This window comes from Bubalus kerabau, chromosome 17, assembly GCF_029407905.1.
Source record: "Bubalus kerabau isolate K-KA32 ecotype Philippines breed swamp buffalo chromosome 17, PCC_UOA_SB_1v2, whole genome shotgun sequence".
Classification (NCBI taxonomy): Eukaryota; Metazoa; Chordata; class Mammalia; order Artiodactyla; family Bovidae; genus Bubalus; species Bubalus kerabau.
The window spans coordinates 64,562,994-64,707,172 of NC_073640.1; the positions used below are offsets into that span (position 1 = coordinate 64,562,994).

Consider the following 144,179-nt stretch of genomic DNA (forward strand, 5'->3'; position numbering starts at 1 on the left):
TCGTGTCCGACTCTTAGCGACCCCATGGACTGCAGCCTACTAGGCTCCTCCGTCCACGGGATTAGCTAGCAGTTATTAGTCAGGTTGTAAGTAAAAATGATAAGTCAAGCACTTTCATTAAGTAGAGCTCAGGATACCACAGGTCATCTGACTTCATTTGTTAAATGGCTATAGCCAGGTGTTAATCTCCTGGTTGTATATCATGGAGCATCTAATCTTTATCTGAAGATTGCTTCCTGACATTACCTTTAGAAACAAACTTAGAGTGTCCTTTTTAATAACTTCATTAAATCTTTTAGAAAGATAACATAAGAATGAACTATCTCAGAAGTGAGGCTTAGTAAACACTACACTTTAATTAACAAAACTAGAAACTTAGTTTAACAATGAACAAAACTTAATATACAGTGAAACAATTTTTTCATTTTGAGGGCATTAAGCCTGTAGCCCGGGAAGGCTTTAACCCATCATATAGAAATGAGGTTTGTCAGGGAGCTGGGAAAAGCCAGGCAGCCATGTTGGATTTCCCATAGCCCTGAGTCTTTGATTTACAGCTACTGGTCACCCATTTTTAATTCCCCGATTTAGGAGCAGACTATGGCCATGTTTTAAGGATATCAGGATGGCAAAAGTCTAACCATGAGGGGTTATTTTTGTAGAAGAAGAATGAGCTTTGTCTACATGTACCATAATCTTCAGATCAGATCAGATCAGATCAGTCGCTCAGTCGTGTCCTACTCTTTGCGACCCCATGAATCACAGCACGCCAGGCCTCCCTGTGCATCACCAACTCCCGGAGTTCACTCAGACTCACGTCCATCGAGTCAGTGATGCCATCCAGCCATCTCATCCTCTGTCGTCCCTTTCTCCTCCTGCCCCCAATCCCTCCCAGCATCAGAGTCTTTTCCAATGAGTCAACTCTTCGCATGAGGTGGCCAAAGTACTGCAGTTTCAGCTGTAGCATCATTCCTTCCAAAGAAATCCCAGGGCTGATCTCCTTCAGAATGGACTGGTTGGATCTCCTTGCAGTCCAAGGGACTCTCAAGAGTCTTCTCCAGAACCACAGTTCAAAAGCATCAATTCTTCAGCACTCAGCCTTCTTCACAGTCCAACTCGCACATCCATACATGACCACAGGACCATAATCTTAAGTAATGCTTATTTACTTTACCAATGTAACAAAAGGTTTTTAAAATGAATATAAATCACTTAAAGGCAAAGAAACTCATAAGCTCATATTGAAAGCTGCATTCTAAGAAAACTTTGTTCTATTAACATAGAGATTAGACTAAATTCCAGTCTGGTACCAGCTTCAGTTCAGTTCAGTCGCTCAGTCGTGTCTGACTGTTTGTGACCCCATGAATTGCAGCACGCCAGGCCTCCCTGTCCATCACCAACTCCCGGAGTTTACTCAAACTCATGTCCATCGAGTCAGTGATGCCATCCTGCCATCTAACCTATGTCGTCCCTTTCTCCTCCTGCCCCCAATCCTTCCCAGCATCAGAGTCTTTCCCAATGAGTCAACTCTTCGCATGAGGTGCCCAAAGTATTGGAGTGTCAGCTTTAGCATCAGTCCTTCCAAGGAACACCCAGGACTGATCTCCTTTAGAATGGACTGGTTGGTATCTCTAATTTTCTTGAAGAGATCTTTAGTCTTTCTCATTCTATTGTTTTCCTCTATTTCTTTGCATTGATTACTGAGGAAGGCTTTCTTATCTCTCCAGGCTATTCTTTGGAACTCTGCATTCAAATGGGCACATCTTTCCTTTTCTCCTTTGCTTTTGGCTTCTTTTCTTTTCATAGCTACTTGTAAGGCCTCCTCAGACAGCCATTTGTCTTTTGCATCAGATAGCAAACAAAATTTGTTTGTCGGTTAATCTCAGAAAAATCCTTTCCATAAATCTTGAAATAGCAGTATTCTTACAAAGGCATCAGAGTGAAACCATAGAAGTCATGTTTAAATCTGATTGAACTGCAATTGACAATGTAGCCTGGTCACTACTGTGACTTGTAACACTGTAACAGGGTAAGTACAATTATAGTTGACCACATTTTACTAGGGCGTATCAGATCTATATATGACTTCCACATCATTCTAGGATATCTATATTAGTAACATCAACCATATAGCACAATCTGAGAAGATTTATCACCCCTTCAACCATACTTCCCATGTAATTTAACATGTCCAATGAACCCAGGTAGTTTAATAGCTCCCTGGGATGTCTCACGGGCCCTCTGAAGCATTCCAAAGTCAGCTAGAAGTCAAGTCATTTAGGAAGTTTTGTGGACAAATATCAAAGGGGGTTATAACACTCAGTCAGATAAAATCATATAGATCACTGGGAAACAATATATTCACTTAGCCCAAAACAAAGAAGATTTCAAAGGTAAACCTAGAACAGATCACTTCAGAGATAAAGAAACTTAAAATCCATTATCAAAGGCAGCTCAACATCACAAGAAAACATGTATTTATGCACAAAACTCTTCCCTTGGCGTTCACTTTCCATAAAACCTTATCACTTTCTGTACCCATTACTTTGTTCTCCCATGATGAAAGAGCCACCTCAAAGTCAGACCTACTTCCTTTTCTCTTCATAAAATGTAATTTCTTTCCTCATACCTTCTTTACTGAAAATACACATGCTACTTTCCTTAAGCAGCCTAGAACTTAAGCATTCTGTGGATTGGTGAACATAAATACCAGTGATAATTTCTAAAAAAAATATTCTAGAGAACATCTCAGGATGGCATCAAGCATTAGTCATGAACAGTCCAACATCTCTACTTTCTCTGTAAGAGGAAGTTAGTCCTCAGTAATGAATGTTTCAGAATCTTATTTTACTTGGAAATGACCTAGCTATTCCATAAACTTCCATCACTTAGTTTGGCACAGCCCTAGAAAGTCAGGTTACCGAAATCTAGAGAATGTTTTAGAGAGATATTTCTAAAGTATAATTATTCTTAAAAGAGTTTCTTTGAAAGATCATATCTCTTTTACATTTTCTTTGAAGTTTTTTTTTCCCTTTCCTAGAGGTACTTTTCTGGTTGAGAAACTTGTAACAGATATAAAAATATAACAATATGTAAGTAATAATAAACCTAGGCACAATGAAAATACTGTGCTTAATGACTCTTAGACATATCTACATTAGATTAGCAAACAAACATTAATGCTAGATATTTAATATTTCCCAGTTCACGTGAATCTGAAATTCATTTAGGTAAATTTCTCTTGGAGTTAGAATTGTCTGATTTGTAAGCACTTACCTTCCTTTGAGTGAAGTGAGTGAAGTCGCTCAGTCATGTCCGACTCTTTGCGACCCCGTGAACTGTAGCCCACCAGGCTCCTCCGTCCATGGGATTCTCCAGGCAAGAATACTGGAGTGGGTTGCCATTTCTTCTCCAGGGGATGTTCCCGACCCAGGGATCGAACCCAAGTCTCCCGCATGGCGGGCAGATGCTTTAACCTCTGAGCCACCAGGGAAGCCCTTTAGGCCAATTAAATTAGAACTCATTTAGAACTAAGCAATATTATTAAAAAAAAAAAATGCACACTGAGACATACCTAAATCCAGACAGACAGAGATTTCATAGTTTCCTGCTTAAGATTTAAAACATCTCTTTGACCCTTTTTTGTTTGCTTGTTTCTTTGGCTTGAAGTTCTGATTTGCCCAAGGCTGAGTCAGGTCTCAGGCAAAGTGGGCAGTGACATTCAAGGACATGGAAAAGGTTAATTACAAGCTTTTCCCTAGGCAGGCCTTTAAACAAGCTGCTGCTGCTGCTGCTAAGTCGCTTCCGTCGTGTCCAACTCGGTGCGACCCCATAGATGGTAGCCCACCGGGCTCCCCCAACCCTGGGAATCTCCAGGCAAGAATACTGGAGTGGGTTGCCATTTCCTTCTCCAACCTAGTTGTTAACAAGCTAGTTGTTTTAAAAATGCATATGCAAAAGGAACCGGTTTTGCAGTTTCCAAGGGAAAGAAACTTTCATTTTAACCAGTTTTCTCCAGAGTCTAAAGAATATCAGGGCCATCCTCTGTCAAAAAGTTATCTTCCCTTTCTGTAGTCTTAGTTTTATAGCTAAAATATAGACCAAATAATGCTCAAATTGACTCTGATATCAGGGGCATTTCAGCTGATAAAAATTTTGGACCATCCCTGTGGTGGGAAGTGAGGTCTTTGTCCCATCAGAAGAATCTGAAGGGTTAAGGGAATTTGCAGGGCTGGGGGAAGCTTGATCCTTGGCAGCCCTGAGAAACAGGAGTACTCAGGAGGGAATTCTTTAAGACGTTCAGGAGTGGGGGAAGCTTGGTTCCCTCTCCACCTGAGAGATAAGCTTCTTTAGAAAGGGATTCTTTAGAATATTAGGACCGTTTTGGATCCTTCAGGCTTTTGAATATAGAAGAAAGACCTGGGCAAAAGGGAACCTCAGAATCCTTTCCTAGAGATCATGTGGATATAAAAGTTCGCATACAGTTCATCTAGGAAATCTGATGGAGAGAGCAGAGAGGGACAGGAGACAGGGAGGTAACAGAACGTAAGGAAATTCTGAGTCCTTTTCCTTCTTTTGGAAAAACCTAGTGTGCCATTCAGAGGTCATTTTTGGGGGGTCCCCCGTTTGTATTGGAGCCAGGCCTTTCGGAGGGTCAAAAGTATCCAGTTTCTGAGAATGTAGCCAAGGGTTGAGTATGAGAGAGCCTCCTGGGATGTAACAGAACCCACTCATAGCCTATCCACAATAGAATGGGAGTACTGAGAGTCACTGGCTGACAGAAAGGCGTCCGTTTTCCCCCAGTGGTCTCTCCGTGCGACTGAGGGCACAGAATGGCCGAGTGGCCTAACAGTCACATCCAACAGTGAGAGGAGACCTCTGAGAACCATGCAGCTAAGCCACCAGGTGACACGGGCAGAGAAAGACAGAGATTCCTGGGAGCAACCAGGTGACTCACCATTTGGTGATTCCCTCAAACGTGGAAGGCACTCTTGGGATGGTTCAAAGGCAACACCCAGGCTTCTGTAAATCAATCCAAACCAAAATGGAAAGAAGAGAAAGTGACAGGGAAGAAGGCTGAGGAATCCGCCATACAATATATCTGGGAGGCGGTGGCCTGGGAACAATGGTCTCTGTTTTGCTTCAACCTTTATGAGCCCAACATGGTGGACGGAAGTTGTCTTGCTGCGGGTGGATGCCTTTGTGGCCTGATCCATTCTGTGTGCCCCCATCCTCACATGGGAGTCTTTCTGTGGCAGGAGCCCTAATGGCTTTTACGCATCTGATCGGTGCCCACAGAATATTGGTTGGCATAGTCCTCACTTGCAAAAAAGACAAAGGAGAGACCCTCACCCATTCAAGAGGCAGCTACTTTGGGCGCAGTGAGCAGTGGGGCTTTTGGAACACACCAGAGGGTAACCCTCACCAGCGTAACTCAGTTGCCACCAAGCAGTTGCCCGTTGGAAGAGGGTCCCTGTGAGAAAGGAGAAGTGAGGAGGGGAGACAAGAGACTCCAAGTCCCTGAACAAGGCACCAAAAATATCATGGTCTGGGTGCTGGTTGGAAAAGAATTTCCAGACATGAGACAATACAGGGCTGGTTTTTCAGTTTCTGCATTCTAAGACCCTCCTTGGTTTTATCTGCTCTTCACACGTTGGGTAACCACAACCTTGGCAGAAAGAAGCATTTTATCTATTTAGTATATACTCTGTATCTTTCTGATTGTTTTTATCAGAGTCTTGAAAGTGCAAGAGAAATAACTAAAAATCAGTAATGTTGCTCTTGTACTTTTTGGCACATATTTTAACAAATAGCCATTAAATAGCAGAGCTTAAACGTTACTTCAGTTTATGTACTTTAGACTTTAATAAAACAGACAGATTCACAGAGACAACTCTAAGAAAAGTTGATAGAAGTTTCTGTAACTGTAAACAATACTAAAGACAAGAAAAGTTTTAGTCACTCAGTCATGTCCCATTCTTAGTGACCCCATGGACTCTAACTTGCCAGATTCCACTGTCCAAGAAATTCCCAAGCAGGAATACTGGAACGGGTAGTCATTCCCTTCCCCAGAAGTTCTTCAGAAAAACAAAGCAAAAAGAAAAGAAGAAGAAAAAATTGATCAAGTCATGTTAATATTTTCAAACACACAGTTCAGTTCAGTTCCTCATTCGTATTCCATTCTTTGGGACCCCATGGCCCACAGCACGCCAGGCCTACTGGTCCATCACCAACTCCCGGAGCCCACTCAAACTCATCTCCACGGAGTACAGACATACACTCAAATGGGGCTATATGCTCATTAGGGGGAAGAGAGAGACATTTTCATGTCACTAAACTCAGGTAATTTTGAATGAATTAAAAAGTACATAATGTTAGAGGATGATATTCTTTATTTGCACTGAGCTGTACTTTAAATTTTAATACAGTTGAGCATAGATTAGGACTAATAAGATTCTTGTAAACATTTTGGAAAATACAAAACTGTGATGAGACTCTGTGATGTGAGCATGGAGTGTATTGGAAAAGATCAGACCTGGGCTTGGGATGAAAACCACCACTCCCCAAACCCAGCATCTCTGCTAAACACACATGAGTGTTCATTTTCCAAAGCAGAAAGAAAGTAAGAAGACAGGAAGTTACTTCATTAATTGTGATAGTTTAGGCACATCCCTCATTTTTCTTTCCAAGACACTTGTTCAAGTCAAGTGGAAAAAAACAAATTCACAGCATGGGAATCTCACAGAAACACTTAAACCAGTGAACATGAGTCATGGGGTAAGAAGTACATGGAGGTGGTAAAAAGACTGTGTCTGTGATTTGAGCCTGGAGTATTCTGGAAACATCACACCTAGGCTTGAGTGATCAATTCGCCTACCCTGAAAACCCACTATCTATAATCAACACAATGAGTGTTCATTCTCAGAAGCAAAGAGAAACCAAGAAGATGGGGAGTTTCTCCATTAACTATGAGCATTTCCACACATTCCTTATTCCTTTTTTCCACAACCTTGTTTAAAGAGAGAGAGAAGTATGAACTTCATAGTCTCATGATGTTAGAGTGATGTCTCCAGAACCAGTGGGCATCAGATGTCATGGTGTAAATGAATCACATGAAAGATGCACAATCACTGCCTGGGCATCCTGGAATTAACAATGAAATTATAACTTGAATCTAACATTTAAAAATGTCAATTTTATGCAAATTTCATTTCACATATACTTCCCCTGTTTAGTATCCTAATAATGCATTTAACTAGTAAGACTCAGCAATGCAAAAGACAGCATCTCCTAGTTTTCTTTTTATTTCTGAAAATTTTCTGAAAAACTCTAGACCTCTGAGTTGAGTCACTGGGCTTCCCAGCTGGCTCACTGGTAAAGAATCTGCCTACCGATGCTGGAGATGTGGCTTCAGTCTCGGGGTGGAGAGAATCCCCGGGACGAGGAAATGGGAACCCACAGCAAAATTCTTGCCTGGAAAATCCCATGACAGAAGAGAATTGGTTCTATGTATAATGGCATTTTCAAACTCTGTTTTAAATATCTATATTGCACCCAGGTGCTAAGTCATCACTGCATTTCGCAACATCCCTAAAATCCCAACATCAAACCACATCTCACTGGGAGAATAGGAGTGACTCCCCAAGCTGATCTGTCACAAAAAAATAGTTTCAACAGTTGAAAGTCGCTGATTCACGTTGAGAATTCATCATGCTCCATAGAAAGTGAGGATGCAGACAATGGAGCAAAGGCTCTGGGACACAAGGAAATAGTCTAAAGGGCTGGTCTTCACTTTTATAATAAGAAATGGGAAAAAATAAGATGATGAGATGCCTGGGAAGAAAAACTAGGAGCAGAAAGCCAAAGGCTTGCAGATTCTCATTTGGGCATTTCAGGAGGGAAAGCAGATGCAGCCCCAGACCCAGGACAGGATATTTACCTGAGAAGTTGCCATTTCCTCCTCTTCTTCCTCCTGCTCTGTCTTCTCTGGGGATGTTACGCTGCAAACGCACTTCTGTGGTTTGAGAAAATACCGCTGAGGACGTCAAAACAGCTCTTTAACCTGCAACCAATGCTCTTACAGACAGAAGGGCCTTGAAAAGCTGAGAAGACTGACCTCTCCTGTCCTCTGTCTCAGGAGAGATTTGGGAACAATCAATTCCTACCTGGAGACCAGCCTGTGAACTTATTTCTTGATTGTTCTCTCCCCATAGAGAGCTCCTAACACTCTGCTCTCACAGATGATGTGAGCTGAGTTTCCCTGTCCAATCCAGACAGACCAACCCTGTTGCCTCTCTGTGGAAGAAGCCAGGGCTCAGCTCTCACAGATGAATCACGAGGCACTTCCTTAACCCAGGCCTCTGCTTAGAATCCCCTGGAGCACTTCCTAGACACCGCAGTGATGCTCCCACAGGACCAACATAGAACTCTGTTGGGAGGGCATCAGTGAGGTCAATTCCTGACACTGGTCATGTGATCCTGGTGGGAAACCAGAGGGAAACCACTTGGCTAAAGATTCTTTCTGAACCATTTCAATGAATACAAATCCCTGGTGGTCAGGTCCCCACTCCAAGAAGTTATCGATCTGCAGGTCTACAGTGTGGCCGTTAATGGAGTCATCAGCAAATCCCATTTTTTCCTGATGTTTCTTCTCCCAAACCAACGTTCAGGAGTCCTGAGCTCAAAGCCTCACACTCATCACACCTAAGACCTCTCTGTAGGGGAGGATTTCGGGCAGGAATTTCTGAGAGAGGTCAAAGCTAGAATCAGGCAGAGAAAACACCAGTTCTTGCAGTTTAGCCTGCAGAAGTTATGCTGGGTGAGGTGTTCTGGGCTCCATAGGGTGAGTGTGAATTAATCCACTCAAGCCAAAACAACAAATCCGGTGAGCACTGTGAGGGTGTCATTGAAGGGGGGCTTGTAAAGTAGACCCTGGGGTTCAGCAAGACTGTTGATCTCAAGGAAGCTGGTCATCTAGACCAGGTGCTCACAGGACTGGCTTTTGTGAGTTCAAGAAACCGCAGGCTGCCTGCTGCCCAGACAGATGCTGAGGCAGCAACAGCATGGACCAGTTTACGGAAATTGTCAACAATATTCATTTTTTGATATAAGGATATGTGATTTGTGACTTTTACAGCTTACCTGACAAAGCCTAGGAAGCACTTAGGAAGCATGGTATACACTAATTCCACGCCTCTTCCAGGAAGACTTTCTAATACGTTTCTGGGTTATCACAGAAGCTGTCTTCATTTCAACATTGTCAAGTAATAATCATGACTTGTGTGTTGATATTATAAAGATACATCAACATTGCAGTGAACTCTCATTGTGTTTTTATTACAAATCAAGGATATTACTATTGAAACTTTTGAACCAACTTCTATCTTACTTTAATACATGGAAAGATTAAATGATCACTTACATCATGGCAACTTCCAGATATTTCACATCAATGCCAAACACCTCCATTTAGATGGTCATTGTCCATTTTACATTATGGTATCCTTCATCTTCTAAAGGAGGATAGATAGAAATTGTGTTGCAACACAATATAAAAAGCTAATCTTTAATAAACCATAAAAAATCTACCTTTCCAAACACAGTAGAAAGCTTAATATGGATTGAGTGTTCTATTACATTCACGTCAAAGAATCTCAAATCATGTCATTATAAACGAGCATACAAATAGCAATCCACTCCAGTACTATTGCCTGGAAAATCCCATAGACACAGGAGCCTGGTAGGCTACAGTCTATGGGGTTGCAAAGTTGGACACGACTGAGCGACTTTACTTTCGCTTTCATACATACAGTGTTAAGAATCGTAACTTTCTAACTATCAACCTTCATCTCATGATTCATGCTAATACGTCCATTTTCTATGTGCTTTAACTATGCAGTACTCCCTACAGTCATTGTACTTCAGAGAAACTTCTGAAAACAAGATTAGTGAAATGCCTTCTATTATGCAATCTCTGATATTTATTTCCATTTAACTTTTGATTAAATACTTTTCTACATATTGGTTACATCATTTCCATTGTTTTTTTTGTATAAACTCTTGTGTTTTCTGATGCATGTTTAGCGCAAACCTCTTCCATCACATGTTCCGTTACTAGTTTCTCTCCAGTGTGTGTTCTCTGATGTTTACTGAGATGAGCACTCTGACTAAAGGCTTTGCCACATTCGGTACATTCATAAGGTCTCTCTCCAGTATGCATTCGCCGATGTAGAGTAAGAGCTGACCTGTAACCAAAGGCTTTGCCACATTCAGTACATGTATATGGTCTCTCTCCAGTATGCACGCGCCGATGTTCAGTAAGGTTATAACGCGTAATAAAGGTCTTGCCACATTCTGTACATTTATAACGTCTATCCCCGGTATGAATTCGGTGATGTTGAGTAAGGGCTGAACTCCTAATAAAGGCTCTGCCACATTCTTTACATTTGTATGGTTTCTCCCCAGTATGGATTCGATGATGTCTAGTAAGAACTGAGCAATGATGAAAGGCTTTGTTACATTCTTTACATGTATAAGGCTTCTCTCCAGTATGGATTCGCTTATGATAGGTTAGATCTGAGTAACAGATAAAGGCTTTGCTACATTCTGTACATTTATAAGGTTTCTCTCCAGTATGAATTTGCTGATGTTGAATAAGATTTGAGTTGTAAGTAAAGGCTTTGCCACATACTGTACATTTATAAGGTTTCTCTCCAGCGTGAATTCGCTGATGTCGAGTAAGAAATGAGGAGCGACGAAAGGCTTTGTTACATACTTTACATATATAAGGTTTCTCTCCAGTATGAATTCGCTGATGTTCAATAAGGTCTGAGTTGCAAATAAAGGCTTTGCTACATTCTGTACATTTATAAGGTTTCTCTCCAGCATGAATTCGCTGATGTTGAATAAGGCTTGAGTTGTAAGTAAAGGCTTTGCTACATTCTGTACATTTATAAGGTTTCTCTCCAGTATGAATTCTCCGATGTTTAATAAGAAGTGACTTGTAAGTAAAGGCTTTGCCACATTCTGTACATTTATAAGGTTTCTGTCCAGTGTGAATTCGCTGATGTTGAGTAAGAAATGAGGAGCGACGAAAGGCTTTGTTACATTCTTTACATATATAAGGTTTCTCTCCAGTATGAATTCGCTGATGTTCAATACGGTCTGAATTGTAAGTAAAGGCTTTGCTACATTCTGTACATTTATAAGGTTTCTCTCCTGTATGAGTTCGCCGATGTTGAATAAGAAGTGAGTTGTAAGTAAAGGCTTTGCTACATTCTGTACATTTATAAGGTTTCTCTCCAGTATGAATTCGCTGATGTTCAATAAGGTCTGAGTTGTAAGTAAAGGCTTTGCCACATACTGTACATTTATACGGTTTCTCTCCAGTGTGAATTTGCTGATGTTCAGTAAGAAATGAGGAACAATGAAAGGCTTTGTTACATTCTTTACATATATAAGGTTTCTTTCCAGCATGAATTCGCTGATGTTGAGTAAGAAGTGAGTGACAGTTAAATGCTCTGCTACATTCTGTACATTTGAAGGGTTTCCTTCCTGTATGAATTCTCCTATGTCTACTAAGATTGGATGACTTACTAAACACTTTCTCACATACCTTACACTTGTTTTCTTTCTGTGGATTCTGAACAGTGTCCTGTTGAGTAAGTTCTGAACAGTGATTAGAAACCTTACCATATTCACTACAAGTCCTGTCTCCAGTACAAGTACTCTTATCTAGAGAAAAACCTGACATATGATCAAAGGTATTTCTACATTTATTAATTTTAGAATCCTTGTTTAAAGATTCGGGTCCCTGATGTTTCTTAAGGTTTGAGTCTCCTTCAACTGTATACCTAGTTTCATTGCCTGAATATCTTCTCAGTCCGCCATAAATACTCTTGTAATTATTGGAGCTGGGGCTCTTACTTAAGGTCTGACTCATTTTATTATACCTGGAAAGTTGTTGTGTATTAACCATATCACAATATGTATTGAAGAATGATGGTTGGATTGCATCTCTTCCATTATCATCAACATTATATATCTTGGACTGGATAGAAGATATCTGTTGGGGGAAGAACAATGACACCCTGCTCACGGATCCCTGAAATTGCTTAGATTTTGAATTTTCACACTCATTGTTAAATTGTAGGTGTTCAGACATCCTTGAATGTATGTTTAGTCGAAGCCTACATTCACAATTGTCTGAATGAGTATTTGCAGTAGAGACTAGATTACCTTCCAGATTTTCCACGTTTTCTTTTAGAGAACATGTATGTTTCAAAAAAGGATGGACATCTTTTCTTAAACACTTACACTTCTCGGCAGATAGTGAAGATTGAAGTTGCTGTTTTTCCCAATTTGACTCAGGCTGCTCATTTCTTTTTGCAGTACTCTTAGCATTATTTGTAAGTGTCTCCATTTCTTTATGTCCATATAAACATCCTCTCTGTCTTTCATATACCCTGGTATATTCCCAATCTTTCATTAAATTTAAGTTTCTGAGGTGAAATGTTTGATATATTCCTAGGTTTGCTTTTGGGAATACATCTTCTAATGCTGGATTCTTTGGCAACAAATCCTGGGTGTCTTGTGGAGACACAGCTGAAAGATACCAAATAACAAGTAATTTTATCTGCTATTCTCAGTGAATATCTTTAAAGATTTAAAGAAAACTGATGACCATAGCTAGTTTAAAAATAAAATAGAGATGGAAGGATCAAGATGCCAGAGGCTTAGGCAGATGTGGAGCTCATCTCTCTCTCCACAAATGAATGAGAAATGGAACAATTCTCACAGAGCCCAGCTGAACACTAGCAGAGGCCCTTGGAAATCTGAAAGGACAAGAAAGCTTCCTGCTCTGCAGGGTAGGACAAAAGAAAGAAGGAAAAAGAAGAGGAGAGGACGTGGGTTGGGGCCTGCAACTCTGCAGGGAGATGAAAGTGAGGAGAGGTCCCCATATCCGAGGAAGCCCCTCATTGGGGGAGCTCAGTTTGGACAGAAGGAGAGCCTCATTCTCTGTGGGAAGAGAACATGGCAAACAGTGTGTGGCAGCAGGACACAGTGAGACCTGCACACAGGGTGCTGACCCCAGCCCTGCCCACCCAGCCTTAGCGGCATGTCCAGCAATGCAGACAAGGGCTGGGTGCCGAAATGTGGGATTTGGAGAGCAGACCCAGGCAGAGGACTTCGGTTCGCTGTGAGGATACATCCTGAGGGGACGGGAGTGAGGGAGGAGGTCTCTAAAGGGATGCTTCTGGAGGAAGCCTGAACCACCATAGAGAGAGTGTCATTGTTGAGTGATGCCCAGGGAATGAGCCCACTGCATCCCTTGTCCCTTGTGCCTGCCCCTGCTAGCCAAGGACTATGAAGAACTCTACCCAGCCTGGGGTCTTTTGAGCCCCAGCCATGGCCTCCCCCATCGACCTCCTCCATAATCAGCAGAATCCTGAGCTCTGGGGCAGCCTCAGGAGAAGACACCTGTGAGTTGGCCACAAGCACAGATGGAGCAGAAAGCACAGGCGAACACCAGCAATAAAGAAGAAAAGCTGAAAACTCTCCTTGCAGCAACACAAGCCATGGTCTTACACCCATGACCAGCTTTGTAACCTCAGCCCCTACAGAGCATCTGAACCAACAACCAAGGGCTCTCTCATTCCTGGCAGGTATAGCTTTAGTAGCTGTAGACTTTGTGGGCTCCTACTCAAGGGGGCTGGGCGAGGACAGAGCCAGAGCTGCTCCGTAGCACCACAGCGGGTCCAGCTCCACGCTGAATGCAATCCCAGAACCTGACTTCACTGAATCCATGCTGGTGACCTTGTGAAAACAACAGCTGAGAGACACCAGGACCGTGTGCCATCATGCCCATGGTTAAGGTGGGGCCAAGAGCAGTTCCAACACTACATAAGGAGAGCTTGCAGAACGCATGAGAGGGGGCACCAGAGCACACCCTGAGGTGAACATTCCTACAGGAGTAATACTTAGTGTCTTCTCTCCCAGTGGGTGTGCTCCAATCCCACCTGCCTCGCACCACAGATCAGAATCACAGCAAAGACTCAGATCTGGGGGCTGTATTCCACCACACAGGGAGCAGGCACCACCAGAGACAAGGCAGTAACAACCACAGAATAAGGGGGAAACAGCCCTGAATATCCAGGGCAGGCTCTGGTCACAGTTCACAGCAATCAGAGCACAGATCAAGAGAGGATAAGGGCACAAACCTCTGGACCAACCTCACCCACTAAGGTGCAGATACCAGAAGGAAGATTAACTAGTTGGCTGCACCCTTCAAAACAAAGACCACATACAGAACGCAGGACAATATGAGATGGCAAAGAAATATGTTACAGGGCAAGAAACAACATAAAACCCTCCAAGGACCACTGAGTGATAGGCAATCTAATGATTACTTCTTGATTTTAGTCATCTTAAGTGGAGACACCAAATACTTGCACAAATCCTAGGTGTCTAGTAATTCTTAAATCCACTTCTTGCCACACATGTTTCTGAGAATGTGTTATTAGCTGTTTCAATCTAAGAATCATAAATGATAGTGACAGAGAACTAGTCAGAAACTGAGGACACATAAGACAGTGTCCGAGGAAGCTGAATACAAATAAGATAAACTTAATAAAGTACTAGTTTTAAGAAATTAAATAAGAAGAGAGACTTTAAAACTATGATTGAAAAAGGGAACTCTACTCATTGCTCTGTGGAGACCTAAATGGGAAGGAAATCAATAGGACAGTAAAGACTAAAGATCTCTTTAAGAAAATTAGAGGTACCGGGAATATTTCATGCAAAGATGGCAACAATAAAGGACAGAAACAGGATGGACCTAAAAGAAGAAGAAGATATTAAGAGAAGTAGGCAAGAATATATGGAAGAACTATACGAAAAAGATCTTAATGACCGAGATAACCACGATGGTGTGGTCACTCACCTAGTAAGAGACATCCTGGCATCCAAAGTAAAGTCGGCCTTAGAAGGCATGAGGACCCACAAACCTAGTGTAGGTGATGGAACTCCAGCTGACCTATTTCAAGTCCTAAAAGATGATAATGCTAAAGTTCTGCACTCGATAAGCCAGCAAATTTGGAAAACTCAGCAGTGGCCTCAGGACGGGAAAAGGTCAGTTTTCATTCCAATCACAAAGAAAGGCAATGCCAAAGAACGCTCAAACTACTACACAATTTCCCTCATTTCCAACAATAGCAAAGGCTCCTAATTCTCCAAGCGAGGCTTTAACAGCACGTGAACTGAGAGCTTCCAGATGTTCAAGCTGGATTTAGAAACGGCAGAGGAATCAGAGATCAAATTGCCAACATCCTTTGGATCATATAAAAAGTGAGAGAGTTCTGGAGAAACGACAACATCTGCTTTATTGACAATATCACAGCCTTTGATTGTGTGGACAACAAGAAACTGTGGAAAATTCTTAAAGAGATGGGAACACCAGACTACCTTACCTGCCTCCTGAGAAATCTGTATGCATGTCAACAGGCAGCAGGGAGAACTGGACATGTGACAACGGACTGATTCCAAATTGGGAAAGGAGTATGCCAAGGCTGTATACTGTCACCCTGCTTATTTAACTTATATGCACAGTACATAATGTGACATACTGGGAAAGATGAAGCACAAATTGGAATCATGATTTCAGGGAGAAATATCCATAATCTCAGATATAAAGATGACACCACCCTTAGGGCAGAAAGCGAAGAGGAACTGAGGAGTCTCTTGATGAAACTGAAAGAAGAGCCTGAAAAAGCTGGCTTCAAACTCAACCTTCAAAAAACAAAGATCATGGCACCGGTCAGATCATTTCATGGCAAACAGTGGGAGAAAGAGTGGAAACAGTGTGAAACTGTATTTTCTGGGGGTTCCAAAATCACTGCAGATGGTGACTACCGTCATGAAAGTAAAAGACGCTTGCTCCTTGGAAGAAAAGCTATGACCGACCTAGGCAGCATATTAAAAAGCAGAAACATTACTTTGCTGACAAAGGTCCATCTAGTCAAAGTTATATTGTTTCCAGTAGTCATGTATGGATGTGAGAGTTGGACCATGAAGAAAGCTGAGTGTTGAAGAATTCATGCTTTTGAACTGTGGTATTGGAGAAGACTCTTGAGAGTGCCTTGTACTGCAAGAAGATCACACCACTCCATCCTAATGGAAATCAGTCCTCAATATTCTTTGGAAGGACATGGTGAAGCTGATGTTCTAATACTTTGGCCACCTGATGTGAAGAACTGACCCACTGAAAAAGACCCTTATGCCGGGAAAGATTGAAGATGAGAGGAGAAGGGGACGACAGAGGGTGAGATGGGAGATGGTTGCATGGCATCACTGACTCGATGGATATGAGTTTCAGCAGGCTCTGGGAGTTAAGTGATTGGCAGGGAAGCCTGGCCTGCTGCATACCATGGATCGCAGACTCAGATTCAATGGAACGACGGAACTGAACTGACCGATACGTATAAATAATTATCTTTGCTGTATAGGAGAACAAAATTGGAAAACAGCTATATTCCAACTAGAACTTTTAATAAAGATTTCTTCATATAATCTAAAAACTGTCATAGTTTGAATCAACCATTAATAATGTAGTGGAAAATGTGCTAAGATTTTATGTCCATTTATTTTAAAATTCTATCAGGTAATAAAACACAATAAAGTATTTTAGCATGTTAGAATTGGGGCAAATACACAAAAAGATATTTCATATGAGATCATATAAGGTAATGAGAAACTTTCAAGTCAACCTCAGATGTGCACTGTTTCATTTTCACCAGGTTTTGCTTTCTGCAGTGAAAAATTACTTGAATTTGAAATTTATTTAGAAGGTCCTATGTGTCGCTCCTAGTGGATAGGAAATTATAAATCAGAGAATAAAATCCTGTCCCTAGTATTCCAGGAAATTCGGCAGTTTTTCTACCATTTCACTCACACATTTCTGTCTAGAGGTAGAAGGAAACTTTAAAAGGACTGTCATACAGTTACTCAGAAACGGGCAGAATTTTCCTAGGGCCCCCAAGAAATCGAAGAGCAATGAATAAATGCAGTTTGTCAGAAGCCAAGAGGAGACTTTTAGGTCACACTGTGATGGAGAAAAGTAATCACTGGAGATAAATTCATGAATGATTTAAGAGAGAGAATGGGGCAGGTGATACATTTCTATCACAGTAGCAGAACAAACCCACGTTTTCGAAAACCATTTCCATTGAAGCAAATCTCCCAACACCATCTGAGTCATCATCTCCAACCATTCATACCTACCTGGGTAAATGGCTGTTGTTTCAATTCTCCTTATATTCCTGGGATCCTTCAATAGCTCCAGAAAGGTGACCAGGTCCACCTTAGAGACAAGCCCTGGTGATCAGAGAAAGGAATATTTGTGTTGTTAGAGATTCATCAGTATCGAATCCAATATGTATTCAGGTGAGACAAGAATGCCTTTTCTTCTAGAAAACGATTTCCTGAAATACTTTATTCAAAGCCGCTATACAATACTAACACACACCTAACAATCAGGTCCTGAGATTCTGGTCAAGTAGCGCTAAGGCAAAGGTAAGTAGAGTCAATGTGAGATTAAGAGAGGGTGCAACTATTTAATACCACAGAACTTACACAATTACCAGTAACGTAGAATGAAGGATGTAGAGTACATCAAGGAAGAAAAACATCACCAGCACAACGATTCATCATGAAGCCTTTCTTTCTAAACTCAGAAATAACGTATTATCCCCTAGAGAGTACAGATCTGAAAATACTGTGGGAAGCAGAAAATTTCAGAAGACATTCTAGAAGTGATGGAACAAAAATGCAGTGGGTAGATAAGGGATTCTGGAAGGCAGATATCCTCACCCAAGGAGGCCAGGTTCCTGTAGTTCTCTAACATCACGCTCCTGTACAATTTCCGCTGACCGAGGTCCAGGCATTCCCACTCCTCTTGAGTGAAGTCTATGGCCACATCCTGAAACGTCAGCCGTCCCTGAAATACAAGGTACAGATGCCAATAGGCCGTGGGAAGTCTTCCTAATGTGATCCATATACCATTCAGTCAGATAAAATCTGAGTAATAGGCAAATTTGGCCTTGGAATACGGAATGAAGCAGGGAAAAGACTAATAAGAGTTTTGCCAAGAAACTGCACTGGTCATAACAAACACCCTCTTCCAACAACACAAGAGAAGACTCTACACATGGACATCACCTAATGGTCAACATCGAAATCAGATTGATTATATTCTTTGCAGCCAAAGATGGAGCAGCTCTATACAGTCAACAAAAACAAGACCAGGAGCTGACTGTGCCTCAGACCATGAACTCCTTATTGCCAAATTCAGACTTAAATTGAAGAAAGTAGGGGAAATCACTAGACCATTCAGGTATGACCTAAATCAAATCCCTTATGATTATACAGTGGAAGTGAGAAATAGATTTAAGGGACTAGATCTGATAGATAAGAGTGTCTGATGAACTATGGAATGAGGTTCGTGACATTGTACAGGAGACAGGGATGAAGACCATCCCCATGGAAAAGAAATGCAAAAAAGCACAATGGCTGTCTGGGAGGGCTTACAAATAGCTGTGAAAAGAAGAGAAGCGAAAAGCAAAGGAGAAAAGGAAAGATATAAGCATCTGAATGCAGAGTTCCAAAGAATAGCAAGAAGAGATAAGAAAGCCTTCCTCAGTGATCAATACAAAGAAATAGAGGAAAACAACAGAAGGGCAAAGACTAGAGATCCCTTCAAGAAAATTAGAGATACCAAGGGAACATTTCATGCACAGATGGGCTCGATAAAGGACAGAAATGGTATGGACCTAACAGAAGCAGAAGATATTAAGAAGAGGTGGCAAGAATACACAGAAGAACTGTACAGAAAAGATGTTCACGACCCAGATAATCACAATGGTGTGATCACTGATCTGGAGCCAGACATCCTGGAATGTGAAGTCAAGTGGGCTTTAGAAAGCATCACTATGAACAAATCTAGTGGAGGTGATGGAATTCCAGCTATTTCAAATCCTGAAAGATGATGCTGTGAAAGTGCTGCACTCAATATGCCAGCACATTTGGAAAACTCCGCAGTGGCCACAGGACTGGAAAAGGTCAGTTTTCATTCCAATCCCAAAGAAAGGCAATGCCAAAGAATGCTCAAACTACTGCACAATTGCACTCATCTCACATGCTAGTAAGTAATGCTCAAAATTCTCCAAGCTAGGCTTCAGCAATACGTGAGGCGTGAACTTCCTGATGTTCAAGCTGCTTTTAGAAATCACAGAGGAACCAGAGATCAAATTGCCAACATCCGCTGGATCACGGAAAACGAGAGAGTTCCAGAAAAACATCTATCTCTGCATTATTGACTATGCCAAAGCCTTTGACTGTGTGGATCACAATAGACTGTGGAAAATTCTTCAAGAGATGGGCCTACCAGACCACCTGACCTGCCTCTTGAGAAATCTGTATGCAGGTCAGGAAGCAACAGTTAGAACTGGACAGGGAACAACAGACTGGTTCCAAATAGGAAAAGGAGTTCATCAAGGCTGTATATTGTCACCCTGTTTATTTAACTTATATGCAGAGTACATCATGAGAAACACCGGACTGGAAGAAGCACAAGCTGGAATCAAGACTGCCGGGAGAAATATTAATCACCTCAGATATGCAGATGACACCACCCTTATGGCAGAAAGTGAAGAGGAACTCAAAAGCCTCTTGATGAACGTGAAAGTGGAGAGTGACAAAGTTGGCTTAAAGATCAACATTCAAAAAACGAAGATCATGGCATCTGATCCCATCACTTCATGGGAAATAGATGGGGAAACAGTGGAAACAGTGTCAGACTTTATTTTTGGGGCTCCAAAATCACTGCAGATGGTGAATGCAGCCAGGAAATTAAAAGACACTTACTCCTTGAAAGGAAAGTTATGACCAACATAGACTGCATATTCAAAAGCAGAGACATTACTTTGCCAACAAAGGTCCATCTAGTCAAGCCTTGGTTTTTCCTATAGTCATGTATGAATGTGAGAGTTGGACCGTGAAGAAGGCTGAACGCTGAAGAATTGATCTTTTGAACTGTGATATTGGAGAAGACTCTTGAGAGTCCCTTGGACTGCAAGGGACTGCAACCAGTCCATTCTGAAGGAGATCAGCCCTGGGATTTCTTTGGAAGGAATGATGGTAAAGCTGGAACTCCAGTACTTTGGCCACCTCATGCGAAGAGTTGACTCTTTGGAAAAGTCTCTGATGCTGGGAGGGATTGGGGGCAGGAGGAGAAGGGGACGACAGAGGATGAGATGGCTGCATGGCATCACTGACTCGATGGATGTGAGTCTGAGTGAACTCCGAGAGTTGGTGATGGACAGGGAGGCCTGGCGTGCTGTGATTCATGGGGTTGAAAAGAGTCGGACACGACTGAGCGACTGAACTGCACTGAACTGAGACTCTTTGGCTGGCAATACTCTGTCTTCTGTCATTCTGATGTGCCAGGAGGGCAATGGGTCCCTTGCGGTCATGATTATCAGTAAGTGTAAACAAACCCGTTCAGAAGTTAAGAAGCTTATCAAGTCCAAAGAAACAGCATTTCAGGAAAGAGACAGAACAAACAAACAGAAGGACTATGCCTCTTACCTCGGAATGAGTCATTTCTGACTCCCTGCTTTATTCTTCCTCTGGGCTTCCTTCTCACGTAAGATCAGTCTTGGGAAGTGACCCCTGAATGTTGAAAATAGACTGTTTAATACTTAGAAAAACACATCGAGCTCCCTGTAACACAGCCCCACACAGAGGGAGGATCTCAACAGGTACAAAATACAATCCTCTACGGCCACTGACACAGCAGGGATTCTGGAACACAGAATCAAACGAGGTGTTTTTCGTTTTCTTCTTTTCTTCAGAACTCGCGGCCCTTCCTGTGAAAACCACACGTTCTAGGCTGACCCTCCCCTTCAAACCTTAGGCGAGACCCTGACCAAACTCCTTACAGAATAGAGCCTCCTTCACCTCTTCGTGGATCAGGGACTTAGGGGTTGGGCAATGCAGGACTTTAAGCAGCGGTCTCTACAAGTTAGAAGGTAGAACTGCCAGAGAAGGACGTGGAGTCTAGAACGATATTAACAGGAAGCGGACGTGGACCCCAAGGTCCCGGCAGCTAAGATAAAGGACTTCAGAACTTCTGACGGCGATGCGAGGACACACACTGGGAACGGGAAAATGGGAACGGTGGTTTGAACGTTCACAGAGACCCCCGAAAGCCACGTGTGAAGGACAACAGGCTGTGGGACTAGGAATCGGGTTTTAAACAAACAAAACTCACCAGAACACTCGGTCGCTCATTTAAATTCAATTCCGGGTCTGCAGGATACTGCGCACGCGCGGGAGGAAGATCCGGTACAGAGGACGGTGAGTGCGCTTCGCTGCAGCCAAAGATAGGCGAGGAAAGGGGAGAGGGTGGGACGAGGCCGGAAGCGCAGGTACTTACGGGCGGGGCCCGTGGGGACGGAGACTTGCCTCCCCTCACCCCCGCCCCTGTCAGTTTTGGGTCTGTTGGTCCTTCTGTCCAGCTGTGCTTCCTTTCTCTGCCTTTTGATGCCTTTAAATCTCTTTGATTTCCTCTGGAGCAGAGCTGTTTCCTGCCTGTTCTAAGTTAGTGTTTCAAACAACTTAAGGCAAAAGAGAAGAATTTTGAGAGCTGCCTCTATGGAAAGCGGAGATGTTTTCAGCAAGTCGAAAAACGGGGAAATTTCAAAAGCCCTTTGTGTGAGTGTGTGAAGATGGGTGTCTCCTCAGTGATGAAAAGCAGAATGTAATCGCTCAGATAATCCGTTGAGAGGAAGCCTCAGGAATTGTAACCAGAAACCTCCTTACATCAGAGAAGCTGGCTTTTCTCTTAGGAAGTGATTCCAGAAAGAAAGAGGGAGATAGGAATCCACATTGTCGTTTATAACGTAACCACAGAAATGACATACCGTTACTCCTGTCAGAATCTGTTGATACACAGATTGCCTCTGTTAATTGTTGCTGCTGCTGCTGAAGCAACCAATTGCCTTGCTTCTTCCAGGAGTGAAGAAGTTTCCAAGAAGCAGGACTTTTTGTGCTAAAACTGGGCACGAAATTAGGCAAATGGGACGCTTGGATCACATCGACTGCTCTGCACTTAGCTTCACAAACACCCTCTCCTACTGTTGGCTTTCTTTCCTAACCTCCTCCTCTTCACCCAGTCCTTGAAAGGATAATCTGGAGAAGCGCTAACGCAAGACATGAAAACTAGTAAGAGGCCCACAGACCATTGTATCCCAGGAGAGTACACCTTTCTCTTTAAATGTGAGATTAGCAACTTCCCTAGTAGTCCAGTGGTTAAGATGCTGTGCTTCCACTGCAGGTTATTATTGGGTTCAATCCGTGCTCGGGGAGTTAAGATCTCAGAGTTGAAGGTTTAATCATTTCTTACACAGAAAGAGCATTAATCATTACAATATAAAGGAAAATGTATGTCAAGGTAATAAATTACTTATTAAAGAAAATGTGTTTAGGATCATCCCCAGCAGCCCAGTGGTTAAGACCCCACCTTCCGATGCAGCATTGCGGTTCCTTCCCTAGCCAGGGAGCTAAGATCCCACATGTTTGGAGGTGTGAACAAAAAAGAAAACATGTTTCTTAAGTATCTGTGAGTGGGGACAAATTCTAAGTAGAGGATATTGATACTGATTGTCATGATAAATGTATCAGTAGGTCAATTCTCACAGTTCCCTGCTGGAACCTCTGGTTCTGAATATGACTTTGGTCACTAAGAACTAGGAGAATATTCTCTAGGGAGTTGGCACTAAGGTGTACTGCTATTGCAGACTACAGTGGAAATTATGCGGGAATTTCTATCAGACATTGAATCCTAACTATAAACAGGGGGTATTTGCCTCAAGATACTTTTTGAGAAGTTCTATGACATTTTAGACAATGAGGTATAAACATTTCACCTTTGTAAAATGACAGATGGAGAAATTCTTGAAAACCCCTCTCAGGTGCTTTGGCTCCATCTCTCTACTCATAATCTAAACGGAGGCACAGTTTAGTGGTCTCAAGAATAGGAAATAACTCGTTTTTGGTAGAAACACTTCTCATGGATACAAACTATACAAGCAGACACATGAAATTCCCTTCCTTTGTCAGACCTCAGTATTTACTACTGGTTCCTTATGAGTCCCTGTCTGTCTCCGGGGACCAAAGGGAATAGAACCTTCCTTAAGCATTTCAGGAGTCCCTTTGGAGATGATCGGTACGAACTTTTAATTGTTGTTTTATCATTAGCAACTGAGCCATAAAGATTTCCACAAATAATCACAGTTCTCCAAGCCTGTCTCACATCGCAGATACAGGTGAAAAGATAATTGTAGTTTTGAGGGGTCATGAGGTCACAGAATCACAAACCCCTATCTAGGGGTCTGGCTGGGTCCCTGTCCGCAGCTTGCCATTTCCTTCTCCAATGCTTGAAAGTGAAAAGTGAAAATGAAGTCGGTCCCCCACAGGAGCAGCTTGATGTGACCAGCACTCTGAACCCAATATCCGGGCTATGTGAGGATATCAAGTGAGTATTTTCTGTTTCAGCTTGTGGGCAAGAATCTGCAAGAAACAGGTGCTTTCAGGAGGCTGGGTTGGTGACCATTCAGGAAAACGAAGTGTTCTGACTCAAAGTAATGCAGTGCCAAAGCAACACTGGAAGGAGGAAGAATTCAAAAAATGTAATGGAGCTATTAAAGAGAGATTGGGTGCTACCAGATGTCAATTCGCAATGCCTCCTAACATATCTTAGTGTAATTCTTTTTGAAAAATATTTATTTATTTGGCTGTACTGGATCTTTGGAGAAGGCAATGGCACCTCACTCCAGTACTCTTGCCTGGAAAATCCCATGGACAGAAGAGCCTGTTAGGTTGCAGTGCGAGGGGTTGCTAAGAGTGGGACATGTCTGAGCCACTTCATTTTCACTTTTCACTTTCAAGCATTGGAGAAGGAAATGGCAACCCACTCCAGTGTTCTTGCCTGGAGAATCCCAGGGACGGGGGAGCCTGGTGGGCTGCAGTTTATGGGGTCGCACAGAGTCGTACGCGACTGAAGTGACTTAGCTGCAGCAGCAACTGGATCTTACTTGTGCTATATGGGATTTAGTTCCCTGATCAGGGATCAAACCAAGGCACCTCCCCCAAGTCCTGACCCCCCACCCCCCACCCCCGCCCTCGCCGAAGCTAGCATTGAGAGCCAGATGTCTTAGTCACTGGACCACCAAGGAAATCACAGTGTAATTTTTTTGACAGTGATTGTTATTTTAGAATCCAAGTGATATGAAACCTAACGTTTAGTGTAACTAATGACTGGAATTGTAGAGATATATGGGAAATTATGGAGTACCTTACAGAAATCATACATTTTGGGGGTTATGATATGTGTGCCAACAGTACCCCCATGAGTAATAAATCTATAGGAATGATATTTATTAGAAACAGTGTATACATTTGACAATAGTGTGCTTAGTCCATCAGACGTGTCTGACTCTTTGCAACGCCATGGACTGTAGACAGCCAGGTTCATCTATCCATGAAAGTCTCCAGGCAAGAATAGTGGAGTGGCTAGCCATATCCTTCTCCAGGGGATCTTTCTGATCAAGGTATCGATCCCTGGTTTCCTGCATTGTTGGCAGGTTCTCTACCATCTGAACTACCAGAAACCAGTAGAAATACCTTCTCTGACTCTGGAATTTATAAAGCGCTTAACAGAGACATTGTTTCCTATTGAAAAATCCATAAATGGGTGACTTGGGTCAGACCATTTTCCAGAAGTAACTTCAGAAATGGGTTTCAGATGGCAGCTATCAGGCATAAAAGCCTAGTGTGTCCTATTCTCTGATTTGAAAATATTCTCAAAATTTATAGTTGTATAACTTCATTTTACAAAATAAAAATCACTTTCTTAAAATGTCATTTTCTTTAAATGTGATACATTAATGTTTCAGATATCTTGACTTCCGCTCAACACTTTTAATGTCACATTAATTAACAGATCAGTTTATAATTTGGAATTCAGTTCAGTTCAGACACTCAGTTGTGTCTGACTCTTTGCAACCCCATGAATCACAGCAGGCCAGGCCTCCCTGTCCATCAGCAACTCCCTGAGTTCACTTAAACTCATGTCCATCGAGTCAGTGATGCCATCGAGCCATCTCATCGTCAGTTGTCCCCTTCTCCTCCTGCCCCCAATCCCTCCCAGCGTCAGACTGTTTTCTAATGAGTCAGCTCTTGGCATAAGGTAATCAAAGTACTGGAGTTTCAGGTTCAAAATCCTGCACTCAATGTGCCAGCACATTTGGAAAATTCAGCCCTGGCTTCAGGACTGGAAAATATCAGTTTTGATTCAAATCTCAAAGAAAGGCAATGCCAAAGAACGGTCAAACTGAAGCACAGTTGTTGCACTCATCTCACATGCTAGTAAAGTAGTGCTCGGAATTCTCCAAGCCAGGCTTCAATAGTATGTGAACCAAGAACTTCCAGATGTTCAAGCTGGATTTCGAAAAGGCAAAGGAACCAAAGATCACATTTCCAAGATCCCTTGGATCATAGAAAAAGAGAGTTCCAGAAAAACCTCTACTTCTGCTTCATTGACTATGTTAAAACATTTGTGTGGATCACAAGAAACTTGGAAAATTCTTAAAGAGATAGGAAAGCCAGAACACTTTAGCAGTCTCCTGAAAAATTACGATGCAGGTCAAGAAGCAACAATTAGAGCTGAACATGAAACAGATTGGTTCCACATTTCGAAAGGAGTACATCAAGGCCGTATGTTCTCACATTGCTTATTTAACTTAAATGCAGAGTATTTAGTATTTAAGCTAAATGCACGGCTGGGTGAGGCACAAGCTGGAACCAAGATTGCTGGGAGAAATATCAATAACCTTAGATATGCAGATGACACCACCCTTAAGGCAGAAAGTGAAGAGGAACTAAAGAATCTTTTGATGAAAGTGAAACAGGAGAGTGAAAAAGCTGGCTTCAAACTCAGCATTCAGTACATGAAGATCATGAAACCCAGTCCCATCACTTCATAGGGTGGACTTCAATAGATGGAGAAACAATGCAAAGAGTGACGGACTTTATTTTCTCGGGCTCCAAAATCACTAGAGATATTGGCTGCAGCCATGAAATTAAAAGGCGCTTGTTTCTTGGAAGAAAAGCCATAACCAACCTAGCGAGCATATTAAAAATCGAAGTCATTACTCTATTAACAAGGGTCTGTATAGTCAGAGCTATGGTGTTTCCAGTAGTCAGGTATGGATGTGAGAGTTAGACCATAAAGAAAAGTGAGCGCTGAAGAATTGATGCTTTTCAACTGTGGTGTAGGAGAAGACTCTCAAGAATCCCTTGGACAGCAAGGAGATCATAACAGTCAATCCTAAAGGAAATCAGTCCTGAATATTCTTTGGAAAGACTGCTACTGAAGCTGAAGCTCCAATAGTTTTGGCCACCTGATGCGAAGAACTAACTTATTGGAAAAAGCCCTGTTGGTGAGAAAGATTGAAGAGAGGAGGCGAAGGGGACGACAGTGGATGAAAATGGTTGGATGGCATCACTGACTCAATGGAATCGAGTTTGAGCAAACACTGGGAGTTGGTGATGGACAGGGAAGCCTGGCATGCTGCAATCCATGGGATTGCAGAGAGTTGGTCACAACTGAACTGAACTGAACTAAGTTCTACTTTTCACCTTTTTAATAAAAAGACTTAACATTTTTACAAGTCTGTAACCTGTATTAGGCTCATTGTACTTATGGTTCCATGAAAATACTCATCATGGCATGAATTTTGATGTATATAAACGTGTATTATAGACATGAATTTTATTTATTTTTATAATTTCATCTTATGTATGTTTTACTGCCGGGGTCCAGCCCCTGTTGCATCCAGGGATTCCCTCGGGAGGACGGCATCGGCGACTGAGAGAAATAAAGAGATAAGGAAAGAATTTTGCAGTTAAGAAAATAGAGGAGAGAAAAGAGGCTGATATTCCTTGGTTTACCCAGAATACCAGTAAAGCACCAGCACAAGACTTGCTCTGTTCACGTAGGCTTAAGGCGCCCTCTGAAATAGCTGAATGTGCCCCACCTTAGGCACCTTCTCCAGTGGGTCTTAGAAGCCCAGGCAGGAAAGTGATCACAGAGGGCCCCTGCGCTGCAGGGAATCAGCCTGAAAAAGGAAAAGGAAAGAGAAAGAACGACATGGGGAGACCAAGCTTCGGTGGGCAAAGCCCACACTTTATTTTCCAAAGTAGTTTTTATACCTTAAGTTGTGCATAGAGGATAATGGGGGTGGGGTAGAGTCGTGCAAGGTCAGCGGAGCTTAACCCTTATTAAAGCCAGGCTTTCTTCCTGCAAACTTGTCATGTGCAAAAGCTTTAGGTGATTTACATCATCTTCTGGCCAGGAGGCCTGTTAACATTTTATGACCCTTTCTTCAGAAAACTTATTTTTCTCTAAAGGTGATTATTCTAAAGTCAGGCACCACCCTCTCAAAGCATTAGATAAAGTTGCATTCCTATAGGGCAAAAGTGTGGTGGGTTATAACAAGAAAAGAATTAACCCAAGGGTCCAAGGTTACAAACATTAAAGCTACTACTTACATTTCTATATACCAACTATATTAATCAATACACTCCCAGAGACATAATAGGTAAGGGATATGGAAACTTGGCAGCAAGCATCAGCTCAACAAAGAAATCCTCTACTAGTTCTATTCTAACAATTTTCACTCTCTGAGAAGCTCTGCATTGTTAGAATATCTTAAGCTTCCCTGCCTCTTGTGGTTGGGAGGCTATGAACAATGACATGTGTAGCTGCAGGAATCTGAACAAACCTGTCAGGCAAGCTAGAAAGTCATCAGAGGGGTTTGAATTGAAACATTCCTATTATGCCCAGGAGACTTTTTCTTATTTTTTTTTTTTTCCAGGAGACTTATTAACTAGAGCTCTAAATTGATTTTCTTCAGAGAAAGGTGATCAGGGATAGCCCCCCGTTAATGTCAGAAGAGGTGGTGAAGGTCGTGAAATAGTAACACAGACAGATTTTGGTTTTGGGGTAGATCCTTGGGTAGGTCCGGTGGGACCCTTGAGTTCTTATTCACCTTTGCATGTCAGATCCTCTCCACATGACCTTTGTCATGGGTGGAAACTCCCGTGCTGGCTCCTAGCATTTTACCAAGATTTTTTAAAAACTTTGATTCACTTGGTATGTACAAAGTTGGGAAGATAGTCGCCATTATACTAACTCATTTGCTGAAAAAAAAAAAAAAATCATCTTTTCACTACCGCTTTGTAATGCAGTATTTATCCTCCTTTCCACCATTGCAGTGAACTTATCAATCACATCCACCTATTTCTACTTTATTATCAAACTTTCATTTATTGTAACTAAATGGTATGCTTTAATATTGTTTCCTGAATATTTTTACTCTTACTTTATCTTTACCCTGTGTGGACTTAAAAATCATCTTGTGTAGTTTAGAATATAATCATGGTATCTTTACTGATATTACATTCATTTGTTCCTTCCCTAGGGATCGAACACTCGTCTCCTGCTTGGCAGGTGGAATCTCTACCATTGAACCACCAGGGCATGACTTTTAAATCCTCATTGATATTCCTTTAAGTTTTTTCACTGTTACACATTCAAATATCAGACACTTGTTTTACAGGAAGAAATAGAAATTCTTCTTTTTCAGTGGCATCTAAGGTAAATGAAGAATACTTAAGAGTATCAATTCCAGTTGATATGGTACAGAGTTCTGCCTCATTTTCTCATGCAGGATTCTCTGGCTCAGAAGAAGATTATTAGTTCCCGGGATTTGACAGAATGGCCCCCGAGGATTTGGCAATAGGAGTGATCTTTTTATTGCAGACTACGGCAGGGATTATGGGGAATTTCTGTCTTGTTTACCATTTTCACTCCCTTTATTTCGAAGGAGGCAAATGTCGGTCCACACATTGGATTCTCATGCACGTGACTCTAGCCAAACTCTTAGTTGTTCATTTGAAAGGAATTCCTGAAACACTGGCAGCTTTGGATGCACACTTGCTTTTTCCGTTCCAAGAGTTGGCAGAGGTGTGTCCATTGGCACCATCTTCCTCTTGAGTGCCTTTCAGGTGATCATCATTTCTAGTGACTCCAGGTGGGCAGAGCTTAAGAGAAAAGCTCCCAAATATGTGGGCACCTTCAGTATCCTCTGCTGGATCTTCAGCATGATTATCAGTATTTTGGTTCCATTTTAAATGACTGCCAAGTGGAAGGACACAATCAATACAGAGAATATAGATCATGCCTAGTGTTATTTCTGGCGTGCTGCCCCAAGGCCACAGATGTAAAGCCTTGCACCAAGAACACAGAAGAGGAGCTCAGAGTCAAGGACACTTTCAAAGCTGACTATCCTCCTCTGTAACCTTTTAAAAAGCCCACTGATAGTCATACCAGACTTCCAAACTCCCAGTGGGGCAAAGATGCCCACTCCAGTAAGCACCCTATAGTGCCCCAACCAATCACCTAACACCAACCATCCAGCAGCAATTTTGCTTTGAGGCTGTAAAAATTGGCTATTAGCTCATGGAAACTGTCGGCATCCCCTGGTCTGTGCAGATGTGGGCCCATTGCACTCGCACTGCCTGCTTTATCTCTGCCCTTTGTTTTTAATAAACTCACTCCTTTCTGAAATGGCCTGTGTCTGGAAATCCTTTTCCAACCTGCACTCAGAGTGCCTCACCGCTTATGGCTGATTGACAATGTTGTACAGCAGAAAGGAACACAGCACTGTAACAATGTAGAAGGGTGGGATGGGGAGGGACATGGGAGGGAGGCTCAGAAGGGCGGGGACACGGGTGTACCTATGGCTGATTCTTGTTCATGTTTGACAGAAAACAACAAAATTCTGTAAAGCAATTATCCTTCAATGGAAAAATTTTAAAAAGATTAAAAAACTCAAAAGCTAAAAATATATACATTTCAAAAGAAAAAAAAAATTCCATTTTTAGGAAAAATTTTAAAACAATTGCCCAGTGGATACAAATCTGCCAGCAAGTGCAGGGGATATGGGGCTGAACCCTGGCCCAGGAATATTCCACACGCTGCAGGGCAACTTAGCCTGTGCAGCACAACTACTGAGCCTGTGTGCTGCAACTACTGACGCCTAGAGCCGTGCTTCACAGAAAAAGCCACTGCAATGAGAAGCCCATGCAGCACACCTAGAGGAAGCCTGCACACAGCAACAGACAAAAATTTTTAAATGTTTAAAATATCAGGGACAAAAATAACTCAATCACAAATTGGACCAAGACCTCATATCTCCAAAGAAGACATTTCGATGGGCAAGAGCCAAATGAAAGACACTCAGCATCAGTAATTATTATAAAATGGAAAACAAAACTACAATGAGGTATCACCTCATTCTAGTCAGAATAACCATTATCAAAATGCCCACTAAAGATAAAATAAAGGCTGAAGAGGCTATGGAGATCAGGGAACCTCCTACATGACTGAAGGGAATGGAAGCTGGTGCAGCCGCTAGGGAGGACAGTGTGGCAGTTCCTTGACAAACGCAACCTCCTGACATGTAAGGAAATAAAGTCCATGAAAAGTCGACAAAACAGATTAGTTGACAACTCTGTAAATTCGTGGTAAATCATCTGCAATGCTGATATTCTCACTTTTGATCTATCATTCCCAAATTCTTTAAATAAATATGCACTAAAACTCCTACACTTGCACATTCTATATTAGTTTTCTCACTGCTAATGTATGTACCTTCAGATATTTATATATTACATTCAATGTATGTCAAAGGCATGAGGAAACCGTTCCTTTAAGCCTAGATGAGAGACATGTGCTGAGAATTTTACATGTGGTAAAATTTTATGAATCTTAGTTCAGAATTTTGCAATCATGTTTTTTAATTGTCCTTTCTGTGATTTTGTTAAATTTATATTTGCTAAAATGATCCCATGGAAAGTCTTAGTTCAACAGAAGAAGAAAGGATAATTGAAGCTGGTGAGTTTATGAGAGAATTCACAGCAAGCCTTGAGGGACCCTGTGGAAGGTCAAGGCTAGAACCAGGCCCAGACAGTGCCAGTAAGTGGGACTCAGGCTTATAAGTTGACCCTGGGTGAAATCCTCTGGGCTCCACAGACTGAAGGTGAATCGGTCTCTTCAGACCAAGACGAGCAGGATTCTGATGAGCTCTGTGAGGGTGTCATTGAACGGGGACCTGTGAAGTAGAACCTGGGGATGAGCAAGACCGCTGATCACAATCTTAACACTTCATTCATTACAATCAATTGAAACACTAGAAACCATTCACTTTTATTAATAACCATGTGTTAATTTCACACAGGGTTGAAATTAAACATTTTACAATCCACAGTATGATCCAGGATTAAATCAGATTAAAAGCACAGAGAAATACTCATTTTTCTGATAAAAGGATGTGAGGATCATTATGTTTATGACTTCCAAAACAAACCCTAGGAAACACTTAGTAAACAAGAAATACACTAATTACATGCCTTTTCTGGAAAGGGTTTCTAATACATTTCTAGGTTATCACAGAAGCTGTCTTTATTTCAACATTGTCAAGTCATATACTTCACTTATGCTCATATTATAAAGATAAATCAATATTGTAGTGAACTGTGATTGTGTTCTTAAAGTTCAAGTGATATAAGTAATGACAATTTAGAACCAACTTTTGGAGAAGTTCCCTGGTGGTCCAGTGGCTAAGACTCTGCATTCCCAATGTAGGGGGTCTGGGTTCAATCCCTGGTCAGGGAACTAGGTCCCACATGCTGCAACTAAGATCTGATGTAGCCAAATAAATAAATATTAAACAAAAAACAATAGAACCAACTTCTTTTTTACTTTAATACATGGAAAGATTTCATGATCACTTATATTATGGCAACCTCCCAGGATACTTCATATGAATAACAAACACCTTCACTTAGATGTTCATTGTACATTTTACATTACGGTATTGATGAAAGTGAAAGAGGAGAGTGAAAAAGCTGGGTTAAAGCTCAACATTAGAAAACTAATATCAGGGCATCCGGTCCGATCACTTCATGGGAAGTAGATGGGGAAACAGTGGAAACAGTTTTTAAACAGACTTTATTTTTTTGGGCTCCAAAATCACTGCAGATGGTGACTGTAGCCATGAAATTAAGACACTTAGTCCTTGGAAGGAAAGTTATGATCAACCTTGATAGCATACCTAAAAGCAGAGACATTACTTTGCCAACAAAGGTCCGTCTAGTCAAGGCTATGGTTTTTCCAGTGGTCATGTATGAATGTGAGAGTGGGACTATGAAGAAAGCTGAGCACCGAAGAATTGATGCTTTTGAACTGTGGTGTTGGAGAAGACTCTTGAGAGTCCCTTGGACTGCAAGGAGACCCAACCTGTCCATCCTAAAGGAGATCAGTCCTGGGTGTTCATTGGAAGGACTGATGCTAAAGCTGAAACTCCAATACTTTGGCCACCTCATGTGAAGAGTTGACTCACTGGAAAAGATCCTGATGCTGGAAGGGACTGGGGGCAGGAGGAGAAGGTGATGACAGAGGATGAGATGGCTGGATGGCATCACCGATTCGATGGACATGAGTTTGGATAAACTCCGGGTGTTGTTGTTGGATAGGGAAGCCTGGCCTGCTGTGGTTCATGGGGTCGCAAAGCATTGGACATGACTGAGTGACTGAACTGAACCGAACTGATCCTTCATCTTCTAATGGAAAATAGGTAGAAATGGTTGCAACACAACATAAAAAGGCTAATCTTGGAAGCATAAACCGTCAAAAACTTTTTTTCGTTCACACTAGAAACAAAGCATAGTATGGATTATATGAGCAGTGAATTACATTCATTTTGCTTTTCAACTAATCTCAAATCAAGTCATTGTAAACAAAGATACATTGCTAATAAGTGTAGCCTTCTAACTGTCAACCTTTATCTCACGATCCTGGGTAATATATCCATTTTCTGTTTTTTAACTATGAATTGCTCTCTACAGTAATTCTCCATCTACAGAAAATTTAGAAAAGAGGATTGATGAAATACTTTCTAGTATGCAATCTCTGTAATTTATTTCAATTTGATTTTTGATTAAATACTTTTCTACATATTTGTTACAACATTTCCATAGGTGTCTTGTATAAACTCTTGTTTTCTGATGTATGTTTAGGGCAAACATCTTCCATCACTTGATCCATCACTCTCCAGCATGTGTTCGGAGATGTTTAGTGAGATGACCACTATGACTAAAGGCTTTGATACAATCTGTACATTTATAAGGTTTCTCTGCAGTATGCATTTGCTGATTTTCAGAAATTGTTGAGTTGTGATTAAAGGCTTTGCCACATTCTGTACATTTATAAGGTTTCTCTCCAGTATGAATTCGCTGATGTTGAGTAAGATGCGAGCAACGGATAAATGCTTTGTACATTCTGTACACTTGAAAGGTTTCCTTCCTGTATGACAGAGGAAGGTGAGTGAGCTACACCATGGCCAACAAGAGGCGTCGTAAGGTCGAGGGTAGTAAGAGGCCAAAAGCACAGGTACTTAGGGGCGGGGCCAGTGGGGGCGGAGCCTTGCCTCCCCTCACCCCCTCTCCTGTCAATTTTGGGTCTGTTGGTCCTTCTGTCCAGTTGTGCTTCCTTTCTCTACCTTTTGATGCCTTTAAATCTCTTGGATTCCTTCTGGAGCAGAGCTGCTTCCTGCCTGTTCTAACTAGTGTTTCAGACAATTAAGGCAAAAGAGAAAAATTTTGAGAGGTGTCTCTATGGGAATCCGAGGTGTTTTCAGCAAGTTGAAAAACGGGGAAAATTCAAAAGCCCTTTTTGTGAGTGTGTGAAGATGGGTGTCTCCTCAGTGACGAAAAGTAGAACGTGATCACTTCAGCAGCAGCCGCAACAACAATTAACAGAAGCAATCTGTGTATCAACAGACTCTGGCAGGAGTAACGGTATGTCACTTCTGTGGTTATGTTATAAACAACAATGTGGGTCCGGTCTCCCTCTTTCTTTCTGGACTCACTTCCTAAGAGAAAAGCCAACTGCCCTGTTGTAAGTAGGTCTCTGGTTACAGTTTCCTCCCAACGGTTCATCTGAGTGATTCAATTCAGTTCAGTCGTCAGTCGTGTCCGACTCTTTGGGACCCCATTGAGTCAGTGATGCCACCCAACCATCTCATCCTCTATTGTCCCCTTCTGCTCCTGTCTTCAACCTTTCCCAGTATCAGGGTCTTTCCTAATGTCACTTATTCGCATCAGGTGGCCAAAGTATTCGAGTTTCACCTTCAGCAACAGTCCTTTCAATGAATATTCAGGACTGATTTCCTTTACGATGGACTGGTTGGATCTCCTTGCTCTCCAAGGGACTCAGAGTCTTCACCACCACAGTTACAAAGGATCAATTCTTCAGTGCTCAGCTCTCTTTATAGACCAACTCTCCCATTCATACATGACCCCTGGAAAAACCATACCCTTGACTACACGGACATTTGTTGGCAAAATAATATCTGTGCTTTTTAATATGCTGTCTAGGTTGGTCATAACTTTTCTTCCCAGGAATAAACATCTTTAAATTATATGGCTGCAGTCACCATCTGCAGTGATTTTGGAACCACAAAAAATAAAGTCTGTCACTGTTTCCATTGTTTCCCGTCTATTTCCCATGAAGTGTTGAGACCAGATGCCATGATCTTAGTTTTCTGAATGTTGAGTTTTAAGCGAACTTTTTCACTCTCCTCTTTCAGTTTCATCAAAAGGCTCTTTAATTCTTCTTTGCTCTCTGCCCTAATGGTTGTGCCATCTGCATTCCTGAGATTATTGGTATTTCTACCAGCAATCTTGATTCCAGCTTGTGCTTCATGCAGTCCAGCATTTCTCATGATGTACTCTACATATGAGTTAAATAAACAGGGTGACCCATGCTTAGGGTGGGGCCAAGAGCAATGCCAATAATAGGATCACACAAGAGCTTGCTAGAGCATGAAAGGTGACACACAGAGCACACCCCGTGGAGAATATTTTGCGAGGAGAAATATTCAGTGGCTTCTCTCCCAGTGGGTGTGCCCCGATCCCACCAGCCTCGCACCACAGATCAGAAACACAGCTCAGAAACAGATCTGGGGCTCTATTCCACCAACCAGGGAGAGGTATCACCACAGAGAGGGCAGTGAAAACCACAGAGCAATTGGGAAGATCCCCTCAATATCCAGGGCAAGCTCTGGTCATAGTAATCCAATCAAAGCCCAGATCGAGGGGATAAGGGCACAAACCTCTGGATCAACTTCACCCACCAAGTTGCAGACACCAGACAGAGGACTAACTGGGCTCCTGTAGCCGTCAAAACAGAGATCACAGACAGAAAACTGGACAAAATGAGATGGCAAAGAAATAGGTTATATAGAGGAAAGCAACATCAAACCCTACAAGAACCACTAAATGAAGAGAAGATAAGCAATCTAAAAATTACTTCTTGCTTTGAGTCATCTTAAGTGAAGACACCGGACGTTTTCACAAATCCTAGGCTCCTGATAATTCTTTAATCCACTTCTTTTCAAACATGTTTCTGAGAGTGCTCTATTAGATGTTTCAATCTAAAAATCATAAATGATAGTGACAGAAAACGAATCAGAAACTGAGGACACGTAAGACAGTGTCCGAGGAAGTGGATTACAAATAAGATAAACTAAATAAAGTGCTAGTTCTTAAGAAATTAAATAAGAAGAGAGCCTTTTAAAAATATGGTTGAAACACAGGGAAGTGTACTCATAGCTCTGTGGAGACCAAAGTGGTACGGAAATCAATAGAATGGGGAAGACTGTAGATCTCTTCACGGAAATTGATATACCAAGGGAACTTTTCATACAAAGATGGGCACAATAAAGGACAGAAATGGTATATGGACCTAACAGAAGTGGAAAATATTAAGAAAAAGGGACAAGAATACAAGGAGAGATATACAAAAAAAATCATAATGACCAATAAAACCAGGACCGTGTGATGACTCAGCTAGAGACAGATATCCTGGAGTCTGAAGTCAAGTGTGCCATGGGAAGGATCATTATGAATAAAGCTAGTGGAGGTGATAGAATTCCAGTTGAGCTCTTTCAAGTCCTAAAAGATGATGTTGCTCAAGTGCTGCACACATTATGCCAGCTAATTTGAAAACTCAGCAGTGGCCACAGGACTGGAAAAGGTCAGTTTTCATTCCAATCCCAAAGAAAGGCAATGCCAAAGAATGACGAAACTAGCACACAATTGCACTCATTTCACATACTACAAAAGTAAGGTTCAAAATTCTCCAAGCGTGGCATCAACAGTGTGTGAACCGAGAACGTCCAGACGTTCAAGCTGGATTTACAAAAGGCAGAGGAACCAGAGATTAAATTGCCAACATACATTGAATCATAGAAAAAGCAAGAGAGTTCCAGAAAAACATCTACTTATGCTTTATTGACTACGCCACAGCCTTTGACGGTGTGGATCAAAACAAAGTGGAAATTCTTAACAAGATGGGAATACCAGACCACCTTACCTGCCTCCTGAGAAATCTGTATGCAAGTCAAGAAGAAACAGTACTGGAGATGGAACAATGGACTAGTTGCAAATTGGGAAAGGAATATGTCAAGACTGCCTATTGTCACCCTGCTTATTTAACTTATATGCAGTGTACATCATGCAGGAGCTCTCAGCTCGGTGCCTGGGTTGGGAAGATCCCGTAGAGAAGGGAATGGCTCCCCACTCCAGTATTCTGGCCTGAAGAAGTCCATGGATTGTATAGTCCATAGGGTCATAAAGAGGGCTTTTGAACTGCGGTGTTGGAGAAGACACTTGAGAGTCTCTTAGACTGCAAGGAGATCACACCACTCTATTCTAAAGGAAATCAATCCTGGATATTCGTTGGAAGGACTGATGCTAAAGCTGAAGCTCCAATACTTTGACCATCTGATGTGAAGAACTGATGCATTGGAAACATCCTGATGCTGGGTAAGACTGAGGGCAGGAGGAGAAGGGGACAACAGAGGATGAGATGGTTGGATGGCATCACTGACTTGAACGTGAGTTTGAGCAGGGTCTGGGAGTTGGCGATGGACATGGAAGCCTGGCATGCTGTAGTCCATGGGGTCCCAAAGAGTTGGACACGACTGAGCATCAGAACTGAACTGACTGATCGGTATAATTGATTCTCTTTGCTATACAGTAGTACAAAATTGTAAAACAGCTATATTCCAATTAGAACTTTTTAAGCTAATTTCTTTAAATAATCTAGAAATGTTTATAACTTGAATCAAATATTAATAATATGGTGTGAAATGTGCTAAGCATTTATGCCAGTTCATTTTAAAATTCTATGAGGTAATTGAATATAGTAAATATTTTTGCATTTTAGAATTGGAGCAAATACACTTAAGATATTTAATATGAGATCATATAAGGAAAAGAGAAACTTTGTAGTCAACCTGAGATGTGCAGTCTTTCATTTTCGGGAGGTTTTGCTTTCTGTAGTGAAAAAAGCTTTTGAGTTTGAAATTTATTTAGAAGGTCCTTCTAGCTCCCAGTGGATAGGAAGTTATAAATCAGAAAACAAAAACCTGTCCCCAGTATTCCTAGAAATTTAGCAGTTTGTCTACCACTTCACTCACACATTTTTGCCTAGAGGTACAAAGAAACTTTCAAAGGACTGTCATACTGTTAGTCAAAATGGGCACAGTTTTCCTAGGACCCCTAAGAAATGGAAGAGCAACCAATGAATGCAGTTTCTCACAAGACAAGAGGAGACTTTTAGTTCACACTGTGATGAAGGAAAGTAATCACTGGAGATGAATTTATGAATGATTTAAGAGACAGACTAGGGCAGGTGATACATTTCTTTGGCAGCAGTGGACACAAACCCAGGTTTTCCAAAATCATTTCCACTGAAGATGATCTTCCAAAACCACCTGACAAAGAATGACTTCCTCTAGCTCCTTGGACCTCTTATCTGAGTCATCATCTCCAGCCATTCATACCTGCCTGGGAATATGGCTGTTGCCTCCATTCTCCTTATAGTCCTGGGATTGCTCAGTTGCTCCAGAAAGGTAATGAGGTCCAGCTTAGAGCCCACAAGACCTGTTCATCAGAGAAAGGAATATTTGTGTTTCAGAGACTCATCAGTGTGCAATCCAATATGTGTTCAGTTGAGACAAGAACGCAAGAGACAATGTTAATACAGCCTGGAAAATGATTTCCCCAAATCCTTTATTCAAATCACCTATATAACACTAACAAATACATAACATCAGATCCTGAGATACTGGTCAAGTACTACGAAGGCAAAGTAAGTGTGTAACTGTGAAATTAAGAAAAGGTGTGCCTCTGGGATGACCCAGAGGGATGGTATGGGGAGTGAGGTGGGAGGGGGGTTCAGGATGGGGAACACGTGTACACCTGTGGTGGATGCATGTTGATGTATGACAAAACCAATACAATATTGTAAAGTAAAAATAATAATAAAAAATAATCTAAAAAAAAAGGGGAAAAAAAAAATAAAAAATAACAGGGGTGTCTATTTAATACTACAGAGCGTAAACAATTACCACTAACCTAGAATGTAGTGATAGGTTCCAGTGAAGGGTGTCAGATTCATGATCTCCAAACAAGAAGATTTCACTTTGGGACCACAGACCAGGCACCAGGGTTGATGGCTCAAGAGCATTTGTGTAGCAGAGTTTTATTAAAGTGAAAAAGGGACAGAAGTTTCTGACGTAGACATCAGAAGGGGGTGGAGAGTGACCCCTTGCTAGTCTAAACAAGGGAGCTATATACTTTTTTAATCAGTAATTACAATAAATCAAAAGAATGTCTCAAGGTTGTAAAAATTTTACCAGACCCACTCGCACAATCCTAAAGGAAATCAGTTCTAAATATTCATTGGAAGTACTGATGCTGAAACTAAGACTCCAATACTTTGTCAAGATGATGGAAAGAGCTGACTTATTTCAAAAGACCCTGATGCTGGGAAAGATTGAAGGCTGGAGGAGAAGGGGACGACAGAGGATGAGACGGCTGGATGGCATCACCGACTCAATGGGTTTGAGTAAACTCCGCGAGTTGGTGATGGACAGGGAGGCTTGGTGTGCGGAGGTCCATGGGTTGCAAATAGTCAGACAAGACTGAGCAACTGAACTGAACTGAACCAGACCCTCTCCCATAATATAAATTCTAAGATATCAGGATTAGCCAGAATGTTTTCAGGAAGGAGAAACTGTGCTCAAGCAGGATACATTTTGTTATATAATCCCTAGTACAGAGTTTAAACCGAGTTTTTTGTTGTTTAATCATCAGTTCTGGGCTTAAAGAAAAAGTCCTGTGTCTAAGACTCATAAAGACATAAAAAAGTCATTTTATGTGTCTAAGACCAAGGAATGTAAAGGGAAAGAAGGTATTTGTCTTTTCCTCCTTTAGAATTGCAGACCCGTATCTCCTTCTTGAGAGTCCCAGACCACCCCCCTCCCCCTTCCTCCTCGGGACCCTGGACTTCTTATCAACCTGCCTAGAAATTGACTCACAGGAGGCAGAGTACATCAAGGAAGAAAAAGGTTACCAGCATAATGAATTATCCTGAAGCCTTTCTTTCCAAATTCATACATACCCATTTCCCTTAGAAAGGAGAGATTTCAAACTATTGTGGGAATCAGAAATTTTCAGAAACATTCTAGAAATGATGGAACCAAAACCCAGTAGGTAGATAAGGGATTCTGGAAGGAAGCTGTCATCATCCAAGCAGGCCAGCTTCCTAGAGTTCTCTCACATCACGTCCCTGTACAGTGCCCATGGAAAATTTTGTGAAAAACTCTGGACCACTGAATTGAGTCACTGGGCTTCCCAGCTGGCTCAGTGGTAAAGAATCTGCCTTCCAGTGCTGGAGATGCGGCTTCAGTCTCGGGGTGGAGAGAATCCCGGGGAGGAGGAAATGGCAACCCACTGCAGAATTCTTGCCTGGAAAAATCCCATGGACAGAAGAGAGTTGATTCTATGTATAATGGCACTTTCAAACTCTGTCCTAAATATCTAAATGGCATGCAGGTGCTAAGTCATCACTGCATTTCCCAACGTCCTTAAAATCCCAACACCAAACCACATCCCAGTGGGAGTGAGGATAGGAGTGACTGCAAATGCTGATCTCTCACAAAAAGAATATTTTCAACAGTTGAATGTCGCTGATTGACGTTGAGAACTCATCATGCTCCACAGAAAGTGAGGCTGCAGACAAAAGAGAAAAGGCTCTGGGACACAAGGAAGTAGTCTAAAGGGCTGATCTGCACTATCATAAGAAGAAATAGGAAAAAATAAGATGATAATAAATGCCCGGGAAGAAAAATTAGAAGCAGAGAGCTAAAGGCTTGCATATTCTCATTCGGGCATTTTAGGAGGAAAGCAGACACAGCCTGAGACCCAGGACAGGATATTTACCTGAGCTGCCATTTCCTCCCCTTCTTCCTCCTGCTCTGTCTTCTCTGGGGATATTACGCGGCAAACGCACTTCTGAGTTTTGAGAAAATACCTTGGAGGGCATCAACACAACTTTCTAACCTGCAACCACCGCTCCTACAAACACAAGGATTTTGAAAAGCTGAGAAGACCGACCTCTCCTGTCCTCTGTCTCAGGAGAGATTCAGGGACAATCAATTCCTACCTAGAGACCAGCCTGTGAACTCATTTCTTGATTGTTCTTTCCCCATAGAGAACTCCTAACACTCTGCTCACACAGATGATGTGAGCTGACTGACTTCCCCGGTCCAAATCCAGCTAGACCAACCCTGCTGCCTCTCCTCAGACTGACTCCGGGGCTCAGCTCTAAGATGGACCAGATGGACCAGGAGCCACGTCCTTAACCCGGGCCTCTGCTTAGAATCTCCTGGAACACTTCCTACAAACCACACTGATGCTCCCACAGGACCACATAGAACTCTGTTGGGAGGGCATCAGTGAGGTCATTTCTGAAACGGGTCACGTAATCCTGATGGGAAACCAGAAGGAAACCACTTGGCTAGAGATTCTTTCTGAACCATTTCAATGAATACAAATCCCTGGTGGTCAGGTTCCCACTCCAAGAACTTATGAATCTGCAGGTCTACAGTCAGGCCGTGAAAGGAGTCATCAGCAAATCCCATTTTTTTCTGATGTTTCTTCCCCGAAACCAACGTTCCGGAGTCCTGAGCTCAAAATCTCACACTCACCACACCTAAGACCTCTCTGTAGGGGACGATTTAGGGCAGGAATTTCTGAGAGAGGTTAAAGCTAGAATCAGGCAGAGAAAACAGGAGTACTTGGAGTTCAGCTTTTATACTTTACCCTGAGTGAAGTGCCTCAGGCTCTCTAGGCTGAGTGTGGGTTAATTCATTCAAACCAAGTCAAGGATTCCGGTGAGCTTGTGAGCGTGTTGAAAAGTTGTTGTTCAACCAAAAAAGACCCCTGGATTCTTGGCCTCCTGAGGAGAAGAATTCAATCTGGAGCCAGAGATGAGGCTTGATCGCTCAGAGCTTTTGTGTAATAAAGTTTTATTAAAGTATAAAAGAGAATAGAGAAAGCTTCTGACATAGACTTCAGAAGGGGCAGAAAGAGTGCCCCCTCGCTAGTGTTAGCAAAGGAGTTACATACTATTATTTAGTTATTCCAGTGAATCAAAAGACTGTCTGGAGGTTGTAAAGACCTCACTAGGCCCACTCCCATAATTTACATTTTAAGACAACAAGATTAGCCAGAAAGTTTTTTTCCAGAGAGTGTCCTCAAGCAGGAAAAAACCACGTTTGTCCTTTCTTCCTCCTTGAGAATTCCAGACCCCTCTCTCCTTGGGGACCCCTGGACTTATGAACCTGCCAAGAAATTGACTCTCTCAGTGTGATTGAACGGGGGTCTGTGGATAGACCCTGAGGTCCAGCAAGACTGCTGGTCTCAAGGAAGGGCTTCATCTAGTGCATGTGCTCACAAGACTGGCTGGTGTGAGCTCAAGGACCTGCAGGCTGCCTGATCCCCAGACAGATGCTGAGGCAGCAACATCATGGAGCAGTTTAGGGAAACTGTCAACAATACTCTGTATCATCTTTCTTACTAGAATCAGCCCAGTGTCTAAGCAGTTACAAAATGAGAGAGGAGATACAACCTAGAAATGATGGAATGTACATGAAGTTATGAGAAGTTTAAATCCAGTGAGTAAACTAATTTCCCCATATGCCATCTTTGTGTGTTACCGAACAGTTAATTGCGGTCTCTTCACTACAACCTTAAATAAGGTGGGCGAGGTTGCTGTTGGTGGTGGGTTAACATTTCATACATTACAACAACCGAAACAATAAAAGCCATTCACTTTTATGAATAACCATGTATTAAATTTCACACATAGTTGAAATAAAACCTTTTACAATCCGCGGTATGATCCATGATTAAATACAGATCAAAAGTACGGAGAAAGATATTCCTTTGTTGATAGAATGATGTGAGATTTCTGATTTCCATGGCTTACCAAACAAAGACTAGGAAGCACTTAGCAAGCATGATATGCACCAATTCCATGCCTTTTCCAGGAAAGCTTTCTTACGTTTCTAGGTTATTACTGTCCTTATTTCAACACTGTCAAGTAGTAATCATGACTTGTGTTGATATTATAAAGATACATCAATATTGCAGTGAACTGTCATTGTGTTCTTCTTACAAATGAAGGATATTACTATTGAAACATTACAACGAACTTCTGTCTTTCTTTAATACACGGAAAGATTAAATGATCACTTACTTCATGGCAACCTCCAGATATTTCACGTCAACGACAAATACCTCTATTTAAATGTTCATTGTCCATTTTACATTATGCTATCCTCAATCTTCTAATGGAGATTAGATAGAAATGGTTGCAACACAACATAAAAAGGCTAATCTTTAATAAATCATCAAAAACCTATGTTTGCAAACACACTAGAAAGAAAGCATAACGTGGATTATTTGAGTGGTGAATTACATTCAGTTCAAATAATGTCACATCACATCATTATTAACAAGCATATATACATTGCTAAGAACGGTAATGTTCTAACCATCAACCTTCATCTCACGATTCATGCTAAAATATCCATTTTCCACCAGTTTTAACTATGGAGTGCTCCCTGCAGTCATTCTCCTTCAGAGAAACTTCTGAAAAGAAAATTGATGAAATGCCTTCTAGTACGCATATTTCGGAGAAGGCGATGGCACCCCACTCCAGTACTCTTGCCTGGAAATTCCCATGGATGGAGGAGCCTGCTGGGCTGCGGTCCTTGGGGTCGCAAAGAGTCGGAGACGACTGAGCTACTTCACTTTTCACTTTCATGCATTGAGAAGGAAATGGCAACCTACTCCAGTGTTCTTGCCTGGAGAATCCCAGGGACGGGGGAGCCTGGTGGGCTGCCATCTACGGGGTCGCACAGAGTCAGACACGACTGAAGCGACCTAGCAGCAGGAGCACGCATCTTTACTTCGATTTAACTTTTGATTAAATACCTTTCTATATATTTGTTACATCATTTCCATTGGTTTCTTATATAAACTCTTGTGTTTTCTGATGCATGTTTAGGGCAAACGTCTTCCATCACTTGTTCCATTACTAGGGCTTCTCTCAAGTGTGTGTTCTCAGATGTTTAGTGAGATTACTACTATGACTAAAAGCTTTGTCACATTCTGTACATTTATAAGGTCTCTCTCCAGTATGAATTCGCTGATGTTGAGTAACATGTGAGCACTGAATAAAGGCTTGGTCACATTCTATACATTTATACGGTCTCTCCCCAGAATGAATTAGCTGATGTCGAGTAAGAAGTGAGGGACGATGAAAGGCTTTGTTACATTCTTTACATTTATAAGGTTTCTCTCCAGTATGAACTCGAAAATGTGTAGTAAGAATTGAATTCGGATTAAAGGTTTTGCCACATTCTGTACATTCATACGGTCTCTCCCCAGTAATCATTCGCTGATGCTTAGTAAGACTAGAACCCTTAATGAAGGCCTTGCCACTTTCTGTACCTTTATAACATCTATCCCAAGTATGAATTCGGTGATGTTGAGTAAGGGTGTTTTCGTAATAAAGGCTTTGCCACATTCTTTACATTTATAAGGTCTCTCTCCAGTATGAATTTGCTGATGTTCGGTAAGATGTGAGCCACGATAAAGGCTTTGTTACATTCTTTACATTTATAAGGTCTCTCCACAGAATGAATTCACTGATGTCCAGTAAGATGTGAGGAACGGATAAAGGCTTTGTTACATTGTTTACATTTATAAGGCTTCTCTCCAGTATGAATTCGCTGATGATAGGTTAGCTGTGAGTAGCAGATAAAGGCTTTGCTACATTCTGTACATTTGTAAGGCTTTTCTCCCGTATGAATTCGCCAATGTTGAATAAGATTTGAGTTGTGATTAAAGGCTTTGCCACATTCTGTACATTTATAAGGTTTCTCTCCAGCGTGAATTCTCCGATGTTTAGTAAGAAGTGAGCTATGGTTAAACGCCTTGGTACATTCTGTACATTTGAAGGGTTTCCTTCCTGTATGAATTTTCTAATGTCTACGTAGATGGCATGAGTTACTAAATACTTTCCCACATATATTACACTTGTTTTCTTTCTGTGGATTCTGAACAGTCTGCTGTTGAATAAGTTCTGAAGACTGATTAGAAACCTTCCCATATTCAGTACAAGTCCACTCTTCAGTACAAGTACTCTTATCTAGAGAAAAACCTGACATTTGATCAAAGGTATTTCTACATTTATTACTTTTAGAATCCTTGTTTGATGTTTCGGTACCCTGATGTTTCCTAAGGTTTGAGTCTCCTTCAACCCTATACCCATTTTCATTGCCTGAATACCTTCTCAGTCCACCATAAATACTCTTGTAATTATTGGAGCTGGAGCTGTTACTTAAGGTCTGACTCATTTTATTACATATGGAAAGTTGTTGTGTATTAACCATATCACAATATTTACTGAACAATGATGGCTGGATTATGTCTCCTCCATTATTATCAACATTATATATCATGGAATGGAGAGAAAATATCTGTCGGGGGAAGAAAAATGACTCTCTGCTCACGGATCTCTCAAATTGATTAGATAGTGAATTTTCCCACTCAGTGTTAAATTGTAGGTGTTCAGACATCCCTGAATGTATGTTTAGCCGAAGCCTACGTTCACAATTGTATGAATGAGGATTTGCAGTAGAGACTAAATTACCTTCCATATTTTCCACATGTCCCTTCAGAGAATATGTAGGTTTCAAAAAAGGATGGAAATCTTTTCTTAAACACTTACACTTCTCGGCAGATATTGAAGATTGAAGTTGGTGTTTTCTCAGTTCGACTCACGTTGCTCATTGCTTTTGGCAGTATTGTTAGCATTACGTGTAACTGCCTCCATTTCTTTATGTCCATATAAAAATCCTCTCTGTCTTTCATATACCCTTGTATATTCCCAGTCTTTCATTAAATTTAAGTTTCTGAGGTGAAATATTTGATATATTCCTAGGTTTGCTTTTGGGAATACATCTTCTAACGCTGCATTCCTCGGCATCAAATCCTGGGTGTCTTGTGGAGACATAGCTGAAAGATACCAAATAACAAGTAATTTTCCCTGCTATTCTCAGTGAATATCTTTAAAGATTTAAAGAAAATTGATGACCATTAGCTAGTTTAAAAATAAAATAGAGACCGAAGGATCAAGATGCCAGAGGCTTAGGCAGATGCGGAGCTCATCTGTCTGTCCACAAATGAATGAGAAATGGAACAATTCTCTCGGAGCCCAGCTGAACAGTAGCAGAGGCCCTTGGATATCTGAAAGGACAAGAAAGATTCCTGCTGAGCCAGGTAGGACAAAAGAAAGAAGGAAAAGGAAGAGGAGAGGAAGTGGGTTGGGGCGTGTAACCCAGCCGGGAGATGAAAGTGAGGAGATGTCTCCATATCCGGGGAAGACTCTCACTGGGGGAGCTCAGTTTGGACAGAAGGAAAGCCTCATTCTCTGTGCGAAGAAAACATGGCAAGCAGCGTGTGGCAGCAGGACAGAGTGAGACCTGCACACAGGGTGCTGACCCCAGCCCTGCCCACCCAGCCTTAGAGGCATGTCCACCAATGCAGACAAGGGCTGGGTGCTGAAATGTGGGGTTTGTAGAGCGGACCAAGGCAAAGGACTACTATTGGCTATGAGGAAACATCCTGAAGGGATGGCCATGACGGAGGAGCTCTGCAAACAAGATGCTTGTGGTGAAGCCTGAACCACCATAGAGCAGAGTGCCATTGGTGAGTGACGCCCAAACAAGAAGCCCATTGCATCCCTTGTCCCTTGTGCCGGCCTCTGCTCTCCAAGGACTATGAAGAACTCCATCCACGTAGGACTTTTAGCCCCTAGCCAGGGCCTCCCCCATCCAACGCCTCCACAATCAGCAGAATCCTGTGCTCTGGGGCAGCTTAAGGAGAAGACACTTGTGAGTTGGCCACACGCACAGATGGAGCTGAAAGCACAGGTGAAACCCAGGGATAAAGAAGAAACCTGAAACCTCTCCTTGGAGCAACACAAACCATGGGCTTACACCCACGACCGGCCTTGTAACCTCAGCCTCTACAGAGCATCTGAATCAACAACCAGCGCTCTCTCAGTCATGGCAGGTGTAGCTTTAGCAGCTGTAGACTTTGGGGGCTTCTACACAAGGGGGGTTGGGCCAGGACAGAGCCTGAGCTTCTCCGTAGCACCACAGTGGGTTCAGCTGCACACTCAATGCAATCCCAGGACCTGACTTCACTGAATCTATGCTGGTGACCTTGCGAAAACAACATCTGAGAGACACCAGGGCCATGTGCCATCATGCCCATGGTTAAGGTGGTCCAAGAGCAGTGCCAACACTACATATCATGAGAGCCTGCAGAACGCATGAGAGGGGACACCAGAGCACACCCTGAGGTGCACATTCCTAGAGGAGCAATACTCAGTGACTTCTCTCCCAGTGGGTGTGCTCCAATCCCACCTGCCTGGCACCACAGATCAGATTCACAGCAAAGACTCAGATCTGGGGGCTCTATTACTCCACGCAAAGAGCAGGCACCACCAGAGACAGGGCAGTAACAACCACTGAACAAGGGGGAAACAGCCCTGAATATCCACGGCAGGCTCTGGTCACAGTTCACAGCAATCAAAGCACAGATCAAGAGAGGATAAGAGCACAAACCTCTGGACCAACCTCATCTACTAAGGTGCAGATACCAGAAGGAAGATTAACTAGGTTTCTGCACCTTTCAAAACAGAGACCACACACAGAATGCTGGACAAAATGAGATGGCAAAGATATAGGTTATAGGGGAAGAAACAAGATAATAACCTCCAAGGACCACTGAATTAAGAGGTGATAGGCAATCTAATAATTCCATCTTGCTTTTAGTCATCTTAAGTGGAGACACCAAACACTTTCACAAATCCTAGGTGCCTAGTAATTTTTAAATGCACTTCTTGCCACACATGTTTCTGAGAATGTTCTATTAGATATTTCAATCTAAAAATCATAGATGATAGTGACAGAGAACTAAGCAGAAACTGAGGACACATAAAACTGTGTCCGAGGAAGCTGAATAGAAATAAGATAAACTTAATATAGTACTGGTTTTAAGAAATTAAATAAGAAGATAGACTTTAAAACTATAATTGAAGGAGGGAATTCTACTCATTGCTCTGTGGAGACCTAAATGGGAAGGAAATCAATAGAACGGTCAAGACTAGAGATCTCCTTAAGAAAATTAGAAGTACTGGGAATATTTCATGCAAAGATGGGAACAATAAAGGACAGAATCGGGATGGACCTAAAAGAAGTAGACGATATTAAGAGAAGTTGGCAAGAATACAGGGAATAAGTATACAAAAAAGATCTTAATGACCGAGATAACCACGATGGTGTGATCACTCACCTAGTAACAGACATCCCGGAATCCAAAGTCAAGTCAGCCTTAGAAGGCATGAACACCAACAAAGCTGATGGAACTCCAGCTGAGCTATTTCAAGTCCTAAAAGATGATAATGCTAAAGTTCTGCAACTCGATAGGCCAGCAATTTTGGAAAACTCAGCAGTGGCCGCAGGACGGGAAAAGGTCAGTTTTCATTCCAATCACAAAGAAAGGCAAGGCCAAAGAACGCTCAAACTACTACACAATTTCCCTCATTTCAAACAATAGCAAAGGCTCAAAATTCTCCAATTGAGGCTTTAACAGTACCTGAACCGAGAGCTTCCAGATGTTCCAGCTGGATTTAGAAATGGCAGAGGAATCAGAGATCAAATTGCCAACATCCCTTGGATCATGTAAAAAGTTAGAGAGCTCTGGAAAAACAATTACATCTGCTTTATTGACTACACCACAGCCTTTGATTTGTGAATCACAAGAAACTGTGGGAAATTCTTAAAGAGATGGGAACACCAGACTACCTTACCTGTCTGCTGAGAAATTTGTATGCATGTCAAGAAGCAACAGTGAGAACTGGACATGTGACAACGGACTGATTCCAAATTGGGAAAGGAGCACATCATTTGTCACCCTGGTTATTTAACTTATACGCACAGTACTTTATGCGACATATCGGGTTGAATGAAGCACAAATTGGAATCAAGATTTCAGGGAGAAATATCCATAATCTCAGATACACAGATGACACCACCACCACCTTACAGCAGAAAGCAAAGAGGAACTGAGGAGTCTCTTGATGAAACTGAAAGAAGAGGGTGAAAAAGCTGGTTGAAACTCAACATTCAAAAAGCGAAGATCAAGGCAGTGGTCAGATCGTTTCATGGCAAACAAGGGGAGAAACCGTGGAAACAGTGAGAGACTTTAAGTTTTGGACTTCGAAAATCACTGCAGATGGAGACTACAGCCATGAAAGTAAAAGACGCTTGCTCCTTGGAAGAAAAGGTATGACCAACCTAGGCAGCATATTAAAAAGCAGAAACATTACTTTGCTGACAAAGGTCAATCTAGTCAAAGCTATGGTTTTTCCAGTAGTCATGTATGGATGTGAGAGTTAGACCATGAAAAAGCTGAATGCCGAAGAATTCATGCTTTTGAGCTGTGGTGTTGGAGACGACTTTTGAGAGTCCCTTGGACTGCAAGAAGACCACACCACTCCATCCTAAAGGAAATCAGTCCTCAATATTCATTGGAAGGACATGGTGAAGCTGAAGCTCCGATACTTTGGCCACCTGATGCAAAGAACTGATGCACTGAGAAAGACCCTTATGCTGGGAAAGATTGAAGATGAGAGGAGAAGGGGACGACACAGGGTGAGATGGTTGCATGGCATCACTGACTCAATGGACATGAGTTTGAGCAGGCTCTGGGAGTTGGTGATGGACAGGGAAGCCTGGTTTCTGCAGACCATGGATCGCAGACTCAGACTTTACTGAGCAACTAAAGTGAACCGACTGATATTTATAATTAATTCTCTTTGCTGTATAGGAGTACAAAATTGGAAAACAGCTATATTCCAATTAGAACTTTTAATAAAGATTTCTTTATATAATCTAAAAATTGTCGTAGTTTAAATCAACCATTAATAATATAGTGGAAAATGTGCTAAGATTTTATGTCCATTTATTTTAAAATTCTATGAGGTAATAGAATATAATAAGTATTTTAGCATGTTAGAATTCGGGCAAATACACTAAAGATATTTAATATGAGATCATATAATGAAAAGAGAAACTTTGAAGTCAACCTCAGATGTGCATTGTTTCATTTTCACCAGGTTTTGCTTTCTACAATGAAAACTTACTTAAATTTGAAATTTATTTAGAAGGTCCTATGTGTCGCTCCCAGTGGATAAGAAATTATAAATCAGAGAACAAAAACCCGTCCCTAGGATTCATAGAAGTTTGGCAGTTTGTCTACCACTTCACTCACACATTTCTGTCTAGAGGTAGAAGGAAATGTTAAAAGGACTGTCATACAGCTACTCAGAAATGGGCAGAGTTTTCCTAGGGCCCCCAGAAATGGAAGAACAACGAATGAATGCAGTTTGTCACAAGGCACGAGGAGACTTTTAGTTTACACTGTGATGGAGAATGGACATCAGTGGAGAAATAACTCCAGAAAGAATGAAGGGATGGAGCCAAAGCAAAAAGAATGGCCTGCTGTGGATGTGACTGATGATAGAAGCAAGGTCCAATACTGTAAAGAGCAATATTGCATAGGAACCTGGAATGTCAGGTCCATGAATCAAGGCAAATTGGAAGTGGTCAAACAAGAGATGGCAAGAGTGAATGTTGACAATCTAGGAATCAGCGAACTGAAATGGACTGGAATGGGTGAATTTAACTCAGATGACCACTATATCTACTACTGCGGGCAGGAATCCCTCAGAAGAAATGGAGTAGCCATCATGGCCAACAAAAGAGTCCGAAATGCAGTACTTGGATGCAATCTCAAAAATGACAGAATGATCTCTGTTTGTTTCCAAGGCAAACCATTCAATATAACTGATCCAAGTCTATGCCCCAATCAGTAACGCTGAAGAAGCTGAAGTTGAACGGTACTATGAAGACCTACAAGACCTTTTAGAACTAACACCCAAAAAAGATGTCCTTTTCATTATAGGGGACTGGAATGCAAAAGTAGGAAGTCAAGAAACACCTGGAGTAACAGGCAAATTTGGCCTTGGAATACGGAATGAAGCAGGGCAAAGACTAAAAGGGTTTTGCCAAGAAAATGCACTAGTCATAACAAACACTCTCTTCCAACCACACAAGAGAAGACTCTACACATGGACATCACCAGATGGTCAACACCAAAATCAGATTGATTATATTCTTTGCAGCCAAAGATGGGGAAGCTCTATACAGTCAGCAAAAGCAAGACCAGGAGCTGACTGTGGCTCAGACCATGAACTCCTTATTGCCAAATTCAGACTTAAATTGAAGAAAGTAGGGAAAACCACTATACCATTAAGGTATGACCTAAATCAAATCCCTTATGATTATACAATGGAAGTGAGAAATAGATTTAAGGGCCTAGATCTGATAGATAGAGTGCCTGATGAACTATGGAATGAGGTTCGTGACAATGTACAGGAGTCAGGGATCAAGACCATCCCATTGGAAAAGAAATGAAAAAAGCAAAATGGCTGTCTGGGGAGGCCTTACAAATAGCTGTGAAAAGAAGAGAAGCAATAAGCGAAGGAGAAAAGGAAAGATATGAACATCTGAATGCAGAGTTCCAAAGAATAGCAAGAAGAGATAAGAAAGCCTTCTTCAGCAATCAATGCAAAGAAATAGAGGAAAACAACAGAATGGGAAAGACTAGAGATCTCTTCAAGAAAATCAGAGATCCCAAAGGAACATTTCATGCAAAGATGGGCTCGATAAAGGACAGAAATAGTATGGACCTAACAGAAGCAGAAGATATTAAGAAGAGATGGCAAAAATACACAGAGAAACTGTACAAAAAAGATCATCACGACCCAGATAATCACGATGGTGTGATCACTGACCTGGAGCGAGACATCCTGGAATGTGGAGTCAAGGGGCCTTAGAAAGCATCACTACAAACAAAGCTAGTGGAGGTGACAGAATTCCAGTTGAGCTATTCCAAATCCTGAAAGATGATGCTGTGAAAGTGCTGCACTCAATATGCCAGCACATTTGGAAAACTCAGCAGTGGCCACAGGACTGGAAAAGGTCCGTTTTCATTCCAATCCCAAAGAAAGGCAATGCCAAAGAACGCTCAAACTACCGCACAATTGCACTCAACTCACACACTAGTAAAGTAATGCTCAAAATTCTCCAAGCCAGGCTTCAGCAATACATGAACCGTGAACTTCTTGATGTGCAAGCTGGTTTTAGAAAAGGCAGAGGAACCAGAGATCAAACTGCCAACATCCGCTGGATCATGGAAAAAGCAAGAGAGTGCCAGGAAAACATCTATTTCTGCTTTATTGACTATGCCAAAGCCTTTGACTATGTGGATCACAATAAACTGTGGAAAATTCTTCAAGAGATGGGAATACCAGACCACCTGATCTGCCTCTTGAGAAATTTGTATGCAGGTCAGGAAGCAACAGTTAGAACTGGACATGGAACAACAGACTGGTTCCAAATAGGAAAAGGAGTACGTCAAGGCTGTATATTGTCACCCTGTTTATTTAACTTATATGCAGAGTACATCATGAGAAACGCTGGACTGGATGAAACAGAAGCTGGAATCAAGATTGCCGGGAGAAATATCAATAACCTCAGATATGCAGATGACACCACCCTTCTGGCACAAAGTGAAGAGGCACTAAAAAGCCTCTTGATGAAGGTGAAAGCGGAGAGTGAAAATGTTGGCTTAAAGCTCAACATTCAGAAAACGAAGATCATGGCATCCGGTCCCATCACTTCATGGGAAATAGATGGGGAAACAGTGTCAGACTTTATTTTTTCGGGCTTCAAAATCACTGCAGATGGTGACTTCATCCATGAAATTAAAAGACGCTTACTCCTTGGAAAGAAAGTTATGACCCACCTAGATAGCATATTCTGCTGGGAGCAGTAGTTCTGCCCCTGGCAAAGGTCATGAGGAAGGAGGCTCGGCATACGCAAAGGCGGGATCGAGCCTCAGGAGTCCCCCTGGAAATTCTCGAGCATCTACCCTCCAAAATCAGTGTCTGCCTACTTTCTGCTTTGTGCTCTCACCTACACCTCTGACTTTTTGGGGGGCCGTCCCCCACTACCTCTCTCTGAAAAACGAATTAACTTACAGCTCCTGTTACTAATTCCTGGGTGTGACAGTGTTTCAACCTACAAACTCCTTTGGAAGTCCTCTAGCCTGCCTGAATAGGTTTTTCCAGCCACATGTGTTTGTTCAGAGCCTCCCAACTGTGAGAGGCATGAGATGTTCTAAACTGTCTGAATACAGATTCCTTTGAGCAGTTAAAAGATTGATTAGAAATTGTATTGGTGAAGGGTTTTTCACTTCTTGCGCCAATGTTTGCTGCTAAGTTTCCATATCCCTTACCTGCTGTGTTCCTGGCAATGTATTGATTAATATAATTGGTGTAAGTAGTAGCTTTAATGTTTGTAATCTTGGGCCCTTGAGTTAATTCTTTTTCTTGTTATACCCCACCACACCTTTGCCCTATAGGAATGCAACTTTATCTAATGCTTTTGGAGGGTGGCGCCTGACTTTAATCACCTTTAGAGAAAAATAAGTTTCTTAACATGTTAACAGGCCTCCGGGCCAGAAGATGATGCAAATCACCTAAACTTTTGCATATGATAAGTTTGCAGGAAGAAAGCCTGGCTTACTGCATGACTCTACCCCTTCCCCCATTATCCTCTATGCATAACTTAAGGTATAAAAACTACTTTGGAAAATCATATAGATCACTGGGAAATAATGTATTCACTTAGCCCAAGTAACAAAGAAGATTTCAAAGGTAAACCTAGAACAGATCACTTCAGAGGTAAAGAAACTTAAAATCCATTATCAAAGGCAGCTCAACATCGCAAGAAAACATGTATTTATGCACAAAACTCTTCCCTTGGTGTCCTCTTTCCATAAAACCTTATCACTTTCTGTACCCATTACTTTGTTCTCCCATGCTGAAAGAGCCACCTCTAAGTCAGACCTACTTCCTTTTCTCTTCATAAAATGTAATTTCTTTCCTCATACCTTCTTTACTGAAAATACACATGCTACTTTCCTGAAGCAGCCTAGAACTTAAGCATTTTGTGGATTGGTGAACATAAATACCAGTGATAAGCACTAAAAGAAATATTCTAGAGAACATCTCAGGATGGCATCAAGCATTAGTCATGAATAGTCCAACATCTCTACTTTCTCTGTAAGAGGAAGTTAGTCCTCAGTAATGAATGTTTCAGAATCTTATTTTATTTGCAAATGACCTAGCTAGTCAATAAACTTCCATCACTTAGTTTGGCACAGCCCTAGAAAGTCAGGATACCGAAATCGAGAGAATGTTTTAGAGAGATATTTCTAAAGTATAATTATTCTTAAAAGAGTTTCTCTGAAAGACCATATCTCTTTTACATTTTCTTTGAAGTTTTTTTTTTTTTCTTTTTTCTTTTTTCTTCCCCTTTCCTAGAGGTACTTTCCTGGTTGAGAAACTTGTAACAGATATAAAAATATAACAATATGTAAGTAATAATAAACCTAGGCACAATGAAAATACTGTGCTTAATGACTCTTAGACATATCTACATTAGATTAACAAACAAACATTAATGCTAGATATTTAATATTTCCCAGTTCACGTGCATCTGAAATTCACTTAGGTAAATTTCTCTTGGAGTTAGAATTGTCTGATTTGTAAGCACTTACCTTCCTTGAGGTGAAGTGAGTGAAGTCGCTCAGTCATGTCCGACTCTTTGCGACCCCGTGAACTGTAGCCCACCAGGCTCCTCCATCCATGGGATTCTCCAGGCAAGAATACTGGAGTGGGTTGCCATTTCCTTCTCCAGGGGATCTTCCCAACCCAGGGATCGAACGCAAGTCTCCTGCATTGCGGGCAGATACTTTAACCTCTGAGCCATCAGGGATGCCCTTTAGGCCATTTAAATTAGAACTCATTTAGAACTTCAGCAATATTATAAAAAAAAAAAAAGCACACTGAGCCATACATAAATCCAGACAGACAGACAGAGATTTCATAGTTTCCTGGTTAAGATTTAAAACATCTCTTTGACCGTTTGTTTGTTTGGCTTGAAGTTCTGATTTGCCCCAGGCTGAGTCAGGTCTCAGGCAAAGTGGGCAGTGACATTCAAGGACATGGAAAGTGTTAACTACAAGCTTTTCCCTAGGCAGGCCTTTTAACAAGCTGCTGCTGCTGCTGCTGCTAAGTCGCTTCCGTCGTGTCCGACCCCATAGACGGTAGCCCACTGGGCTCCCCCATCCCTGGGATTCTCCAGGCAAGAATACTGGAGTGGGTTGCCATTTCCTTCTCCAACCTAGTTGTTAACAAGCTAGTTGTTTTAAAATGCATATGCAAAAAGAACCGGTTTTGCAGTTTCCAAGGGAAAGAAACTTTTATTTTAACCAGTTTTCTCCAGTCTAAAGAATATCAGGGCCATCCTGTGTCAAAAAGTTACCTTTCCTTTCTGTAGTCTTAGTTTTATAGCTAAAATATAGACCAAATTATGCTCAAATTGACTCTAATATCAGGGGCATTTCAGCTAATAAAAATTTTGGACTGTCCCTGTGGTGGAAAGTGAGGTCTTTGTCCCATCAGAAGAATCTGAAGGCCTAAGGGAATTTGCAGGACTGGGGGAACCTTGGTCCTTGGCAGCCCTGAGAAACAGGAGTACTCAGAAGGGAATTCTTTAGGATGTTCAGGCGTGGGGGAAGCTTGGTTCCCTCTCCACGTGAGAGATAAGCTTCCTTAGAAAGGGATTCTTTAGAAATGTTAGGACAGTTTTTGATCCTTCAGGCTTTTGAATATAGAAGAAACCTGGACCAAAGGGAACCTCAGAATCCTTTCCTAGAGATCATGGGGATATAAAAGGTCACATAGAGGTCATCTAGGAAATCTGATGGAGAGAGAGAGAGGGACAGGAGACAGGCAGGCAACAGAATGTAAGGACATTCTGAATCCTTTCCCGTCTTTTGGCAAAACCTAGTGAACCATTCAGAGGCCATTTTTGGCGGTCCCCTGTTTGTTTTGGAGCCAGGCCTTTTGAAGGCTGACAAGTATCCAGTTTCTGAGAATGTAGACAAAGGTTGAGTATGAGAGCCTCCTGGGATGTAACAGAACCCACTCATAGCCTATCTACCATAGAATGGGAGTACTGAGAGTCACTGGCTGAGAGAAAGACGTCCCTTTTCCCCCAGTGGTCTCTCCGTGTGACTGAGGGCACAGAATGGCCGAGCGGCCCAACAGTCACATCCAACAGTGAGAGGAGACCTCTGAGAACCATGCAGCTAAGCCACCAGGTGACACGGGCAGAGAAAGACAGAAATTCCTGGGAGCAACCAGGTGACTCACCATTTGGTGATTCCCTGAAACGTGGAAGGCACTCTTGGGATGGCTCAGAGGCAATACCCAGGCTTCTGTAAATCAATCCAAACCAAAATGGAAAGAAGAGAAAGTGACAGGGAAGAAGGCTGAGGCATCCGCCGAACAATATATCCGGGAGGCGGTGGCCTGGGAAGAATGCTCTCTGTTTTGCTTCAACCACTATGAGCCTGACATGGTGGACGGAAGTTGTCTTGCTGCGGGTGGATGCCCTTGTGGCCTGATCCTTTCTGTGTGCCCCCCATCCTCACATGGGAGTCTTTCTGTGGCAAGAGCCCTAATGGCTTTTACGTGTCTGATCTGTGCCCACAGAATATTGGTTGGCATAGTCCTCATTTGCCAAAAAAAAAAAAAAAAAAAAGGAGAGACCCTCACCCATTCAAGTGGCAGATACTTTGGGCGCAGTGAGCAGTGGGGCGTTTGGAACACACCAGAGGGTAACCCTGGCCAGCATTCCTCAGTTGCCTCCAGAGCAGTTGCCTTTTGGATGAGGGTCCCTGTGAGAAAGGAGAAGTGAGGGCAGGGGTGGGTTGGGGTGGGGGGGGCAAGAGACTCCAAGTCCCTGAACAAGCCACAAAAATGTCACGGTCTGGGTGCCGGTTGGAAAAGAATTTCCAGACATGAGACAATACGGGTTTGGTTTTTCAGTTTCTGCATTCTAAGACCCTCCTTGGTTTTATCTGCTCTTCACTCTTTGGGTAACCACAACCTTGGCAGAAAGAATCATTTTAACTATTTAGTATATGCTCTGTATCTTTCTGATTGCTTTTATCAGAGTCTTGAAAGTGCAAGAGAAATAACTAAAAATCAGTAATGTTGCTCTTGTACTTTTTGGCACAGATTTTAACAAATAGCCATTAAATAGCAGAGCTTAAACATTATTTCAGTTTATGTACTTCAGACTTTAACTAATAAAACACAGATTCACAGTGACAACTCTAAGAAAAGTTGATAGAAGTTTCTGTAACTGAAAAGAATACTAAAGGCAAGAAAAGCTTTAGTCACTCAGTCTGTCCCATTCTTAGTGACCCCATGGACTCTAACTTGCCAGATTCCTCTGTCCAAGAAATTCCCAAGCAGGAATACTGGAACGGGTAGTCATTCCCTTCCCCAGAAGTTCTTCAGAAAAACAAAGCAAAAAGACAAGAAGAAGAAAAAATTGATCAAGTCATGTTAATATTTTCATACACACAGTTCAGTTCAGTTGCTCAGTCGTATCCCACTCTTTGTGATCCCATGACCAGCACGCCAGGCCTCCCGGTCCATCACCAACTCCCGGAGCCTACTCAAACTCATCTCCACGGAGTACAGACATACACTCAAATGGGGCTATATGCTCATTAGGGGGAAGAGAGAGACATTTTCATGTCACTAAACTCAGGTAATTTTGAATGTAGTAAAATGTACATAATGTTAGAGGATGATATTCGTTACTTGCACTGAGCTGTATTTTAAATTTTAATACAGTTGAGCATAGATTAGGACTAATAAGATTCTTGTAAACATTTTGGAAAATACAAAACTGTGAAGAGACTCTGTGATGTGAGCATGGAGTGTACTGGAAAAGATCAGACCTGGGCTTGGGATGAAAACCACCACTCCCCAAACCCAGCATCTCTGCTAAACACACACGAGTGTTCATTTTCCAAAGCAGAAAGAAAGTAAGAAGACAGGAAGTTACTTCATTAATTGTGATAGTTTAGGCACATCCCTCATTTTTCTTTCCAAGACACTTGTTCAAGTCAAGTGGAAAAAAACAAATTCACAGCATGGGAATCTCACTGAAACACTTAAACCAGTGAACATGAGTCATGGGGTAGAAGTACAGGGAGGTGGTAAAAAGACTGTGTCTGTGATTTGAGCCTGGAGTGTTCTGGAAACATCACACCTGGGCTTGACTGATCATTTCGTCTACCCGGAAAACCCACTATCTATAATCAACACAATGAGTGTTCATTCTCAGAAGCAAAGAGAAACCAAGAAGATGGGGAGTTTCTCCATTAACTATGAGCATTTCCACACATTCCTTATTCCTTTTTTCCACAACCTTGTTTAAAGAGAGAGAGAAGTATGAACTTCATAGTCTCATGATGTCAGAGTGACGTCTCCAGAACCAGTGGACATCAGATGTCACGGTGTAAATGAATCACATGAAATGCACAATCACTGCCTGGGCATTCTGGAATTAACAATGAAATTATAACTTGAATTTAACATTTAAAAATCTCAATTTTATGCAAATTTCATTTCACATATACTTCCCCTGTTTAGTATCCTAATAATGCATTTAAGTAGTAAGACTCAGCAATGCAAAAGACAGCATCTCCTAGTTTTATTTCTGAAAATTTTCTGAAAAACTCTGGTCCTCTGAGTTGAGTCACTGGGCTTCCCAGCTGGCTCAGTGGTAAAGAATCTGCCTGCCAATGCTGGAGATGCAGCTTCAGTCTCGGGGTGGAGAGAATCCCTGGGATGAGGAAATGGGAATCCAATGCAAAATTCTTGCCTGGAAAATCCCATGGACAGAAGAGAGTTGGTTCTTTGTATAATGGCATTCTCAAACTCTGTTTTAAATATCTATATTGCACCCAGGTGCTAAGTCATCACTGCATTTCGCAACATCCCTAAAATCCCAACACCAAACTGCCGGGGTCCCGGCTGATCCAGGGTATTCGAAGGAGAGACGGCTAGGCGACCTATTCAAATGTTAATTAGATATAATAAAGAGGAATAGAATGAGGATAGCTCAGTAGGAAAATTCAGTGGAGAAAAGAAGCTGAGTGGCTTGGTTTACGCGGAAAATCAATATAACCCGTGACACCAGGTTAGCTCTGACCACGGAGGCCGCAGGCGCCCTCTCGAATAGCGGAAGGTGCCCCACCTTAGACACCTTCTCGAGTGGGTCTTAGAAGCCCAGGCAAATAAATGGTCGCAGAGGACATCCACGCTCCAGATGGACACTCAGCTAGAAGTTAAAGGGAAGAATGACATGGGGAGACCAAGCGTTGGTGAGCAAGGCCCATAGCTTTATTTTCAACAGGGGCTTTTATACCCTAAGTTACACATAGAGGACAATAGGGGATGCAAAATCAGCAGTCTTTGATGCTTATCAAAAACCAGGGTTTCTTTCCTGCAGATTTATCGTATACAAATGGTTTAGGTGATTTACATCATCTTCTGGCCAGAGGCCTATTAACATTTTATGACTCTTGACAAGGACTTATCAACAAAGACTTATTTTCTCTAAGAGTAATTATTTTAAGGTTTGGCGCCATCCTCCGAAGATAAGATTACGTTCCTATACGGTGGATGTGTAATGGGTTTACAAAGGAAAGAATTTACTACCTTAAGGGTCTAAAGTTACTAACACCAGGCCACTACTTATTTTTTCTACATACCAACTATATTAATTAATGCACATTCAAGGATACAATTCAGGGGATGTGAAAACTTGGCAACAAACATTGGCTCAACAATGAAATCTTTTACTAGTTTTATTCTGACAGTTTCTAATTCTCTGAGAGGCTCTAAGCTATTTGAATATCTTAAACTTCCCGTGCCTCTGGAGGCTGGGAGACTGTAAACAATCGTATGCATAGCTGTAGGTGTCCGGGTAAACTTGTCAGGCGAGTTAGAGAACCATCTGAGGGGTTTGGATTTAAACACTCCTAATTGCCCAGGAACTTTATTAATTGGAGCTGTAAGTTAACTCTTTGACAGAGAGAGTGAGATGGTGGTGGGGGACAGCCCCCAGTAAAGTCAGAGGCGAGAGCACAAAGCAATAAAGTAGGCAGACTCTGGTTTTTTGGGGGTAGATGCTCGAGAATATCCGGGGACACTCCCGAGGCTCGATCCCGCCTTTGCGTATGCCGAGCCCCCTTCCTCATGACCTTTGTCACGAGTGGAATGTCTCTCGCCGGCTCCCGGCATCAAACCACATCCCAGTGGGAGTGAGGATAGGAGTGACTCCCCATGCTGATCTCTCACAAAAAGAATAGTTTCAACAGTTCAAAGTCCCTGATTCACGTTGAGAATTCATTATGCTCCACAGAAAGCGAGGATGCAGACAATGGAGCAAAGGCTCTGGGACAGAAGGAAGTCTAAAGGGCTGGTCTTCACTATGATAAGAAGAAATGGGAAGAAATAAGATGATGAGATGCCCGGGAAGAAAAACTAGGAGCAGAAAGCTAAAGGCTTGCAGATTCTCATTTGGGCATTTCAGGAGGAAAAGCAGATGCAGCCCCAGACCCAGGACAGGATATTTACCTGAGAAATTGCCATTTCCTCCTCTTCTTCCTCCTGCTCTGTCTTCTCTGGGGATATTACGCTGCAAACGCACTTCTGAAGTTTCAGAAAATACCGTTGAGGGCATCACAATAGCTCTTTAACCTGCAACCAATGCTCCTACAGACAGAAGGGCCTTGAAAAGCTGAGAAGACTGACCTCTCCTGTCCTCTGTCTCAGGAGAGATTCAGGAACAATCAATTCCTACCTGGAGACCAGCCTGTGAACTTATTTCTTGATTGTTCTCTCCCCATAGAGAGCTCCTAACATTCTCCTCACACAGATGATGTGAGCTGACTGCATTTCCCTGTCCAAATCCAGCTAGACCAACCTGTTGCCTCTCCGTGGAGAAAGCCAGGGCTCAGCTCTCACAGATGGATCACGAGGGACTTCCTTAACCAGGGCCTCTGCTTAGAATGCCCTGGAGCACTTCTTAGACACCACAGTGATGCTCCCACAGGACCAACCTAGAACTCTGTTGGGAGGGCATCAGTGAGGTCAGTTCCTGACACTGGTCATGTGATCCTGATGGAAAACCAGATGGAAACTACTTGGGTAAAGATTCTTTCTGAACCATTTCAATGAATACAAATCCCTGGTGGTCAGGTCCCCACTCCAAATAGTTATCAATCTGCAGGTCTACAGTGTGGCCGTTAATGGAGTCATCAGCAAATCCCACTTTTTTCTGATGTTTCTTCTCCCAAACCAACGTTCAGGAGTCCTGAACTCAAAGCCTCACACTCACCACACCTAAGACCTCTCTGTAGGGGAGGATTTCGGGCAGGGATTTCTGAGAGAGGGCAAAGCTAGAATCAGGCAGAGAGAACGCCAGTTCTTGCAGTTTAGCCTGTAGAAGTTACGCTGGGTGAGGTGCTCTGGGATCCCTAGGGTGTGTGTGAATTAACCCATTTAAACCAATACAACAAATCCGGTGAGCACTGTGAGGGTGTCATTGAAGGGGGGCTTGTAAAGTAGACCCTGGAGTTCAGCAAGACTGTTGATCTCAAGGAAGCTGGTCATCTAGACCAGGTGCTCACAGGACTGGCTTTTGTGAGTTCAAGAAACCGCAGGCTGCCTGCTGCCCAGACAGATGCTGAGGCAGCAACAGCATGGACCAGTTTATGGAAATTGTCAACAATATTCATTTTTTGATATAAGGATATGAGATTTGTGACTTTTACAGCTTACCAGACAAAGCCTAGGAAGCACTTAGGAAGCATGGTATACACTAATTCCACGCCTCTTCCAGGAAGACTTTCTAATACGTTTCTGGGTTATCACAGAAGCTGTCTTCATTTCAACATTGTCAAGTAATAATCATGACTTGTGTGTTGATATTATAAAGATACATCAATATTGCAGTGAACTCTCATTGTGTTTTTCTTACAAATCAAGGATATTACTATTGAAACTTTAGAACCAACTTCTATCTGACTTTAATACATGGAAAGATTAAATGATCACTTACATCATGGCAACTTCCAGATATTTCACATCAGTGCCAAACACCTCGATTTAGATGGTCACTGTCCATTTTACATTATGGTATCCTTCATCTTCTAATGGAGGATAGATAGAAATGGTTGCAACACAATATAAAAAGGCTAATCTTTAACAAACCGTAAAAAAACTACGTTTTCCAACACAGTAGAAAGCTTAGTATGGATGGAGTGTTCAATTACATTCATGTAAAAGAATCTAAAATCACGTCATTCTAAACAAGCATACAGATAGCAATCCACTCCAGTACTATTGCCTGGAAAATCCCATAGACACAGGAGCCTGGTAGGCTACAGTCTATGGGGTTGCAAAGTTGGACACAACTGAGCGACTTTACTTTTGCTTTCATACATACATTGCTAAGAATTGTAACTTTCTAACCATCAACCTTCATCTCACGATTCATGCTAATACGTCCATTTTCTATGTGTTTTAACTATGGAGTACTCCCTACAGTCATTGTACTTCAGAGAAACTTCTGAAAACAAGATTGATGACATGCCTTCTATTATGCAATCTCTGATATTTATTTCCATTTAACTTTTGATTAAATACTTTTCTACATATTGGTTACGTCATTTCCATTGGTTTTTTTTTTTTTTTTTTTTCTCTATAAACTCTTGTGTTTTCTGGTGCATGTTTAGGGCAAACCTCTTCCATCACTTGTTCCATTACTAGAATTTCGCTCCAGTGTGTGTTCTCAGATGTTTAGTGAGATAAGCACTCTGACTACAGGCTTTGCCACATTCAGTACATTCATAAGGTCGCTCTCCAGTATGCATTCGCCGATGTTGAGTAAGAGCAGAGTTGTAACCAAAGACTTCGCCATATTCAGTACATTTATATGGTCTCTCTCCAGTATGCATGCGCCGATGCTCAGTAAGATTATAACGCGTAATAAAGGCCTTGCGACATTCTGTCCATTTATAACGTCTATCCCCGGTATGAATTGGGTGATGTTGAAAAAGGGCTGAACTCCTAATAAAGGCTTTGCCACATTCTTTACATTTGTATGGTTTTTCACCAAATGGATTCGATGATGTCGAGTAAGAATTGAGCAATGATGAAAAGCTTTGTTACATTCTTTACCTATATCAGGCTTCTCTCCAGTATGGATTTGCTGATGAGAGGTTAGATCTGAGTAACAGATAAAGGCTTTGCTCATTCTGTACATTTATAAGGTTTCACTCCAGTATGAATTTGCAAATGTTGAGTAAGATGTGAGTTGTAAGTCAAGGCTTTGCCACATTCTGAATATTTATAAGATTTCTCTCCAGAGTGAATTCGCTGATGTCCAGGAAGAAATAAGGAATGACAAAGGCTTTGTTACATTCTTTACATATATAAGGTTTCTCTCCAGTATGAATTCGCTGATGTTGAATAAGGTCTGAGTTGCAAGTAAAGGCTATGCTACATTCTGTACATGTATAAGGTGTCTCTCCAGCATGAATTCACTGATGTTGAATAAGGCCTGAGTTGTAAGTAAAGGCTTTGCTACATTCTGTACATTTATAAGGTTTCTCTCCAGCATGAATTCGCTGATGTTTAATAAGGTTTGACTGGTAAGTAAAGGCTTTGCCATATTCTGTACATTTATATGGTTTCTCCCTAGTGTGAATTCGCTGATGTTGAGTAAGAAATGAGGAACGATGAAAGGCTTTGTTACATTCTTTACATATATAAGGTTTCTCTGCAGTATGAATTCGCTGATGTTGAATAAGGCTTGAGTTGCAAGTAAAAGCTTTGCTACATTCTGTACATTTATAAGGTTTCTCTCCAGTATGAATTCCCCAATGTTGAATAAGGCATGAGTTGTAAGCAAAGGCTTTGCTACATTCTGTACATTTATAAGGTTTCTCTCCAGTATGAATTTGCCGATGTTGAATAAGGCTTGAGTTGTAAGTAAAGGCTTTGCCACATACTGTACATTTATAAGGTTTCTCTCCAGTGTGAATTCTCTGATGTGGAGTAAGAAATGAGGAATGATGAAAGGCTTTGTGACATTCTTTACATATATAAGGTTTCTCTCCAGTATGATTTCGCCAATGTTGAATAGGAAGTGAGTTTTAAGTAAAGGCTTTGCTATATTCTGTACATTTATAAGGTTTCTCTCCAGTATGAATTTGCCGATGTTTAATAAGAACTGAGTTGTAAGCAAAGGCTTTGCTACATCCTGTACATTTATAAGGTTTCTCTCCAGCATGAATTTGCTGATGTTGAAAAAGGTGTGAGTTGTAAGTAAAGGCTTTGCTACATTCTGTACATTTATAAGGTTTCTCTCCATCATGAATTCACTGACGTTGAATGAGGCTTGAGTTTTAGTAAAGGCTTTGCTACATTCTGTACATTTATAAGGTTTCTATCGAGCATGAATTCTCTGATGTTGAATAAGGTTTGACTTGTAAGTACAGGCTTTGCCACATTCTGTACATTCATACGGTTTCTGTCCAGTGTGAATTTGCTGATGTTGAGTAAGAAATGAGGAACGATGAAAGGCTTTGTTACATTCTTTACATATATAAGGTTTCTCTCCAGTATGAATTCGCTGATGTTCAATACGGTCTGAATTATAAGTAAAGGCTTTGCTACATTCTGTACATTTATAAGGTTTCTCTCCAGTATGAGTTCGCCGATGTTGAATAAGGCATGAGTTGTAAGCAAAGGCTTTGCTACATTCTGTACATTTATAAGGTTTCTCTCCAGTATGAGTTCGCCGATGTTGAATAAGGCATGAGTTGTAAGCAAAGGCTTTGCTACATTCTGTACATTTATAAGGTTTCTCTCCAGTATGAATTCGCTGATGTTCAGAAAGAAATGAGGAACGACGAAAGGCTTTGTTACATTCTTTACATATATAAGGTTTCTCTCCAGTATGAATTCGCTGATGTTCAATAAGGTCTGAGTTGCAAGTAAAGGCTTTGCTACATTCTGTACATTTATAAGGCTTCTCTCCAGTATGAATTCGCCGATGTTGAATAAGAAGTGAGTTGTAAGTAAAGGCTTTGCTACATTCTGTACATTTATAAGGTTTCTCTCCAGCATGAATTTGCTGATGTTTAATAAGGCCTGAGTTGTAAGTAAAGGCTTTGCCACATACTGTGCATTTATAAGGTTTCTCTCCAGTGTGAATTCTCTGATGTTGAGTAAGAAATGAGGAACGACGAAAGGCTTTGTTACATTCTTTGCATATATAAGGTTTCTCTCCAGTATGAATTCGCTGATGTTCAATAAGGTCTGAGTTGCAGGTAAAGGCTTTGCTACATTCTGTACATTTATAAGGTTTCTCTCCAGTATGAATTCGCCGATGTTGAATAAGAAGTGAGTTGTAAGTAAAGGCTTTGCTACATTCTGTACATTTATAAGGTTTCTCTCCAGCATGAATTTGCTGATGTTTAATAAGGCTTGAGTTGTAAGTAAAGGCTTTGCCACATACTGTACATTTATAAGGTTTCTCTCCAGCGTGAATTCTCTGATGTTGAGTAAGAAATGAGGAACGACGAAAGGCTTTGTTACATTCTATACATATATAAGGTTTCTCTCCAGCATGAATTCGCTGATGTTGAGTAAGAAGTGAGTGACAGTTAAATGCTCTGCAACATTCTGTACATTTGAAAGGTTTCCTTCCTGTATGAATTCTCCTATGTCTACTTAGATTGGATGACTTACTAAATATTTTCTCACCTATCTTACACTTGTTTTCTTTCTGTGGATTCTGAACAGCATCCTGTTGAGTAAGTTCTGAACAGTGATTAGAAACCTTACCATATTCACTACAAGTCCTGTCTCCAGTACAAGTACTCTTATCTAGAGAAAAACCTGACATTTGATCAAAGGTATTTCTACTATTATTAGTTTTTGAATCCTTGTTTGAAGATTCAGGTCCCTGATGTTTCTTAACGTTTGAGTCTCCTTCAAATGTATACCTAGTTTCATTGCTGGAATATCTTCTCAGTCCGCCATAAATACTCTTGTAATTATTGGAGCTGGGGCTCTTACTTAAGGTCTGACTCATTTTATTATACATGGAAAGCTGTTGTGTATTAACCATACCACAATATGTATTGAACAATGATGGTTGGATTGCATCTCTTCCATTATCATCAACATTACACATCTTGGAATGGATAGAAGATATCTGTTGGGGGAAGAACTGTCTTTCATTTACCCTGGTATATTCCCAATCCGTCATTAAATTTAAGTTTTTGAGGTGAAATATTTGATACATTCCTAGGTTTACTTTTCGGAATACATCTTCCAATGCTGGATTCTTTGGCATCAAATCCTGGGTGTCCTGTGGAGACATAGCTGAAAGATACCAAATAACAAGTAATTTTACCTGCTATTCCTAGTGAATATCTTTAAAGATTTACAGAAAATTGATGACCATAGCTAGTTTAAAAATACAATGGAGATGGAAGGATCAAGATGCCAGAGGCTTAGGCAGACGTGGAGCTCATCTCTCTCTCCACAAATGAATCAGAAATGGGAACAATTCTCACAGAGCCCAGCTGAACACTAGCGGAGGCCCTTGGAAATCTGAAAGGAAAAGAAAGATTCCTGCTCTGTAGGGTAGGACAAAAGAAAGAAGAAGGAAAAAGAAGAGGAGAGGAAGTGGGTTGGGGCCTGCAACCCTGCAGGGAGATGAAAGTGAGGAGATGTCTCCATATTCAAGGAATCCCCTCACTGGGGGAGCTCAATTTGGACAGAAGAGCCTCATTCTCTGTGGGAAGAGAACATGGCAAACAGTGCGTGGCAGCAGGACAGAGTGAGACCTGCACACAGGGTTCTGACCCCAGCCCTGCCCACCCAGCCTTAGCGGCATGTCCAGTAATGCAGACAAGGGCTGGGTGCTGAAATGTGGGGTTTGGAGAGCAGACCCAGGCAGAGGACTGCGGTGTGCTGTGAGGAGACATACTGAGGGGACGGGAGAGAGGGAGGAGGTCTATAAACAGGATGCTTGTGGAGGAAGCGTGAACCACTACAGAGAAAGTGTCATTGTTGAGTGATGCCCAGAGAATGAGCCAGCTGCATCCTTTGTCCCTTATGCCTGCCCCTGCTGTCCAAGGACTATGAAGAACTCTACACAGCCTGGGATCATTTGAGCCCCCAGCCATGGCCTCCCCCATCAACCTCCTCCACAATCAGCAGAATCCTGAGCTCTGGGGCAGCCTCAGGAGAAGACACCTGTGAGTTGGCCACATGCACAGATGGAGCAGAAAGCACAGGTGAATGCCAGCAATAAAGAAGAAAAGCTGAAAACTCTCCTTGCAGCAACACAAGCCACGGTATTATACCCATGACCAGCTTTGTAACCTCAGCCCCTACAGAGCATCTGAACCAACAACCAAGGGCTCTCTCATTCACGGCAGGTATAGCTTTAGTAGCTGTAGACTTTGTGGGCTCCTATCCAAGGGGGCTGGGCCAGGACAGAGCCTGAGCTTCTCCATAGCACTACAGCGGGTCCAGCTCCATGCTGAATGCAATCCCAGAACCTGACTTCACTGAATCTATGCTGGTGACCTTGTGAAAACAACAGCTGAGAGACACCAGGGCCGTGTGCCATCATGCCCATGGTTAAGGTGGGGCCAAGAGCAGTGCTAGCACCTCATAACATGAGAGCTTGCAGAACGCATGAGAGAGGACACCAGAGCACACCCTGAGGGGAACATTCCTAGAGGAGTAATATTCAGTGACTTCTCTCCCAGTGGGTGTGCCCCAATCCCACCTGCCTGGCACCACAGATCAGAATCACAGCAAAGACTCAGATCTGGGAGCTCTATTCCACCATGCAGGGAGCAGACACCACCAGAGGGCACTAACAACCACAGAACAAGGGGGAAACAGCCCTGAATATCCAGGGCAGGCTCTGGTCACAGTTAACAGCAATCAGAGCACAGATCAAGAGAGGACAAGGGCACAAACCTCTGGACCAACCTCACCCACCAAGGTGCAGCTATCAGAAGGAAGATTAACTAGGTGGCTGCATGCTTCAAAACAAAGACCACATACAGAACGCAGGACAACATGAGATGGCAAAGACATACGATATAGGGGAAGAAACAAGATAAAACCCTCCAAAGACCACTGAATTAAGAGGTGATAGGCAATCTAATGATTACTTCTTGCTTTTAGTCATCTTAAGTGGAGACACTAAACACTTTCACAAATCCTAGATGCCTAGTAATTCTTAAATCCACTTCTTGCCACACATGTTTCTGAGAATGTTCTATTAGCTGTTTCAATCTAAGAAGCATAAATGATAGTGACAGAGAACTAGTCAGAAACTGAGGACACATAAGACAGTGTCCAAGGAAGCTGAATACAAATAAGATAAACTTAATAAAGTACTAGTTTTAAGAAATTAAATAAGAGAGACTTTAAAACTATGATTGAAAGAGGGAACTCTACTCATTGCTCTGTGGAGACCTAAATGGGAAGGAATCAATAGGAAGGTAAAGACTAGAGATCTCTTTTAAGAATATTTCATGCAAACATGGGCTCGATAAAGGACAGCAACAGGATGGACCTAAAAGGAGAAGATATTAAGAGAAGTTGGCAAGAATATATGGAAGAACTATACAAAAAAGATCTTAATGACCGAGATAACCACGATGGTGTGGTCCCTCACCTAGTAACAGACATCCTGGCATCCAAAGTAAAGTCGGCCTTAGAAGGCATGAGGACCAACAAACCTAGTGCAGGTGATGGAACTCCAGCTGACCTATTTCAAGTCCTAAAAGATGATAATGCTAAAGTTCTGCACTCGATAAGCCAGCAAATTTGGAAAACTCAGCAGTGGCCTCAGGACGGAAAAAGGTCAGTTTTCATTCCAATCACAAAGAAAAGCAATGCCAAAGAACGCTCAAACTACTACACAATTTCCCTCATTTCCAACAATAGCAAAGGCTCCAAATTCTCCAAGCCAGGCTTTAACAGTACGTAAACCGACAGCTTCCAGATGTTCAAGCTGGACTTAGAAACGGCAGAGGAACCAGAGATCAAATTGCCAACATGCCTGGGATCATATAAAAAGCGAGAGATTTCTGGAGAAACGACGACATCTGCTTTATTGACTATATCACAGCCTTTGATTGTGTGGACAAGAAACTGTGAAAAATTCTTAAAGAGATGGGAACACCAGACTACCTTACCTGCCTCCTGAGAAATCTCTATGCATGTCAACAAGCAACAGTGAGAACTGGACATGTGACAACGGACTGATTCCAAATTGGGAAAGGAGTACGTCAAGGCTCTACATTGTCAGCCTGCTCATTTAATGTATATGCACGGTACATATTGGGACATACTGGGATGGATGAAGCACAAATTGGAATCATGATTTCAGGGAGAAATATCCATAATCTCAGATACACAGATGACACCACCCTTAGAGCAGAAAGCCAAAAGGAACTGAGGAGTCTCTTAATGAAACTGAAAGAAGAGCCTGAAAAAGCTGGCTTCAAACTCAATCTTCAAAAAACAAAGATCATGGCACCGGTCAGATCGTTTCATGGCAAATAGTGGGAGAAACAGTGGAAACAGTGAGAAACTTTATTTTTGGGGGGTTCCAACATCACTGCAGATGGTGACTACCGCCATGAAAGTAAAAGATCCTTGCTCCTTGGAAGAAAAGCTATGACCAACCTAGGCAGCAAATTAAAAACCAGAAACACTACTTTGCTGACAAAGGTCCATCCAGTCAAAGCTATGGTTTTTCCAGTAGTCATTTACGGATGTGAGAGTTGGACCATGAAGAAAGCTGACTGCTGAAGAATTGATGCCTTTGAACTCTGCTATTGGAGAAGACTCTTGAGAGTCCCTTGGACTGCAAGAAGATCACACCACTCCATTCTAAAGGAAATCAGTCCTCAATATTCATTGGAAGGACATAGTGAAGCCGAAGTTCTGATACTCTGGCCACCTGATATGAAGAAGTGACCCACTGAGAAAGACCCTGATGCTGGGAAAGATTGAAGATGAGAGGAGAAGTGGACGACAGAGGGTGAGATGGTTGCATCGCATCACTGACTCGATGGACATGAGTTTGAGAAGGCTCTGGGAGTTAGTGATGGGCAGGGAAGCCTGGCCTGCTGCAGACCATGGATCGCAGACTCAGAACTGAACTGACTGATATGTATAATTGATGCTCTTTGCTGTATAGGAGTACAAAATTGGAAAACAGCTATATTCCAATTAGAACTTTTAATAAAGATTTCTTTATATAATCTAAAAATTGTCATAGTTTGAATCAACCATTAATAATGTAGTGGAAAATGTGCTAAGATTTTATGTCCATTTATTTTAAAATTCTATGAGGTAATAAAACACAATAAAGTATTTTAGCACATTAGAATTGGGGCAAATACACTAAAGATATTTAGTATGAGATCATATAAGGTAAAGAGAAACTTTCAAGTCAACCTGAGATGTGCATTGTTTCATTTTCACCAGGTTTTGCTTTCTGCAGTGAAAAATTACTTGAATTTGAAATTTACTTAGAAAGTCCTCTGGGTCGCTCCCAGTAGATAGGAAGTTATAAATCAGAGAACAAAAACCCGTCCCTAGTATTCCTGGAAATTTGGTAGTTTGTCTACCACTCCACTCACACATTTCTGTCTAGAGATAGAAGGAAACTTTAAAAGGACTGTCATACAGTTACTCAGAAATGGGCAGAGTTTTCCTAGGGCCCCCAAGAAATCGAAGAGCAATGAATGAATGCAGTTTGTCAGAAGCCAAGAGGAGACTTTTAGGTCACACTGTGATGGAGAAAAGTAATCACTGGAGATAAATTCATGAAGATTTCAGAAAGAGAGAATGGGGCAGGTGATACATTTCTATCACAGTAGCAGAACCAACCCAGGTTTTCAAAAACCATTTCCATTGAAGCAAATCTCCCAACATCACGTGATGAAGGATGAGTTCCTTGCTGCTCCTTGGACCTCTCATCTGAGTCATCATCTCCAGCCATTCATACCTACCTGGGTAAATGGCTGTTGCCTCCATTCTCCTCATATTCCTGGGATCCTTCAATAGCTCCAGAAAGGTGACCAGGTCCACCTTAGAGAGAAGCCCTGGTGATCAGAGAAAGGAGTATTTGTGTTGTTAGATTCATCAGTATCGAATCCAATATGTATTCAGGTGAGACGAAAATGCATTTTCTTCTAGAAAACGATTTCCTGAAATACTTTATTCAAAGCTGCTGTACAATACTAACACACACCTAACAATCAGGTCCTGAGATTCTGGTCAAGTAGTACTAAGGCAAAAGTAAGTAGTGTCAATGTGAGATTAAGAGAGGGTGCAACTATTTAATACCACAGAACTTACACAATTACCACTAAGCTAGAATGAAGGATGCAGAGTACATCAAGGAAGAAAAACATCACCAGCACAACGATTCATCATGAAGCCTTTCTTTCTAAACTCAGAAATAACCTATTATCCCCTAGACAGCACAGATCTGAAAATACTGTGGGAAGCAGAAAATTTCAGAAGACATTCTAGAAATGACAGAACAAAAACAAAGTGGGTAGATAAGGGATTCTGGAAGGCAGTTATCCTCACCCAAGGAGGCCAGGTTCCTGTAGTTCTCTACCATCACGTCCCTGTACAATTTCCGCTGACTGGGGTCCAGGCATTCCCACTCCTCTTGAGTGAAGTCTATGGCCACATCCTGAAACATTAGCCGTCCCTGAAATACAAAGTACAGATGCCAATAGGCCGTGGGAAGTCTTCCTAATGTGATCCAAGATGAAAACGGCAAGTTCAGAGACCTGGTCGTGATTTGGTGGCTTGGCTGGTATTATAAAATATATTTTTTTACACAGTTTTCCTATTTACCCAATTTCTAATGTGAAGAAAGGAGGATGAGTTATGATCCACAAGCCATTAGAGAAACTATTCTCATCTGAAAGAGCAATTATAAAATAAGCAGGGCCACAGTAGCATATTTATTCCGTGATTCAGGAGCAGACCACGGCCATGTTTTAAGGCATCAGGATGGCAAAAGTCTAACCATGAGGGGTTACTTTTGGAGAAGATGAATAAGCTTTGTCTACATGTACCATAACCTTAAGTAACGCTTATTTACTTTACCAAAGTAACAAAAGATTTTAAAAATGAAAGTAAATCACTTAAAGGCAAAGAAATTCATAATCTCTTCTTGAAAGCTGCATTCTAAGAAAACTTTGTTGTATTAACATAGAGATTAGACTAAATTCCAGTCTGCTACCAGCTTACCAGATAGCAAACAAAAGCTGTTTATCGGTTAACCTTAGAAAAATCTTTTCCATAAATCATGAAGTAGCAGTATTTTTCCAAAGGCATCAGAGTGAAACCATAGAAGGCATGTTTAAATCTGATTAAACTGCAATTGACCGTGTAGCCTGGTCAGTGCTGTGACTTGTAACACTTTAACAGGATAAGTAGAATTATAGTTGACCTGATTTTATTAGGGCGTATCAGATCTATATGAACTCCACATAATTTTAGGATATCTATATTGGTAAAATCCACCATACACTATAATCTGAGAATATTTACACCCACTCAACAGGACTTCCCATGTAACTTTACATGTCCAATGAACCCAGGTAGTTTAATAGCTCCCTGGGATGTCTCAGGGGCCCTCTGAAGCATTTGAAAGTCAGCTAGAAGTCAAATCATTTAGGAAGCTTTGTGGACAAATATCAAAAGGGGTTATTATAACAATCTGTCAGATAAGATCTGAGTAACAGGCAAATTTGGCCTTGGAATACGGAATGAAGCACGGCGAAGACTAATAGAGTTTTGCCAAGAAAATGCACTGGTCATAACAAACACCATCTTCCAACAACACAAGAGAAGACTTTACATATGGACATCACCAGATGGGCAACACCGAAATCTGATTGATTATATTCTTTGCAGCCAAAGATGGAGAAGCTCTATACAGTCAACAAAAACAAGACCAGGAGCTGATTATGCCTCAGATCATGAACTCCTTATTACCAAATTCAGACTTAACTTGAACAAAGTAGGGGAAACCATTACACCATTCAGGTATGACCCAAATCAAATCCTTTATAATTATACAGTGGAAGTGAGAAATAGATTTAAGGGCCTAGATCTGATAGAGTGCCTGATGAACTATGGAATGAAGTTCGGGACATTGTACAGGAGACAGGGATCAAGACCATCCCCATGGAAAAGAAATACAAAAAAGCAAAACGGCTATCTGGGGAGGCCTTACAAATAGCTGTGAAAAAAAGAGAAGCGAAAAGCAAAGGAGAAAAGGAAAGATATAAGCATCTGAATGCAGAGTTCCAAAGAATAGCAAGAAGAGAAAAGAAAGCCTTCCTCAGCGATCAATGCAAAGAAATAGAGGAAAACAACAGAATGGCAAAGACTAGAGATCTCTTCAAGAAAATTAGCGATACCAAGGGAACATTTCATGCAAAGATGGGCTCGATAAAGGACGGAAATGGTATGGACCTAACAGAAGCGGAAGATATTAAGAAGAGGTGGCAAGAATACACAGAAGAACTGTACAAAAAAGATCTTCACGACCCAGATAATCACGATGGTGCGATCACTGACCTGGAGCCAGACATCCTGGAATGTGAAGTCAAGTGGGCCTTAGAAAGCATCATTAAGGAAATAAAAAAAAAAAAAGAAAGCATCACTACGAACAAATCTAGTGGAGGTGATGGAATTACAGATGAGTTCTTTCAAATCCTGAAAGATGATGCTGTGAAAGTGCTGTACTCAATATGCCAGCACATTTGGAAAACTTAGCAGTGGCCACAGGACTGGAAAAGCTCAGTTTTCATTCCAATCCCAGGCAATGCCAAAGAATGCTCAAAGTACTGCACAATTGTACTCAACTCACATTCTAGTAAAGTAATGCTCAAAATTCTCCAAGCCAGGCTTCAGCAATACGTGAACTGTCAACTTCCTGATGTTTAAGATGGTTTTAGAAAAGGCAGAGGAACCAGAGACCAAATTGCCAACATCCGCTGGATCATGGAAAAAGCAAGAGAGTTCCAGAAAAACATCTATTTCTGCTTTATTGACTATGCCAAAGCCTTTGACTGTGTGGATCACAATAGACTGGAAAATTCTGAAAGAGATGGGACTACCAAACCACCTGACCTGCCTCTTGAGAAATCTGTATGTACGTCAGGAAGCAACAGTTGGAACTGGATATGGAACCACAGAGTGGTTCCAAATAGGAAAAGGAGTATGTCAAGGCTGTATATTGTCACCCTGGTTATTTAACTTATATGCAGAGTACATCATGAGAAACACTGGACTGGAATAAGCACAAGCTGGAATCAAGATTGCCGGGAGAAATATCAATCACCTCAGATATGCAGATGACACCACCCTTATGGCAGAAAGTGAAGAGGAACTCAAAAGCCTCTTGATGAACGTGAAAGTGGAGAGTGAAAAAGTTGGCTTAAAGCTCAACATTCAGAAAACGAAGATCATGGCATCTGGTCCCATCACTTTATAGGAAATAGATGGGGAAACAGTGGAAACAGTGTCAGACTTTATTTTTTGGGCTCCAAAATTACTGCAGATGGTGACTGCAGCCATGAAATTAAAAGACGCTTACTCCTTGGAAGGAAAGTTATGACCAACTTAGATAGCATATTGAAAAGCAGAGACATTACTTTGCCAACAAAGGTCCCTCTAGTCAAGCCTATTGTTTTTCCTGTGGTCATGTATGGATGTGAAAGTTGGACTGTGAAGAAGGCTGAGCGCCGAAGAATCGATGCTTTTGAACTGTGATACTGGAGAAGACTCTTGAGAGTCCCTTGGACAGCAAGCAGTTCCAACCAGTCTTTTCTGAAGGAGATCAGCCCTGGGATTTCTTTGGAAGGAATGACGCTAAAGCCGAAACTGCAGTACTTTGGCCACCTCATGCGAAGAGTTGACTCATTGGAAAAGACTCTGATGCTGGGAGGGATTGGGGGCAGGAGGAGAAAGGGACGACAGAGGATGAGATGGCTGGATGGCATCACTGACTCGATGGACGTGAGTCTGAGTGAACTCCGGGAGTTGGTGATGGACAGGGAGGCCTGGCGTGCTGCGATTCATGGGGTTGCAAAGAGTCGGACACGACTGAGCGACTGAACTGCACTGAACTGAGCTTCTTTGGCTGGCAATACTGTGTTTTCTGTCATTCTGATGTGTCAGGAGGACAATGGGTTCCTTGGGATCATGATTATGGGTAAGTGTAAACAAACCAGTTCAGAAGTTAAGAAGCTTATCAAGTCCAAAGGAACAGCATTTCAGGAAAGAGACAGAATAAACAAACAAAAGGACTATGCCTCTTACCTCGGAATGAGTCATTTCTGACTCCTTGCTTTCCTCTTCCTCTGGGCTTCCTTCTCACGTAAGATCAGTCTTGGGAAGTGACCCCTGAATGTTGAAAATAGACTGTTCAATACCTAGAAAACCACACTGAGCTCCCTATAACACAGCCCCACACAGAGGGAGGATCACAAGAGGTACAAAATACAATCCTCTACGGCCACTGACACAGCAGGGATTCTGGAACACAGACTCAAACGTGGTGTTTTTAGTTTTATTCTTTTCTTCAGAACTCGCGGCCCTTCCTGTGAAAACCACACGTTCTAGGCTGACCCTCCCCTTCAAACCGTAGGCGAGACTCTGACCAAACTCCATACAGATAGAGCCTCCTTTACCTCTTCGTGGATCAGGGACTTAGGGGTTGGGCAATGCAGGAATTTAAGCAGCGGTCTCCACAAGTTAGAAGGCAGAACTCCCAGAGAAGGACGTGGACTCTAGAACGATAGTAACAGGAAGCGGATGTGGACCCCAGGGAGCCGGCAGCTAAAATAAAGGACTTCAGAACTTCTCACGGCGATACGAGGACATACACTGGGGACGGGAAAATGGAGACGGTAGTTTGAACGTTCACAGAGACCCCCGAAACCCAGGTGTGAAAGACAAAAGGCTGTGGGACTAGGAATCGGGTTTTAAACAAACAAAACTCACCAGGACACTCTGTCACTCATTTAAAAGCAATTCCGGGTCTGCAGGATACTGCGCACGCGCGGGAGGAAGATCCGGTACAGAGGCAGCTGAGTGCGCTACGGGGCGGCCAACGACATACGACGAAAGGGGAGAGGGTGGGACGAGGCCGGAAGCGCAGGTACTAATGGGCGGGGCCAGTTGGGACGGAGCCTTACCTCCCCTCACCCCGCCCCTGTCAGTTTTGGGTCTGTTGGTCCTTCTGTCGAGCTGTGTTTCCTTTCTCTGCCTTTTGATGCCTTTAATCTCTTTGATTTCCTCTGGAGCAGAGCTGCTTCCTGCCTGTTCTAAGTTAGTGTTTCAAACAACTTAAGGCAAAAGAGAAGAATTTTGAGAGTTGCCTCTGTGGAAAGCCGAGATGTTTTCAGCAAGTTGAAAACGGGGAAAATGCAAAAGCCCTTTGTGTGTGTGTGTGAAGATGGGTGTCTCCTGCGTGACGAAAAGCAGAATGTAACCAGTCAGAAAATCCGTTGGGAGGAAGCCTCAGTAATTGTAACCAGAGACCTGCTTACGTCAGGGAAGCTGGCTTTTCTCTTAGGAAGTGATTCCAGAAAGAAAAAGGGCGACCGGAATCTACATTGTCGTTTATAACGTAACCACAGAAATGACATACCGTTACTCCTGTCAGAATCTGTTGATACACAGATTGCCTCTGTTAATTGTTGCTGCTGCTGCTGAAGCAACCAATTGCCCTGCTTCTTCCAGGACTGAACACGTTCCCAAGAAGCAGGACTTTTTGTGCTAAAAGTGGGCACGAATCTAGGGAAATGGGACGCGTGGATCACATCGACTGCTCTGCACTTAGCTTCCCAAACACCCTCCCCCACTGTTGGCTTTCTTTCCTAACCTCCTCCTCTTCACCCAGTCCTTGAAAGGATAATCTGGAGAAGCGCTAACACAAGACAGGAAAAATAGTGAGGGGCCTACAGACCATTGTATCCCAGGAGAGTACACCTTTCTCTTTAAATGTGAGATTAGCAACTTCCCTGGTAGTCCAGTGGTTAAGATGCTGTGCTTTCACTGCAGGTTATTGGGTTCAATCCCGACTCGGGGAGTTAAGATCTCAGAGTTGAAGTTTTAATCATTTCTTACACAGAAAGCATTAATCATTACAATATAAAGAAAAATGTATGTCAAGGTAATAAATTACTTATTAAAGAAGATGTGTTTAGGAGCATCCCCAGCAGCCCAGTGGTTAAGACCCCACCTTCCGATGCAGCATTGCGGTTCCTTCCCTAGCCAGGGAACTAAGATCCCACATGTTTTGGGGTGTGAACAAAATGAAAAGAAAATATGTTTCTTAAGTATCTGTGAGTGGGGACAAATTCTAAGTAGAGGATATTGATACTGATTTTCATGATAAAAGTATCAGTAGGTCAAATCTCACGGTTCCCTGCTGGAACCTCTGGTTCTGAATATGACTTTGGTCACGAAGAACTAGGAGAATATTCTCTAGGGAGTTGGCACTAAGGTGTACTGCTATTGCAGACTACAGTGGAAATTATGCAGGAATTTCTATCTATCAGACATTGAATCCTAACTATAAACAGGGGGTATTTGCCTCAAGATACTTTTGAGAAGTTCTATGACATTTCAGACAATGAGGTATGAACATTTCACCTTTGTAAAATGACAGATGGAGAAATTCTTGAAAACCCCTCTCAGGTGCTTTGGCTCCATTTATCTACTCATAATCTTAATGGAGGCACAGTTCAGTGGTCTCAAGAATAGGAAATAACTCGATTTTGGTTGAAACACTTCTCATGGATACAAACTATACAAGCAGACACATGAAATTCCCTTCCTTTGTCAGACCTCAGTATTTACTACAGGTTCCTTGAGAGTCCCTGTCTATATCCAGGGACCAAAGGGAATAGAACCTTCCTCAAGCATTTCAAGAGTCCCTTTGGAGATGATCGGTTCAAACTTTTAATTGTTGTTTTATAATTAGCAACTGAGCAATAAAGATTTTCACAAATAATCTCAGTTCTCCAAGCCAGTCTCACATCGCAGATACAGGTGAAAAGATAATTGCAGTTCTGAGGGGACATGAGGTCACAGGATCACAAACCCCTATCTAGGGGTCTGGCTGCCTCCCTCCCTGTCACAGGAGCAGCTTGACATGACCAATACTCTGAACCCAATATCCGGGCTATGTGAGAATACCAAGTGAGTATTTTCTGTTTCAGCTTGTGAGCAAGAATCTGCAAGAAACAGGTGCTTTCAGGAGTCTGGGTTGGTGACCATTCAGGAAAAATGAAGTGTTCTGACTCAAAGTAATGCAGTGCCAAAGCAACACTGGAAGGAAGAATAATTCAAAAAATGTAATAGAGCTATTAAAGGGAGATTAGATGCTACCAGATGTCAATTCGCAATGCTTCCTAACATATCTTAGTGTAATTCTTTTTGAAAAATATTTACTTATTTGGCTGTACTGGATCTTGGGAGAAGGCAATGGCACCCCACTCCAGTATTCTTGCCTGGAAAATCCCATGGACGGAGGAACCTGGTGGGCTGCAGTCCGTGGGGTCGCAAAGAGTGGGACACGACTGAGCGACTTCACTTTCACTTTTGACTTTCAAGCATTGGAGAAAGAAATGGCAACCCACTCCAGTGTTCTTGCCTGGAGAATCCCCAGGACCGGGGAGCCTGGTGGGCTGCCGTCTATGGGGTCGCACAGAGTCAGACACGACTGAAGTGACTTAGCAGAAGTAGCAACAGGATCTTACTTGTTATATATGGGATTTAGTTCCCTGATTAGGGATCAAACCTAGGCACCTCCCCCAAGTCCTGACTCCCCCACCCCACCCCCTCCCTCGGTGAAGCTAGCATTGAGAGCCAGGTGTCTTAGTCACTGGACCACCAAGGCAATCACAGTGTAATTTTTTTTGACAGTGATTGTTATTTTAGAATCCAAGCGATATGAAACCTAATGCTTAGTATAACTGATGACTGGAATTGCAGAGATATATGGGAAATCATGGAGTACCTTACAGAAATCATACATTTTGGGGGTTATGATATGTGTGCCAACAGTACCCCCAAGAGCAATAAACCTATAGGAATGATATTTATTAGAAACAGTGTATACATTTGACAATAGTGTGCTTAGTCCATCAGACGTGTCTGACTCTTTGCAACGCCATGGACTGTAGACAGCCAGGTTCATCTATCCATGAAAGTCTCCAGGCAAGAATAGTGGAGTGGCTAGCCATATCCTTCTCCAGGGGATCTTTCTGATCAAGGTATCGATCCCTGGTTTCCTGCATTGTAGGCAGGTTCTCTACCATCTGAACTACCAGAAAGCAGTAGAAATACCTTCTCTGACTCTGGAATTTATAAAGCGCTTAACAGAGACATTGTTTCCTATACAAAACATCCATAATTGGGTGATTTGTGTCAGACCATTATCCAAAAGTAACTTCAGAAATGGGTTTCAGATGGCGGCTCTCAGGCATAAAGGCCTAGTGTGTCCTATTCTCTGATTTGAAAATATTCTCAAAATTTATAGTTGTATAACTTCATTTTACAAAGTAAAATTCACTTTCTTAAAATGTCATTTTCTTTAAATGTGATATATTAATGTTTCAGATATCTTGACTTCCACTCAATACTTTTAATGTCACATTAATTAACAGATTAGTTTGTGATTTGAAATTCAGTTCAGTTCAGACGCTCAGTCGTGTCTGACTCTTTGAGACCCCATGAATTGCAGCAGGCCAGGCCTCCCTGTCCATCAGCAACTCCCCGAGTTCACTTAAACTCATGTCCATCGAGCCATCTCATCGTCAGTTGTCCCCTTCTCCTCCTGCCCCCAATACCTCCCAGTGTCAGAGTCTTTTCCAATAAGTCAGCTCTTGGTATCAGGTGGTCAAAGTATTGGAGTTTCAGGTTCAAAATCCTGCACTCAATGTGCCAGCACATTTGGGAAATTCAGCCCTGGCTACAGGACTGGAAAATATCAGTTTTGATTCAAATCTCAAAGAAAGGCAATGCCAAAGAATGGTCAAACTGAAGCACAGTTGTTGCACTCATCTCACATGCTAGTAAAATAGTGCTCGGAATTCTCCAAGCCAGGCTTCAATAGTATGTGAACCAAGAACTTCCAGATGTTCAAGCTGGATTTCGAAAAGGCAAAGGAAACAAAGATCAACTTGACAGCATCTCTTGGATCATAGAAAAAGAGAGTTCCAGAAAAACCTCTACTTCTGCTTCATTGACTATGTTAAAGCATTTGTGTGGATCACAAGAAACTGTGGGAAATTCTTAAAGAGATGGGAAAGCCAGAACACCTTAGCAGTCTTCTGAAAAATTAGGATGCAGGTCAAGAAGCAACAGTTAGAGCTGGACATGGAACAGACTGGTTCCACATTTCAAAAGGAGTACATCAAGGCTGTATGTTCTCACATTGCTTATTTAACTTAAATGCAGAGTATTTAGTATTTAAGCTAAATGCGCAGCTGGATGAAGCAGAAACTGGAATCAGGATTGCTGGGAGAAATATCAATAACCTTAGATATGCAGATGACACCACCCTTAGGACATAAAGTGAAGAGGAACTAAAGAATCTCTTGATGAAAGTAAAAGAGGAGACTGAAAAAGCTGGCTTCAAACTCAACATTCAGTAAATGAAGATCATGAAACCCAGTCCCATCACTTCAGGGGATGGACTTCAATAGGTGGAGAAACAATGCAAACAGTGACAGACTTTATTTTCTCGGGCTCCAAAATCACTAGAGATATTGGCTGCAGCCATGAAATTAAAAGGCGCTTGTTTCCTGGAAGAAAAGCCATAACCAACCTAGAGAGCATATTAAAAATTGAAGTCATTACTCTATTAACAAGGGTCTGTATAGTCAGAGCTATGGTGTTTCCAGTAGTCAGGTATGGATGTAAGAGTTAGACCATAAAGTAAACTGAGCGCTGGAGAATTGATGCTTTTCAACTGTGGTTGGAGAAGACTCTCAAGAATCCCTTGGACAGCAAGGAGATCATAGCAATCAATCCTAAAGGAAATCCGTCCTGAATATTCATTGGAAAGACTGATACTGAAGCTGAAGCTCAAATAGTTTTGGCCACCTGATGAGAAGAACTAACTTATTGAAAAAAACCCTGATGCTGAGAAAGATTGAAGAGAGGAAGAGAAGGGGACCTCAGAGGATGAAAATGGTTGGATGGCATCACTGATTCAATGGACTCAAGTTTGAGCAAACACTGGAAGTTGGTGATGGACAGGGAAGCCTGGCATGCTGCATTCGATGGGGTTGCAGAGAGTGGTCACGACTGAACTGAACTGAACTAAGTTCTACTTTTCACCTTTTTAATAAAAAGACTTTCCATTTTTACAAATCTGTAACCTGTATTAGGCTCATTGCTACTTATGGTTCCATGAAAATACTCATCCTGGCATGAATTTTGATGTATATAAACGTGTATTATAGACATGAATTTTATTTATTTTTATAATTTTAACTTATGTATGTTTTACAGCCAGAGTCCAGCCCTGGTTGGATCCAGGGATTCCCTCGGGAGGACGGCGTCAGGGACTGAGAGAAATAAAGGGATAAGAAAGAATTTTGCAGTTAAGAAAACAGAGGAGAGAAAAGAGGCTGATATTCCTTGGTTTACGCAGAAAGCCAATAAAGCCCCAGCACAAGACTTGCTGTGTTCATGTAGGCCGCAGACACCCTCTCGAATAGCTGAATGTGCCCCGCCTTAGGCGGCTTCTCGAGTGGGTCTTAGAAGCCCAGGCACGAAAGTGAACACAGAGGGCCCCTGTGCTGCAGGGAATCAGCCTGAAAAAGGAAAAGGAAAGAGAAAGAACGACATGGGGAGACCAAGCTTTGGTGGGCAAGGCCCACACTTTATTTTCCAAAGTAGTTTTTATACCTTAAGTTGTGCATAGAGGATAATGGGGGTGGGGTAGAGTCATGCAAGGTCAGCGGTGCTTGATCATTATCGAAGCCAGGCTTTCTTTCTGCAAACTTATCATGTGCAAAAGCTTTAGGTGATTTACATCATCTTCTGGCCAGGAGGCCTGTTAACATTTGATGACCCTTTCTTCAGAAAACTTATTTTTCTCTAAAGGTGATTATTCTAAAGTCAGGCACCACCCTCTGAAAGCATTAGATAAAGTTGCATTGCTATAGGGCAAAAGTGTGGTGGGCTATAACAAGAAAAGAATTAACCCAAGTGTCCAAGGTTACAAACATTAAAGCTACTACTTACATGTCTATATACCAACTAGATTAATCAACACAGTCCCAGGGACACAATAGGTAAGAGATATGGAAACTTGGCAGCAAGCATCAGCTCAACAAAGAAATCCTCTACTAGTTCTCTTCTAACAATTTTCACTCTCTGAGAAGCTCTGCATTGTTAGAATGTCTTAAGCTTCCCTGCCTCTTGTGGTTGGGAGGCTGTGAACAATCACATGTGTAGCTGCAGGAATCTGAACAAACCTGTCAGGCAAGCTAGAAAGTCATCAGAGGGGTTTGAATTGAAACATTCCTATTATGCCCAGGAGACTTATTAACTAGAGCTCTAAATTGATTTTCTTTATAGAAAGGTGGTCGGGGATAGCCCCCTGTTAATGTCAGAAGAGTTGGTGAAGGTTGAGAAATAGTAAAACATACAGATTTTGGTTTTGGGGTAGATGCTCGGGCAGGTCCAGGGGGGCCTCTTGAGTTCTGATTCACCTTTGCATGTCAGATCCTCTCCACATGACCTTTGTCATGGGTGGTAACTCCCGTGCTGGGTCCTGGCATTTTACCAAGATTTTAAAAAACTTTGATTCACTATTTGTTGGAAAAAAAAAAAAATCATCTTTTCACTACTCCTTTGTAATGCAGTATTTATCCTCCTTCCCACCATTGCACTGAACTTATCAATTCACATCCACCTATTTCTACTTTATTATCAAACTTTCATTTATTGTAACTAAATGGTATGCTTTAATATTGTTTCCTGAATATTTTTACTCTTAGTTTATCTGTACCCTGTGTGAACTTAAAAATCATCTTGTGTAGTTTAGAACATAATCATGATATCTTTACTGATATTACACTCATTTGTTCCTTACCCAGGGATGGAACACTTGTCTCCTGCTTGGCAGGTGGAATGTTTACCATTGAACCACCAGGGTATGACTTTTAAATCCACATTGATATTCCTTTAAGTTTTTTCACTGTTACACATTCAAATATCAGACACTTGTTTTACAGGAAGAAATATAAATACTTCTTTTTCAGTGGCATCTAAGGTAAATGAAGACTTCTTAAGAGTATCAATTCCAGTTGACATGGTACAGAGTTCTTCCTCATTTGCTCATGCAGGATTCTCTGGCTCAGAAGAAGATTGTTAGTTCCCGGGATTTGACAGAATGGCCCCCGAGGATTTGGCAATAGGAGTGATCTTTTTATTGTAGACTACGGCAGGGATTATGGGGAATTTCTGTCTTGCTTACCATTTTTGCTCCCTTTATTTCGCAGGAGGCAAATGTCGGTCCACAGACTGGATTCTCAAGCAAGTGACTCTCGCCAAACTCTTAGTTGTTCATTTGAAAGGAATTCCTGTAACACTGGCAGCTTTGGATGCACACTTGCTTTTTCCGTTCCAAGAGTTGGCAGAGATGTGTCCATTGGCAGCATCTTCCTCTTGAGTGCCTTTCAGGTGATCGTCATTCCCAGTGACTCCAGGTGGGCAGAGCTTAAGAGAAAAGCTCCCAAATATGTGGGCACCTTCAGTATCCTCTGCTGGATCTTCAGCATGATTCTCAGTATTTTGCTTCCATTTTAAATGACTGCCAAGTGGAAGGACACAATCAACACAGAGAATACAGATCATGGCTACTGTTATTTGTGGCGTGCTGCCCCAAGGCCACAGATGTGAAGCCTTGCACCAAGAACACAGAAGAGGAGCTCAGAATCAAGGACACTTTCAAAGCTGACTAAGCCCCTCTGAAACCTTTTTAAAAGCCCACTGATAGTCATACCAGGCTTCCTGATTCCCAGTGGGGCAAAGATGCCCACTCCAGTAAGCACCCTATAGTGCCCCAACCAATCACCTAACATCAACCATCCAGCAGCAATTTTGCTTTGAGTCTGTAAAAATTGGCTATTAGCTCATGGAAACTGTCGGCATCCCCTGGTCTGTGCACATGTGGGCCCACTGTACTCAGAGTGCCTGCTTTATCTCTGCCCTTTGTTTTTAATAAACTCACTCCTTTCTGAAATGCCCTGTGTCTGGAAATCCTTTTCCAACCTGCACTCAGAGTGCCTCACTGCTTATGGCTGATTGACAATGTTGTACAGCAGAAAGGAACACAGCACTGTAACAATGTAGAAGGGTGGGATGGGGAGGGACATGGGAGGGAGGCTCAGAAGGGCGGGGACACGGGTGTACCTGTGGCTGATTCTTGTTCATGTTTGACAGAAAACAACAAAATTCTGTAAAGCAATTATTCTTTAATGGGAAAATTTTAAAAAGATTAAAAAACTCAAAAACTAAAAATATATACATTTCAAAAGAAAAAAAAAATTCCATTTTTAGGAAAAATTTAAAACAATTGCCCAGTGGATACAAATCTGCCAGCAAGTGCAGGGGATATGGGGTTGAGCCCTGGCCCAGGAATATTCCACACGCTGCAGGGCAACTTAGCCTGTGCAGCACAACTACTGAGCCTGTGTGCTGCAACTACTGACGCCTAGAGCCGTGCTTCACAGAAAAAGCCACTGCAATGAGAAGCCCATGCAGCACACCTAGAGGAAGCCTGCACACAGCAACAGACAAAATTTTTTAAATGTTTAAAATATCAGGGACAAAAATAACTCAATCACAAATTGGACCAAGACCTCATATCTCCAAAGAAGACATTTCGATGGGCAAGAGCCAAATGAAAGACACTCAGCATCAGTAATTATTAAGAGTTGGAAAACAAAACTACAATGAGGTATCACCTCATTCTAGTCAGAATAACCATTATCAAAATGCCCACTAAAGATAAAATAAAGGCTGAAGAGGCTATGGAGATCAGGGAACCTCCTACATGACTGAAGGGAACGGAAGCTGGGGCAGCCGCTAGGGAGGACAGTGTGGCAGTTCCTTAACAAACGCAACCTCCTGACATGAAAGGAAATAAATTCCATGAAAAGTCGACAAAACAGATTAGTTGACAACTCTGTAAATTCGTGGTAAATCATCTGCAATGCTGATATTCTCACTTTTGATCTATCATTCCCAAATTCTTTACATAAATATGCACTAAAACTCCTACACTTGCACATTCTATATTAGTTTTCTCACTGCTAATGTATGTACCTTCAGATATTTATATATTGCATTCAATATATGTCAAAGGTATGAGGAAACAGTTCCTCTAAGCCTAGATGAGAGACATGTGCTGAGAATTTTACATGTGGTAAAATTTTACGAATCGTAGTTCAGAATTTTGCAATCATGTTTTTTAATTGTCGTTTCTGTGATTTTGTTAAATTTATATTTGCTAAAATGATCCCATGGAAAGTCTTAGTTCAACAGAAGAAGAAAGGATAATTGAAGCTGGTGAGTTTATGAGAGAATTCACAGCAAGCTTTGAGGGACCCTGTGGAAGGTCAAGGCTAGAACCAGGCCAAGACAGTGCCAGTAAGTGGGACTCAGGCTTATAAGTTGACCCTGGGTGAAATGCTCTGGGCTCCACAGACTGAAGGTGAATCAGTCTCTTCAGACCAAGACGAGCAGGATTCTGGTGAGCTCTGTGAGGGTGTCATTGAAGGGGGACCTGTGAAGTAGAACCTGGGGATGAGCAAGACTGCTGATCACAATCTTAACACTTCATTCATTACAATCAATTGAAACACTAGAAACCATTCACTTTTATTAATAACCATGTGTTAATTTCACACAAGGTTGAAATTAAACATTTTACAATCCACAGTATGATCCAGGATTAAATCAGATTAAAAGCGCAGAGAAATACTCATTTTTCTGATAAAAGGATGTGAGGATCATTATGTTTATGACTTCCAAAACAAACCCTAGGAAACACTTAGTAAACAAGAAATACACTAATTACATGCCTTTTCTGGAAAGGGTTTCTAATACATTTCTAGGTTATCACAGAAGCTGTCTTTATTTCAACATTGTCAAGTCATATACTTCACTTATGCTGATATTATAAATATAAATCAATATTGTAGTGAACTGTGATTGTGTTCTTAAAGTTCAAGTGATATAAGTAATGACAATTTAGAACCAACTTTTGGAGAAGTTCCCTGGTGGTCCAGTAGCTAAGACTCTGCATTCCCAATGTAGGGGGTCTGGGTTCAATCCCTGGTCAGGGAACTAGGTCCCACATGCTGCAACTAAGATCTGATGCAGCCAAATAAATAAATATTAAACAAAAAACAATAGAACCAACTTCTTTTTTACTTTAATACATGGAAAGATTTCATGATCACTTATATTATGGCAACCTCCCAGGATACTTCATATGAATAACAAACACCTTCAGTTAGATGTTCATTGTACATTTTACATTACGGTATTGATGAAAGTGAAAGAGGAGAGTGAAAAAGCTGGGTTAAAGCTCAACATTAGAAAACTAATATCAGGGCATCCGGTCCGATCACTTCATGGGAAGTAGATGGAGAAACAGTGGAAACAGTTTTTAAACAGACTATTTTTTTGGGCTCCAAAATCACTGCAGATGGTGACTGTAGCCATGAAATTAAGACACTTAGTCCTTGGAAGGAAAGTTATGATCAACCTTGATAGCATACCTAAAAGCAGAGACATTACTTTGCCAACAAAGGTCCGTCTAGTCAAGGCTATGGTTTTTCCAGTGGTCATGTATGAATGTGAGAGTGGGACTATGAAGAAAGCTGAGCACCGAAGAATTGATGCTTTTGAACTGTGGTGTTGGAGAAGACTCTTGAGAGTCCCTTGGACTGCAAGGAGATCCAACCTGTCCATCCTAAAGGAGATCAGTCCTGGGTGTTCATTGGAAGGACTGATGCTAAAGCTGAAACTCCAATACTTTGGCCACCTCATGTGAAGAGTTGACTCACTGGAAAAGATCCTGATGCTGGAAGGGACTGGGGGCAGGAGGAGAAGGGGATGACAGAGGATGAGATGGCTGGATGGCATCACCGATTCGATGGACATGAGTTTGGATAAACTCCGGGTGTTGTTGATGGATAGGGAAGCCTGGCTTGCTGTGGTTCATGGGGTCGCAAAGCGTTGGACATGACTGAGTGACTGAACTGAACCGAACTGATCCTTCATCTTCTAATGGAAAATAGGTAGAAATGGTTGCAACACAACATAAAAAGGCTAATCTTGGAAGCATAAACCGTCAAAAACTTTTTTTCATTCACACTAGAAACAAAGCATAGTATGGATTATATGAGCAGTGAATTACATTCATTTTGCTTTTCAACTAATCTCAAATCAAGTCATTGTAAACAAAGATACATTGCTAATAAGTGTAGCCTTCTAACTGTCAACCTTTATCTCACGATCCTGGCTAATATATCCATTTTCTGTTTTTTAACTATGAATTGCTCTCTACAGTAATTCTCCATCTAGAGAAAATTTAGAAAAGAGGATTGATGAAATACTTTCTAGTATGCAATCTCTGTAATTTATTTCAATTTGATTTTTGATTAAATACTTTTCTACATATTTGTTACAACATTTCCATAGGTGTCTTGTATAAACTCTTGTTTTCTGATGTATGTTTAGGGCAAACATCTTCCATCACTTGATCCATCACTCTCCAGCATGTGTTCGGAGATGTTTAGTGAGATGACCACTATGACTAAAGGCTTTGATACAATCTGTACATTTATAAGGTTTCTCTCCAGTATGAACTCGCAAATGTGTAGTAAGAATTGAGTTCCGATTAAAGGCTTTGCCACATTCAGTGCATTTATACCGTCTCTCCCCAGTGGATTTGCTGATGTTTAGTAAGACAAGAACTGTTAATAAAGGCCTTGCCACACTCTGTACAATTATAACATCTGTCCCCCATATGAATTCGGTGATGTTCAGTAAGATTTGAACTTGTAATAAAGGTTTTGCCACATTCTTTACATATGTGTCATTTCTCCCCAGTATGGATTTGATGATGTGCAGTTAAACTTGAACTTTGAATAAAGGTTTGACCACATTCTGTACAATGATAAGGTCTCTCACCAGTATGATTTCGCTGATGTCGAGTCAGATGTGAGCAACGGATAAAGGCTTTGTCACATTCTTTGCATTTATAAGGTTTCTGTCCAGTATGTGTTCACTGATGTTGAGTAAGAGTTGAGTTCTGATGACAGGCTTTTCCTCAATCTGTACATTTATAAGGTTTCTCTGCAGTATGCATTTGCTGATTTTCAGAAATTGTTGAGTTGTGATTAAAGGCTTTGCCACATTCTGTACATTTATAAGGTTTCTCTCCAGTATGAATTCGCTGATGTTGAGTAAGATGTGAGCAACGGATAAATGCTTTGTACATTCTGTACACTTGAAAGGTTTCCTTCCTGTATGACAGAGGAAGGTGAGTGAGCTACACCACGGCCAACAAGAGGCGTCGTAAGGTCGAGGGTAGTAAGAGGCCAATAGAACAGGTACGTAGGGGCGGGGCCAGTGGGGGCGGAGCCTTGCCTCCCCTCACCCCCGCTCCTGTCAATTTTGGGTCTGTTGGTCCTTCTGTCCAGTTGTGCTTCCTTTCTCTACCTTTTGATGCCTTTAAATCTCTTGGATTCCTTCTGGAGCAGAGCTGCTTCCTGCCTGTTCTAACTAGTGTTTCAGACAATTAAGGCAAAAGAGAAAAATTTTGAGAGGTGTCTCTATGGGAATCCGAGGTGTTTTCAGCAAGTTGAAAAACGGGGAAAATTCAAAAGCCCTTTTTGTGAGTGTGTGAAGATGGGTGTCTCCTCAGTGACGAAAAGTAGAACGTGATCACTTCAGCAGCAGCCGCAACAACAATTAACAGAAGCAATCTGTGTATCAACAGACTCTGGCAGGAGTAACGGTATGTCACTTCTGTGGTTATGTTATAAACAACAATGTGGGTCCGGTCTCCCTCTTTCTTTCTGGACTCACTTCCTAAGAGAAAAGCCAACTGCCCTGTTGTAAGCAGGTCTCTGGTTACAGTTTCCTCCCAACGGTTCACCTGAGTGATTCAATTCAGTTCAGTCGCTCAGTCGTGTCCGACTCTTTGGGACCCCATTGAGTCAGTGATGCCACCCAACCATCTCATCCTCTATTGTCCCCTTCTGCTCCTGTCTTCAACCTTTCCCAGTATCAGGGTCTTTCCTAATGTCACTTATTCGCATCAGGTGGCCAAAGTATTCGAGTTTCACCTTCAGCAACAGTCCTTTCAATGAATATTCAGGACTGATTTCCTTTACGATGGACTGGTTGGATCTCCTTGCTCTCCAAGGGACTCAGAGTCTTCACCACCACAGTTACAAAGGATCAATTCTTCAGTGCTCAGCTCTCTTTATAGACCAACTCTCCCATTCATACATGACCCCTGGAAAAACCATACCCTTTACTACACGGACATTTGTTGGCAAAATAATATCTGTGCTTTTTCATATGCTGTCTAGGTTGGTCATAACTTTTCTTCCCAGGAATAAACATCTTTAAATTATATGGCTGCAGTCACCATCTGCAGTGATTTTGGAACCACAAAAAATAAAGTCTGTCACTGTTTCCATTGTTTCCCGTCTATTTCCCATGAAGTGTTGAGACCAGATGCCATGATCTTAGTTTTCGGAATGTTGAGTTTTAAGCGAACTGTTTCACTCTCCTCTTTCAGTTTCATCAAAAGGCTCTTTAATTCTTCTTTGCTCTCTGCCCTAATGGTTGTGCCATCTGCATTCCTGAGATTATTGGTATTTCTACCAGCAATCTTGATTCCAGCTTGTGCTTCATGCAGTCCAGCATTTCTCATGATGTACTCTACATATGAGTTAAATAAACAGGGTGACCCATGCTTAGGGTGGGGCCAAGAGCAATGCCAATAATAGGATCACACAAGACCTTGCTAGAGCATGAAAGGTGACACACAGAGCACACCCCGTGGAGATATTTTGCGAGGAGAAATATTCAGTGGCTTCTCTCCCAGTGGGTGTGCCCCAATCCCACCAGCCTCGCACCACAGATCAGAAACACAGCTCAGAAACAGATCTGGGGCTCTATTCCACCAACCAGGGAGAGGTATCACCACAGAGAGGGCAGTGAAAACCACAGAGCAATTGGGAAGATCCCCTCAATATCCAAGGCAAGCTCTGGTCATAGTAATCCAATCAAAGCCCAGATCGAGGGGATAAGGGCACAAACCTCTGGATCAACTTCACCCACCAAGTTGCAGACACCAAAGAGAGGACTAACTGGGCTCCTGTAGCCGTCAAAACAGAGATCACAGACAGAAAACTGGACAAAATGAGATGGCAAAGAAATAGGTTATATAGAGGAAAGCAACATCAAACCCTACAAGAACCACTAAATGAAGAGAAGATAAGCAATCTAAAAATTACTTCTTGCTTTGAGTCATCTTAAGTGAAGACACCGGACGTTTTCACAAATCCTAGGTTCCTGATAATTCTTTAATCCACTTCTTTTCAAACATGTTTCTGAGAGTGCTCTATTAGATGTTTCAATCTAAAAATCATAAATGATAGTGACAGAAAACGAATCAGAAACTGAGGACACGTAAGACAGTGTCCGAGGAAGTGGATTACAAATAAGATAAACTAAATAAAGTGCTAGTTCTTAAGAAATTAAATAAGAAGAGAGCCTTTTAAAAATATGGTTGAAACACAGGGAAGTGTACTCATAGCTCTGTGGAGACCAAAGTGGTACGGAAATCAATAGAATGGGGAAGACTGTAGATCTCTTCACGGAAATTGATATACCAAGGGAACTTTTCATACAAAGATGGGCACAATAAAGGACAGAAGTGGTATATGGACCTAACAGAAGTGGAAAATATTAAGAAAAAGGGACAAGAATACAAGGAGAGATATACAAAAAAACATCATAATGACCAATATAACCAGGACCGTGTGATGACTCAGCTAGAGACAGATATCCTGGAGTCTGAAGTCAAGTGGGCCATGGGAAGGATCATTATGAATAAAGCTAGTGGAGGTGATAGAATTCCAGTTGAGCTCTTTCAAGTCCTAAAAGATGATGTTGCTCAAGTGCTGCACACATTATGCCAGCTAATTTGAAAACTCAGCAGTGGCCACAGGACTGGAAAAGGTCAGTTTTCATTCCAATCCCAAAGAAAGGCAACGCCAAAGAATGACGAAACTAGCACACAATTGCACTCATTTCACATACTACAAAAGTAAGGTTCAAAATTCTCCAAGCGTGGCATCAACAGTGTGTGAACCGAGAACGTCCAGACGTTCAAGCTGGATTTACAAAAGGCAGAGGAACCAGAGGTTAAATTGCCAACATACATTGAATCATAGAAAAAGCAAGAGAGTTCCAGAAAAACATATACTTATGCTTTATTGACTACGCCACAGCCTTTGACGGTGTGGATCAAAACAAAGTGGAAATTCTTAACAAGATGGGAATACCAGACCACCTTACCTGCCTCCTGAGAAATCTGTATGCAAGTCAAGAAGAAACAGTACTGGAGATGGAACAATGGACTAGTTGCAAATTGGGAAAGGAATATGTCAAGACTGCCTATTGTCACCCTGCTTATTTAACTTATATGCAGAGTACATCATGCAGGAGCTCTCAGCTCGGTGCCTGGGTTGGGAAGATCCCCTAGAGAAGGGAATGGCTACCCACTCCAGTATTCTGGCCTGAAGAAGTCCATGGATTGTATAGTCCATAGGGCCATAAAGAGGGCTTTTGAACTGCAGTGTTGGAGAAGACACTTGAGAGTCTCTTAGACTGCAAGGAGATCACACCACTCTATTCTAAAGGAAATCAATCCTGAATATTCATTGGAAGGACTGATGCTAAAGCTGAAGCTCCAATACTTTGACCATCTGATGTGAAGAACTGATGCATTGGAAACATCCTGATGCTGGGTAAGACTGAGGGCAGGAGGAGAAGGGGACAACAGAGGATGAGATGGTTGGATGGCATCACTGACTTGAACGTGAGTTTGAGCAGGGTCTGGGAGTTGGCGATGGACACGGAAGCCTGTCATGCTGTAGTCCATGGGGTCCCAAAGAGTTGGACACGACTGAGCATCAGAAATGAACTGACTGATCGGTATAATTGATTCTCTTTGCTATACAGTAGTACAAAATTGTAAAACAGCTATATTCCAATTAGAACTTTTTAAGCTAATTTCTTTATATAATCTAGAAATGTTTATAACTTGAATCAAATATTAATAATATGGTGCGAAATGTGCTAAGCATTTATGCCAGTTCATTTTAAAATTCTATGAGGTAATTGAATACAGTAAATATTTTTGCATTTTAGAATTGGAAGCAAATACACTTAAGATATTTAATATGAGATCATATAAGGAAAAGAGAAACTTTGTAGTCAACCTGAGATGTGCAGTCTTTCATTTTCGGGAGGTTTTGCTTTCTGTAGTGAAAAAAGCTTTTGAGTTTGAAATTTATTTAGAAGGTCCTTCTAGCTCCCAGTGGATAGGAAGTTATAAATCAGAAAACAAAAACCTGTCCCCAGGATTCCTAGACATTTAGCAGTTTGTCTACCACTTCACTCACACATTTTTGCCTAGAGGTACAAAGAAACTTTCAAAGGACTGTCATACTGTTACTCAAAATGGGCAGTTTTCCTAGGACGCTAAGAAATGGAAGAGCAACCAATGAATGCAATTTCTCACAAGACAAGAGGAGACTTTTATTTCACACTGTGATGAAGGAAAGTAATCACTGGAGATGAATTTATGAATGATTTAAGAGACAGACTAGGGCAGGTGATACATTTCTATGGCAGCAGTGGACACAAACCCAGGTTTTCCAAAATCATTTCCACTGAAGATGATCTTCCAAAACCACCTGACAAAGGATGACTTCCTCTAGCTCCTTGGACCTCTTATCTGAGTCATCATCTCCAGCCATTCATACCGACCTGGGAATATGGCTGTTGCCTCCATTCTCCTTATAGTCCTGGGATTGCTCAGTTGCTCCAGAAAGGTAATGAGGTCCAGCTTAGAGCCCACAAGACCTGTTCATCAGAGAAAGGAATATTTGTGTTTCAGAGACTCATCAGTGTCCAATCCAATATGTGTTCAGTTGAGACAAGAACGCAAGAGACAATGTTAATACAGCCTGGAAAATGATTTCCCCAAATCCTTTATTCAAATCACCTATATAACACTAACAAATACATAACATCAGATCCTGAGATACTGGTCAAGTACTACGAAGGCAAAGTAAGTGTGTAACTGTGAAATTAAGAAAAGGTGTGCCTCTGGGATGACCCAGAGGGATGGTATGGGGAGTGAGGTGGGAGGGGGGTTCAGGATGGGGAACACGTGTACACCTGTGGTGGATGCATGTTGATGTATGACAAAACCAATACAATATTGTAAAGTAAAAATAATAATAAAAAATAATCTAAAAAAAAAGGGGAAAAAAATAAAAAATAACAGGGGTGTCTATTTAATACTACAGAGCTTAAACAATTACCACTAACCTAGAATGTAGTGATAGGTTCCAGTGAAGGGTGTCAGATTCATGATCTCCAAACAAGAAGATTTCACTTTGGGACCACAGACCAGGCACCAGGGTTGATGGCTCAAGAGCATTTGTGTAGCAGAGTTTTATTAAAGTGAAAAAGGGACAGAAGTTTCTGACGTAGACATCAGAAGGGGGTGGAGAGTGACCCCTTGCTAGTCTAAACAAGGGAGCTATATACTTTTTTAATCAGTAATTACAATAAATCAAAAGAATGTCTCAAGGTTGTAAAAATTTTACCAGACCCACTCCCACAATCCTAAAGGAAATCAGTTCTAAATATTCATTGGAAGTACTGATGCTGAAACTAAGACTCCAATACTTTGTCAAGATGATGGAAAGAGCTGACTTATTTCAAAAGACCCTGATGCTGGGAAAGATTGAAGGCTGGAGGAGAAGGGGACGACAGAGGATGAGACGGCTGGATGGCATCACCGACTCAATGGGTTTGCGTAAACTCCGCGAGTTGGTGATGGACAGGGAGGCTTGGTGTGCGGAGGTCCATGGGTTGCAAATAGTCAGACAAGACTGAGCAACTGAACTGAACTGAACCAGACTCTCTCCCATAATATAAATTCTAAGATATCAGGATTAGCCAGAATGTTTTCAGGAAGGAGAAACTGTGCTCAAGCAGGATACATTTTGTTATATAATCCCTAGTACAGAGTTTAAACCGAGTTTTTTGTTGTTTAATCATCAGTTCTGGGCTTAAAGAAAAAGTCCTGTGTCTAAGACTCATAAAGACATAAAAAAGTCATTTTATGTGTCTAAGACCAAGGAATGTAAAGAGAAAGAAGGTATTTGTCTTTTCCTCCTTTAGAATTGCAGGCCCGTATCTCCTTCTTGAGAGTCCCAGACCACCCCCCTCCCCCTTCCTCCTCGGGACCCTGGACTTCTTATCAACCTGCCTAGGAATTGACTCACAGGAGGCAGAGTACATCAAGGAAGAAAAAGGTTACAAGCATAATGAATTATCCTGAAGCCTTTCTTTCCAAATTCATACATACCCATTTCCCTTAGAAAGGAGAGATTTCAAACTATTGTGGGAATCAGAAATTTTCAGAAACATTCTAGAAATGATGGAACCAAAACCCAGTAGGTCGATAAGGGATTCTGGAAGGAAGCTGTCATCATCCAAGCAGGCCAGCTTCCTAGAGTGCTCTCACATCACGTCCCTGTACAGTGCCCATGGAAAATTTTGTGAAAAACTCTGGACCACTGAATTGAGTCACTGGGCTTCCCAGCTGGCTCAGTGGTAAAGAATCTGCCTTCCAGTGCTGGAGATGCGGCTTCAGTCTCGGGGTGGAGAGAATCCCGGGGAGGAGGAAATGGCAACCCACTGCAGAATTCTTGCCCGGAAAATCCCATGGACAGAAGAGAGTTGATTCTATGTATAATGGCACTTTCAAACTCTGTCCTAAATATCTAAATGGCATGCAGGTGCCAAGTCATCACTGCATTTCCCAACGTCCTTAAAATCCCAACACCAAACCACATCCCAGTGGGAGTGAGGATAGGAGTGACTGCAAATGCTGATCTCTCACAAAAAGAATATTTTCAACAGTTGAATGTCGCTGATTGACGTTGAGAATTCATCATGCTCCACAGAAAGTGAGGCTGCAGACAACAGAGAAAAGGCTCTGGGACACAAGGAAGTAGTCTAAAGGGCTGATCTGCACTATCATAAGAAGAAATAGGAAAAAATAAGATGATAATAAATGCCCGGGAAGAAAAATTAGAAGCAGAGAGCTAAAGGCTTGCATATTCTCATTCGGGCATTTTAGGAGGAAAGCAGACACAGCCTGAGACCCAGGACAGGATATTTACCTGAGCTGCCATTTCCTCCCCTTCTTCCTCCTGCTCTGTCTTCTCTGGGGATATTACGCGGCAAACGCACTTCTGAGTTTTGAGAAAATACCTTGGAGGGCATCAACACAACTTTCTAACCTGCAACCACCGCTCCTACAAACACAAGGATTTTGAAAAGCTGAGAAGACCGACCTCTCCTGTCCTCTGTCTCAGGAGAGATTCAGGGACAATCAATTTCTACCTAGAGACCAGCCTGTGAACTCATTTCTTGATTGTTCTTTCCCCATAGAGAGCTCCTAACACTCTGCTCACACAGATGATGTGAGCTGACTGACTTCCCCGGTCCAAATCCAGCTAGACCAACCCTGCTGCCTCTCCTCAGACTGACTCCGGGGCTCAGCTCTAAGATGGACCAGATGGACCAGGAGCCACATCCTTAACCCGGGCCTCTGCTTAGAATCTCCTGGAACACTTCCTACAAACCACACTGATGCTCCCACAGGACCACATAGAACTCTGTTGGGAGGGCATCAGTGAGGTCATTTCTGAAACGGGTCACGTAATCCTGATGGGAAACCAGAAGGAAACCACTTGGCTAGAAAGAGATTCTTTCTGAACCATTTCAATGAATACAAATCCCTGGTGGTCAGATTCCCACTCCAAGAACTTATGAATCTGCAGGTCTACAGTCGGGCCGTGAAAGGAGTCATCAGCAAATCCCATTTTTTCTGATGTTTCTTCCCCGAAACCAACGTTCCGGAGTCCTGAGCTCAAAATCTCACACTCACCACACCTAAGACCTCTCTGTAGGGGACGATTTAGGGCAGGAATTTCTGAGAGAGGTTAAAGCTAGAATCAGGCAGAGAAAACAGGAGTACTTGGAGTTCAGCTTGTATACTTTACCCTGAGTGAAGTGCCTCAGGCTCTCTAGGCTGAGTGTGGGTTAATTCATTCAAACCAAGTCAAGGATTCCGGTGAGCACTGTGAGCGTGTTGAAAGGTTGTTGTTCAACCAAAAAAGACCCCTGGATTCTTGGCCTCCTGAGGAGAAGAATTCAATCTGGAGCCAGAGATGAGGCTTGATCGCTCAGAGCTTTTGTGTAATAAAGTTTTATTAAAGTTTAAAAGAGAATAGAGAAAGCTTCTGACATAGACTTCAGAAGGGGCAGAAAGAGTGCCCCCTCGCTAGTGTTAGCAAAGGAGTTACATACTATTATTTAGTTATTCCAGTGAATCAAAAGACTGTCTGGAGGTTGTAAAGACCTCACTAGGCCCACTCCCATAATTTACATTTTAAGACAATAAGAGTAGCCAGAAAGTTTTTTTCCAGAGTGTCCTCAAACAGGAAAAAACCACGTTTGTCCTTTCTTCCTCCTTGAGAATTCCAGACCCCTCTCTCCTTGGGGACCCCTGGACTTATCAACCTGCCAAAAAATTGACTCTCTCAGTGTGATTGAACGGGGGTCTGTGGATAGACCCTGAGGTCCAGCAAGACTGCTGGTCTCAAGGAAGGGGTTCATCTAGTGCATGTGCTCACAAGACTGGCTGGTGTGAGCTCAAGGACCTGCAGGCTGCCTGATCCCCAGACAGATGCTGAGGCAGCAACATCATGGAGCAGTTTAGGGAAACTGTCAACAATACTCTGTATCATCTTTCTTACTAGAATCATCCCAGTGTCTAAGCAGTTACAAAATGAGAGAGGAGATACAACCTAGAAATGATGGAATGTACATGAAGTTATGAGAAGTTTAAATCCAGTGAGTAAACTAATTTCCCCATAAGCCATCTTTGTGTGTTACCGAACAGTTAATTGCGGTCTCTTCACTACAACCTTAAATAAGGTGGGCGAGGTTGCTGTTGGTGGTGGGTTAACATTTCATACATTACAACAACCGAAACAATAAAAGCCATTCACTTTTATGAATAACCATGTATTAAATTTCACACATAGTTGAAATAAAACCTTTTACAATCCGCGGTATGATCCATGATTAAATACAGATCAAAAGTACGGAGAAAGATATTCCTTTGTTGATAGAATGATGTGAGATTTCTGATTTCCATGGCTTACCAAACAAAGACTAGGAAGCACTTAGCAAGCATGATATGCACCAATTCCATGCCTTTTCCAGGAAAGGTTTCTTACGTTTCTAGGTTATTTCTGTCCTTATTTCAACACTGTCAAGTAGTAATCATGACTTGTGTTGATATTATAAAGATACATCAATATTGCAGTGAACTGTCATTGTGTTCTTCTTACAAATGAAGGATATTACTATTGAAACATTACAACGAACTTCTGTCTTTCTTTAATACACGGAAAGATTAAATGATCACTTACTTCATGGCAACCTCCAGATATTTCACGTCAACGACAAATACCTCTATTTAAATGTTCATTGTCCATTTTACATTATGCTATCCTCAATCTTCTAATGGAGATTAGATAGAAATGGTTGCAACACAACATAAAAAGGCTAATCTTTAATAAAACATCAAAAACCTATGTTTGCAAACACACTAGAAAGAAAGCATAACGTGGATTATTTGAGTGGTGAATTACATTCAGTTCAAATAATGTCACATCACATCATTATTAACAAGCATATATACATTGCTAAGAACTGTAATGTTCTAACCGTCAACCTTCATCTCACGATTCATGCTAAAATATCCATTTCCCACCAGTTTTAACTATGGAGTGCTCCCTGCAGTCATTCTCCTTCAGAGAAACTTCTGAAAGGAAAATTGATGAAATGCCTTCTAGTACGCATATTTCGGAGAAGGCGATGGCACCCCACTCCAGTACTCTTGCCTGGAAATTCCCATGGATGGAGGAGCCTGCTGGGCTGCGGTCCTTGGGGTCGCAAAGAGTCGGAGACGACTGAGCTACTTCACTTTTCACTTTCATGCATTGAGAAGGAAATGGCAACCTATTCCAGTGTTCCTGCCTGGAGAATCCCAGGGACGGGGGAGCCTGGTGGGCTGCCATCTACGGGGTCGCACAGAGTCAGACACGACTGAAGCGACCTAGCAGCAGGAGCACGCATCTTTACTTCGATTTAACTTTTGATTAAATACCTTTCTATATATTTGTTACATCATTTCCATTGGTTTCTTATATAAACTCTTGTGTTTTCTGATGCATGTTTAGGGCAAACGTCTTCCATCACTTGTTCCATTACTAGGGCTTCTCTCAAGTGTGTGTTCTCAGATGTTTAGTGAGACTACTACTATGACTAAAAGCTTTGTCACATTCTGTACATTTATAAGGTCTCTCTCCAGTATGAATTCGCTGATGTTGAGTAACATGTGAGCACTGAATAAAGGCTTTGTCACATTCTTTACATTTATACGGTCTCTCCCCAGAATGAATTAGCTGATGTCGAGTAAGAAGTGAGGGACGATGAAAGGCTTTGTTACATTCTTTACATTTATAAGGTTTCTCTCCAGTATGAACTCGAAAATGTGTAGTAAGAATTGAATTCCGATTAAAGGTTTTGCCACATTCTGTACATTCATACGGTCTCTCCCCAGTATGCATTCGCTGATGCTTAGTAAGACTAGAACCCTTAATGAAGGCCTTGCCACTTTCTGTACCTTTATAACATCTATCCCAAGTATGAATTCGGTGATGTTGAGTAAGGGTGTTTTCGTAATAAAGGCTTTGCCACATTCTTTACACTTATAAGGTCTCTCTCCAGTATGAATTTGCTGATGTTCGGTAAGATGTGAGCCACGATAAAGGCTTTGTTACATTCTTTACATTTATAAGGTCTCTCCACAGAATGAATTCACTGATGTCCAGTAAGATGTGAGGAACGGATAAAGGCTTTGTTACATTGTTTACATTTATAAGGCTTCTCTCCAGTATGAATTCGCTGATGATAGGTTAGCTGTGAGTAGCAGATAAAGGCTTTGCTACATTCTGTACATTTGTAAGGCTTTTCTCCCGTATGAATTCGCCAATGTTGAATAAGATTTGAGTTGTGATTAAAGGCTTTGCCACATTCTGTACATTTATAAGGTTTCTCTCCAGCGTGAATTCTCCGATGTTTAGTAAGAAGTGAGCTATGGTTAAACGCCTTGGTACATTCTGTACATTTGAAGGGTTTCCTTCCTGTATGAATTTTCTAATGTCTACGTAGATGGCATGAGTTACTAAATACTTTCCCACATATATTACACTTGTTTTCTTTCTGTGGATTCTGAACAGTCTGCTGTTGAATAAGTTCTGAAGACTGATTAGAAACCTTCCCATATTCAGTACAAGTCCACTCTTCAGTACAAGTACTCTTATCTAGAGAAAAACCTGACATTTGATCAAAGGTATTTCTACATTTATTACTTTTAGAATCCTTGTTTGATGTTTCGGAACCCTGATGTTTCCTAAGGTTTGAGTCTCCTTCAACCCTATACCCATTTTCATTGCCTGAATACCTTCTCAGTCCACCATAAATACTCTTGTAATTATTGGAGCTGGAGCTGTTACTTAAGGTCTGACTCATTTTATTACATATGGAAAGTAGTTGTGTATTAACCATATCACAATATTTACTGAACAATGATGGCTGGATTATGTCTCCTCCATTATTATCAACATTATATATCATGGAATGGAGAGAAAATATCTGTCGGGGGAAGAAAAATGACTCTCTGCTCACGGATCTCTCAAATTGATTAGATAGTGAATTTTCCCACTCAGTGTTAAATTGTAGGTGTTCAGACATCCCTGAATGTATGTTTAGCCGAAGCCTACGTTCACAATTGTATGAATGAGGATTTGCAGTAGAGACTAAATTACCTTCCATATTTTCCACATGTCCCTTCAGAGAATATGTAGGTTTCAAAAAAGGATGGAAATCTTTTCTTAAACACTTACACTTCTCGGCAGATATTGAAGATTGAAGTTGGTGTTTTCCCAGTTCGACTCACGTTGCTCATTGCTTTTGGCAGTATTGTTAGCATTACGTGTAACTGTCTCCATTTCTTTATGTCCATATAAAAATCCTCTCTGTCTTTCATATACCCTTGTATATTCCCAGTCTTTCATTAAATTTAAGTTTCTGAGGTGAAATATTTGATATATTCCTAGGTTTGCTTTTGGGAATACATCTTCTAACGCTGCATTCCTCGGCATCAAATCCTGGGTGTCTTGTGGAGACATAGCTGAAAGATACCAAATAACAAGTAATTTTCCCTGCTATTCTCAGTGAATATCTTTAAAGATTTAAAGAAAATTGATGACCATTAGCTAGTTTAAAAATAAAATAGAGACCGAAGGATCAAGATGCCAGAGGCTTAGGCAGATGCGGAGCTCATCTGTCTGTCCACAAATGAATGAGAAATGGAACAATTCTCTCGGAGCCCAGCTGAACAGTAGCAGAGGCCCTTGGATATCTGAAAGGACAAGAAAGATTCCTGCTGAGCCAGGTAGGACAAAAGAAAGAAGGAAAAGGAAGAGGAGAGGAAGTGGGTTGGGGCGTGTAACCCAGCCGGGAGATGAAAGTGAGGAGATGTCTCCATATCCGGGGAAGACTCTCACTGGGGGAGCTCAGTTTGGACAGAAGGAAAGCCTCATTCTCTGTGCGAAGAAAACATGGCAAGCAGCGTGTGGCAGCAGGACAGAGTGAGACCTGCACACAGGGTGCTGACCCCAGCCCTGCCCACCCAGCCTTAGAGGCATGTCCACCAATGCAGACAAGGGCTGGGTGCTGAAATGTGGGGTTTGTAGAGCGGACCAAGGCAAAGGACTACTATTGGCTATGAGGAAACATCCTGAAGGGATGGCCATGACGGAGGAGCTCTGCAAACAAGATGCTTGTGGTGAAGCCTGAACCACCATAGAGCAGAGTGCCATTGGTGAGTGACGCCCAAACAAGAAGCCCATTGCATCCCTTGTCCCTTGTGCCGGCCTCTGCTCTCCAAGGACTATGAAGAACTCCATCCACGTAGGACTTTTAGCCCCCAGCCAGGGCCTCCCCCATCCAACGCCTCCACAATCAGCAGAATCCTGTGCTCTGGGGCAGCTTAAGGAGAAGACACTTGTGAGTTGGCCACACGCACAGATGGAGCTGAAAGCACAGGTGAAACCCAGGGATAAAGAAGAAACCTGAAACCTCTCCTTGGAGCAACACAAACCATGGGCTTACACCCACGACCGGCCTTGTAACCTCAGCCTCTACAGAGCATCTGAATCAACAACCAGCGCTCTCTCAGTCATGGCAGGTGTAGCTTTAGCAGCTGTAGACTTTGGGGGCTTCTACACAAGGGGGGTTGGGCCAGGACAGAGCCTGAGCTTCTCCGTAGCACGACAGCGGGTTCAGCTGCACACTCAATGCAATCCCAGGACCTGACTTCACTGAATCTATGCTGGTGACCTTGCGAAAACAACATCTGAGAGACACCAGGGCCATGTGCCATCATGCCCATGGTTAAGGTGGTCCAAGAGCAGTGCCAATACTACATATCATGAGAGCCTGCAGAACGCATGAGAGGGGACACCAGAGCACACCCTGAGGTGCACATTCCTAGAGGAGCAATACTCAGTGACTTCTCTCCCAGTGGGTGTGCTCCAATCCCACCTGCCTGGCACCACAGATCAGATTCACAGCAAAGACTCAGATCTGGGGGCTCTATTACTCCACGCAGAGAGCAGGCACCACCAGAGACAGGGCAGTAACAACCACTGAACAAGGGGGAAACAGCCCTGAATATCCACGGCAGGCTCTGGTCACAGTTCACAGCAATCAAAGCACAGATCAAGAGAGGATAAGAGCACAAACCTCTGGACCAACCTCATCTACTAAGGTGCAGATACCAGAAGGAAGATTAACTAGGTTTCTGCACCTTTCAAAACAGAGACCACACACAGAATGCTGGACAAAATGAGATGGCAAAGATATAGGTTATAGGGGAAGAAACAAGATAATAACCTCCAAGGACCACTGAATTAAGAGGTGATAGGCAATCTAATAATTCCATCTTGCTTTTAGTCATCTTAAGTGGAGACACCAAACACTTTCACAAATCCTAGGTGCCTAGTAATTTTTAAATGCACTTCTTGCCACACATGTTTCTGAGAATGTTCTATTAGATATTTCAATCTAAAAATCATAGATGATAGTGACAGAGAACTAAGCAGAAACTGAGGACACATAAGACTGTGTCCGAGGAAGCTGAATAGAAATAAGATAAACTTAATATAGTACTGGTTTTAAGAAATTAAATAAGAAGATAGACTTTAAAACTATAATTGAAGGAGGGAATTCTACTCATTGCTCTGTGGAGACCTAAATGGGAAGGAAATCAATAGAACGGTCAAGACTAGAGATCTCCTTAAGAAAATTAGAAGTACTGGGAATATTTCATGCAAAGATGGGAACAATAAAGGACAGAATCGGGATGGACCTAAAAGAAGTAGACGATATTAAGAGAAGTTGGCAAGAATACAGGGAATAAGTATACAAAAAAGATCTTAATGACCGAGATAACCACGATGGTGTGATCACTCACCTAGTAACAGACATCCCGGAATCCAAAGTCAAGTCAGCCTTAGAAGGCATGAACACGAACAAAGCTGATGGAACTCCAGCTGAGCTATTTCAAGTCCTAAAAGATGATAATGCTAAAGTTCTGCAACTCGATAGGCCAGCAATTTTGGAAAACTCAGCAGTGGCCGCAGGACGGGAAAAGGTCAGTTTTCATTCCAATCACAAAGAAAGGCAATGCCAAAGAACGCTCAAACTACTACACAATTTCCCTCATTTCAAACAATAGCAAAGGCTCAAAATTCTCCAATTGAGGCTTTAACAGTACCTGAACCGAGAGCTTCCAGATGTTCAAGCTGGATTTAGAAACGGCAGAGGAATCAGAGATCAAATTGCCAACATCCCTTGGATCATGTAAAAAGCTAGAGAGCTCTGGAAAAACAATTACATCTGCTTTATTGACTACACCACAGCCTTTGATTTGTGAATCACAAGAAACTGTGGGAAATTCTTAAAGAGATGGGAACACCAGACTACCTTACCTGTCTGCTGAGAAATTTGTATGCATGTCAAGAAGCAACAGTGAGAACTGGACATGTGACAACGGACTGATTCCAAATTGGGAAAGGAGCACATCATTTGTCACCCTGGTTATTTAACTTATACGCACAGTACTTTATGCAACATATCGGGTTGAATGAAGCACAAATTGGAATCAAGATTTCAGGGAGAAATATCCATAATCTCAGATACACAGATGACACCACCACCACCTTACAGCAGAAAGCAAAGAGGAACTGAGGAGTCTCTTGATGAAACTGAAAGAAGAGGGTGAAAAAGCTGGTTGAAACTCAACATTCAAAAAGCGAAGATCATGGCAGTGGTCAGATCGTTTCATGGCAAACAAGGGGAGAAATAGTGGAAACAGTGAGAGACTTTAAGTTTTGGACTTCGAAAATCACTGCAGATGGAGACTACAGCCATGAAAGTAAAAGACGCTTGCTCCTTGGAAGAAAAGGTATGACCAACCTAGGCAGCATATTAAAAAGCAGAAACATTACTTTGCTGACAAAGGTCAATCTAGTCAAAGCTATGGTTTTTCCAGTAGTCATGTATGGATGTGAGAGTTAGACCATGAAAAAGCTGAATGCCCAAGAATTCATGCTTTTGAGCTGTGGTGTTGGAGACGACTTTTGAGAGTCCCTTGGACTGCAAGAAGACCACACCACTCCATCCTAAAGGAAATCAGTCCTCAATATTCATTGGAAGGACATGGTGAAGCTGAAGCTCCGATACTTTGGCCACCTGATGCAAAGAACTGATGCACTGAGAAAGACCCTTATGCTGGGAAAGATTGAAGATGAGAGAAGTGGACGACACAGGGTGAGATGGTTGCATGGCATCACTGACTCAATGGACATGAGTTTGAGCAGGCTCTGGGAGTTGGTGATGGACAGGGAAGCCTGGTTTCTGCAGACCATGGATCGCAGACTCAGACTTTACTGAGCAACTAAAGTGAACCGACTGATATTTATAATTAATTCTCTTTGCTGTATAGGAGTACAAAATTGGAAAACAGCTATATTCCAATTAGAACTTTTAATAAAGATTTCTTTATATAATCTAAAAATTGTCGTAGTTTAAATCAACCATTAATAATATAGTGGAAAATGTGCTAAGATTTTATGTCCATTTATTTTAAAATTCTATGAGGTAATAGAATATAATAAGTATTTTAGCATGTTAGAATTCAGGCAAATACACTAAAGATATTTAATATGAGATCATATAATGAAAAGAGAAACTTTGAAGTCAACCTCAGATGTGCATTGTTTCATTTTCACCAGGTTTTGCTTTCTACAATGAAAACTTACTTAAATTTGAAATTTATTTAGAAGGTCCTATGTGTCGCTCCCAGTGGATAAGAAATTATAAATCAGAGAACAAAAACCCGTCCCTAGGATTCATAGAAGTTTGGCAGTTTGTCTACCACTTCACTCACACATTTCTGTCTAGAGGTAGAAGGAAATGTTAAAAGGACTGTCATACAGCTACTCAGAAATGGGCAGAGTTTTCCTAGGGCCCCCAGAAATGGAAGAACAACGAATGAATGCAGTTTGTCACAAGGCACGAGGAGACTTTTAGTTTACACTGTGATGGAGAATGGACATCAGTGGAGAAATAACTCCAGAAAGAATGAAGGGATGGAGCCAAAGCAAAAAGAATGCCCTGCTGTGGATGTGACTGATGATAGAAGCAAGGTCCAATACTGTAAAGAGCAATATTGCATAGGAACCTGGAATGTCAGGTCCATGAATCAAGGCAAATTGGAAGTGGTCAAACAAGAGATGGCAAGAGTGAATGTTGACAATCTAGGAATCAGCGAACTGAAATGGACTGGAATGGGTGAATTTAACTCAGATGACCACTATATCTACTACTGCGGGCAGGAATCCCTCAGAAGAAATGGAGTAGCCATCATGGCCAACAAAAGAGTCCGAAATGCAGTACTTGGATGCAATCTCAAAAATGACAGAATGATCTCTGTTTGTTTCCAAGGCAAACCATTCAATATAACTGATCCAAGTCTATGCCCCAATCAGTAACGCTGAAGAAGCTGAAGTTGAACGGTACTATGAAGACCTACAAGACCTTTTAGAACTAACACCCAAAAAAGATGTCCTTTTCATTATAGGGGACTGGAATGCAAAAGTAGGAAGTCAAGAAACACCTGGAGTAACAGGCAAATTTGGCCTTGGAAAACGGAATGAAGCAGGGCAAAGACTAAAAGGGTTTTGCCAAGAAAATGCACTAGTCATAACAAACACTCTCTTCCAACCACACAAGAGAAGATTCTACACATGGACATCACCAGATGGTCAACACCGAAATCAGATTGATTATATTCTTTGCAGCCAAAGATGGGGAAGCTCTATACAGTCAGCAAAAGCAAGACCAGGAGCTGACTGTGCCTCAGACCATGAACTCCTTATTGCCAAATTCAGACTTAAATTGAAGAAAGTAGGGAAAACCACTATACCATTAAGGTATGACCTAAATCAAATCCCTTATGATTATACAGTGGAAGTGAGAAATAGATTTAAGGGCCTAGATCTGATAGATAGAGTGCCTGATGAACTATGGAATGAGGTTCGTGACAATGTACAGGAGTCAGGGATCAAGACCATCCCATTGGAAAAGAAATGAAAAAAGCAAAATGGCTGTCTGGGGAGGCCTTACAAATAGCTGTGAAAAGAAGAGAAGCAATAAGCGAAGGAGAAAAGGAAAGATATGAACATCTGAATGCAGAGTTCCAAAGAATAGCAAGAAGAGATAAGAAAGCCTTCTTCAGCAATCAATGCAAAGAAATAGAGGAAAACAACAGAATGGGAAAGACTAGAGATCTCTTCAAGAAAATCAGAGATCCCAAAGGAACATTTCATGCAAAGATGGGCTCGATAAAGGACAGAAATAGTATGGACCTAACAGAAGCAGAAGATATTAAGAAGAGATGGCAAAAATACACAGAGAAACTGTACAAAAAAGATCATCACGACCCAGATAATCACGATGGTGTGATCACTGACCTGGAGCGAGACATCCTGGAATGTGGAGTCAAGGGGCCTTAGAAAGCATCACTACAAACAAAGCTAGTGGAGGTGACAGAATTCCAGTTGAGCTATTCCAAATCCTGAAAGATGATGCTGTGAAAGTGCTGCACTCAATATGCCAGCACATTTGGAAAACTCAGCAGTGGCCACAGGACTGGAAAAGGTCCGTTTTCATTCCAATCCCAAAGAAAGGCAATGCCAAAGAACGCTCAAACTACCGCACAATTGCACTCAACTCACACACTAGTAAAGTAATGCTCAAAATTCTCCAAGCCAGGCTTCAGCAATACATGAACCGTGAACTTCTTGATGTGCAAGCTGGTTTTAGAAAAGGCAGAGGAACCAGAGATCAAACTGCCAACATCCGCTGGATCATGGAAAAAGCAAGAGAGTGCCAGGAAAACATCTATTTCTGCTTTATTGACTATGCCAAAGCCTTTGACTATGTGGATCACAATAAACTGTGGAAAATTCTTCAAGAGATGGGAATACCAGACCACCTGATCTGCCTCTTGAGAAATTTGTATGCAGGTCAGGAAGCAACAGTTAGAACTGGACATGGAACAACAGACTGGTTCCAAATAGGAAAAGGAGTACGTCAAGGCTGTATATTGTCACCCTGTTTATTTAACTTATATGCAGAGTACATCATGAGAAACGCTGGACTGGATGAAACAGAAGCTGGAATCAAGATTGCAGGGAGAAATATCAATAACCTCAGATAAGCAGATGACACCACCCTTCTGGCACAAAGTGAAGAGGCACTAAAAAGCCTCTTGATGAAGGTGAAAGCGGAGAGTGAAAATGTTGGCTTAAAGCTCAACATTCAGAAAACGAAGATCATGGCATCCGGTCCCATCACTTCATGGGAAATAGATGGGGAAACAGTGTCAGACTTTATTTTTTCGGGCTTCAAAATCACTGCAGATGGTGACTTCATCCATGAAATTAAAAGACGCTTACTCCTTGGAAAGAAAGTTATGACCCACCTAGATAGCATATTCTGCTGGGAGCAGTAGTTCTGCCCCTGGCAAAGGTCATGAGGAAGGAGGCTCGGCATACGCAAAGGCGGGATCGAGCCTCAGGAGTCCCCCTGGAAATTCTCGAGCATCTACCCTCCAAAATCAGTGTCTGCCTACTTTCTGCTTTGTGCTCTCACCTACACCTCTGACTTTTTGGGGGGCCATCCCCCACTACCTCTCTCTGAAAAACTAATTAACTTACAGCTCCTGTTAATAATTCCTGGGTGTGACAGTGTTTCAACCTACAAACTCCTTTGGAAGTCCTCTAGCCTGCCTGAATAGGTTTTTCCAGCCACATGTGATTGTTCAGAGCCTCCCAACTGTGAGAGGCATGAGATGTTCTAAACTGTCTGAATACAGATTCCTTTGAGCAGTTAAAAGATTGATTAGAAATTGTATTGGTGAAGGGTTTTTCACTTCTTGCGCCAATGTTTGCTGCTAAGTTTCCATATCCCTTACCTGCTGTGTTCCTGGCAATGTATTGATTAATATAATTGGTGTAAGTAGTAGCTTTAATGTTTGTAATCTTGGGCCCTTGAGTTAATTCTTTTTCTTGTTATACCCCACCACACCTTTGCCTTATAGGAATGCAACTTTATCTAATGCTTTTGGAGGGTGGCGCCTGACTTTAATCACCTTTAGAGAAAAATAAGTTTCTTAAAATGTTAACAGGCCTCCGGGCCAGAAGATGATGCAAATCACCTAAACTTTTGCATATGATAAGTTTGCAGGAAGAACGCCTGGCTTACTGCATGACTCTACCCCTTCCCCCATTATCCTCTATGCATAACTTAAGGTATAAAAACTACTTTGGAAAATCATATAGATCACTGGGAAATAATGTATTCACTTAGCCCAAGTAACAAAGAAGATTTCAAAGGTAAACCTAGAACAGATCACTTCAGAGGTAAAGAAACTTAAAATCCATTATCAAAGGCAGCTCAACATCGCAAGAAAACATGTATTTATGCACAAAACTCTTCCCTTGGTGTCCTCTTTCCATAAAACCTTATCACTTTCTGTACCCATTACTTTGTTCTCCCATGATGAAAGAGCCACCTCTAAGTCAGACCTACTTCCTTTTCTCTTCATAAAATGTAATTTCTTTCCTCATACCTTCTTTACTGAAAATACACATGCTACTTTCCTGAAGCAGCCTAGAACTTAAGCATTTTGTGGATTGGTGAACATAAATACCAGTGATAAGCACTAAAAGAAATATTCTAGAGAACATCTCAGGATGGCATCAAGCATTAGTCATGAATAGTCCAACATCTCTACTTTCTCTGTAAGAGGAAGTTAGTCCTCAGTAATGAATGTTTCAGAATCTTATTTTATTTGCAAATGACCTAGCTAGTCAATAAACTTCCATCACTTAGTTTGGCACAGCCCTAGAAAGTCAGGATACCGAAATCGAGAGAATGTTTTAGAGAGATATTTCTAAAGTATAATTATTCTTAAAAGAGTTTCTCTGAAAGACCATATCTCTTTTACATTTTCTTTGAAGTTTTTTTTTTTTCTTTTTTCTTTTTTCTTCCCCTTTCCTAGAGGTACTTTCCTGGTTGAGAAACTTGGAACAGATATAAAAATATAACAATATGTAAGTAATAATAAACCTAGGCACAATGAAAATACTGTGCTTAATGACTCTTAGACATATCTACATTAGATTAGCAAACAAACATTAATGCTAGATATTTAATATTTCCCAGTTCACGTGCATCTGAAATTCACTTAGGTAAATTTCTCTTGGAGTTAGAATTGTCTGATTTGTAAGCACTTACCTTCCTTGAGGTGAAGTGAGTGAAGTCGCTCAGTCATGTCCGACTCTTTGCGACCCCGTGAACTGTAGCCCACCAGGCTCCTCCGTCCATGGGATTCTCCAGGCAAGAATACTGGAGTGGGTTGCCATTTCCTTCTCCAGGGGATCTTCCCAACCCAGGGATCGAACGCAAGTCTCCTGCATTGCGGGCAGATGCTTTAACCTCTGAGCCATCAGGGATGCCCTTTAGGCCATTTAAATTAGAACTCATTTAGAACTTCAGCAATATTATAAAAAAAAAAAAAGCACACTGAGCCATACATAAATCCAGACAGACAGACAGAGATTTCATAGTTTCCTGGTTAAGATTTAAAACATCTCTTTGACCGTTTGTTTGTTTGGCTTGAAGTTCTGATTTGCCCCAGGCTGAGTCAGGTCTCAGGCAAAGTGGGCAGTGACATTCAAGGACATGGAAAGGGTTAACTACAAGCTTTTCCCTAGGCAGGCCTTTTAACAAGCTGCTGCTGCTGCTGCTGCTAAGTCGCTTCCGTCGTGTCCGACCCCATAGACGGTAGCCCACTGGGCTCCCCCATCCCTGGGATTCTCCAGGCAAGAATACTGGAGTGGGTTGCCATTTCCTTCTCCAACCTAGTTGTTAACAAGCTAGTTGTTTTAAAATGTATATGCAAAAAGAACCGGTTTTGCAGTTTCCAAGGGAAAGAAACTTTTATTTTAACCAGTTTTCTCCAGTCTAAAGAATATCAGGGCCATCCTGTGTCAAAAAGTTACCTTTCCTTTCTGTAGTCTTAGTTTTATAGCTAAAATATAGACCAAATTATGCTCAAATTGACTCTAATATCAGGGGCATTTCAGCTAATAAAAATTTTGGACTGTCCCTGTGGTGGAAAGTGAGGTCTTTGTCCCATCAGAAGAATCTGAAGGCCCAAGGGAATTTGCAGGACTGGGGGAACCTTGGTCCTTGGCAGCCCTGAGAAACAGGAGTACTCAGAAGGGAATTCTTTAGGATGTTCAGGCGTGGGGGAAGCTTGGTTCCCTCTCCACGTGAGAGATAAGCTTCCTTAGAAAGGGATTCTTTAGAAATGTTAGGACAGTTTTTGATCCTTCAGGCTTTTGAATATAGAAGAAACCTGGACCAAAGGGAACCTCAGAATCCTTTCCTAGAGATCATGGGGATATAAAAGGTCACATAGAGGTCATCTAGGAAATCTGATGGAGAGAGAGAGAGGGACAGGAGACAGGCAGGCAACAGAATGTAAGGACATTCTGAGTCCTTTCCCGTCTTTTGGCAAAACCTAGTGAGCCATTCAGAGGCCATTTTTGGCGGTCCCCTGTTTGTTTTGGAGCCAGGCCTTTTGAAGGCTGACAAGTATCCAGTTTCTGAGAATGTAGACAAAGGTTGAGTATGAGAGCCTCCTGGGATGTAACAGAACCCACTCATAGCCTATCTACCATAGAATGGGAGTACTGAGAGTCACTGGCTGAGAGAAAGACGTCCCTTTTCCCCCAGTGGTCTCTCCGTGTGACTGAGGGCACAGAATGGCCGAGCGGCCCAACAGTCACATCCAACAGTGAGAGGAGACCTCTGAGAACCATGCAGCTAAGCCACCAGGTGACACGGGCAGAGAAAGACAGAAATTCCTGGGAGCAACCAGGTGACTCACCATTTGGTGATTCCCTGAAACGTGGAAGGCACTCTTGGGATGGCTCAGAGGCAATACCCAGGCTTCTGTAAATCAATCCAAACCAAAATGGAAAGAAGAGAAAGTGACAGGGAAGAAGGCTGAGGCATCCGCCGAACAATATATCCGGGAGGCGGTGGCCTGGGAAGAATGCTCTCTGTTTTGCTTCAACCACTATGAGCCTGACATGGTGGACGGAAGTTGTCTTGCTGCGGGTGGATGCCCTTGTGGCCTGATCCTTTCTGTGTGCCCCCCATCCTCACATGGGAGTCTTTCTGTGGCAAGAGCCCTAATGGCTTTTACGTGTCTGATCTGCGCCCACAGAATATTGGTTGGCATAGTCCTCATTTGCCAAAAAAAAAAAAAAAAGGAGAGACCCTCACCCATTCAAGTGGCAGATACTTTGGGCGCAGTGAGCAGTGGGGCGTTTGGAACACACCAGAGGGTAACCCTGGCCAGCATTCCTCAGTTGCCTCCAGAGCAGTTGCCTTTTGGATGAGGGTCCCTGTGAGAAAGGAGAAGTGAGGGCAGGGGTGGGTTGGGGTGGGGGGGGCAAGAGACTCCAAGTCCCTGAACAAGCCACAAAAATGTCACGGTCTGGGTGCCGGTTGGAAAAGAATTTCCAGACATGAGACAATACGGGTTTGGTTTTTCAGTTTCTGCATTCTAAGACCCTCCTTGGTTTTATCTGCTCTTCACTCTTTGGGTAACCACAACCTTGGCAGAAAGAATCATTTTAACTATTTAGTATATGCTCTGTATCTTTCTGTTTGCTTTTATCAGAGTCTTGAAAGTGCAAGAGAAATAACTAAAAATCAGTAATGTTGCTCTTGTACTTTTTGGCACAGATTTTAACAAATAGCCATTAAATAGCAGAGCTTAAACATTATTTCAGTTTATGTACTTCAGACTTTAACTAATAAAACACAGATTCACAGTGACAACTCTAAGAAAAGTTGATAGAAGTTTCTGTAACTGAAAAGAATACTAAAGGCAAGAAAAGCTTTAGTCACTCAGTCTGTCCCATTCTTAGTGACCCCATGGACTCTAACTTGCCAGATTCCTCTGTCCAAGAAATTCCCAAGCAGGAATACTGGAACAGGTAGTCATTCCCTTCCCCAGAAGTTCTTCAGAAAAACAAAGCAAAAAGACAAGAAGAAGAAAAAATTGATCAAGTCATGTTAATATTTTCATACACACAGTTCAGTTCAGTTGCTCAGTCGTATCCCACTCTTTGTGATCCCATGACCAGCACGCCAGGCCTCCCGGTCCATCACCAACTCCCGGAGCCTACTCAAACTCATCTCCACGGAGTACAGACATACACTCAAATGGGGCTATATGCTCATTAGGGGGAAGAGAGAGACATTTTCATGTCACTAAACTCAGGTAATTTTGAATGTAGTAAAATGTACATAATGTTAGAGGATGATATTCGTTACTTGCACTGAGCTGTATTTTAAATTTTAATACAGTTGAGCATAGATTAGGACTAATAAGATTCTTGTAAACATTTTGGAAAATACAAAACTGTGAAGAGACTCTGTGATGTGAGCATGGAGTGTACTGGAAAAGATCAGACCTGGGCTTGGGATGAAAACCACCACTCCCCAAACCCAGCATCTCTGCTAAACACACACGAGTGTTCATTTTCCAAAGCAGAAAGAAAGTAAGAAGACAGGAAGTTACTTCATTAATTGTGATAGTTTAGGCACATCCCTCATTTTTCTTTCCAAGACACTTGTTCAAGTCAAGTGGAAAAAAACAAATTCACAGCATGGGAATCTCACAGAAACACTTAAACCAGTGAACATGAGTCATGGGGTAGAAGTACAGGGAGGTGGTAAAAAGACTGTGTCTGTGATTTGAGCCTGGAGTGTTCTGGAAACATCACACCTGGGCTTGACTGATCATTTCGTCTACCCGGAAAACCCACTATCTATAATCAACACAATGAGTGTTCATTCTCAGAAGCAAAGAGAAACCAAGAAGATGGGGAGTTTCTCCATTAACTATGAGCATTTCCACACATTCCTTATTCCTTTTTTCCACAACCTTGTTTAAAGAGAGAGAGAAGTATGAACTTCATAGTCTCATGATGTCAGAGTGACGTCTCCAGAACCAGTGGACATCAGATGTCACGGTGTAAATGAATCACATGAAATGCACAATCACTGCCTGGGCATTCTGGAATTAACAATGAAATTATAACTTGAATTTAACATTTAAAAATGTCAATTTTATGCAAATTTCATTTCACATATACTTCCCCTGTTTAGTATCCTAATAATGCATTTAAGTAGTAAGACTCAGCAATGCAAAAGACAGCATCTCCTAGTTTTATTTCTGAAAATTTTCTGAAAAACTCTGGTCCTCTGAGTTGAGTCACTGGGCTTCCCAGCTGGCTCAGTGGTAAAGAATCTGCCTGCCAATGCTGGAGATGCAGCTTCAGTCTCGGGGTGGAGAGAATCCCTGGGATGAGGAAATGGGAATCCAATGCAAAATTCTTGCCTGGAAAATCCCATGGACAGAAGAGAGTTGGTTCTTTGTATAATGGCATTCTCAAACTCTGTTTTAAATATCTATATTGCACCCAGGTGCTAAGTCATCACTGCATTTCGCAACATCCCTAAAATCCCAACACCAAACTGCCGGGGTCCAGCCCCGGCTGATCCAGGGTATTCGAAGGAGAGACGGCTAGGCGACCTATTCAAATGTTAATTAGATATAATAAAGAGGAATAGAATGAGGATAGCTCAGTAGGAAAATTCAGTGGAGAAAAGAAGCTGAGTGGCTTGGTTTACGCGGAAAGTCAATATAACCCGTGACACCAGGTTAGCTCTGACCACGGAGGCCGCAGGCGCCCTCTCGAATAGCGGAAGGTGCCCCACCTTAGACACCTTCTCGAGTGGGTCTTAGAAGCCCAGGCAAATAAATGGTCGCAGAGGACATCCACGCTCCAGATGGACACTCAGCTAGAAGTTAAAGGGAAGAATGACATGGGGAGACCAAGCGTTGGTGAGCAAGGCCCATAGCTTTATTTTCAACAGGGGCTTTTATACCCTAAGTTACACATAGAGGACAATAGGGGATGCAAAATCAGCAGTCTTTGATGCTTATCAAAAACCAGGGTTTCTTTCCTGCAGATTTATCGTATACAAATGGTTTAGGTGATTTACATCATCTTCTGGCCAGAGGCCTATTAACATTTTATGACTCTTGACAAGGACTTATCAACAAAGACTTATTTTCTCTAAGAGTAATTATTTTAAGGTTTGGCGCCATCCTCCGAAGATAAGATTACGTTCCTATAGGGTGGATGTGTAATGGGTTTACAAAGGAAAGAATTTACTACCTTAAGGGTCTAAAGTTACTAACACCAGGCCACTACTTATTTTTTCTACATACCAACTATATTAATTAATGCACATTCAAGGATACAATTCAGGGGATGTGAAAACTTGGCAACAAACATTGGCTCATCAATGAAATCTTTTACTAGTTTTATTCTGACAGTTTCTAATTCTCTGAGAGGCTCTAAGCTATTTGAATATCTTAAGCTTCCCGTGCCTCTGGAGGCTGGGAGACTGTAAACAATCGTATGCATAGCTGTAGGTGTCCGGGTAAACTTGTCAGGCGAGTTAGAGAACCATCTGAGGGGTTTGGATTTAAACACTCCTAATTGCCCAGGAACTTTATTAATTGGAGCTGTAAGTTAACTCTTTGACAGAGAGAGTGAGATGGTGGTGGGGGACAGCCCCCAGTAAAGTCAGAGGCGAGAGCACAAAGCAATAAAGTAGGCAGACTCTGGTTTTTTGGGGGTAGATGCTCGAGAATATCCGGGGGCACTCCCGAGGCTCGATCCCGCCTTTGCGTATGCCGAGCCCCCTTCCTCATGACCTTTGTCACGAGTGGAATGTCTCTCGCCGGCTCCCGGCATCAAACCACATCCCAGTGGGAGTGAGGATAGGAGTGACTCCCCATGCTGATCTCTCACAAAAAGAACAGTTTCAACAGTTCAAAGTCCCTGATTCACGTTGAGAATTCATTATGCTCCACAGAAAGCGAGGATGCAGACAATGGAGCAAAGGCTCTGGGACAGAAGGAAGTCTAAAGGGCTGGTCTTCACTATGATAAGAAGAAATGGGAAGAAATAAGATGATGAGATGCCCAGGAAGAAAAACTAGGAGCAGAAAGCTAAAGGCTTGCAGATTCTCATTTGGGCATTTCAGGAGGAAAAGCAGATGCAGCCCCAGACCCAGGACAGGATATTTACCTGAGAAATTGCCATTTCCTCCTCTTCTTCCTCCTGCTCTGTCTTTTCTGGGGATATTACGCTGCAAACGCACTTCTGAAGTTTCAGAAAATACCGTTGAGGGCATCACAATAGCTCTTTAACCTGCAACCAATGCTCCTACAGACAGAAGGGCCTTGAAAAGCTGAGAAGACTGACCTCTCCTGTCCTCTGTCTCAGGAGAGATTCGGGAACAATCAATTCCTATCTGGAGACCAGCCTGTGAACTTATTTCTTGATTGTTCTCTCCCCATAGAGAGCTCCTAACATTCTCCTCACACAGATGATGTGAGCTGACTGCATTTCCCTGTCCAAATCCAGCTAGACCAACCTGTTGCCTCTCCGTGGAGAAAGCCAGGGCTCAGCTCTCACAGATGGATCACGAGGCACTTCCTTAACCAGGGCCTCTGCTTAGAATGCCCTGGAGCACTTCTTAGACACCACAGTGATGCTCCCACAGGACCAACATAGAACTCTGTTGGGAGGGCATCAGTGAGGTCAGTTCCTGACACTGGTCATGTGATCCTGATGGAAAACCAGATGGAAATTACTTGGGTAAAGATTCTTTCTGAACCATTTCAATGAATACAAATCCCTGGTGGTCAGGTCCCCACTCCAAGTAGTTATCAATCTGCAGGTCTACAGTGTGGCCGTTAATGGAGTCATCAGCAAATCCCACTTTTTTCTGATGTTTCTTCTCCCAAACCAACGTTCAGGAGTCCTGAACTCAAAGCCTCACACTCACCACACCTAAGACCTCTCTGTAGGGGAGGATTTCGGGTAGGGATTTCTGAGAGAGGGCAAAGCTAGAATCAGGCAGAGAGAACGCCAGTTCTTGCAGTTTAGCCTGTAGAAGTTACGCTGGGTGAGGTGCTCTGGGATCCCTAGGGTGTGTGTGAATTAACCCATTTAAACCAATACAACAAATCCGGTGAGCACTGTGAGGGTGTCATTGAAGGGGGGCTTGTAAAGTAGACCCTGGAGTTCAGCAAGACTGTTGATCTCAAGGAAGCTGGTCATCTAGACCAGGTGCTCACAGGACTGGCTTTTGTGAGTTCAAGAAACCGCAGGCTGCCTGCTGCCCAGACAGATGCTGAGGCAGCAACAGCATGGACCAGTTTATGGAAATTGTCAACAATATTCATTTTTTGATATAAGGATATGAGATTTGTGACTTTTACAGCTTACCAGACAAAGCCTAGGAAGCACTTAGGAAGCATGGTATACACTAATTCCACGCCTCTTCCAGGAAGACTTTCTAATACGTTTCTGGGTTATCACAGAAGCTGTCTTCATTTCAACATTGTCAAGTAATAATCATGACTTGTGTGTTGATATTATAAAGATACATCAATATTGCAGTGAACTCTCATTGTGTTTTTCTTACAAATCAAGGATATTACTATTGAAACTTTAGAACCAACTTCTATCTTACTTTAATACATGGAAAGATTAAATGATCACTTACATCATGGCAACTTCCAGATATTTCACATCAGTGCCAAACACCTCGATTTAGATGGTCACTGTCCATTTTACATTATGGTATCCTTCATCTTCTAATGGAGGATAGATAGAAATGGTTGCAACACAATATAAAAAGGCTAATCTTTAACAAACCGTAAAAAAACTACGTTTTCCAACACAGTAGAAAGCTTAGTATGGATTGAGTGTTCAATTACATTCATGTAAAAGAATCTAAAATCACGTCATTCTAAACAAGCATACAGATAGCAATCCACTCCAGTACTATTGCCTGGAAAATCCCATAGACACAGGAGCCTGGTAGGCTACAGTCTATGGGGTTGCAAAGTTGGACACAACTGAGCGACTTTACTTTTGCTTTCATACATACATTGCTAAGAATTGTAACTTTCTAACCACCAACCTTCATCTCACGATTCATGCTAATATGTCCATTTTCTATGTGTTTTAACTATGGAGTACTCCCTACAGTCATTGTACTTCAGAGAAACTTCTGAAAACAAGATTGATGAAATGCCTTCTATTATGCAATCTCTGATATTTATTTCCATTTAACTTTTGATTAAATACTTTTCTACATATTGGTTACGTCATTTCCATTGTTTTTTTTTTTTTTTTTTTTTTTCTATAAACTCTTGTGTTTTCTGGTGCATGTTTAGGGCAAACCTCTTCCATCACTTGTTCCATTACTAGAATTTCGCTCCAGTGTGTGTTCTCAGATGTTTAGTGAGATAAGCACTCTGACTACAGGCTTTGCCACATTCAGTACATTCATAAGGTCGCTCTCCAGTATGCATTCGCCGATGTTGAGTAAGAGCAGAGTTGTAACCAAAGACTTCGCCATATTCAGTACATTTATATGGTCTCTCTCCAGTATGCATGCGCCGATGCTCAGTAAGATTATAACGCGTAATAAAGGCCTTGCGACATTCTGTCCATTTATAACGTCTATCCCCGGTATGAATTGGGTGATGTTGAAAAAGGGCTGAACTCCTAATAAAGGCTTTGCCACATTCTTTACATTTGTATGGTTTTTCACCAAATGGATTCGATGATGTCGAGTAAGAATTGAGCAATGATGAAAAGCTTTGTTACATTCTTTACCTATATCAGGCTTCTCTCCAGTATGGATTTGCTGATGAGAGGTTAGATCTGAGTAACAGATAAAGGCTTTGCTCATTCTGTACATTTATAAGGTTTCACTCCAGTATGAATTTGCAAATGTTGAGTAAGATGTGAGTTGTAAGTCAAGGCTTTGCCACATTCTGAATATTTATAAGATTTCTCTCCAGAGTGAATTCGCTGATGTCCAGGAAGAAATAAGGAATGACAAAGGCTTTGTTACATTCTTTACATATATAAGGTTTCTCTCCAGTATGAATTCGCTGATGTTGAATAAGGTCTGAGTTGCAAGTAAAGGCTATGCTACATTCTGTACATGTATAAGGTGTCTCTCCAGCATGAATTCACTGATGGTGAATAAGGCCTGAGTTGTAAGTAAAGGCTTTGCTACATTCTGTACATTTATAAGGTTTCTCTCCAGCATGAATTCGCTGATGTTTAATAAGGTTTGACTGGTAAGTAAAGGCTTTGCCATATTCTGTACATTTATATGGTTTCTCCCTAGTGTGAATTCGCTGATGTTGAGTAAGAAATGAGGAACGATGAAAGGCTTTGTTACATTCTTTACATATATAAGGTTTCTCTGCAGTATGAATTCGCTGATGTTGAATAAGGCTTGAGTTGCAAGTAAAAGCTTTGCTACATTCTGTACATTTATAAGGTTTCTCTCCAGTATGAATTCCCCAATGTTGAATAAGGCATGAGTTGTAAGCAAAGGCTTTGCTACATTCTGTACATTTATAAGGTTTCTCTCCAGTATGAATTTGCCGATGTTTAATAAGGCTTGAGTTGTAAGTAAAGGCTTTGCCACATACTGTACATTTATAAGGTTTCTCTCCAGTGTGAATTCTCTGATGTGGAGTAAGAAATGAGGAATGATGAAAGGCTTTGTGACATTCTTTACATATATAAGGTTTCTCTCCAGTATGATTTCGCCAATGTTGAATAGGAAGTGAGTTTTAAGTAAAGGCTTTGCTATATTCTGTACATTTATAAGGTTTCTCTCCAGTATGATTTTGCCGATGTTTAATAAGAACTGAGTTGTAAGCAAAGGCTTTGCTACATCCTGTACATTTATAAGGTTTCTCTCCAGCATGAATTTGCTGATGTTGAAAAAGGTGTGAGTTGTAAGTAAAGGCTTTGCTACATTCTGTACATTTATAAGGTTTCTCTCCATCATGAATTCACTGACGTTGAATGAGGCTTGAGTTTTAGTAAAGGCTTTGCTACATTCTGTACATTTATAAGGTTTCTATCGAGCATGAATTCTCTGATGTTGAATAAGGTTTGACTTGTAAGTACAGGCTTTGCCACATTCTGTACATTCATACGGTTTCTGTCCAGTGTGAATTTGCTGATGTTGAGTAAGAAATGAGGAACGATGAAAGGCTTTGTTACATTCTTTACATATATAAGGTTTCTCTCCAGTATGAATTCGCTGATGTTCAATACGGTCTGAATTATAAGTAAAGGCTTTGCTACATGCTGTACATTTATAAGGTTTCTCTCCAGTATGAGTTCGCCGATGTTGAATAAGGCATGAGTTGTAAGCAAAGGCTTTGCTACATTCTGTACATTTATAAGGTTTCTCTCCAGTATGAGTTCGCCGATGTTGAATAAGGCATGAGTTGTAAGCAAAGGCTTTGCTACATTCTGTACATTTATAAGGTTTCTCTCCAGTATGAATTCGCTGATGTTCAGAAAGAAATGAGGAACGACGAAAGGCTTTGTTACATTCTTTACATATATAAGGTTTCTCTCCAGTATGAATTCGCTGATGTTCAATAAGGTCTGAGTTGCAAGTAAAGGCTTTGCTACATTCTGTACATTTATAAGGCTTCTCTCCAGTATGAATTCGCCGATGTTGAATAAGAAGTGAGTTGTAAGTAAAGGCTTTGCTACATTCTGTACATTTATAAGGTTTCTCTCCAGCATGAATTTGCTGATGTTTAATAAGGCCTGAGTTGTAAGTAAAGGCTTTGCCACATACTGTGCATTTATAAGGTTTCTCTCCAGTGTGAATTCTCTGATGTTGAGTAAGAAATGAGGAACGACGAAAGGCTTTGTTACATTCTTTGCATATATAAGGTTTCTCTCCAGTATGAATTCGCTGATGTTCAATAAGGTCTGAGTTGCAAGTAAAGGCTTTGCTACATTCTGTACATTTATAAGGTTTCTCTCCAGTATGAATTCGCCGATGTTGAATAAGAAGTGAGTTGTAAGTAAAGGCTTTGCTACATTCTGTACATTTATAAGGTTTCTCTCCAGCATGAATTTGCTGATGTTTAATAAGGCTTGAGTTGTAAGTAAAGGCTTTGCCACATACTGTACATTTATAAGGTTTCTCTCCAGCGTGAATTCTCTGATATTGAGTAAGAAATGAGGAACGACGAAAGGCTTTGTTACATTCTTTACATATATAAGGTTTCTCTCCAGCATGAATTCGCTGATGTTGAGTAAGAAGTGAGTGACAGTTAAATGCTCTGCAACATTCTGTACATTTGAAAGGTTTCCTTCCTGTATGAATTCTCCTATGTCTACTTAGATTGGATGACTTACTAAATATTTTCTCACCTATCTTACACTTGTTTTCTTTCTGTGGATTCTGAACAGCATCCTGTTGAGTAAGTTCTGAACAGTGATTAGAAACCTTACCATATTCACTACAAGTCCTGTCTCCAGTACAAGTACTCTTATCTAGAGAAAAACCTGACATTTGATCAAAGGTATTTCTACTATTATTAGTTTTTGAATCCTTGTTTGAAGATTCAGGTCCCTGATGTTTCTTAAGGTTTGAGTCTCCTTCAAATGTATACCTAGTTTCATTGCCGGAATATCTTCTCAGTCCGCCATAAATACTCTTGTAATTATTGGAGCTGGGGCTCTTACTTAAGGTCTGACTCATTTTATTATACATGGAAAGCTGTTGTGTATTAACCATACCACAATATGTATTGAACAATGATGGTTGGATTGCATCTCTTCCATTATCATCAACATTACACATCTTGGAATGGATAGAAGATATCTGTTGGGGGAAGAACTGTCTTTCATTTACCCTGGTATATTCCCAATCCGTCATTAAATTTAAGTTTTTGAGGTGAAATATTTGATACATTCCTAGGTTTACTTTTCGGAATACATCTTCTAATGCTGGATTCTTTGGCATCAAATCCTGGGTGTCCTGTGGAGACATAGCTGAAAGATACCAAATAACAAGTAATTTTACCTGCTATTCCTAGTGAATATCTTTAAAGATTTACAGAAAATTGATGACCATAGCTAGTTTAAAAATACAACGGAGATGGAAGGATCAAGATGCCAGAGGCTTAGGCAGACGTGGAGCTCATCTCTCTCTCCACAAATGAATGAGAAATGGGAACAATTCTCACAGAGCCCAGCTGAACACTAGCGGAGGCCCTTGGAAATCTGAAAGGAAAAGAAAGATTCCTGCTCTGTAGGGTAGGACAAAAGAAAGAAGAAGGAAAAAGAAGAGGAGAGGAAGTGGGTTGGGGCCTGCAACCCTGCAGGGAGATGAAAGTGAGGAGATGTCTCCATATTCAAGGAATCCCCTCACTGGGGGAGCTCAATTTGGACAGAAGAGCCTCATTCTCTGTGGGAAGAGAACATGGCAAACAGTGCGTGGCAGCAGGACAGAGGGAGACCTGCACACAGGGTTCTGACCCCAGCCCTGCCCACCCAGCCTTAGCGGCATGTCCAGTAATGCAGACAAGGGCTGGGTGCTGAAATGTGGGGTTTGGAGAGCAGACCCAGGCAGAGGACTGCGGTGTGCTGTGAGGAGACATACTGAGGGGACGGGAGAGAGGGAGGAGGTCTATAAACAGGATGCTTGTGGAGGAAGCGTGAACCACTACAGAGAAAGTGTCATTGTTGAGTGATGCCCAGAGAATGAGCCAGCTGCATCCTTTGTCCCTTATGCCTGCCCCTGCTGTCCAAGGACTATGAAGAACTCTACACAGCCTGGGATCATTTGAGCCCCCAGCCATGGCCTCCCCCATCAACCTCCTCCACAATCAGCAGAATCCTGAGCTCTGGGGCAGCCTCAGGAGAAGACACCTGTGAGTTGGCCACATGCACAGATGGAGCAGAAAGCACAGGTGAATGCCAGCAATAAAGAAGAAAAGCTGAAAACTCTCCTTGCAGCAACACAAGCCACGGTATTATACCCATGACCAGCTTTGTAACCTCAGCCCCTACAGAGCATCTGAACCAACAACCAAGGGCTCTCTCATTCACGGCAGGTATAGCTTTAGTAGCTGTAGACTTTGTGGGCTCCTATCCAAGGGGGCTGGGCCAGGACAGAGCCTGAGCTTCTCCATAGCACTACAGCGGGTCCAGCTCCATGCTGAATGCAATCCCAGAACCTGACTTCACTGAATCTATGCTGGTGACCTTGTGAAAACAACAGCTGAGAGACACCAGGGCCGTGTGCCATCATGCCCATGGTTAAGGTGGGGACAAGAGCAGTGCTAGCACCTCATAACATGAGAGCTTGCAGAACGCATGAGAGAGGACACCAGAGCACACCCTGAGGGGAACATTCCTAGAGGAGTAATATTCAGTGACTTCTCTCCCAGTGGGTGTGCCCCAATCCCACCTGCCTGGCACCACAGATCAGAATCACAGCAAAGACTCAGATCTGGGAGCTCTATTCCACCATGCAGGGAGCAGACACCACCAGAGGGCACTAACAACCACAGAACAAGGGGGAAACAGCCCTGAATATCCAGGGCAGGCTCTGGTCACAGTTCACAGCAATCAGAGCACAGATCAAGAGAGGACAAGGGCACAAACCTCTGGACCAACCTCACCCACCAAGGTGCAGCTATCAGAAGGAAGATTAACTAGGTGGCTGCATGCTTCAAAACAAAGACCACATACAGAACGCAGGACAACATGAGATGGCAAAGACATACGATATAGGGGAAGAAACAAGATAAAACCCTCCAAAGACCACTGAATTAAGAGGTGATAGGCAATCTAATGATTACTTCTTGCTTTTAGTCATCTTAAGTGGAGACACTAAACACTTTCACAAATCCTAGGTGCCTAGTAATTCTTAAATCCACTTCTTGCCACACATGTTTCTGAGAATGTTCTATTAGCTGTTTCAATCTAAGAAGCATAAATGATAGTGACAGAGAACTAGTCAGAAACTGAGGACACATAAGACAGTGTCCAAGGAAGCTGAATACAAATAAGATAAACTTAATAAAGTACTAGTTTTAAGAAATTAAATAAGAGAGACTTTAAAACTATGATTGAAAGAGGGAACTCTACTCATTGCTCTGTGCAGACCTAAATGGGAAGGAATCAATAGGACGGTAAAGACTAGAGATCTCTTTTAAGAATATTTCATGCAAACATGGGCTCGATAAAGGACAGAAACAGGATGGACCTAAAAGAAGAAGATATTAAGAGAAGTTGGCAAGAATATATGGAAGAACTATACAAAAAAGATCTTAATGACCGAGATAACCACGATGGTGTGGTCCCTCACCTAGTAACAGACATCCTGGCATCCAAAGTAAAGTCGGCCTTAGAAGGCATGAGGACCAACAAACCTAGTGCAGGTGATGGAACTCCAGCTGACCTATTTCAAGTCCTAAAAGATGATAATGCTAAAGTTCTGCACTCGATAAGCCAGCAAATTTGGAAAACTCAGCAGTGGCCTCAGGACGGAAAAAGGTCAGTTTTCATTCCAATCACAAAGAAAAGCAATGCCAAAGAACGCTCAAACTACTACACAATTTCCCTCATTTCCAACAATAGCAAAGGCTCCAAATTCTCCAAGCCAGGCTTTAACAGTACGTAAACCGACAGCTTCCAGATGTTCAAGCTGGACTTAGAAACGGCAGAGGAACCAGAGATCAAATTGCCAACATGCCTGGGATCATATAAAAAGCGAGAGATTTCTGGAGAAACGACGACATCTGCTTTATTGACTATATCACAGCCTTTGATTGTGTGGACAAGAAACTGTGAAAAATTCTTAAAGAGATGGGAACACCAGACTACCTTACCTGCCTCCTGAGAAATCTCTATGCATGTCAACAAGCAACAGTGAGAACTGGACATGTGACAATGGACTGATTCCAAATTGGGAAAGGAGTACGTCAAGGCTGTACATTGTCAGCCTGCTCATTTAATGTATATGCACGGTACATATTGGGACATACTGGGATGGATGAAGCACAAATTGGAATCATGATTTCAGGGAGAAATATCCATAATCTCAGATACACAGATGACACCACCCTTAGAGCAGAAAGCCAAAAGGAACTGAGAAGTCTCTTAATGAAACTGAAAGAAGAGCCTGAAAAAGCTGGCTTCAAACTCAATCTTCAAAAAACAAAGATCATGGCACCGGTCAGATCGTTTCATGGCAAATAGTGGGAGAAACAGTGGAAACAGTGAGAAACTTTATTTTTGGGGGGTTCCAACATCACTGCAGATGGTGACTACCGCCATGAAAGTAAAAGATGCTCGCTCCTTGGAAGAAAAGCTATGACCAACCTAGGCAGCAAATTAAAAACCAGAAACACTACTTTGCTGACAAAGGTCCATCCAGTCAAAGCTATGGTTTTTCCAGTAGTCATTTACGGATGTGAGAGTTGGACCATGAAGAAAGCTGACTGCTGAAGAATTGATGCCTTTGAACTCTGCTATTGGAGAAGACTCTTGAGAGTCCCTTGGACTGCAAGAAGATCACACCACTCCATTCTAAAGGAAATCAGTCCTCAATATTCATTGGAAGGACATAGTGAAGCCGAAGTTCTGATACTCTGGCCACCTGATATGAAGAACTGACCCACTGAGAAAGACCCTGATGCTGGGAAAGATTGAAGATGAGAGGAGAAGTGGACGACAGAGGGTGAGATGGTTGCATCGCATCACTGACTCGATGGACATGAGTTTGAGAAGGCTCTGGGAGTTAGTGATGGGCAGGGAAGCCTGGCCTGCTGCAGACCATGGATCACAGACTCAGAACTGAACTGACTGATATGTATAATTGATGCTCTTTGCTGTATAGGAGTACAAAATTGGAAAACAGCTATATTCCAATTAGAACTTTTAATAAAGATTTCTTTATATAATCTAAAAATTGTCATAGTTTGAATCAACCATTAATAATGTAGTGGAAAATGTGCTAAGATTTTATGTCCATTTATTTTAAAATTCTATGAGGTAATAAAACACAATAAAGTATTTTAGCACATTAGAATTGGGGCAAATACACTAAAGATATTTAGTATGAGATCATATAAGGAAAAGAGAAACTTTCAAGTCAACCTGAGATGTGCATTGTTTCATTTTCACCAGGTTTTGCTTTCTGCAGTGAAAAATTACTTGAATTTGAAATTTACTTAGAAAGTCCTCTGGGTCGCTCCCAGTAGATAGGAAGTTATAAATCAGAGAACAAAAACCCGTCCCTAGTATTCCTGGAAATTTGGTAGTTTGTCTACCACTCCACTCACACATTTCTGTCTAGAGATAGAAGGAAACTTTAAAAGGACTGTCATACAGTTACTCAGAAATGGGCAGAGTTTTCCTAGGGCCCCCAAGAAATCGAAGAGCAATGAATGAATGCAGTTTGTCAGAAGCCAAGAGGAGACTTTTAGGTCACACTGTGATGGAGAAAAGTAATCACTGGAGATAAATTCATGAAGATTTCAGAAAGAGAGAATGGGGCAGGTGATACATTGCTATCACAGTAGCAGAACCAACCCAGGTTTTCAAAAACCATTTCCATTGAAGCAAATCTCCCAACATCACGTGATGAAGGATGAGTTCCTTGCTGCTCCTTGGACCTCTCATCTGAGTCATCATCTCCAGCCATTCATACCTACCTGGGTAAATGGCTGTTGCCTCCATTCTCCTCATATTCCTGGGATCCTTCAATAGCTCCAGAAAGGTGACCAGGTCCACCTTAGAGAGAAGCCCTGGTGATCAGAGAAAGGAGTATTTGTGTTGTTAGATTCATCAGTATCGAATCCAATATGTATTCAGGTGAGACGAAAATGCATTTTCTTCTAGAAAACGATTTCCTGAAATACTTTATTCAAAGCTGCTGTACAATACTAACACACACCTAACAATCAGGTCCTGAGATTCTGGTCAAGTAGTACTAAGGCAAAAGTAAGTAGTGTCAATGTGAGATTAAGAGAGGGTGCAACTATTTAATACCACAGAACTTACACAATTACCACTAAGCTAGAATGAAGGATGCAGAGTACATCAAGGAAGAAAAACATCACCAGCACAACGATTCATCATGAAGCCTTTCTTTCTAAACTCAGAAATAACCTATTATCCCCTAGACAGCACAGATCTGAAAATACTGTGGGAAGCAGAAAATTTCAGAAGACATTCTAGAAATGACAGAACAAAAACAAAGTGGGTAGATAAGGGATTCTGGAAGGCAGTTATCCTCACCCAAGGAGGCCAGGTTCCTGTAGTTCTCTACCATCACGTCCCTGTACAATTTCCGCTGACTGGGGTCCAGGCATTCCCACTCCTCTTGAGTGAAGTCTATGGCCACATCCTGAAACATTAGCCGTCCCTGAAATACAAAGTACAGATGCCAATAGGCCGTGGGAAGTCTTCCTAATGTGATCCAAGATGAAAACGGCAAGTTCAGAGACCTGGTCGTGATTTGGTGGCTTGGCTGGTATTATAAAATATATTTTTTTACACAGTTTTCCTATTTACCCAATTTCTAATGTGAAGAAAGGAGGACGGCTTATGATCCACAAGCCATTAGAGAAACTATTCTCATCTGAAAGAGCAATTATAAAATAAGCAGGGCCACAGTAGCATATTTATTCCGTGATTCAGGAGCAGACCACGGCCATGTTTTAAGGCATCAGGATGGCAAAAGTCTAACCATGAGGGGTTACTTTTGGAGAAGATGAATAAGCTTTGTCTACATGTACCATAACCTTAAGTAACGCTTATTTACTTTACCAAAGTAACAAAAGATTTTAAAAATGAAAGTAAATCACTTAAAGGCAAAGAAATTCATAATCTCTTCTTGAAAGCTGCATTCTAAGAAAACTTTGTTGTATTAACATAGAGATTAGACTAAATTCCAGTCTGCTACCAGCTTACCAGATAGCAAACAAAAGCTGTTTATCGGTTAACCTTAGAAAAATCTTTTCCATAAATCATGAAGTAGCAGTATTTTTCCAAAGGCATCAGAGTGAAACCATAGAAAGCATGTTTAAATCTGATTAAACTGCAATTGACCGTGTAGCCTGGTCACTGCTGTGACTTGTAACACTTTAACAGGATAAGTAGAATTATAGTTGACCTGATTTTATTAGGGCGTATCAGATCTATATGAACTCCACATAATTTTAGGATATCTATATTGGTAAAATCCACCATACACTATAATCTGAGAATATTTACACCCACTCAACAGGACTTCCCATGTAACTTTACATGTCCAATGAACCCAGGTAGTTTAATAGCTCCCTGGGATGTCTCAGGGGCCCTCTGAAGCATTTGAAAGTCAGCTAGAAGTCAAATCATTTAGGAAGCTTTGTGGACAAATATCAAAAGGGGTTATTATAACAATCTGTCAGATAAGATCTGAGTAACAGGCAAATTTGGCCTTGGAATACGGAATGAAGCACGGCGAAGACTAATAGAGTTTTGCCAAGAAAATGCACTGGTCATAACAAACACCATCTTCCAACAACACAAGAGAAGACTTTACACATGGACATCACCAGATGGGCAACACCGAAATCAGATTGATTATATTCTTTGCAGCCAAAGATGGAGAAGCTCTATACAGTCAACAAAAACAAGACCAGGAGCTGATTATGCCTCAGATCATGAACTCCTTATTACCAAATTCAGACTTAACTTGAACAAAGTAGGGGAAACCATTACACCATTCAGGTATGACCCAAATCAAATCCTTTATAATTATACAGTGGAAGTGAGAAATAGATTTAAGGGCCTAGATCTGATAGAGTGCCTGATGAACTATGGAATGAAGTTCGGGACATTGTACAGGAGACAGGGATCAAGACCATCCCCATGGAAAAGCAATACAAAAAAGCAAAACGGCTATCTGGGGAGGCCTTACAAATAGCTGTGAAAAAAAGAGAAGCGAAAAGCAAAGGAGAAAAGGAAAGATATAAGCATCTGAATGCAGAGTTCCAAAGAATAGCAAGAAGAGATAAGAAAGCCTTCCTCAGCGATCAATGCAAAGAAATAGAGGAAAACAACAGAATGGCAAAGACTAGAGATCTCTTCAAGAAAATTAGCGAAATGAAGGGAACATTTCATGCAAAGATGGGCTCGATAAAGGACGGAAATGGTATGGACCTAACAGAAGCGGAAGATATTAAGAAGAGGTGGCAAGAATACACAGAAGAACTGTACAAAAAAGATCTTCACGACCCAGATAATCACGATGGTGCGATCACTGACCTGGAGCCAGACATCCCGGAATGTGAAGTCAAGTGGGCCTTAGAAAGCATCATTAAGGAAATAAAAAAAAAAAAGAAAGCATCACTACGAACAAATCTAGTGGAGGTGATGGAATTACAGATGAGTTCTTTCAAATCCTGAAAGATGATGCTGTGAAAGTGCTGTACTCAATATGCCAACACATTTGGAAAACTTAGCAGTGGCCACAGGACTGGAAAAGCTCAGTTTTCATTCCAATCCCAGGCAATGCCAAAGAATGCTCAAAGTATTGCACAATTGTACTCAACTCACATTCTAGTAAAGTAATGCTCAAAATTCTCCAAGCCAGGCTTCAGCAATACGTGAACTGTCAACTTCCTGATGTTTAAGATGGTTTTAGAAAAGGCAGAGGAACCAGAGACCAAATTGCCAACATCCGCTGGATCATGGAAAAAGCAAGAGAGTTCCAGAAAAACATCTATTTCTGCTTTATTGACTATGCCAAAGCCTTTGACTGTGTGGATCACAATAGACTGGAAAATTCTGAAAGAGATGGGACTACCAAACCACCTGACCTGCCTCTTGAGAAATCTGTATGTAGGTCAGGAAGCAACAGTTGGAACTGGATATGGAACCACAGAGTGGTTCCAAATAGGAAAAGGAGTATGTCAAGGCTGTATATTGTCACCCTGGTTATTTAACTTATATGCAGAGTACATCATGAGAAACACTGGACTGGAATAAGCACAAGCTGGAATCAAGATTGCCGGGAGAAATATCAATCACCTCAGATATGCAGATGACACCACCCTTATGGCAGAAAGTGAAGAGGAACTCAAAAGCCTCTTGATGAACGTGAAAGTGGAGAGTGAAAAAGTTGGCTTAAAGCTCAACATTCAGAAAACGAAGATCATGGCATCTGGTCCCATCACTTTATAGGAAATAGATGGGGAAACAGTGGAAACAGTGTCAGACTTTATTTTTTGGGCTCCAAAATTACTGCAGATGGTGACTGCAGCCATGAAATTAAAAGACGCTTACTCCTTGGAAGGAAAGTTATGACCAACTTAGATAGCATATTGAAAAGCAGAGACATTACTTTGCCAACAAAGGTCCCTCTAGTCAAGCCTATTGTTTTTCCTGTGGTCATGTATGGATGTGAAAGTTGGACTGTGAAGAAGGCTGAGCGCCGAAGAATCGATGCTTTTGAACTGTGATACTGGAGAAGACTCTTGAGAGTCCCTTGGACAGCAAGCAGTTCCAACCAGTCTTTTCTGAAGGAGATCAGCCCTGGGATTTCTTTGGAAGGAATGACGCTAAAGCCGAAACTGCAGTACTTTGGCCACCTCACGCGAAGAGTTGACTCAATGGAAAATTCTCTGATGCTGGGAGGGATTGGGGGCAGGAGAAGAAGGGGACGACAGAGGATGAGATGGCTGCATGGCATCACTGACTCGATGGACGTGAGTCTGAGTGAACTCCGGGAGTTGGTGATGGACAGGGAGGCCTGGCGTGCTGCGATTCATGGGGTTGCAAAGAGTCGGACACGACTGAGCGACTGAACTAAACTGAACTGAGCTTCTTTGGCTGGCAATACTGTGTTTTCTGTCATTCTGATGTGTCAGGAGGACAATGGGTTCCTTGGGATCATGATTATGGGTAAGTGTAAACAAACCTGTTCAGAAGTTAAGAAGCTTATCAAGTCCAAAGAAACAGCATTTCAGGAAAGAGACAGAATAAACAAACAAAAGGACTATGCCTCTTACCTCGGAATGAGTCATTTCTGACTCCTTGCTTTCCTCTTCCTCTGGGCTTCCTTCTCACGTAAGATCAGTCTTGGGAAGTGACCCCTGAATGTTGAAAATAGACTGTTCAATACCTAGAAAACCACACTGAGCTCCCTATAACACAGCCCCACACAGAGGGAGGATCACAAGAGGTACAAAATACAATCCTCTACGGCCACTGACACAGCAGGGATTCTGGAACACAGACTCAAACGTGGTGTTTTTAGTTTTATTCTTTTCTTCAGAACTCGCGGCCCTTCCTGTGAAAACCACACGTTCTAGGCTGACCCTCCCCTTCAAACCGTAGGCGAGACTCTGACCAAACTCCATACAGATAGAGCCTCCTTTACCTCTTCGTGGATCAGGGACTTAATGGTTGGGCAATGCAGGAATTTAAGCAGCGGTCTCCACAAGTTAGAAGGCAGAACTCCCAGAGAAGGACGTGGACTCTAGAACGATAGTAACAGGAAGCGGATGTGGACCCCAGGGAGCCGGCAGCTAAAATAAAGGACTTCAGAACTTCTCACGGCGATACGAGGACATACACTGGGGACGGGAAAATGGAGACGGTAGTTTGAACGTTCACAGAGACCCCGGAAACCCAGGTGTGAAAGACAAAAGGCTGTGGGACTAGGAATCGGGTTTTAAACAAACAAAACTCACCAGGACACTCTGTCACTCATTTAAAAGCAATTCCGGGTCTGCAGGATACTGCGCACGCGCGGGAGGAAGATCCGGTACAGAGGCAGCTGAGTGCGCTACGGGGCGGCCAAGGACATACGACGAAAGGGGAGAGGGTGGGACGAGGCCGGAAGCGCAGGTACTAATGGGCGGGGCCAGTTGGGACGGAGCCTTACCTCCCCTCACCCCGCCCCTGTCAGTTTTGGGTCTGTTTGTCCTTCTGTCGAGCTGTGTTTCCTTTCTCTGCCTTTTGATGCCTTTAATCTCTTTGATTTCCTCTGGAGCAGAGCTGCTTCCTGCCTGTTCTAAGTTAGTGTTTCAAACAACTTAAGGCAAAAGAGAAGAATTTTGAGAGTTGCCTCTGTGGAAAGCCGAGATGTTTTCAGCAAGTTGAAAACGGGGAAAATGCAAAAGCCCTTTGTGTGTGTGTGTGAAGATGGGTGTCTCCTGAGTGACGAAAAGCAGAATGTAACCAGTCAGAAAATCCGTTGGGAGGAAGCCTCAGTAATTGTAACCAGAGACCTGCTTACGTCAGGGAAGCTGGCTTTTCTCTTAGGAAGTGATTCCAGAAAGAAAAAGGGCGACCGGAATCTACATTGTCGTTTATAACGTAACCACAGAAATGACATACCGTTACTCCTGTCAGAATCTGTTGATACACAGATTGCCTCTGTTAATTGTTGCTGCTGCTGCTGAAGCAACCAATTGCCCTGCTTCTTCCAGGACTGAACACGTTCCCAAGAAGCAGGACTTTTTGTGCTAAAAGTGGGCACGAATCTAGGGAAATGGGACGCGTGGATCACATCGACTGCTCTGCACTTAGCTTCCCAAACACCCTCCCCCACTGTTGGCTTTCTTTCCTAACCTCCTCCTCTTCACCCAGTCCTTGAAAGGATAATCTGGAGAAGCGCTAACACAAGACAGGAAAAATAGTGAGGGGCCTACAGACCATTGTATCCCAGGAGAGTACACCTTTCTCTTTAAATGTGAGATTAGCAACTTCCCTGGTAGTCCAGTGGTTAAGATGCTGTGCTTTCACTGCAGGTTATTGGGTTCAATCCCGACTCGGGGAGTTAAGATCTCAGAGTTGAAGTTTTAATCATTTCTTACACAGAAAGCATTAATCATTACAATATAAAGAAAAATGTATGTCAAGGTAATAAATTACTTATTAAAAAAGATGTGTTTAGGAGCATCCCCAGCAGCCCAGTGGTTAAGACCCCACCTTCCGATGCAGCATTGCGGTTCCTTCCCTAGCCAGGGAACTAAGATCCCACATGTTTTGGGGTGTGAACAAAATGAAAAGAAAATATGTTTCTTAAGTATCTGTGAGTGGGGACAAATTCTAAGTAGAGGATATTGATACTGATTTTCATGATAAAAGTATCAGTAGGTCAAATCTCACGGTTCCCTGCTGGAACCTCTGGTTCTGAATATGACTTTGGTCACGAAGAACTAGGAGAATATTCTCTAGGGAGTTGGCACTAAGGTGTACTGCTATTGCAGACTACAGTGGAAATTATGCAGGAATTTCTATCTATCAGACATTGAATCCTAACTATAAACAGGGGGTATTTGCCTCAAGATACTTTTGAGAAGTTCTATGACATTTCAGACAATGAGGTATGAACATTTCACCTTTGTAAAATGACAGATGGAGAAATTCTTGAAAACCCCTCTCAGGTGCTTTGGCTCCATTTGTCTACTCATAATCTTAATGGAGGCACAGTTCAGTGGTCTCAAGAATAGGAAATAACTCGTTTTTGGTTGAAACACTTCTCATGGATACAAACTATACAAGCAGACACATGAAATTCCCTTCCTTTGTCAGACCTCAGTATTAACTACAGGTTCCTTGAGAGTCCCTGTCTATATCCAGGGACCAAAGGGAATAGAACCTTCCTCAAGCATTTCAAGAGTCCCTTTGGAGATGATCGGTTCAAACTTTTAATTGTTGTTTTATAATTAGCAACTGAGCAATAAAGATTTTCACAAATAATCTCAGTTCTCCAAGCCAGTCTCACATCGCAGATACAGGTGAAAAGATAATTGCAGTTCTGAGGGGACATGAGGTCACAGGATCACAAACCCCTATCTAGGGGTCTGGCTGCCTCCCTCCCTGTCACAGGAGCAGCTTGACATGACCAATACTCTGAACCCAATATCCGGGCTATGTGAGAATACCAAGTGAGTATTTTCTGTTTCAGCTTGTGAGCAAGAATCTGCAAGAAACAGGTGCTTTCAGGAGTCTGGGTTGGTGACCATTCAGGAAAAATGAAGTGTTCTGACTCAAAGTAATGCAGTGCCAAAGCAACACTGGAAGGAAGAATAATTCAAAAAATGTAATAGAGCTATTAAAGGGAGATTAGATGCTACCAGATGTCAATTCGCAATGCTTCCTAACATATCTTAGTGTAATTCTTTTTGAAAAATATTTACTTATTTGGCTGTACTGGATCTTGGGAGAAGGCAATGGCACCCCACTCCAGTATTCTTGCCTGGAAAATCCCATGGACGGAGGAACCTGGTGGGCTGCAGTCCGTGGGGTCGCAAAGAGTGGGACACGACTGAGCGACTTCACTTTCACTTTTGACTTTCAAGCATTGGAGAAGGAAATGGCAACCCACTCCAGTGTTCTTGCCTGGAGAATCCCCAGGACCGGGGAGCCTGGTGGGCTGCCGTCTATGGGGTCGCACAGAGTCAGACACGACTGAAGTGACTTAGCAGAAGTAGCAACAGGATCTTACTTGTTATATATGGGATTTAGTTCCCTGATTAGGGATCAAACCTAGGCACCTCCCCCAAGTCCTGACTCCCCCACCCCACCCCCTCCCTCGGTGAAGCTAGCATTGAGAGCCAGGTGTCTTAGTCACTGGACCACCAAGGCAATCACAGTGTAATTTTTTTTGACAGTGATTGTTATTTTAGAATCCAAGCGATATGAAACCTAATGCTTAGTATAACTGATGACTGGAATTGCAGAGATATATGGGAAATCATGGAGTACCTTACAGAAATCATACATTTTGGGGGTTATGATATGTGTGCCAACAGTACCCCCAAGAGCAATAAATCTATAGGAATGATATTTATTAGAAACAGTGTATACATTTGACAATAGTGTGCTTAGTCCATCAGACGTGTCTGACTCTTTGCAACGCCATGGACTGTAGACAGCCAGGTTCATCTATCCATGAAAGTCTCCAGGCAAGAATAGTGGAGTGGCTAGCCATATCCTTCTCCAGGGGATCTTTCTGATCAAGGTATCGATCCCTGGTTTCCTGCATTGTAGGCAGGTTCTCTACCATCTGAACTACCAGAAAGCAGTAGAAATACCTTCTCTGACTCTGGAATTTATAAAGCGCTTAACAGAGACATTGTTTCCTATACAAAACATCCATAATTGGGTGATTTGTGTCAGACCATTATCCAAAAGTAACTTCAGAAATGGGTTTCAGATGGCGGCTCTCAGGCATAAAGGCCTAGTGTGTCCTATTCTCTGATTTGAAAATATTCTCAAAATTTATAGTTGTATAACTTCATTTTACAAAGTAAAATTCACTTTCTTAAAATGTCATTTTCTTTAAATGTGATATATTAATGTTTCAGATATCTTGACTTCCACTCAATACTTTTAATGTCACATTAATTAACAGATTAGTTTGTGATTTGAAATTCAGTTCAGTTCAGACGCTCAGTCGTGTCTGACTCTTTGAGACCCCATGAATTGCAGCAGGCCAGGCCTCCCTGTCCATCAGCAACTCCCCGAGTTCACTTAAACTCATGTCCATCGAGCCATCTCATCGTCAGTTGTCCCCTTCTCCTCCTGCCCCCAATACCTCCCAGTGTCAGAGTCTTTTCCAATAAGTCAGCTCTTGGTATCAGGTGGTCAAAGTATTGGAGTTTCAGGTTCAAAATCCTGCACTCAATGTGCCAGCACATTTTGGAAATTCAGCCCTGGCTACAGGACTGGAAAATATCAGTTTTGATTCAAATCTCAAAGAAAGGCAATGCCAAAGAATGGTCAAACTGAAGCACAGTTGTTGCACTCATCTCACATGCTAGTAAAATAGTGCTCGGAATTCTCCAAGCCAGGCTTCAATAGTATGTGAACCAAGAACTTCCAGATGTTCAAGCTGGATTTCGAAAAGGCAAAGGAAACAAAGATCAACTTGACAGCATCTCTTGGATCATAGAAAAAGAGAGTTCCAGAAAAACCTCTACTTCTGCTTCATTGACTATGTTAAAGCATTTGTGTGGATCACAAGAAACTGTGGGAAATTCTTAAAGAGATGGGAAAGCCAGAACACCTTAGCAGTCTTCTGAAAAATTAGGATGCAGGTCAAGAAGCAACAGTTAGAGCTGGACATGGAACAGACTGGTTCCACATTTCAAAAGGAGTACATCAAGGCTGTATGTTCTCACATTGCTTATTTAACTTAAATGCAGAGTATTTAGTGTTTAAGCTAAATGCGCAGCTGGATGAAGCAGAAACTGGAATCAGGATTGCTGGGAGAAATATCAATAACCTTAGATATGCAGATGACACCACCCTTAGGACATAAAGTGAAGAGGAACTAAAGAATCTCTTGATGAAAGTAAAAGAGGAGACTGAAAAAGCTGGCTTCAAACTCAACATTCAGTAAATGAAGATCATGAAACCCAGTCCCATCACTTCAGGGGATGGACTTCAATAGGTGGAGAAACAATGCAAACAGTGACAGACTTTATTTTCTCGGGCTCCAAAATCACTAGAGATATTGGCTGCAGCCATGAAATTAAAAGGCGCTTGTTTCCTGGAAGAAAAGCCATAACCAACCTAGAGAGCATATTAAAAATTGAAGTCATTACTCTATTAACAAGGGTCTGTATAGTCAGAGCTATGGTGTTTCCAGTAGTCAGGTATGGATGTGAGAGTTAGACCATAAAGAAAACTGAGCGCTGGAGAATTGATGCTTTTCAACTGTGGTTGGAGAAGACTCTCAAGAATCCCTTGGACAGCAAGGAGATCATAGCAGTCAATCCTAAAGGAAATCAGTCCTGAATATTCATTGGAAAGACTGATACTGAAGCTGAAGCTCAAATAGTTTTGGCCACCTGATGAGAAGAACTAACTTATTGAAAAAAACCCTGATGCTGAGAAAGATTGAAGAGAGGAAGAGAAGGGGACCTCAGAGGATGAAAATGGTTGGATGGCATCACTGATTCAATGGACTCGAGTTTGAGCAAACACTGGAAGTTGGTGATGGACAGGGAAGCCTGGCATGCTGCATTCGATGGGGTTGCAGAGAGTGGTCACGACTGAACTGAACTGAACTAAGTTCTACTTTTCACCTTTTTAATAAAAAGACTTTCCATTTTTACAAATCTGTAACCTGTATTAGGCTCATTGCTACTTATGGTTCCATGAAAATACTCATCCTGGCATGAATTTTGATGTATATAAACGTGTATTATAGACATGAATTTTATTTATTTTTATAATTTTAACTTATGTATGTTTTACAGCCAGAGTCCAGCCCTGGTTGGATCCAGGGATTCCCTCGGGAGGACGGCGTCAGGGACTGAGAGAAATAAAGGGATAAGAAAGAATTTTGCAGTTAAGAAAATAGAGGAGAGAAAAGAGGCTGATATTCCTTGGTTTACGCAGAAAGCCAATAAAGCCCCAGCACAAGACTTGCTGTGTTCATGTAGGCCGCAGACACCCTCTCGAATAGCTGAATGTGCCCCGCCTTAGGCGGCTTCTCGAGTGGGTCTTAGAAGCCCAGGCACGAAAGTGAACACAGAGGGCCCCTGCGCTGCAGGGAATCAGCCTGAAAAAGGAAAAGGAAAGAGAAAGAACGACATGGGGAGACCAAGCTTTGGTGGGCAAGGCCCACACTTTATTTTCCAAAGTAGTTTTTATACCTTAAGTTGTGCATAGAGGATAATGGGGGTGGGGTAGAGTCATGCAAGGTCAGCGGTGCTTGATCGTTATCGAAGCCAGGCTTTCTTTCTGCAACTTATCATGTGCAAAAGCTTTAGGTGATTTACATCATCTTCTGGCCAGGAGGCCTGTTAACATTTGATGACCCTTTCTTCAGAAAACTTATTTTTCTCTAAAGGTGATTATTCTAAAGTCAGGCACCACCCTCTGAAAGCATTAGATAAAGTTGCATTGCTATAGGGCAAAAGTGTGGTGGGCTATAACAAGAAAAGAATTAACCCAAGTGTCCAAGGTTACAAACATTAAAGCTACTACTTACATGTCTATATACCAACTAGATTAATCAACACAGTCCCAGGGACACAATAGGTAAGAGATATGGAAACTTGGCAGCAAGCATCAGCTCAACAAAGAAATCCTCTACTAGTTCTCTTCTAACAATTTTCACTCTCTGAGATGCTCTACATTGTTAGAATATCTTAAGCTTCCCTGCCTCTTGTGGTTGGGAGGCTGTGAACAATCACATGTGTAGCTGCAGGAATCTGAACAAACCTGTCAGGCAAGCTAGAAAGTCATCAGAGGGGTTTGAATTGAAACATTCCTATTATGCCCAGGAGACTTATTAACTAGAGCTCTAAATTGATTTTCTTTAGAGAAAGGTGGTCGGGGATAGCCCCCTGTTAATGTCAGAAGAGTTGGTGAAGGTTGAGAAATAGTAAAACATACAGATTTTGGTTTTGGGGTAGATGCTCGGGCAGGTCCAGGGGGGCCTCTTGAGTTCTGATTCACCTTTGCATGTCAGATCCTCTCCACATGACCTTTGTCATGGGTGGTAACTCCCGTGCTGGGTCCTGGCATTTTACCAAGATTTTAAAAAACTTTGATTCACTATTTGTTGGAAAAAAAAAAAAATCATCTTTTCACTACTGCTTTGTAATGCAGTATTTATCCTCCTTCCCACCATTGCACTGAACTTATCAATTCACATCCACCTATTTCTACTTTATTATCAAACTTTCATTTATTGTAAATAAATGGTATGCTTTAATATTGTTTCCTGAATATTTTTACTCTTAGTTTATCTTTACCCTGTGTGAACTTAAAAATCATCTTGTGTAGTTTAGAACATAATCATGATATCTTTACTGATATTACACTCATTTGTTCCTTACCCAGGGATGGAACACTTGTCTCCTGCTTGGCAGGTGGAATGTTTACCATTGAACCACCAGGGTATGACTTTTAAATCCACATTGATATTCCTTTAAGTTTTTTCACTGTTACACATTCAAATATCAGACACTTGTTTTACAGGAAGAAATATAAATACTTCTTTTTCAGTGGCATCTAAGGTAAATGAAGACTTCTTAAGAGTATCAATTCCAGTTGACATGGTACAGAGTTCTTCCTCATTTGCTCATGCAGGATTCTCTGGCTCAGAAGAAGATTGTTAGTTCCCGGGATTTGACAGAATGGCCCCCAAGGATTTGGCAATAGGAGTGATCTTTTTATTGTAGACTACGGCAGGGATTATGGGGAATTTCTGTCTTGTTTACCATTTTTGCTCCCTTTATTTCGCAGGAGGCAAATGTCGGTCCACAGATTGGATTCTCAAGCAAGTGACTCTCGCCAAACTCTTAGTTGTTCATTTGAAAGGAATTCCTGTAACACTGGCAGCTTTGGATGCACACTTGCTTTTTCCGTTCCAAGAGTTGGCAGAGATGTGTCCATTGGCAGCATCTTCCTCTTGAGTGCCTTTCAGGTGATCGTCATTCCCAGTGACTCCAGGTGGGCAGAGCTTAAGAGAAAAGCTCCCAAATATGTGGGCACCTTCAGTATCCTCTGCTGGATCTTCAGCATGATTCTCAGTATTTTGCTTCCATTTTAAATGACTGCCAAGTGGAAGGACACAATCAACACAGAGAATACAGATCATGGCTACTGTTATTTGTGGCGTGCTGCCCCAAGGCCACAGATGTGAAGCCTTGCACCAAGAACACAGAAGAGGAGCTCAGAATCAAGGACACTTTCAAAGCTGACTAAGCCCCTCTGAAACCTTTTTAAAAGCCCACTGATAGTCATACCAGGCTTCCTGATTCCCAGTGGGGCAAAGATGCCCACTCCAGTAAGCACCCTATAGTGCCTCAACCAATCACCTAACATCAACCATCCAGCAGCAATTTTGCTTTGAGTCTGTAAAAATTGGCTATTAGCTCATGGAAACTGTCGGCATCCCCTGGTCTGTGCACATGTGGGCCCACTGTACTCACAGTGCCTGCTTTATCTCTGCCCTTTGTTTTTAAGAAACTCACTCCTTTCTGAAATGCCCTGTGTCTGGAAATCCTTTTCCAACCCGCACTCAGAGTGCCTCAACACTTATGGCTGATTGACAATGTTGTACAGCAGAAAGGAACACAGCACTGTAACAATGTAGAAGGGTGGGATGGGGAGAGACGTGGGAGGGAGGCTCAGAAGGGAGGGGTCACGGGTGTACCTATGGCTGATTCTTGTTCATGTTTGACAGAAAACAACAAAATTGTATAAAGCAATTATCCTTCAATGGAAATATTTTAAAAAGATTAAAAAACTCAAAAACTAAAAATATATACATTCCAAAAGAAAAAAAACTTCTATTTTACAAAAAATTTTAAAACAATTGCACAGTGGATACAAATCTGCCAGCAAGTGCAGGGGATATGGGGCTGAACCCTGGCCCATGAATATTCCACACGCTGCAGGGCAACGTAGCCTGTGCAGCACAACTACTGAGCCTGTGTGCTGCAACTACTGACGCCTAGAGCCGTGCTTCACAGAAAAAGCCACTGCAATGAGAAGCCCATGCACCACACCTAGAGGAAGCCTGCACACAGCAACAAAAATTTTTAAAATGTTTAAAATATCAGGGACAAAAATAACTCAATCACAAATTGGACCAAGACCTCATATCTCCAAAGAAGACATTTCGATGGGCAAGAGCCAAATGAAAGACACTCAGCATCAGTAATTATTATAAAATGGAAAACAAAACTACAATGAGGTATGACCTCATTCTAGTCAGAATAACCATTATCAAAATGCCCACGAAAGATAAAATAAAGGCTGAAGAGGCTATGGAGATCAGGGAACCTCCTACATGACTGAAGGAAATGGAAGCTGGTGCAGCCGCTAGGGAGGACAGTGTGGCAGTTCCTTAACAAACGCAACCTCCTGACATGTAAGGAAATAAATTCCATGAAAAGTCGACAAAACAGATTAGTTGACAACTCTGTAAATTCGTGGTAAATCATCTGCAATGCTGATATTCTCACTTTTGATCTATCATTCCCAAATTCTTTAAATAAATATGCACTAAAACTCCTACACTTGCACATTCTATATTAGTTTTCTCACTGCTAATGTATGTACCTTCAGATATTTATATATTACATTCAATGTATGTCAAAGGCATGAGGAAACAGTTCCTTTAAGCCTAGATGAGAGACATGTGCTGAGAATTTTACATGTGGTAAAATTTTACGAATCGTAGTTCAGAATTTTGCAATCATGTTTTTTAATTGTCCTTCCTGTGACTTTGTTACATTTATATTTGCTAAAATGATCCCATGGAAAGTCTTAGTTCAACAGAAGAAGAAAGGAAAATTGAAGCTGATGAGTTTATGAGAGAATTCACAGCAAGCTTTGAGGGACCCTGTGGGAGGTCAAGGCTAGAACCAGGCCCAGACAGTGCCAGGAAGTGGCACTCAGGCTTATAAGTAACCCTGGGTGAAGTGCTCTGGGCTCCGCAGACTGAGGGTGAATCGGTCCCTTCAGACCAAGACGAGCAGGATTCTGGTGAGCTCTGTGAGGGTGTCATTGAAGGGGGACCTGTGAAGTAGAACCTGGGGTTGAGCAAGACTGCTGATCACAGTCTTAACACTTCATTCACTACAATCAATTGAAACACTAGAAACCATTCACTTTTATTAATAACCATGTATTAATTTCACACAAGGTTGGAATTAAACATTTTACAATCCACAGTATGATCCAGGATTAAATCATTAAAAGTACAGAGAAATACTCATTTTTCTGATAAAAGGATGTGAGGATCATTATGTTTATGACTTACAAAACAAAGCCTAGGAAACTCTTAGTAAACAATAAATACACTAATTACATGCCTTTTCTGGGAAGGGTTTCTAATACATTTCTAGGTTATCACAGAAGCTGTCTTTATTTCAACATTGTCTAGTCATATACTTCACTTATGCTCATATTATAAAGATAAATCAGTATTGTAGTGAACTGTGATTGTGTTCTTCCAGTTCAAGTGATATAAGTACTGACAATTTAGAACCAACTTTTGGAGAAGTTCCCTGGTAGTCCAGTGGCTAAGACTCCACATTCCCAATGAAGGGGATCTGGGTTCAATCCCTGGTCAGGGAACTAGGTCCCACATGCTGCAACTAAGATCTGATGTAGCCAAATAAATAAATATTAAATAAAAAACAATAGAACCAACTTCTTTCTTACTTTAATACCTGGAAAGATTTCATGATCACTTATATTATGGAAACCTCCCAGGATACTTCATATGAATAACAAACACCTCCAGTTAGATGTTCATTGTACATTTTACATTATGGTATTGAGGAAAGTGAAAGAGGAGAGTGAAAAAGTTGGGTTAAAGCTCAACATTCAGAAAACTAATATCAGGGCATCTGGTCCGATCACTTCATGAGAAGTAGATGGGGAAACAGTGGAAACAGTGTTTAAACAGACTTTATTTTTTGGGGCTCCAAAATCACTGCAGATGGTGACTGTAGCCATGAAATTAAGACACTTAGTCCTTGGATGGAAAGTTATGATCAACCTACACAGCATATTAAAAAGCAGAGACATTACTTTGCCATCAAAGGTACGTCTAGTCAAGGCTATGGTTTTTCCAGTGGTCATGAATGGATGTGAGAGTTGGACTGTGAAGAAAGCTGAGCACCGAGAATTGATGCTTTTGAACTGTGGTGTTGGAGAAGACTCTTGAGAGTCCCTTGGACTGCAAGGAGATCCAACAAGTCCATCCTAAAGGAAATCCGTTCTGGGTGTTCATTGGAAGGACTGATGCTAAAGCTGAAACTCCAATACTTTGGCCACCTCATGTGAAGAGTTGACTCACTGGAAAAGACCCTGATGCTGGAAGGGACTGGGGGCAGGAGGAGAAGGGGACGACAGAGGATGAGATGGCTGGATGGCATCACCGATTCGATGGACATGAGTTTGGGTAAACTCCGGGTGTTGGTGATGGAAAGGGAAACCTGGCCTGCTGTGGTCCATGGTGTCGCAAAGATTTGGACACGACTGAGCGACTGAACTGAACTGAATTGATCCTTCATCTTCTAACGGAGAATAGATAGAAATGGTTGCAACACAACATAAAAAGGCTAATCTTGGAAGCATAAACCGTCAAAAACTTTTTTTCATTCACACTAGAAACAAAGCATAGTATGGATTATATGAGCAGTGAATTACATTCATTTTGCTTTTCAACTAATCTCAAATCAAGTCATTGTAAACAAAGATACATTGCTAATAAGTGTAGCCTTCTAACTGTCAACCTTTATCTCACGATCCTGGCTAATATATCCATTTTCTGTTTTTTAACTATGAATTGCTCTCTACAGTAATTCTCCATCTAGAGAAAATTTAGAAAAGAGGATTGATGAAATACTTTCTAGTATGCAATCTCTGTAATTTATTTCAATTTGATTTTTGATTAAATACTTTTCTACATATTTGTTACAACATTTCCATAGGTGTCTTGTATAAACTCTTGTTTTCTGATGTATGCTTAGGGCAAACATCTTCCATCACTTGTTCCATCACTCTCCAGCATGTGTTCGGAGATGTTTAGTGAGATGACCACTATGACTAAAGGCTTTGATACAATCTGTACATTTATAAGGTTTCTCTACAGTATGAATTCACCAATGTTGAGTAACATGTGAGCGATGGATAAATGCTTTCCTACATTCTGTACACTTGAAAGGTTTCCTTCCTGTATGAATTTTCTACTTAGATCGGATGAGTTACTAAAGACTTTCCCACATATCTTATATTTGTTTTCTTTCTATGAATTCTGAATAGTCTGCTGTTGAACAAGTTCTGAAGAGTGATTAGAAATTTTACCATATTCACTACAATTATAAGTCTTCTCTCAAGTATGAGTACTCTTATAGAGAGAAAGACCTGACATCTGATAAAAGATATTTCTACATTAATTACTTTTTGAATCCCTGTGTGAAGATCAGGTCCCTGATGTTTCATAAGGTTTGAGTGTCCTTCAACCTTATACCCAATTTTACTGCCTGAATACCCTCTCATTCCATCATAAATACTCTTTCAATTATTGGGGTTGGTGCTCTTACTTAAGGGTTGACTCATTTTATTACACATCAAAAGTTCTTCCATATTAACCACATCATGGGATGTATTAAACAATGATGATTGGATTATATCTCCCTCGTTATTATCAACATTACATATTTTGGCATGGGGAAAAAATATCTGTGGGCGGAAGAATAATGACCTCTGCTCACAGATCCTTCAAATTGATTATATTATGAGTTTTCCCCCTCATTTTTAAATTTCCGGTGTTCAGACATGCTTGAATGTTTGTTTAATCTAAGGCTACATTGAATATTGTTTGAATGAGTATTTGTAGTAGAGACTAGATTACCTTCTAGGCTTTCCACATTTCCCTTCAGAGAACAGGTATGTTTCAAAAAAGGATAGAGATCTTTACTTAAAAACTTACAGTTCTCATCAGATGTTGAAGACTGAAGTTGGTTTTCTCCCCAACTTGACTTGTATTGCTCATTTCTTTTTGCAGTAATGTTTGTCTTATGTATAACTCTCTCAGTCTCTTTATGTGCATATAAACATCCTCTCTGGTCTTTCACATGCCCTCGTATGTTCCCAGTCATTCATTAAATGCAAATTTCTGAGGTGAAATACTTCATATTTTCCTAGGTTTGCTATTGGGAATATACCTTCTAACCCTGGATTCTTTGGCATCAAATCCTGGGTGTCTTGAGGAGATAAAGCTGAAAGATACCAAATAACAAGTTGTTTTACTTACTATTCTCAGGGAATATTCTTAAAGATTTAGAGAAAAGTGATGAATCCTTTACTTGTTTAAAAATAAAATAGAGACAGAAAGATCAAGATGCCAGAGGATCAGGCAGAGATAGTTTCTCTCTCTCCACAAACACAACAAGAATACATCAGAAACGGAAGACTTTTCAGAGCCCCCGGTGAACACAAGCTGTGGACAATGAAAAGGTCAAGAAAGATTCCTGCTTTGACAGGTAGGACAAGAGAAAGAAGAAGGAAAAGGAACAGGAAAGGAAGTGGAGTGGGACCTGCAACCCTGGGGGGATCTGAAG

At 41.7% G+C, this 144,179-nt stretch overlaps 2 protein-coding genes, 1 long non-coding RNA gene and 2 pseudogenes across 17 annotated transcripts in view; all 5 read right to left on the reverse strand.

The window, feature by feature from the left end:
- Window positions 1–9,306: 9,306 nt before the first annotated feature.
- LOC129632146 (zinc finger protein 345-like) lies at window positions 9,307–12,711 on the reverse strand. Its single transcript, XM_055553599.1, has one exon. It carries the CDS (start codon window positions 12,482–12,484, stop codon window positions 10,022–10,024), a length of 2,463 nt encoding a protein of 820 aa, XP_055409574.1. The 5' UTR covers window positions 12,485–12,711; the 3' UTR covers window positions 9,307–10,021.
- An 18,465-nt stretch (window positions 12,712–31,176) lies between these two features.
- On the reverse strand, window positions 31,177–110,586 carry LOC129632153 (uncharacterized). 2 transcript variants are annotated; one of them, XR_008704346.1, is made up of 3 exons: window positions 109,337–110,586; window positions 93,014–93,109; window positions 31,177–31,289 (listed from the first exon to the last, which is right to left on the reverse strand). It is a non-coding gene; the product is annotated as an uncharacterized LOC129632153 (long non-coding RNA). The 2 variants fall into 2 exon arrangements; XR_008704347.1 differs by lacking the exon at window positions 31,177–31,289 and adding an exon at window positions 85,268–85,712.
- Window positions 62,508–71,603, reverse strand: LOC129632149 (zinc finger protein 11-like; annotated as a pseudogene).
- A 6,838-nt stretch (window positions 110,587–117,424) lies between the features above and the next one.
- On the reverse strand, window positions 117,425–126,543 carry LOC129632148 (zinc finger protein 850-like; annotated as a pseudogene).
- Window positions 126,544–138,358: 11,815 nt separating this feature from the next.
- LOC129632145 (zinc finger protein 345-like) overlaps window positions 138,359–144,179 on the reverse strand; it is a 76,536-nt gene continuing 70,715 nt past the window's right edge. For 5 of the 14 annotated variants that reach the window (XR_008704332.1, XM_055553598.1, XM_055553590.1 and 2 more), the window contains one exon: window positions 138,359–138,650. Coding sequence is in view for 6 of the 14 variants with exons in the window: in XM_055553598.1 (XP_055409573.1) it covers window positions 138,404–138,650 (247 nt within the window). In the remaining 8 variants the exon portion in view is untranslated. Of the gene's footprint in view, window positions 138,651–139,476; window positions 140,623–143,190; window positions 143,838–144,179 lie in introns of those variants that run through there. The other 9 variants (XR_008704337.1, XR_008704339.1, XR_008704340.1 and 6 more) reach the window with 4 other exon arrangements.

Bases quoted from the DNA above. Each gene is read 5' to 3' on its own strand.
- LOC129632146 (XM_055553599.1), bottom strand. From the start codon at position 12,484: ATGAAAGATTGGGAATATACCAGGGTATATGAAAGACAGAGAGGATGT.